Here is a 115,698-nt window from a genome sequence, read left to right on the forward strand (position 1 = left end):
GTCGTGATCCCCTGCGCAGGCTGATAACTACAAGCACTTCATAGAGTCCCTCGAAGATGCTGACGACGATCCTAAGGGGAAGAACAGTGATACTGCTGCTTCCCGGAACACAGAGAACTATGAGAATGAAGTGCGAGTCGGGATAAAAGACTGGTTAGTGGCACTTCAACTCGCTTTCCTTCTAGCAACCATGAGAAGGATCGTTCCCCAATTCGGTTATTTCTCCAAAAGTAAACCAAACCTGCCTAACAATCATCCCGAACCGAATTCTTCAGCTCTAAGAAATCGAGCATTTATCTGCCCTCACTTAAATCATGATGAAATCGACAATGCTTTTGTCTGATTTCGGGGCATTAATTGATAGCCTATGTCTTGCTTCTGCGTGAAAACTGCACAAATTGTTTCATTCCATATTCACAGAACATCAGAATGGAAACTAACTGCAGTAGTTTCGAAATCCTTCTTGGTTGAATACGCTTCTTCGCCTTAAACATTTCTTGAGTCTGACAGTCACATAACACAATCCTTCTTGTTGTCTTACTGTAATTCGACGGACTGACAAGGAATGTGATAACTGCTGTGAATCTGCAGGTGGACGAAGAGCAACTACGCGTACCTAAACCAACCTGCACTTGGTTTGGTTGAAAAACCCAGAAGCCGAGCTTCGAGTTACACTCCCAATTGCTTCTCCTACAAGCCCACTCCTTTTTATGCTACTTCACTTGGAGTATTTTAGTTGCATGATCCAATAAAATGGTTGTCTCAATTCCTTGGTTGTATTTATGATTGGGTTTGCCTTTTCAATGATGTGATCTAAAATTTAATAAGTGGGTTACGTGTTTGTAATAGTTGTCATCTGTATAATAATATCAATAAATTGATTTGAATGTTACGTTGGTTTCCTTTCCGTATTTTGTAATTTTTTCGTAGCTATCATCTTATCGAGCCGACGTGAACTCGTTTCTTTTTACTTTTTCTTTTTTAAAGAAGAGATTTTGATACATTATAAACACATTAGTTACATCGCAATGATCTTCTTCTCGTCAATATACCTTTTCTTCTTTTTCTTTTTCAACAAAGCAATCATCTGCATTAATCCTAACTTGATGACAACCGTGCGTTGTACGGAAATTTGGTGGAATTAAAATTGAATTGTACTTTTTTAAAATTATAAAATATTATAAGATTAAAAGTATAAAAATATATATATTATTTTACCTTATAATTAAAATAAATAAATGTAACTTTAACTAAATATTTCTAATTTAAAATATATATGTTATTTGAATTAATTTTAGAGTGTTGCTATATCCTCCTAATAATCAATTTAAAAATTATCCTAATTCAAAATCCCGCTCACAATGCCATGAGTTGTAATTACATAATATTCAAGAGTTATTCAATAGGTGTAAGTGATAATTTGCATTATGAGGATTTTTAGGCACATCAATTAGGATGATTTAGCATTTTTGTTAATTTTATAGATTTATAGATATATGAATAACTTTACAAAACTTTTCATATCTTGAAATACTATTTTCAATTCTCAAATAAAATTTTTTATTTTTTAAGAAAAAATCATATTAATTAATCAATATGTATTAATAATATGGACTAATTAGAAATGATTTGTTGAACTTGATTCAACTGAAAAATATGGCAAAATTTTTTTAAAATGGAACTATAAGGGAACTTGTTGTGGAGCTAAGGGTTCCAAAATCGAGCCTAAATAGAGTGTCCATGTCGTGCACTTCGACTTCATATATTATAATGATAATTGGGATATGTATATATATATATATATGTGTGTGTCTATGTGTATGTATATTGTATGATGTATACATGTGCAAATTTATAGTTTGGTAAAAAAAAATAATGGAAGACAACCCATCCTAGTTGCTGTTAATTAATGAATTAAGGGCAGTAGGATATATAATAAAAGCTCATAATGATGATATTAGGCGTAATTAGGTACTTGCTTTGAAGATTTCCGAGATAAATTTGACCAAACATTATATTTACTAAATATAATTAGTGCAAAGGCGGTTTTCATTAGTCGCCCTTTGATTAAAATGACCATTGCAATTTGTGCCCCAAACTCTTCTCCGATCTCAATTTATTCACTATAGCTTTGATCCTCTTGATGTATCCTATATGTCGATATCATTTCGGGAAAAAAAAAAACAAAAGAAAAAACTCCAATGGTTACCGACCTAGCAAGCGATCTTCACTTTCATTAAAAAAAGGTCGTTAACTAGTCTGTTTAAAATCTTAATCGAGTGTCTTTGATGGATACCATAACCAAGTTTTAGTTACTTTACATGTCGGTCCCCCCTTTTTACCAAAAAAGAAGTGTCGGTCCCCCTCAATCGCTATTGCTACAAATCTCGCGTTTAGGAGTGCGGGGCTTGTGAACTCGTTCGATGATTCTCTTTGGTTGCTACATAGCTTCGTTTCGATCACATCCATAGTGTGAATGAGTTTTCCTTCTTCTTTTCTTTTTTAGCTTAAGATTCTTACTTAAAATATTGAAAATTCGGATGATAAAATAGAGAATGTGTATGGATGGTTATATTTAATGGCCACCCCGAGGCTCGTTTGCCATTACACAGGGACGGTCATTGAAATCGTGAGTAACCTTCGGGGAGCAAATCGTAATTAATCCTAAATTATGCTGTGAATAAACTATAATTAAATGCTGACAACTTCCGCAGTCATAGACGCAAGAAGTCGCCGCATCGAACACGTTTTCCTTTTATTGACAGAACCACCCCAAAACTTCAGTCGAAATCACAATACGGTACAAAAGATATTTTTAGGGAAAATGATAGCAAGTTAGCAACTAACTTAAAAGTTTATCATTTTTTGAATTTAAATCCTATAAATTTAACTTTACAAAAAATTAATTCTAAAACGCTTAGAAAAGTGATAGATTTAATTAATTCCGTAACTGATCGTTAACCGTCACTAATGTGGATATAACACCATCAAAAATAGTCACAGCTGGCCGTTATTTTTAACGGTGTTATATCCACGTTAGCGATCACTATTTTAAACGTTGTAGGACTGTTTGATTATAGAATGGATCAAATCGATCACTTTTTTAAACGTTGTAGGACTGTTTTTTTATAAAATTATACTTATAGGACTCAAACTCAAAATATAGCATATTTTACTACCATTCTATGCGCCCTCTCGAATCCGTGTCTTCTCCATCTTCTTCTTCTTCTTCTTCTGCTTCTTCATATTCAACCTCTCCATCACCAGATCTCTGCTCAGCTCTCAGCTGAATCCGTTGAATCATTCCGTCCCCTGATCCTTTTCACGAGCTCCGTCTATCAGAGGAATCGGCGGCTCTGCGGCTTTTGCAATGGCGAAGCCGAGGAACTCGCGGTACCCGGCCCGGAAGTCGCCGTCCTCGACTCTGGTCCTCAGCATGCTCCTCATGTTCTCGTTCGTGGTCCTCATCCTCCTCGCCCTCGGGATCCTGTCCATGCCCAGCAGCTCCAGCAATGCCCCCAAGGCCCACGATCTGACCTCGATCGTCCGGAAGACTACCGATCGGTACGTCCATTTCTGGCACATTCTGTGATTTCGCATTGATTCAGTGGTGGCGATCCTGTGCTCATGGTGATTGATGTTTTGGGAGCAGGACTGGTGCTGACGGAGGGAGAGGGGAGCAGTGGGTGGAAGTCATCTCGTGGGAGCCTCGAGCTTTCGTCTACCACAACTTCCTGGTCAGTAGTTTAAGGATAAGTCGGTCTCCTGTTGTATAAAAGTTCGATTTTGCATGGGTAATTTCGATCTCGATTTGGTTAGAGTACTTGTGAAAGGTCTGAACTTGCTTTAATCATAGACTCTGATCAAATTGCTATACATTGCGAGCTGTCCTATGAATCCTCGTAATTGTTTTGGGAATCTATTTTCGCCAAAGATTTCCATTCAGCTTGTGATGTCGGTGATAGATCCCGTAATTGACAAACAGAAGAATCACAGTTTTATAATGTATGATTCCATTACTTATCCAAAAAAAGAAAGTGTGATTCCCTTATTCATATTTGATCACATTCTTGTTATCGCTCAAGCTATGATGGGAAATTCCCATTTGAAGTTGTTTGGTTAAATGGATCTTTATGAGAAATTACTGTCTGTTTTTGCTGTCATTCTCAGCTATTCATCAGTATAAATGATTGTTTATGCCATCTCGAAAGAATAACCAGTAGGGGCATGTCTTTTTTTAGTAGCTATATTCACATGTGCATTCTGGAAAATGCCTAACAAGTGATCTGGACAACAGAAAGTTCTGATTTTGAGGTTTGCAGTCAATGAATTTGGTGCTTGTTCAGTCCAAAGTGCTGCTTTGACATGTTTTCCGCGTGCAACTTGCTTTGTAATACGCATTTTTGTGTGATGTATTGTTACCCAATTTCTTGATTGTTGATCTTACATCATTTGATTTGCCATATTTTTTTTTTTGAACAGTCTAAGGGGGAATGTGAATATCTAATCAAACTTGCCTCGCCTCGTATGGAAAAGTCTACGGTGGTAGATGGTGCAACTGGCAAGAGTAAAGATAGCAGGTTTGCCATTGCAAATTAGCTTCCTTAAAGGATTATAGAGTTGTCTGTAAGTTCAGGTATCAGTTTGGTTTTGATTCAGAACCTCAAATAATTATTATTATTTTTTTGACAGGGTACGTACAAGCTCCGGTACGTTCCTGGCAAGAGGGCGTGATAAGATAATTCGGGACATTGAGAAAAGGATTGCAGATTTTACCTTTATTCCCGCAGGTGAGACAGCATATGGCTTACTGAGAAGCTCAGTACAAGAAAATCTCCTTTTCTTGCTTTTGTCAATCATCTTTATTATGTGTCCAACCTCCTCTGTGTAATTCTCATTATTTATTCAATTTTACAATTGCTATTGGTTGCTTTAGAAATTTTAGCTCATAATTACTGAATCTTTCTTGTTAGCTATATATAGATGGATAACAGCAGAATTGCTTGATTCTCTTCCTTATTATCACATGAATCTAACACATATAGTGGGATAAAATATTACGCAGAACATGGAGAAGGACTACAGGTTCTCCACTATGAAGTTGGGCAAAAGTATGAGCCTCACTTTGACTACTTCCAGGATGAGTACAATACTAAAAACGGCGGTCAACGCATGGCTACACTTCTCATGTACCTGTAAGTAAATTGACCCTTTTAAATTATGTTCCTCAGATATTTTTTGTTACTGTTTAGGATTATTAAATTTGCCATTTTCTGCTCTGTGTGCAGGTCCGATGTTGAGGAGGGTGGTGAGACGGTGTTTCCTAATGCCAGAGGGAATGTAAGTGCTGTGCCTTGGTGGGATGAGCTATCTGAGTGCGGGAAAAAGGGTCTTTCTGTTAAACCGAAGATGGGCGATGCATTACTTTTCTGGAGCATGAGACCTGATGCCTCTCTAGATGAATCTAGTTTGCATGGTTGGTTTCTCTTGCTTCTGAACTAGATTGAAGTCATTGCATTAGTAGTAGGCTGGTGCCTCCCTGCATGGTAAAAAATTATCTGATGAATGCACTTTGTGAATTTAAGCATAATATGCATAACTCAACCTGCCTTTCAGGTGGTTGCCCCGTGATCAAGGGGAACAAGTGGTCATCCACAAAATGGATGCGGGTGCACGAGTACAAAGTTTGATTTATTCTAAAAGGTAATTTTGGTTCTCTAAAATCTGATGATTGATATTGCATCATATTTTTGTTCTTCACATGATACTAGATGTTACATTTACCGACTGTTTTCCTTAATTCACGATGACTCGCATTTTACTCAGGGTCGTCTTTCGACAGGTTTCTGACTGAATTCTCATATCCACAAATCTCGCAGAAGTACTGAGCACAGATGATGTACGGGACTCCAAGTTTGCAGATGTAAGATCGTTATATGGAGTCCTGCTGTGCAACTTGATTAACTGGCGTGGCTGACTCGAATTTTTGTTGTTGTAAACCACGTATAGAATAAGGAGATGAGGCTTTTCTTCTTATAGTATTTATTTTTTGCTTTTGGACTCTCAAAAGAAGATGAGGATTCGGGTTTGTATTTTTTTTCCTAGTTCAAGTTCAATGCACAGTTTTTACGTTATCGTCATCTTCATTTTCTTGAGCATCTCGTTCTCATGTTTTTTCTATATCCTTAAGGCCATTCCATTATTGAGTAGTGTCCAGGAACAATCTTGATGGCTGCCACGAGGGTGATTTATTCGACATAGACTGACCACATCGGGCTAAGTCAACCTTGTGGATGTTAATCTGATTATTTTTGTTGAATATTGACCACATTATCGAGTAGTATAAAATATGAAGTAATGTTTGAATAATAAATACGATGCTCAGACAATCACTCGGTTAGTAACAGTCACGATGGTAACAACTAGCATGCGTGAGGAATGACACTGAGCAACAGAGACGATAACGTAGATTTCCCCGAAGAATACAGAGACACAGATATAGTGAAAGTTGGAATTCCCGCGGGAGAGAGACAAGGTTAGATCAATAGATAAAAGGAGTTTATATTAGGCTTCAGTGATGAATACGAGTCCACACCAGCCCGAGTTTGCGGTCGTCGATGCTGGTCCTCACCATGCTCCTCATGCTCTCCTTGGTCATGATCCTCCTTCCCCTTGTGGTTGCCTCCATGCCCAGCGGCTCTAGCAATGTCCTGGAGGCACACGATCTAACCTCGATCACCCAGGAGTCTGCCAACTGGGTTCATTCATCTGTGAGAACATTCTGCATTTTCGAATGACCTTTTAGCGGTGATCGTGTGCGCATGGTGGTCGAATTTGGAGTAGGACTACCGGTGATGGAGGGAGACGGGAGCAACAGTGGGTGGAAGCCATCTCGTGGGAGCCTCGAGCGTTCATGTATCACAACTTCGTGATGAGTATAGTTTAAGGATAATCTGGTCTCGTGTTGGCTCTTTCGTGTTTCCTTAGTCCCGTAAAAGTCCGAATTTGCGGTCATATCATTTCTATCTCGGTTAAGTTACTCTGGGTTGTATTCCAAGTTCTCGACTGGCGAAGCAGACAGCGATCAGATTACTATGCATTGTTCTATTTGTGATCAAATCTCATCTTCATCTCAATTCTAGAAACACTTCGCTAGGCCGTGAGAGGCAGAACTATCGGGTGTTGTTGACCGATGTCGTGCCCGGAAATGAAAATGTTCCTCCTTGTTGTGGGTTGGCGCTAAGCCATAAGTTCATGGATCTTTTGCTAATTCTTAGCTCTGGTCTGAGGACACTGGATGGTGGCATTATGAAGAAATCGTATCATACGTAGCAGTTGTATAACTGTGTCTGTGACCGAATGCGGCAAGATATCATAGGATCTCGTATGTAATACAAGTCCGAGAACGACAATTATCATACATTTATATTATATTATCAACCAGAGACAATGTATGAGACCGTCATCAGCGTCTCTCTGGCAAAGAGGAAAGATCTACTACTAGTCAAGTTGATGAGATAAACAGCGATCAACGTTTAAACATAACCATGAGACTGGAAACTTCCTCGCCGTCTCGATGTCCCTGTCCATTTTACGAGGATTCCTTAGTCTAATGGTACAAGAATCCATTACATAATCCATTATGTACTGCAAAAGATTAGTCATGACTCGAATCAATATATACTTCTTAGTCTTCATGAAGCTGCTCCTGGTTCGCCGTTGCATTTGCATGTCGAGAAAAGATCGACTTTCAATATTAGGCTCAACTGTGTAAAGAGAACAATTGCAACTGAGCAACATGTGATGCCCTGTGTAATGGATTTTGCATCCCCTTGCATATTCTTGATTCTTGATCATTGATCTTGCATCTCTTGAGCAGTTGAAGGAAGAATGTGAATATCTAATCAAACTCGGGGCACCACACATGCAAAAGTCGACAGCAGTCGACAGCAGTACTGGCAAGATTCAATATAGCAGGTTTGCCGCTGCATATTCGCTTCTTTGAAGGATTGAGAAGTGATCCTTAAGTCAAACTATCAGTTCCTCTTAAGACTTGATTCAGACCTTCACGTAACTTCATCTTGCAAGGTGCGCACAGGATCTGTTGCTTTTCCTGGTGAGAGGGCGTGATAAAATAATTTGGGACACCGAGAAGAGGATTGCAGATTTTTCCTTTACTCGTAGGTGAGATCAGAGATGCTCCACCCTTACCGGGATACTCAGGACAAGAAAGTCATCTTTTCATGCTTTTGCCACTTACACGGAACATCGAGAAGGACTACAGGTTTTCCATTATGAAGTCGGTCAGAAGTACGAGCCTCATTTCGACTACTTTCTGGATGAGTATAACACTAGGAACGGTGGTCAGCGCATGGCTACGATTATCATGTACTTGTAAGTGAGCTGACTTCTCCATTTTGTGTTTCAGAGACATTTGGATACGCTGTGGATTTTTCGTAAGAATGTTCGATTATCATGTACTTGTAAGTGAGCTTTCTCCATTTTGTGTTTCAGAGACATTTGGATACGCTGTGGATTTTTCATAAGTATGTTCCATACGGCATTAGCTCTGCGGAGCAGGTCAGATGTTTAGGAGGGTGGCGGGACGGTGTTTCCTAAAGCCAAAGGTAATGTCAGTGCCGTGCCTTGGTGGGATGAGCTACCTACATGCAGGAAAAAGGGTCTTTCTGTCATGCCGAAGATGGGCAATGCATTGATTTTATCGAGCATGAAACCTGAGGTGCTACCACCTCCTGTTTCTCTTCTCAACATCCTATTTGGATCAGGTGCTGATGCACACTCTAACCTTCTCCTTAAGCCGCTCAAACCTTCCAACATGAAATGGCTCGGTAAATAAATCTGTCAACTAGTCCTCAAGTCTTGCATTAGACTAGCTTGATCTCTCCATCTTGCTGCACCTCTCTAAGATAGTAAAACCTCACCTTGAAATGTTTTGTCCTCCCATGAAACACTAGATTCTGAGATATATAGCAAGGGCAGCTTGATTGTCAACATACACTTTGTCCTTGCCTGATGCTCCCTCAGTTCCCAGCACCCTAATCTTGTTGTCAATTTCCATAAGCCTATCCACAAACTCCTTCACGGTTTCTCTATCCCCCATCTGCAGCCTCTCAAACTCCCTCAGCAAATTTATAAAACTTTCAAACCTCTGATCTTCTCACCACCTTCATATTCTTCCTTCAAGTAATCCCAAATAGCTTTTGCAGATTTAAGCCTCATAATTCTTGTGAAAATGGTTGATGACACGGCAGCATACTGGCACGATTTTGCCTTAGCCTTCCTGGTCACTCTCTCCTTATGGTACCTAATCTGGTTAATGGTGGGGTTGGCAGGCAGATCAGCAACTTCATAGTCTTCCTCCACTGCCTCCCAGAGATCTGCTCTCTCAATGAAAGCTTGGATCTTCACTGCCCAAGCCTGGTAGGTTTCTACATCAAAAACAGGTGGTGTGATGGTGGAGAAACTTGTTGCCGATGCAGATGCCTCCATCTCCCATCTCCAATCTATCGTGTGCAGTTAACTTCCCAGATCAGCCACTCCCATAAGATCTCTTGTAGGCTCTGATACCACTATTATACTCTCAAACTTACTCAAGCAATCGCACACTTACCCCCTTGCAATTGCAGAAATCTGCAGAATTGATAGATTCAGAAGAACAGAAAAGAGACGGACAACAAAATAACCGCTCCTCCAACTAATTTGAAATTCAAATAACAACAGAAACTGTCTAACCTGCATCCTAGGTTACAGTTAACTAACCAACAAGCAACTAACTGTCTAATTTAAACCAACATAAAGACACAAGGTTGATCAGTAACTGATCCAATCTCCAACAACATCCTTGTTGTCTATGTGATGATACGGTGCATCCTCTCTCTGGAATAGGCTGAATTCGCCATCTATGCCCCGTTAATCAACTTCCTGATGACATATTGCAGGATGCCTCCATGATCAAAGTAAGCCAGTTCCACCTGCGTCACAATTTAATTTGAGAACATAACTCGTCCATATCGGTTTTCACAAAAAAATAATTAAAGAGGGCCGGAGAGGAGTTCACTCACCTCTGTATCAAACCGCAATGTACAGGTAAATGAATTGTTACTATCTACCACCACTTTCACATCTTGACCGGGTTTTATCTCATTAATGTTGCTAGGAAGCTCGATCGTGTATTTCTCATGGCCCATGAGCCCAAGCATCTTGGCATCCTCGCCTTGCTTGAAGCATAGGGGAATGATGCCCATCCCCACCAAGTTGCTCCTGTGGATGTGCTCAATGCTCTTCACAATCACCGCCTTCACTCCCTGTTTGTAACAATTACGGAATGTTTATGCACTTTCTCTTGTTTGTAAAAGCGAAAAAGGTCCTGAAAAATGACAATGCATACCAGCAACACCGGACCCTTTGCAGCACCATCTCGGGAGCTTCCGCTCCCATAGTCCGCACCAGCCAGAACGATGGTATCTTGTCCCTCACTCTTGTACCGCTGTCATTTGTCAAACCCCGACAAAGGATACACAAACATCTGGACATTTCCCAAAGAAATCGAGACATATGGACTAGAAAATGTACACAATGACCATATATAACTCACCATTGCAGCATTGTAGACCAACATCTTCTCTCCACTTGGTATATGGATTGTGAAGGGCCCGACTTCACCATCTACCAACTTATTGACAATCCGAATGTTTGCAAAGGTCCCCCCTGCCACCACCTCGCCATTCCCGCGGCGACTCCCATAGGAGTTGAAGTCCCTCCAGTGGATGCCGCTCGGTTAGGTACCTGGCCGCTGGACTGTCTTTGTAGATGCTGCCAGACGGCGAGATGTGATCCGTTGTCACACTGTCCCCGAAAAAGAGCAAGCAGTAGGCGTCCCTCACGCTGTGTGCGCCTGGAGGGGACATAATCATGCCGTCGAAGTATGGCGGCTTGTGGATGTAGGTCGATGCCAGGTCCCACATGTAGATGGTCCCAGAAGACACTGGCAGCTCATTCCACATAGCCTTTCCCTTGGTGATCACTTCATATGTCGATCTGAACAGTGCCGGGAGCACATGTGAATGTTTAACCTTGAAAGGATCATGATAAAAGGATACTTAGCAAAAGGAGAAAAGGTTCGTACATTTGTGTTGAAAATAAAATGTACGGGAGGTTTTAAGTGCAATGCTCAAAAACTCACATCTGCTATTTCGTTGTTCGTCGGCCAAATATCGTGTAAGTACACCTTCTTCCCGTCTTTAGCCCAACCAAGAGGTTCTGATGCAAAATCAATATCCACTGCAAGGACCGCCTTAGATTAGAAAAATGTTGCTTACCACTAGTCCCCGAATGGACAGTAAAAGACCGGATGCACTTTCAGATAATAACTTCTATTAGCCACCTTATACATTCTTAATTGAGATTTACATGCAGTGCCAGCAAGAGCGTAGGCAACCACGAGCAGTGGAGAAGCCAGGTAATTTGCCCTCGTCAAGAGATGGATACGTCCCTCGAAGTTCCTGTTCCGGACAATACAGCTGCTGCCACGATATCTGGAGATAAAATTCCAAACCAGACGGGAGTTCTTTTCTGTCAACAAATTAAGAATTGGAATGGAAACAAGCCCAAAAGCTTCGGATGACAATTACCATTTTCTGTAATGGCAGACGCCACTGCTTCATCAAGATCTCCTGAATTACCAATGCACGTCGTGCATCCGTAGCCAACGGTGTAAAATCCTAACCGATTTAAGTACTTCTGCAAATCACTGCACGTGCAAGAAACCCACCTAGTTTAACAAAAGATATCTCGAAAAATATGTTGAAATATATGATTTTTTTCGTTCTCAAATCTAGAAATGGACCTCTTCTCCAAATACTTGGTTACGACTCCAGAACCAGGAGCGAGACTGGTCTTAATCCACGGTTTCACCTGACAAAGTAATAGTCCAAGCTCATCAAATGTAGGATATATCTTTGAAACTCTGTCCTAGATCGTCTTGGAATAATACTTTTTCTTGTCGGTGTCGGGTAATTGGAATATTGACATCGCGAGAGACACGGATTGAAAGAAAAAGGGTCCAACGTTTGACCTCCAGTCCGAATTTGCAAGCCTTCTTCGCAACTAAAGCAGCTCCGATCATCACACTTACGTTCGATGTATTTGTGCAACTTGTGATGGCTGCTATAACAACAACCCCGTGCCGAAGCTGAGCTGGAATCCCATTGAATGTGAAGTCCACCACCTTGCTCCGGAACTCCTTCGGTATAGCGAAGCCCTGAAGAAAAGAATTTACACCTGATCGCAAACGGAAATAAATTGCCTAGATTTTAACTCCGACAAGGAACCTCCTAAAGCTGGACAGGACCACCTCATGTATCTGCTGAAGAAACCGGTTATCTTGTTCGACTGTTTCTGTCCTCCTGTTGTCTCTATCATTGTTAACCGATTTCAGCATTTCTTACATTCAGGAGAATGTTCTCACCTTAAATCCCACTTTGTTGCTTAAGCAAGCATGCCAATCTTCCTTCATCTCTTTCAGCAGAACTCTGTCATGGGGCCTGAAGGGAGTCTTTTTAGGATATGCCGGAAAATGCTTTTAACATTAAACAAAGAGCAGCCCGAGGAGAACATATATATCATTTCCCTCCTACCTCTTCGGTCCAGAGACACAAGGTTCTATATCGTTCAGATTTAGTTCCAGGTAAGAGGAGTAGACTGTCTCAGCAACAGGCTGCATAAAAGTCACGAGATCCCGGTACAGAACCATACGGTTGAATATACTGTGATAGAACGGAATATGTCAATGGGACAACAATATTTTAAATTTAGACCTGTTTCGGTCAGCTGGAATGGAAAGGGAATGTAATTCTACCCCTTGCTTAGTTCGTAATTGTTCTAGTCCATTCCCCTTTTCATTCCATCGCACCCAAAACTGGGCCATAAAGTTTTACCTCATCATAGTCGACAAACATCTTGTTGGCCCGTAAATAGGCTTCGATCATGAAAACCTACAATTGGCAGTCATTCAGTTGGAACGATAAAATGGACACATGCGTTAACCATATCATTTTTTGAGGAAAAATTTAATTACGTTTTCATCATATTTTCCAATCAACTTCAGGTACTGCAAGGTGACATTGTCTATACGGAAAAAGCCCATGATCGCAGCATAATCAGGTGACATGTTGGCAATGGTGGCACGATCCTCTAAAGAGAGTTCTCTCATGCCTTCACCTCCAAAACAGAGAAAAGCATAGGAACACAAAATGATGGAGAAAATGATATGATGAGTAAGATATAAGATACGGAATGAGATGCGATTCACATACGAGATATTTACCATAAAACTCCACAAACTTGCCGACAACCCCATGCTTCCGCAGCATCTGTGCCACAGTCAGGACTAAGTCGGTGGCGGTGACACCTTCTTTCAGCTTTCCTGATAATTTGAGTCCGACCACGCCGGGGAGGACCATGCTCATTGGCTGAAATTTGAGAGAAAGAGGGCAAAATTATGTGAGACTTTCGTAAGTAGCAATGCTACCACATATAAGCAACGGTTTCCTCGAAGTTTCACGCGATATCTAAATCTCGTGCTTGATACAGAGCAATTCGCATTAATACATGCGGCCATCAAATCAGATGCTTCAGTAATCAACTAATGAAAGCAGTTGAAAATTTTCTACCTGACCAAGCATTGTGGCTTCAGCTTCGATGCTCATAGGGTGTGTGCGAGTCTGTTTCCACAACGCTATCGGGATAAAGCATGCCATCTGTTGAGATATGTTGTCCCACATCGAAAAATTGAGAAAGAAACCACAAGCTTATATGAGGCTTGGTATCAGAGCGGGTTATACTTCCGCACGCTCATGCGGGCTCACACCACGCCAAATTCGATTTCAAGGTAGCCAATAGTGCGCCTCTTGTTAATCAGGCCCAAGAGTGGTCCGGTCCAGTTCCGAGGTAGCTAAATGTGCACCTCTAGTTAGGCTCGAGTGTGGAGCTCGAGGCTAGTTTGGTATTTGTCCCCCCTTGCCCGAGCACGGAAGAGGATGCCCGGCTCGGGTCAGTTGTTAAGGGCGGGTGTTTAAGGCACGTGGCACGTGTTGGACCACACGTTGCCACGTGAGGGCGGGTGTTGAGATACGTTATCCCATATCGAAAAATTGAGAAAGAAACCATAAGCTTATATGAGGCTTGAGTTCAGTAACTTATTAGCTTAAACTTTTGGGTTGCAGATGGGCTCAAGTCCGTGTAGGTCCAAGTGGGTATTTTACACCATCCTTATTAAACACAACCCTCCCAAGGTATTCCAGATTAACCTGTTTCACCAGTAAGCTAGACTGAGGTCAATGTAATTTAGGAACACACCACGGAAAAAACTTACCCGGTGAATGATCCCTGAGCCAGGCGGAACAATGAGCATATTGCAGAAGGCATTCGACCCCCACTTGAGGAAGGCACATCTTTCCTTATTCTGGTGAAACTCGAGCTCCATATTCACTTTTACGGCGGTCTCCGATCTTGCCACATCAACTTGTATCGAGTGATCGATAACAAGGTCCACAGGAATCTGAATCGCGTATCAAATTTAATGTGTGCATTTGGTTGCAGAGTACATTCAAATTTTCCATATCTTCCTTCTCGAAAAATTTTTCTTCGACAGACAAAACAAATTCTGCACTGCTATGGAAAAAAAACGTGTATGTACTTCTATGCCGATCAATGCAGGGCAAACGTACTCTTGCCTCGTTAATTACTTTGTTGTCCAAGAAGAATGAATGAATGAAAACTTAACATTGAATGATGAAATTTGGTTATATGACTTGTTCTTGAAGAAACAAAGAATAGAAAGTTATTCATTTTGCGAGCCAATGCATAGCACATATTTTTTTTAATAGAATCTGAAAGCAATTATGGTAATAACAAGAAGCATGGACATATAATTAGAGCTCACCACGGGATTGATCTTATCCGGATCCCCTCCGAGCCTATTGATAGCATCACGCGTGCAAGCAAGATCAACAAGAGATGGCACGCCAGTAAAATCCTGAGAAACGCACCAGAAAATTAAACATTCGGAACACAAACCTTCTCGATGGGCCCCGAACCTTTCGAAAATTCCGCTTACCTGGAGCAGCACCCTGGCAGGCTTGAATGGAATTTCAACTTGGTTCTTGGAAGTCTTTTCCCAATCGAGGATCTTCTCACCATCCTCGGCTTTGACCTGAAACTCGTCGCAGTTTCTGATCTCCGATTCAAGAAGAATCTTAATACAATATGGTAACCTATCTTCATGACCAACATCAAAATCTTGCTAACCCGTCAAGGAGAGCCAACACTATCCGATTAATACATGTGGAACTAATTAAGTTTTGTTGAAATGAAAGACAGACATCATTCATTAAAACCCCCCAAACATTCATTATTAAACTGGAAACCGGACATAATACGTCAACTAAGAACACACATTCCATCATCAAATGTTGTGATGTTAAATATTTCATACACTCATATGGCATAACCACACAATATATATCTTCTAGTTGTATATCATTGCTTAGCTCCAGTCCGACGCGTATGTAGAGGCTGTTAAGTGAAAGTCACGGACCTACTTGAGGGTCGTTGAGAGCGGGCAAGCAGTAGAAGTGGCCGAAATCACCGCTGCCGTAGCGATCTGGCTTCTCGAGTGTCTGCAGTATGCCCTTAAAAGGATTCTCCCTTGCTGCGCACGCGATGTAACATTGAGATCCCATTAGCAAACATTTGAGCATTCAAACATATTAGAAGTTCTTATCACGTTATTAGATTATATACGCTAATAATGATCCTAGCTATTTCCTTACCCATGAGGAACGATGTTAGCACTTAGCAGCACAGACCAGAACGTAGATTTTCCCGAAGAAAGAGAGAGTAAGTGTAGATTTCATGCGCAAGGAAGGAGACCGATAGCATGGTTTCGTTTGATGAGGACACGAGTCCACACGTAGAGGCAGGGGATCGCGACACCAAGTGAGAGCCTCGGTCGCCCATTTGGCGGCTTGTTTCCATATTGGTTAATTAACTGAGACTAATTCTCGTCTCGACATCGTTTTTTCCTACGTGATTAGAAAATTTTAGATGGATTTCTTTGGTAAGAAAATAGATATTCTCAACCTATTGATTGAGACCGATTCTATTCGAATATTGACTTGATTCTAGTGGCTTTAAAAATACATACTTATCAAAAGATGGTATAGTATAGTGGCATACGCCTCGCCTTTGATCTAGAGGTCGTAGATTTAATGCCTAGTAGAACTACCCATACCCCTTTATTAGTTATTTATAATTTCTTCTTCATTGTAATAGGTCTTGGGCCTCTTTCGTAATCGGGAAAAAAATACATACTTACATATGGATAAAATTTTATCGTGATACCAATTATTGCACACTTCGTAGTTTCTTTTTGTTCATAATTAAAATTTCTTTTTTTTTTTTTGGATAACTCTGTGGATATGTTCGATTTTATTAATAAATTAACTAATCGATACAAAGTTGAAGCATGATGACCCTACAATATCGCTAAATAGCAATAAATCGAGCCCAATAGGACAGGAACTAAGCTAGATATTTTATTCATTGTTCCATGCAATTCTTTTTTTTTTCTTTTTTTCCTTTTGAATTTATCTTTTCTCCCTTGATATGTACTTTTCCTCGAGAGTAATGTTCGTGAACATAGGAAGGATACACCGGGAGCGAACAAAACGAAAGGGAGCAGAGTGAACTCTAAAACGGCTAATCCAAATCACACCGGGATATAATGGTTCACTATATATCTATGAAATCATGTTAGAGAGAACCCTCGAAGTAGACATAATAATTTTGTAGGAGGTGTCGTGCTAGAACGAATGCTATTTATTAATTGAACGAGAAAATGAAAACAATGGTACAATAACACAACCACTATTGCACAACGATTCCAGTCCGTTCGATCCCCTTAAATACAGCCATAAAAGTTCACCTAAAAAGAAAAAAAACATATCAACCATAAGAGCACTTCCTTTTATGGTCTTGACCACTACGGTTGAAGTTGTGTACTTGAGTAATCCTTCATGGATCATTAAGGGTGTGTTTGTTTTGGGAACAATGTTCAACTCAACTCAACTCAACTCCACTTATCTTCAATTCAACATCACAATCATTACTTTTTTTATTTTTTAAATATTTTTAACCATTCAGTTCAATTTTTAATATTAAATTCTCTCAACTATTCATTACTTTTTCACAATTCAACAACACGATCATTACTTAATCATTACTTTCTCTCAATTATTTATTATTTTTAACACTTTTTCTCATAATTCAACAATACAATCATTACAAACCAATTAAAACCAAAACTCAACTCAACTCAACTCTAAATCCAAACGCACTCTTGAGAGAAAGTAATGATTAAGTAATGATTGTGTTGTTGAATTGTGAAAAAGTAATGAATAGTTGAGAGAATTTAATATTAAAAATTGAATTGAATGATTAAAAAAATAAAAAATAAGTAATGATTGTGTTGTTGAATTAAATATAAGTGGAGTTGAATTGAATTGAGTTGAAAATTTTTTAAAAAATAAACACACCCTTAGGAACGTAGCTCCAAATGGACCAAAAAACAATTCCTATGGTACTTATATTTGACGCAGATACAAATCATAGTAAGCTTGATGCATCTCATCTTTATCCTAAAACAATTTTAAGATTATATCATTTTTATATATTTTCTTTTTTTACCATACATGGTATCCTTAATCTATTCATTAAAATTAATCACGTTCAACATCACACGACTTGCCTTTGCAGGCCACGTAGTTAAACTTTTTTTTTTTCACTAAGGTTGTGTTTGTTTACAATTTAATTAAATAAGTACTTAAAAATTACTTACAAGTTAGTTACATGAGAAAATAAATATGAGAGAAAGAGAAAGATGAAAGATTGAGTCAAAATCCACTTAATAAGTATATAAAATTTTTTGACTTAATGAAATCAATTATTTTTTCACTTATTGATGCTCTCTACTCCTCATAGAATATTTTTACACCCTTATCATTCCTACTCTCTTCCTATACATCTCTTTCTTTTAACTAATTAAGTACTTAATTTTTAAGCACTTAATTTATCAAACACCACCTTAGTATCCGGAAGCTCAAGTAGTAGGACTACTTTAAATTTGAATCGAATCATCCTACTAAAGAGTAAACTCTAACCAATTGTAACATTTTTTTATTCGTAAGATTCAAACTGGGGACCTTGGAAAGAGAGAACCACTTGAATCAATACACGTCGGTAAGATTATCCCATTTTGATTAATGCCCTCACCTTTTTGAAGCCAATGTGGCTATAAATTGGACACTCAAATCACAAATATATTTGTGTGTGTGTGTTTGTAGCTTAAACGTAGGCCCTAAGAACGGAAATAATGAACTATAATGGTCGATTTTGAGAATTCATATATGAAATATATACTGAAGGAAAAAATATATATATATATATATCAATTCCTTCGGTTGAAACATCAAAAAGCTACGAGGCTACGACGGGCAGCTTCATCATAAATATCATGCATTGATATTTGATATGCATGCAACGCAGCTTAATTATGACCTCGTATCTAACCTCCTGCAATAATTATGTTGTGTTTGGTTTCACAATAAGATTTTAAAATCAGATTTTAATTTTAAAAAAGAGTGGTATAAATGGGACCCACCATTTGACTTTGTATGAATTATTTTGTTTTGTCGTGGAAAAAGTGATATAAATGGGGTCAACTCTTTAAATTTATATGAATTATTTTATTTTGTTGTGGGTAGAATTAAGTTAGAATTGTTTTTGGTCCGATTCTTTCTATAATATAGTGGGCAGATGTATATAGAAATATATACATTCATAGACATATACATAAAAATATATATCTGCTGACACAGACGATAGGCATGGATCAACTTAACGTAATCACCTTTGCCAAAATCTTAATTAATTAGCCGATATCGGCATGGGCCCGGCATTCAGCATAGACATGCGTATGTTCCATAATTGGACTAAATTATCTAATAAAATGCCTGAAATGATGCATTCATCAAAATTTTTAATGTACAATACAATGATATGGCCCAACTAAATTTAAATAATTTTAGAATGATGACGACCGATGATCCAGGCTAGCTAAAATGTAGTATACATACTACATATTGGTGGGTTTTTGTTTCCCAATTTTCTTGACCAAATGAGCTTTCTGAAACTTAATTTAGTGTCGATACAAATATGGGTAATAGAGCACGCGATATGGTGGCAAATCCATATCGATTGATGTATATAAGAAACTAAAACGATCATTTATGATCAGATCAGAGTACGACTATGAAAACCATAGTGTTCATTTAAGTTGACGCATGCGAAAACCTAATTTCAATATATGATGGGCCTAGCTTCCAATTGAGAAGGGCGCGAAATTTATTAAGAATTTAATTATAATAAATAGAATGAATTAAAGAATTTGGACAGTGTTGCTTTACTCCCATTCTGTGGTCCTTTTTTAATATTTATAAATTACATATTTTATAGTTTCGATCATATCGGTAAGATATATATATATATATATGATGAAAAATAATAATTAATTAAGGATATTTTTGGATCCAAATTAATTTATAATTTATAAAGAGATTCAGGTGTACAATTTCCGCTGGACTCCTTATTTTAAAGGCAAAAGCCTGTTTAGTTTTAGAAAATTGAGTGTCTCTATTTTTCTTCTCTTTTTCTAAATTTATTTCTCTATAGAAAAATATACGGATATGTTTACTATTGTAAATTAAATTAGAAAATTTTCTAATATGAGAATAATTGGAGTAATCACCATAAAAAGATGAAATAAATAATAAAATTTTAAAGTAATACAGTAATAAATCTATTGCTTAAAGCTGAAGGAAATAATAATATTATAAAATAATATATTAATATATGCATTTTATTTAATGATGAAGTAAATAATATTAATATTATTTTTCTATAAGTTTTATAAAAAATTAATTTTCATAAATTTCGTTGTGAAATTGATCGGTAGCATACTCGATCAAGCAAGTGATTTTCTCGCGTATTACGTACCCCACTCTACCCTTCTGGGACAAATGTTCGGATCAACTATTGCATAGTCTTTTACGATTTAGGGTAGTATGGGTACATACGGATTCTATACTACCATAGTTACATTTTATATATATATATTTTACTGAAAAAAATAATTAACTGTAATTGATTTTATCACATTTACTTGATTGAAAGTTAAGTAATGTATAAATTTTAAATTGTTTTCCATAAATTACAAAATGTGTTGTTTTTTGTTGCTTACCAAACACATGTTAATTCATAAATTATTCAAGAAGAAGGATTAGTAACTTCATTAATTGCGTCAATTTAATTTTCACCGACTACAAAACATTACATTATCCTATTAATTTAAAAATGATTAATCTCACATAATTTTTTCCCATTAACTATCCTATATTAACTTAAATGCCATAGTAAAAATTTTCATAATAACATCATTAATGAACGTGTGTACCACGAGCCATCACCCTAGTGAACTCTACATATAACAGGTAGAAGCCAGTCTCAATAATCATGTAAAAGTTTTACCATATGTCTCTTAGCGAGATGGCTCATTAGAACCTTCGGACCGTTCATTGGGAGTTTTTGCCCCAAATGGACTTATTTTTTAAACTTATTCCCAAATTAGATCTCTTTTGAAGATAATTCTCAATCTAGACTTGTATGTGTGCAATTATATTCAATTCAATCCTTACATTTTAACTCTTTCAAACATACCCTCAAAGATACTCTTATGTCTTATTTGCCAACCGCTTTCATGATTCGGTTAATTGATTAATCCAATTTTTAAAAATATCGAAACCTAGATAAAGATTAATTGGTTCGGCCACATTGTATGCAATTCTTAAGAGTCAACCGTAAATTTAAGTCGAGTTTCGTACTTTTAAAGATACTCATACATCTTATTTACCAGATATAATTGTTTTTTCGATTCGGTAGGTCGATTAACTAAATTTTTGAGAAAACATTAAAATCTAGATAAAATTTAATCGAGTTTGGTTATGTTGGAGGCAAACTTTAACGGCCCGTTTGATTTCGCAATCTGATTTTAAGATTTTAACTATAACTTTAACTCTACTCACTACACAACAAAAGTCAACAACACAATTATTATTTTTTCATTTTTCTTCAATTTTTTAACAATTGAATTCAATTTTTAATAATAAATTATTTCAATTATTCATTACTTTTTCCATAATTCAACAATACAATCATTATTTTTTTTACTTTTTCATACTTTTTCTCATAATTCAACATTATAATTATTACAAACAAATTAAAATCAAAACTCAACTTAACTCAACTCTAAAACCAAATAAAATTTATGTTTGATTCATAAAATTTGCGTCCAACGTGGCCGAACCTAATTAAATTTTATCTAGATTTTAATCTTTTTTCAAAAATTCAGTTAACCGATTTATGAAATCCAAAAAACAGTTATTTTTGGTAAAAAAGACGTAAGATTATCTTTAAAAGTACGAAATCGATTTCAATTTATGTTTGAATATTAAGAATTGCGTACAATGTAGCTGAACCGATTAATTTTAACAATGTTTCAATATTTTTTAAAAAATTAGGTTATCCGATTAACTGAATCGGAAAAATAGTTATATTTGACAAATAAGACATAGGTCTCGGTGCGTTTGATTTCAGAGTTAAAGTAACTTTGATTTTGATTGTGGAAAAGTACAAATGTTGTGTAGTGTGTTGAGTTAAAATTAAAGTTAAAATTTTTATGATTTTAACCATGAAAACAAACGGGTCAGAGTATCTTGAAGGTATTTTAAAAATGGTTAAAAAAGATAAGATTTGCATGGAAAACAATTTCACGCGTAGTCTAAATTGAGAATTATTTTCAAAAGAGATCTAATTTGAGAATAAATTTAAAGAATAAGTCTATTGGGGCAAAGACTCGTTGGTTGGTTTATTATTGGATCCGCTCTTAAGAGTTAATCTAATAGTCCCGACATATACCACCGGTACGGTGGTTTAGTAGTTAAGTATCAAACGCTCCACTTGAACATCATGACTTCGAACTTCACTAAGAACGTAGAGCTCGCCACTATGTGAATGTATTATGGAATGACGGTGATCGACTCATAATACTTAATTCAGTGGGTGTTAGACTTAATTTACTAGTATATCGATAAGTTAATAACGAACCGTTTGCCCAGAAAAACTCACGCGTTTTAAGTTTGTTTCGGTTGGTGGCATCGTCTCATCGATCATCATGAGACTGCACTGTAGAAGATATTTTCGATGCCAACCCATCTGGACCACTCATTCTTTCCTTTTCCTTTTTTCCCCTATTGGGTGAAAGCAAAACCATTATTAATTAATTAATTCATTCTTCTTCTTTTTTTAAAAAAAATATTTTGTGAAATTACCCAAAAAATTAATTTGTAGACAGGAAAAATCGTTAATTCATTCTTAAAATGATGTTAAATTTTTGCCTTTTGTTTTCCTATCGTAATAACTGACATAATCAGTCGTATGAATCAATATTTTGCCAGAAAAGAGTGACATTAATCAATCAATTTTTAGCTGAAGAAAAAGGTGGAAGAAAGAAAAAATTGATGAACTTACTCAACTCCTGAAGTTAAGCTAATGATTAGCCTTTCTTGTATCGAGTGGATAACAAGACATAGCCGAACATGATAGGTATCGTAAGATTGAAAATAAATTGAATTTGTTATAGGTGTTTAGATCAGATTCATTATCATTGTTTCGTGAACTACCCTTATAATTCAGTAACTTCAAACCCGTATATAGTATAAGTTAAGGTCACCGAGATGGAAATATTCACATGTGGAATCAAATACTTCTAAGAAATTTAATCCATTTAATGCGAAGGTGGTAAGATAATTTCTGGTAAATGTAATTTGTATGTCATTCTATCCCCTCTAATTCCTGCTTATTGTCGTTTTACAGCGCTCGGCGTCCTCTTTTACATCCCGAAAATTAGCTCTTATAAGTCGTTTCCTTAGCTCATAAGTTATTGGGCACGAAGAAAAATGAGTGATGGGTGGTGGAAAACATCGGCTGGGGGATCAATTCTATGGACAGATTACATACAATCTGTCCTTTATCGTGCTCTTGACAATGAAAGCCAAGAAAATTTCGTACAATTGATAAGCCGAAATTAATTTAATTTAATTAAATAATTAATTAATTTGTCTTCTTGATCCTCCAACACCCACAGACAGACATGTCACAGGAAAGGCGAAAACCAAGAGCACGCATTCGAAGGAAAACAAGGATTGTTGTACCTTCAAAGAAAAACAATGGCTTTAAATGCGAGTAGGTTGATCATCGATCCTCTCCGCCTCGCTCTCTCTCTCTCTCTCTCTCTCTCTCTCCCTCCATGTTCATCTTCTCTTAGGCGCTAAGCTTACATAAATCTTATATAATCTTGAAAGGAACGATCTTTAACAACCCGGAGGACCACTTGGGGACCGAGGAAGACAGCCCATTTTGATAGAATCATCTAATTCGTTACGGACTCCAAGGTGGGGTTGATGGAAGTCTATGAGAACCCAGCTCGATTCAGCTTGCCCGTGACATTTGTGGTGGGGAATTTGGTCGACAGGGTCAAGGAAATGTGCAGTGCCGCGGTGTCTGTGGTTATTGGGAACATCTTCTCTGCGATCCTCACCTTCTTTTTTGCCCTGGGTATTCCCTTCTGTTCACCCCCCATTTTCCTTGCCGGGTCAAATGCTTGTCTTGTTATTGATCCCTGTTCTTCTTTACTTCTGTTCAAGATTGGTCCCTGCTGCAATATTCTTGTTTGACGGTTACTGGGCATTGAGATTCACGTGAATGATGATGATGTTTCCTGCTGTTTGCACATTGGGGAAAAGACAGAAGGATTGAATTGGTGGGTTTTGTCTGATGTTAGCTCAGGGAACTATTCTGGTAGATAGAAAGTTGAGTGCTTTATCCTGGAGATTGTATGCGGCTGGAAGTGTGATCGGTTCCCTGTGGTTCCTGTGGATTTGTGATGCGAAAGATTTGAGACATTGTTCTGTTTCCTTGCAGTTGGAACGTTATTAGGAGCTATGACGGGGGCCTTAATCGGGCAGGAGACGGAGAGTGGATTTATTCGAGGGGCTGCTGTGGGTGCCATTTCTGGAGCTGTTTTCTCGATTGAGGTCTTCGAATATTCTCTTCTCCTCTGGCAATCGGATGAATCAGGAATTCGGTGTCTTCTGTATTTGGTGAGTATCTCAGTCATTTAGCTAGATTTGTTGTAGGTACTGATGTGGAAGACTCGATGTTAAGACACTCATGTGTGGGATAGATGTGTAGTGTCATTCATATTTTAGTTATCGGAAAGCAGAACAAAATACCTGCGCTTTTGAGTCCTCCAAGAGATGACTTAACCTGTTATTTTGCTTTGTTTTTTGGTTTTTAAATTTTATATTTCCTGAAAATGCAGATCGATGTCATAGCAAGCCTTTTAAGTGGGAGGCTGGTTCGTGAGCGAATTGGTCCTGCTATGCTAAGTGCAGTGCAGAGTCAGGTAACCTTCGAAACTGGACATTTGTAAGTTTAAGAACAGCCAAAAGAAAACAAAGAGAACAGAACTGAAATAACTGTCTTTATGTAATCAATCAGATGAGTGCTGTTGAGCCACGGTTCGAGGATTTCCAGAACATCTTTGATACAGGTGGTGCCAAAGGGTTGCCTGGAAATCTGCTTGATAAGATACCTAAGGTTACAATCACCAACAGTAACAATGTTGATGCTTCGGGGGAGAAAGTATCTTGTTCGGTGTGCCTTCAGGTAGGCGTTTAGCATCCGTTTTGCTATGGAGAATCCTTTCCCAGTTTTTATTTCATCTGCTGCAGATATGTTTGAAATGCTTTTCCTTTCTGGCTTCTTGGATACAGCAGACACAAAAAATTGGGAAAGTTTCTAGGTTGTACTTGGCCTTGAATTCTTGGTTATTTTCCACCTTAAATCTTACTGGATGCGTTATAATCTATTGGAAATTCACCAAACTTGAAATATTTGCGTTTCAGGACTTTCAGCTCGGGGAGACAGCTCGAAGCTTGCCCCAGTGCCATCACCTGTTCCACATACCTTGCATTGATAAGTGGCTACTTCGGCATGGTTCTTGCCCATTATGCAGAAGGGACCTGTGACTGCGACCGTTTTTGTAAATCACCTGACAGAATTAATTTCATGTCACTTCTGGTACGAAGGGATGGAAACAGAATGGAACGGAATTCGCAGCACAAATTGGTTGTATTTTGTATTGTTCCTTCCGTCCAGTTTCGAGTCTTTTGCACCAAAGGTGGAGTATACTGATGGTTTTCCACTCACTTATATAGCAATATTAATAGCTTTCCCACTAGGCTCTTTAATGTACATGGCTTAAAACTTATAAGCTCATACTGTTGCTGCTGTGGGTTACTGTGCTGATAACTGAGATCGACAGTCGGATGTACAAAATTTTGGTCCGTTATGGCTTTTTGCTTGTTTCTCTTTATATGCCGAGTTCTGTTTTATATTTACCGTATCAGAATGTTAAAACACGATCTTCTTGAGTTGTTATAGTTATCGGAATCAGCTGCATAGTTCACGGCTGCTGCTCGTGGTGCAGTTGATAATGTGTAATCAATCGGATTCGGTTTGTTGCCTTGTTTGTTTTGGTGGTGAGCTTGATCTATTGCTGGAGGGAATAGAACTGAAGATGTTTATTTAGATAAGATTCCTCCCATCTATTTGGCCATGAATGCCAATTTAATGGCTTTTACAGAGTTAACTTCTGTAAGGTTTGGACACGACAGAACAATGGTGGTAGCCCCGAGGACCAAATATTTGGTGGTGGCCACTTTTGTAAGGTTGATACAGTGACTTGATTGTGTAATATCAAATCAGTATGTCTGAAAGTGAATTTCTTGGGTCATGAATTCTCATTTATAAACATTTTAATTGATTGACCCTTCCAATATTTTTTCGAAGAAGGAGCTGAGAATTATTCGAAGAAGGAACTGAGAATTAACCCCCCACCAAACCCCTGGACTTCCTAACCACCAGCATTGTTTCTTTCCCTCAAAAAATATGTCCTCCTGCTCCAATAATTTTACTCAATGGCTCCTCTTCTTGCATGGTTCAGTACATTGATGCTGCCGGTTCGTCTCGTTAATTGAACTCGACTTTGTCAGTAGATGCACCTTGTGGACCTTGTGAGGTCAAGCTGCCCATTCGTCGATGAGGGCCATGGTTGGTTCAGTAGTGTCCAGCAAGACCTCAAAAAATGCGCAATTGAGGCCAGATCTGTCCGGCAGTAAGCCTCCTAGTGGCTTAGACCCAACATGGCGAGATTTCGTTATGACTAGTTTGTTGGTGGGTCTCTGGGGACCTCTTGGATGAGAATGCGGCGTATGATTTTTATGATAAAGATAGATATCTTAACTTGTTTTAAAAATTTCAAAATTACAAGGAGCCGTTCAAGATACTCAAATCAATGACATAAAACCTGAATTTGGGATTATGCTTCCATGGTCATTCATCCAAACTGGTCCTCCAAGCTTGAATGACTCTTTGTTTTGCCCTTCGAACCGTCAAATTCCTGAGGGAGTTCATATGAGTTGTCACTTTTTCTATTGCTGTCAAAAATTTGATTCTGATTCTTATAAATTTATGATTTTTTTATTATTTATTTTTTGTGGCGAATCTTCTTGCTATAGAACTTAAATTTGATAGGCGCATATAAAAATGCGAGTTTATCTAGTACATAGTAGAAACTTGAATCTGCTAATAAAGAGTAAGCTAATATATTGTTATTTTTAATCCAATTTATGACAAATTAATTAATTTTTACAATTCACTAAGAACTATGGCTCATGCAATTTAGGAAGATTTCACTTTTCTATGCAAATTTGACATTTCGAAATTATATCGAGACAATGTTTAGTTTGCTTTGTAGGATATTTATAAGAATATTTGAATCCTCAGTTAAACTTAAAATAAGGTCTTTTTTTTCTTTATAGTTAAAATAACGTTATTATTAATAAAATATGTATAAATATTTTCAAACACTATATTTTATATTTTATTAAAACTTACGATTCTACGTGTCGATTTTATGTTTCATTTTTATGGACCCTGCGCCAATTCTAACTAGAAATTCGATTTTGACAGCCCGTCCATCTGGTCTTCACTCTACAGTGTACCCTGTACGAGTCTACAGGGACTAAACTGAATACCAAACTTTATACAAGGACTAAATGGCAAATAGATTACCGACCAAAGTCCCGCCTTTTCAAACGCATTTCAACTGCCCGGAGGGCAAAGCAAACGGCGGTGGAGCCCACTCCTCCTCCCCAATCATTCACTCCCCGAAGCAAGAACTCACCAAACCCTCTCAAGATCTCAGATTTCCGCCACCCCAACGACCGCTACAATGCGGCCTCCCTTCTTCACGGCCGCCGCCGCCGTTCTGGTCGTCCTGAGCCTCTTGGGCTGGGGTTTGGGGGGCTGCCGTGGCCGCATCTTCAGCTTCGAGATGCACCACCGCTTCTCCGACCCAGTCAGGCGGTGGTCCCAGTCAGCTGGGAAGCTGTCTCCAGCTTGGCCCGAGAAGGGGAGCTACGAGTACTACGCGGAGCTCGCCCGCCGTGACCGGGCATTTCGTGGCCGTGGGCTGGCGGAGATCGACTCGCCGCTCGCATTCTCTGACGGCAACTCGACAATTAAGATGAACTCCCTCGGATTGTACGGTCATTTTCAATAAGCATTGCCACCGTTTTCTTTTCTTGCCGTTTTTGGGACCTTTGATCGATTGATTGATCAATTAAGATAGGTTTCTTCCCTAATGGGGTTTATGTTCTTCTAATAACATGGCTGCTATTTGTCGGGAGTAGCATGTTATGTTGCTTAATTGAAGTGCCAGTTTGTGATTATTGTCTTCCTCGGCGCCTAATTATTGTTCGTTCCGGTTTCCTCTGGGGACTCTGTGCAGTCTACATTACACCACGGTGCAACTGGGGACGCCGGGAACGAAGTTCTTGGTGGCACTTGACACTGGGAGTGATCTCTTCTGGGTCCCCTGCGATTGCAGCAGATGCGCTCCTACTGAAACCTCGACTTCTGCTTTTGTAATGTTCTTTATATCATTTTAATTCTGTTATCTGCCATCTAACTTTGCTTTGAACTTTAAACTGGAAAATGACGATAGAGCTAGTTTCACTTGAAGCTTTCAGTTCGGGAAATTATAATGTAACTCGTACAAGGATTATGCTTGTGTTTAAACATTACGATAAACTTCTCCAATTATTGTTTGTGCAGGATTTTGTGCTTAGCACGTACAAGCCGGAAGGATCGTCCACGAGCAAAAGAGTCACTTGTAGCAGCAGTCTGTGCTTACACCGTGATAAGTGCCTTGGAACATCAAGCAGTTGCCCCTACACAGTCTCATATGTATCGGCCGAAACCTCGACATCTGGGGTTCTAGTGGAAGACGTCCTTCATTTGACAACAGAGGGCAGTCATCGGGAATCTGTCGAAGCATACATAATGTTTGGGTGAGTTGAGTCCATCTAAAAGTTGTAGCTTTGATAAATGAAGAAAAAGGCGCAGTTTGTACCCGTTCTGAGCAAAGAGCTTGTTCAATGCTTCATCTGCTTATCGAGTTTAACATGAAATGGGTCGGCCAAGGGTCTCGGTCCAATCAAATTTGTAAAACTATAGTTTATTGTCCGATAAAAACAACCAGTCATCATTTAACATCCTTCATTTTGCACTACCTCTTTAACTGCACTACATTTTGTCATATAATTTGAGATGAAAATGATACGATATGTGCAGTTGTGGACAGGTGCAGACTGGTTCATTCCTAGATGTTGCAGCCCCCAATGGTTTATTTGGCCTTGGGATGGAGCAGATATCAGTTCCCAGCATTCTGTCCCGGGAAGGTTTCATGGCTGATTCTTTCTCAATGTGCTTCGGGCGTGATGGAGTTGGGAGGATTAACTTTGGGGACAAGGGCAGCATTGACCAGGATGAGACCCCCTTTAATTTTAATCCGTTGCAGTAAGTGCTTAATTTGAATTCCCATGACCATACTTTCTTACAAATTTGTTAATCCAATGGAAGATCTTTTTTGGTTACTGCTGCAGCTTATCTAATTAAAGTTAATGTCTTGCAGTCCAACATATAACATAAGCGTGACGCAAATTCGTGTGGGCATGACAATGATTGATGTTAATATCAGTGCTCTGTTTGATTCTGGAACCTCTTTTACGTACATGGTAGATCCTCTCTATTCAAGACTCGTGAAAGGCGTAAGCACTTGCCTTGATGAACCCTGCAGTTACTCTACTCGTTTATGCAATGCAAAAACTAATGCCACGTTCAGTATAAGGGATAATGAAGTATTTCATTCGTTGCAGTTCCACTCCCAAGTCCAAGATAGGCAGCGCCCGCCTGATTCGAGGATTCCTTTCGAGTATTGCTATGATATGAGGTGATGATATGCAATGTTTCCACATTCCTCTGATGTCACCTGCTCTGAATCTGAAAGTCTTCTTTCTTTTGCTTCAATGAGCAGTCCTGATGCAAATTCCAGTTTGATTCCAAGCTTGAGTTTGACAATGAAAGGTGGAAGCCTGTTTGAAGTACATGATCCGCTGATAGTCATCTCAACTCAGGTTTGTTTTGATTATCGCTTTTTGTGCTTTCCTTTGTGATGTGTAAATGACCTTATTGCTTATTCTCATGCATGGCTGCGTATTTTCAGACTGAGCTGGTATATTGCCTGGCTGTTGTCAAGAATGCAGAAATGAACATAATTGGACGTAAGCATTTCACATTGGAACCCGTCCTCCGCTTTAAGTGATTTATTCACCACATCTCGATCTGCTTGGCAAGGGGGAAAAGAAGGAAAAAAATAAAAAAAGATCTTTCATGAGATTTTCTGAAACCTGAATCTCGTCTCCTAAAGCAGCTGCCTTTCTTTCCATGTGCAGAGAACTTCATGACGGGTTACCGCGTAGTATTCGACCGAGAAAAGCTTGTTCTTGGATGGAAGAACTTTGACTGTAAGTATATTGTTCTTCCCTTGCTTCGGAAACTTATAGCATCTCCTAATTTCAGAAGAAAAGTTAGAAGTCTTCACTCTTTTTCTCTTTTGCAGGTTATGACATGGAGGATCTCCATAATTCTTTATCCATTGGACCACACAACACTACCGTTCCTCCTGCCATTGCAGCTGGGCTCGATGAGAGCAGTAGCCATAAGTCGGCAGGACGTGAGATTGCAAACGGTTCTCAAAGTTCGTCTTCTGCAAAAAGGATGACCGCTCGTGAGAGCTTTATTAGATACTTCCCGATTGTATTGCTTACTATATGGCAGACAATTTTATCCATTGGTTTATCGATTAGCAGTGATACCTCTTGATCTTTGGTAGGACTTCTCGTGTAGTGTGATAGATAGGCCGTCTTTGGCTACTCTCGATTATCGATCGAGCACTTATCGGAATTTAGCTTAAGCATTGTGTTTGTAAATTCTGTCCGTTTATGATCAACATCAATCTCCCTTGCCCATGGATATATGTGAAATGATCTCAAATTTCATGGCAATTCTTTATCACTTCGTTTGGAATCCTCTCTTATGTCAAAATTCAATCCATTTAAAAAGAACTCGAATGAATTTTATTGTTTGGATAATAAAAAATACAACAATTAGATCAAGAAATACAAGATTATAGTTGGATTTGAAATCGGGCCAAAATCAATATGATTTGACCAGAATTCGATGCAATTGGTTTTTACCAGTTGATTTTGGATCTCAAATTTCTTTGTAAATAGATTATCCCATTCGAAAATGAATTTCGAGCAATATTATTCTATTCACTTCAATTAAATATATGAACATTCCAAACAACATAATTCATTTACAATTGAATTGAACGGAAATGGAGAATTGATTCCAAATGGGGAGTAAGTTTGTCGCAATAAAAAAGATTTATGACATTTTTTGGGTAGTTGGGCCTACTTAAGCTAACGAGGCCAAGGTCGTTCTAAGCCCAACAAGAGGCCCAAGCCCAACAACTGCTTCCTTCTTCCAGAGACAGTTCAGAAACCCTAATCCCCATTTCCACCGCCATCTCCGTCCGGCTTCCAGGACGGTATGTTCTTACAGTTGCAGGCGAGTTGATCTGCTCAGCCAATGAGGGGAACCATTGGAAGAAGACTTCCTTATTGCAGCTCCAGCTTCACCAGTAATGCCTCCGCCAGACAAACCTTAGTTCTCTTCTCGACTTCTTCCTCCGGCGGCGGCGGCGGAAGAGGCCGTGGCCGAGGCGGGCCCGCTCGGTTCGAATTCACGGTCCCTGACGATGAGTCAAGCTCTACTGGCTTCGACTTGGGTGCGCCTGCTCCGGGCAAACCTTTCCCCGAGGACGATGCGGCGCCTCCTGGGCTGGGCCACGGCCGCGGCAGGCCTGCACCCGCCTCTCCAACCCTGCCGTCGTTCTCCTCCTTCGTTGCCACTGTTGGAAGAGGACGCGGCCGAGCCCAGCAGCCCCCTGCGGACTCGGATTTCAAGAAGCCCATCTTCTTCAAAAAGGAGGAGGGGCCTCCCAAGTGGGCGGCGCCCCCCTCTGATGCTGGGATTTCGGAACCGCCAGCAGAGGCTAAGGAAGAGGGTCTGAATCGCAAGATCTCTGCTGGCATAATATCAGCTCTCTCCGGAGCTGGCCGGGGTAAAACTGTCCAGCAGCCCGGCCCTGAACATCCGGTAGAAGAGAACCGCCACCTTGGGCCAAGGCCGCCAGGTGCCCATTCCGGAGTTATCCATAGAAATTCAGCTAAGAGGACTGTGGGGATTCTTTCCGGTGATGGACCAGAAGGCAGCACGGTCAGTGGACGAGGCGGTGGCGGGAGAGGAAGATGGACAGGGTTCCAGGGAGGGAGAGGGTTCCGGGGACGTGGCCAAGGGAGAGGTGCATTTGGGCGGGGAGGCCGCGGAGGAGCCTCCAGAGAAAGGTGGGAGAGAGATGCTGTCAATGAGGACTCCAAGGAGGGATCAGAGGATGAGGACGGGCTTTATCTCGGGAACAAAGCAGATGGGGAGGAGTTTGCTAATCGGATGGGGGTTGAGAGAATGAACATGCTTACCGAAGCATTCGAGGAGATAGGCGACCGGGTCCTGCCTTCTCCCGCCATTGAGCAGCACTTGGATGCATTCCATACTAACTGTCTGGTAAATTGTTTCTAATTCTGCTTTCAGAATTTGACTTTCTGCAAAATGAGGATTCGTGCTTATGGATAAATAATCATTCGTTGTATCCGATCCCTGGCTGCAGATAGAGTTCGAGCCTGAGTACTTGATGGAAGAGTTTGGTACCAATCCCGACATAGATGAAAAACCGCCTATTCCTCTTAGAGAAGCGCTTGAGAAGATGAAGCCATTCTTGATGAAATATGAGGGAATTGAAAGTCAAGAAGAATGGGAGGTAAGGTCCCTTGCCGTCATGCCATATTTTCGGTAATCTTTCTTTTTGGCATTCAAATTTTTAATAGCTGGAAGGTTTTTGCATTGTTGCATTTGTTTTCGAAAGAGCTGAAGATCTTGGTAGAACCCTTTTCTAAGATTCCGATTTGCCTTGGCTTTACCATGTTCCTGAAACCTTACTAAATCTCCTCCTGTGTACTTTGTCACTCGAGATGAACTTTTTATCACTGGTATTTTGGATGGAATTACATTGTGAAATGTTATGAGAATTGTCCTGGATGAGTGGTAGCCTGGTGCTAGTACTGCACTTACATGGGGAGTGTTAAATCAACCATTGTTGAAAGGGAAATACAACTGATTAGGAGCCTCTGATGGGAAATTGTGTCTGCATGGGGTCTTTCCTCGGTTATGATTCATTTCTGATTTCTTGTTCTTCCAGGAAGTTGTGAAGGCAACGATGGATCAAGTCCCATTGATGAAAGAGATCGTGGATTACTACAGTGGACCGGACAGGGTTACGGCCAAGCAACAACAGCAAGAATTGGAAAGAGTCGCAAAAACCATTCCCCAAAGTGCACCTGCTTCGGTTAAGCGATTTGCTGATCGGGCCGTCCTCACTCTCCAGGTGTGTAACCAAAAGGGCTGTAATCAGTTGTTAAGATGCATGTGAAACTTGTGCACTTTTTCCAGGGTCTTCTTAAAAACTAAAACGCTCAGAGGCAAATACTTGAGATAACGAAAGTTAGAAGTGAACCAGAATGGCGCACAAAAGTTAGTCGAGAATTAGTTATCAAGGCGAGGAAGCCAGAATGAGGGAGGAAGAGCGAAGATGGGTAGAATTACAGTAATAGTGACTGTATACTTGACATAATGATAATATAGATCTCCATACTACTTTCCTAACGAGCTCCAAAATACAGAGCAATCCTGGGTGGGGATTCGACAAGAAATGCCAATTCATGGACAAGGTCGTGTGGGAGGTTTCTCAGCAATACAAGTGACTTTGGAAGAGGCCGGTCCAGTGCTGGTTGCCCAAGAAGTTCGTTGCATCAGTAGGTAAATTATCTATACAGACCACATTGTTATATGTTCGGAGATTGAGGAGTTCGCGAGGTGGGGCACTGGTGAGCATCTTGTAACGGAATCCGATCACAGATGTAGTTTAACATTTCTATGGAGCTTCGGATACCTTTCGTAAGAGGCTTGTTCATCCTTGGGCCATTTCATTAGTTTGGATCTCGAGGCAGTTATAATAAGGGTCATGGCCAGTCAGGTCTTCTGTGTACATGATCTCTTTCAAAGTCCGGATATCTTTCGGTACTTATCTGTACTCTTATCCTCGCTGAGGCTGCTCATTTCGTAAGCTTCGGAGATTTTACCGAGTTGCCCAATTTTTTTGTATCTGCGGCTGCTTGCTATGTTCTCTACTTTTATGGTTAGTGTATTTTCGCTGTTCATTAGAGTCGAGATGCCTTGTTGGTTGATGCCGCAAAGGATTACTACACAGTTAAAATCACTTTGTGCTGCAAAGGATTACAGTTTATCAGCTATACTTTGTGGCATATTTTCCTTAACATCGTGCAGCTAATTCCTCGAATTAAACATCCGTGACCTCAATGAGAAGCCACAAAATTAGATCTTAACAGGGTAGGTGGAGGCCTTCCATAGCCCATGGTGTCCCGCAATCCAAAGAAGCGGTTGTTCTACATGATATCGGGATGGACAGGATAATTGCCTGCTCTTCAATTAGAGTTTCGTCGGGTCATCCTGCCTTTGACGGTAAGGAGTCGGCCTTCGACAGTGAGGAGTCGGGTCTTGGTTTCGAGTGAATTCTTCGGGCGGAAGCTGAAGTAAATTCAAGAAATTTACAAAAAATTGAGAAAGTGCATCAAATTCATACCCAAGTTGGGAGCGCAAATGGGTATTAGCCGGTCAAGAAAAACAACACAAATGACGAGTAAAGCGCTCTTGTTCGGTTGCCTCTTTTTTTTTGATTTTTTTTAAGATGAGGTTCTTGCTGGGCATGGATATCCTAAATGGACCGAACTTCACTAAGGTGGGCCCAGTTTAGTTATGGGGGCCCACAAGCCCATCTGAAGCCCAACCAATCGGGTCACATAGCTTGCAAGGAGAGAAGTAGAAAACTGAGTGGCCGCTTCTGTCGTCTGTCTGTCATCTGAGCGGCGGGAAGACGTAGAGGGAAGGAGGAGGACAGGGGAAGGGACGCGATGTCGGTACTGTGGGAGAAGAGCGAGACTTGGAGATGGATAGTCCGGAGGACGAGGGATTCGAAGCGGTTCTTCTTGGCCTTCGCCACCGTCTGCGGCGTCATCCCCGGAATCATCGGCTATGGGGTCATGCAGCTCACCAGCACCCGCACCGAGCAGCTCGAGGCCGAGCTCCGTAAGAAGGCTCGTCCCGAAACTATGGTTCGTTGCCCCTTTTCCTCCTCCTGATTGATCATTTGCCGTCATGTGGAATTGGATCATGTGATGTTGTTATTCATGTCGAAACGATTCAACACACCAGCTTTAGGTTCTCTGATACATGCTCTTCCCCTGTTTCAAGTGCTGCCAGGGTTCTACTCCGATTTGCAGGCGATTATAATCATCAGCTGATTTCAGGCTATAGAACGATCTATATTGCTTTGATTTGGTTGCGGTTGATGAATGTAACTATTTGTGCTCTATTGAAGCGTGATCAGGAAATTAGTTATGGCTCACTTGGTACAATGGAACGATGCCGAAACGGAATGAAATGATATACAGATCACGACACTTTCCGAAATAAAAACCTTTCCACTGCATTGTCGAAATGAGACATTAAGTGGGGACTCTCGAAAGTTCGTTGCTTTCAATTTGTTTTATTTTAAGCTGGGAATCTATGTGAAAGGAAGATTTATCGGCAAAAAGAAAACAACGAAAAACATTTGCAAGAAACCTAAGTTGTTTTAGGAATTCATACATCTTTGGATGCTTTGACAATTTTATGCTTATTTTTCCGGTTTTCCACTGGTTGAATCGTCATCAATGATGCATTTAGAAAGTTAAAGACACATAATCACTCTCTAGACTTAGCTTATGTTGTTGATGGATGTAAATAGATGACAGATAATGGTCAGAGCTACTTGCTGACTTATAAGAATCTACGGGATTGCCGTAGTTATTAGGCTTTTTTTATGGAAACTTGCTCTATGGATGTAGAAGTCTCTTTTAACATCAGTTCATGGTGAGATTGATTCATGTTAGGAATTACCTATACGACTCATCCTCCTTTCTATATCATTTTTCGGTCATTCTCCTGAAGCATCTTCTATTATGTGAACTGATGATGTGTAATGTGATCTGGTTTGTGTAGAGGTTCTGGACTTTAGGAAGTGAGTGTGTTAGCGCCTACTTGTCGTTATTGTCCTGCCAAGTATATCTTGGAAGGGTCCTCACATATGGTGCCCTGAGGACCTTATTCCCTGTACAATCCGGCTGTGTTCTTCCCATCCTTTGTGGCTCAGCTCTTGGTAGTTTCATTAGGTGCTATTTGGCGTGCGATAGTGCTCCTTTAATTCACTGGGCAATAGTTCCCTTCTTCAATATATATATATATATATATATATATATATATTATAGAATTAAGATTTTCTCGATTGAGTCCAAGCTGATGAATTTGTGAACCAGATGATGGGCCAAGTGAACCGAGAGAGGCTAGCAGAATACCTTGGGGAGCTCCAACGCAAGGAAGACACTAACGACCGATATGTGGCTGCCCTGAGGGGTGAGACATTGACTCGGAACCCTTACCAAAGAATTCAGCCGGTTCCACAGCAGAACGCCACGTCTGAAGAAGCGAAAGTCCCGCAGCAGAACGCCAAATCTGAAGAAGCGAAAGCCAGCAAGGAACAGAAATAGATTCATAAGTCTGTTCAGAGGAGGATCTTTGCATATTGAGGATGCTTACTGCTCGGGTTTCTCGACTTTGTTTGTTTATTGTTCTTGTAATGGTTGATTGTGTCCATTCCCGTTTTCAGCAACTGATCAGGATTTGCTGGTCTCGTATTAATTTTGATGTGTAGTACGCACTCGTGACCGTTTGGTCCGGAAGGCCAGAGGATCCTCTTAGCACTGTTCGATCGGGTAAACGTCAAATGGGACGAGGGCTATTTGTGCGTGCTGTGTGAACAATCGAAAGCGAGAATTATCATAGGAATATTTCAACACCATTATGATATACATGAAAAAAAAAAACCGAATCAACATTATCTATCTAATTATTTCCTAACAATATGGATGCAGTTTTTTTTTTCCAAATGTTAAGTAGGAGCTCCTTTTGTTTTTGTTTCTGTTTATATAAATATGTATATTTCGATTTATTTTTCATCGTATAGTATACATTTGACACTGATTGGAAGAACCGTACCCAGCTGAACCATAAACCGGTGGCCGGCCTCCGGGAACCGGCGGCAGGTGAAGTCATCCTCTTTCCTTCCCGCTGCTGCTCCTTCCTCGGGAAAAGGAATACCTTCTGACTCCAGTTTCGCTATCTTCTTCTTTTTCTTCTTCATCATCATCAACGTTCAGTCCTCTTCTCTTCTAGCTCACGAAAGCGCCATAGTTGATGAATTACTGCTCCGTCGATCGACCGGACCGTTCAGCAGACTAGGGGGAGATGGAGTTCGAGGTGAGAGCAGTGGGTGGGATAGAGGACTGTTTCGTCTCCCTGCCCCTGACGCTTATTCAGACACTGCAGCAGTCGACTCCCTCTGGTATCCTCCCCCACCTCCTGACCCTTGAGCTCCGGTCACTGAGCTCCAATGGGGACTCTTGGTTCGTTGCTTGGTCCGGCGCCACTTCTTCTTCTCCCGCTATTGAGGTCGCTCCCTTCGATTCCATTTATTTTTTAATACGCTTTTGCTTTGCAAAGTCTGTACTTTTCCGATCAATTTTATTGAAACTCTCGGTTTTTGGGGGCAAAGATTGGGCAAAATTGGGAAACAGATACGGAACAAGAACCTCGAGGAAGTAAAACGGCAGCTTGCGAGGAAATAGGTAAAGCGTAATTGATAAAATTGAACTGAAGCGCTCATAGAGATTGCACGGTTAGCTTCTCATGTAGCCTGGTCCATCTTTGTAACCGAATGCTGTTTCAGTAAATGGATACGCCTTGTTCGAGTTATCCCCTGTAAAAGTAAACAAAATCCTTTAGGGAGGCATATCTTGCTATCTATATCAGTGTAGGGATTATTCATGAATTAATGTCAAGGAACAGGTGCTGGCGTCATGTTAAGTTGCTTCATTTTGGTGTAATCTGGTAGTCGGAGATTCAGAAGAAACTTTTCTGTAGGTTTCCCAGCAATTTGCAGAATGCATTTCGTTGCCTAGTCGTACAAGAGTTCAAGTACGTGTCATCTCCAACATGCCAAAAGCCACGCTTGTCACGATAGAGCCCTTTAGTGAGGACGATTGGGAAGTTTTGGAGCTTAACGCAGAGCATGCTGAGGACGCTATACTGAAGCAGGTGAGGATTTCATAAGTTCTATGCTTGTGTATTCATGTGGTTCGTAGTGATTGTCCCTTCTTGTTGCACATGTTTCAGCATGGGATTATAGTTATCCATGTTATATGTTAACTATCTGCTTTCTGCAAGTTTATTTAGCGTGTAGATGTAGTGTTCATTTACCCTTAAAACATATGCATCTTTTCTTTAGTATCTCGGATTATAATTCCTTTGCAATAAACAACGCTTCTTTTTACAACTGACAGGTCAGAGTTGTTCATAAAGGAATGAGATTCCCTCTTTGGTTGCATGGTCGCACCATCGTTACATTCTGTGTGGTTTCTACAATTCCAGCTAGAGCTGTAGGTAAGATGATTTGCGTAAGTTTGCATCTTCTTTAGCCGTTTATCTCTGCAGTGGTAAAACTTCCTTTCCTTTGTTTTTTTTTTTATAATCAGTGGTAGAACTTCATGTTAATGTTTATTGTGAAAGCTTTCCAATTCATCTTGTCTTTTCTTTCTGCTGTTCAATTAAGCATTACTTGAGGTTACTATAGTATTCTAATTCTATGCTTCATATACATCGGCTATGTCCTGGGATATTAGATGACGAACATTCCCTTTTATTTTGTTATTCTCCATAGTTATAATGATTTAATGGCATGGTAACAGTTAACTGTAATCATAATAGTAATAGCCATATCAAGCTAATATTTTGTACTTGTATTATTGCAAAGATATTACTGGTTTGTCACATAAACCTGACCAAGTTTAATAGTTTTTAAAAGTTCAATGTCGATATTTCCTGGCAGTAGGTTAGCTAATGAGATGACTAATAAGATATATGTTTCAGTTCAACTAATGCCCGGAGCTGAAGTAGCAGTTGCTCCAAAGAGGCGTGCTAAAAAGGTGCATAAGGAAGAAGATTCCTCCATGATATCTTCTCAGAAATATTCCCATTCTCACCAGGCATTGCTTCGCATTCAAGAACCAGACAAGAGACTCATTCATAAAAGTGAGGTCGATGGTATTGAGTTAGGGATAGTCCTTACATCTCTAGCCTTTGTTCATCCTGACACTGTTGAAAGATTTTCTTTGGACACTCCCGGTTTTGTTTTTGTTGAGCCTTCTACCGCAAAAGAAAGCAACAAGCATCCTGAAAACAGTACAATGGAGAAAAAGAGCAATTCTAATGGGGAGGGAGTGAACAATGGTATTTTGACTGACAAGAAGGAAGTTCGTGGTGCTTTAGTCTGCCTCTTGACATCAGACTCAGTTGCTAAGGGGCACCTGATGATTTCTCAATCTCTTCGCATATATTTGAGGGCAGGACTTCACTCCTGTACGTATAAGTATTTTGAGGTTTTACCTATCGTTATCAGTCTGTTTATGTTTATTCATCTGCACCAAGCATATCCAGAAGTATTCTTGGCTGCACTGATTTATTGTTGGTCTTTTGAGGATGATTTCCAACATTTAGCCTTATGTTCTCTTTAATTTAATGTGTGGTAAAATGTTAAAAATTGAATAACTAATCGGAGCACAGTTGCTCTATTTGGTTTCTTTGAATTATGCGAGTTTTGTCGCATGGTAGAAGTTTCATCATACAAATTTATCTTGATCAATCAATTATTCAGAAAAATGCTCTTGATAAGAGGACAGCTAATTGTTTTCTAATTCCTTGACTTGCAATATAATCTTTAAAAACCCCTGGAGCAGGGTCTGAAATGACAATTTGGTGACTGCAGGGGTTAATGTCAGGAGATTCAACAATTTGTTGAACAAGAATATTCCTTCAGGATCAATTTGCCCGGCTAGTTTTAGGATTGTGGGGAAGAACGAGAAGAAAGGCCGGGGAGTGCTTCATAAGCAGAACCGGAGCAAGAAAAACACAAAATCCATGCATCATTCAGCCCTTTTCATGGATGTGGAAGATTGGTCCACTCATGAGGAAGTTATTAATGTACTTTCTCACGAGCCTAATGTTAGAGAAGTCAGTGAGACTGCTGATCGATCAAGTATTAAGAAGGGTTTGCAGAGTCTTCTCAAAGCATGGTTCACAGCTCACCTAGATGCAATTGCTTCTAACTGTCAGGGAAAGATTGATTCTTTTCTTTTGGGTAACATAAGCTTACTTCACTTTGAAGTGAAAAGTTGCGACTTGAATTTCCCACCAAAGGCTTACTTTATATCAAATGCTTCATTGAGAAATAGAACTAAAGCACCAAGTCAGCCTGTTGAACTCTTATATTTGCTGTCTTTGTCGGATGGACCAATATTGAGTCGAAGAGTCAGTGCATACCAAATAGCAGTTGATGCAACCAAAGAGAAGCCTCACGATCTTGGAGGCTTGGATATATTGGCTGAAAAAGTCGACTGGAGCGAACCAGTATCCCTTCATTCCTCCAAAGAGAGAGTCTCAAACAATGAGATTACTGTGGATTTCTCTTCTTTGAGCTGGATGCAGACATCTACTTCGGATGTTGTTAATAGTAGGTATTTTTCTTTTTGAAAATTTTGCAACCTTTTGAACTTACCATTTATTTCATCCAGTAGTTAAGCAGTGTTTTTATATACACATCTGCAACTTTCCTATTGTAAGGTTTACTTTTTTGTTGAAGGTGCAGTGAAAAAGCTGTTCCTTCCCATCCTTTGTTGCTTCCAAAATCCCCATACCAGTTAAAATTTACTGAAATGGCAGTTCTTTATTGAGAGATAGGAAAGGATCACAAAAAGGATGATATATCTCAGCTGTAAAACCTGCACTCTCTGGGAAAGAAAATAAAGCCTAGACAGAGGAAGAGTTGAAATGCTGTGCTTCCACATGGAAAATGCGGATAATTTCATTTCAGAGTACATGTTTAATGCAATATTACTTGAATGCTTGAATTGGTTCGTTCTGGCTTCTTTTTGCATGATGTGTAAAGAAATGGACATGTAGCTGGAAGCTTGCATAAATTGGTAATATTTATTCTCCAGTCATGAGAGAGGAGCTCTCTCGTGGTTCCTGATGACTGCTCTAATACAACTTGTGTAAAATTCTGGAAGTTTTAAATTTGATAATTGGTGCTAAGCTTGTGCATAGTGGTTCCTTGTCTGCTTCTAAATCTTTGCAAGTTTGTTTGAAATAAGGTTCTTGAGAAGACAGTTGGTAGTCCATCTCAAAGTATGTTGCTCAATGCAGGGATGATGGTTCTACTATCTCCAGCTTCAGGGAAGTGGTTCAGTATGTATGACCTTCCTCTGCCTGGACATATCATAATACATGGACCGCCAGTGAGTTCGTTTAACTTAATCTCTGATTCCTCTAATAGTTTCCTTGTTCGACAGTTACTCAATTTTATTTTATTTTGGATTAGTTACTCAAACGCAATTAGCATTCTTTTTATTGGTATTGAGAGGAGAATTCAATTGGCTAACTTCATAATTGTTTTCTCCTATGAGAAACATTCAATGCTATGTATCTTCAATGCAACTTTTCCAAAAGCTTGAGAAGTTGAGCCAAATGTTTGCTTAATAAAACAGGTGAAACTTTGTTCTGTCCCTCTTTTCCTGTCTTATGACAAATTCTAGTGAAATCCACACTTCAGTTCAAGATATATATATATATATATATATATATTGTGAAGATCCTCGTCTAATTTCTGTGGTTTTGTTTGTCAATCATGGAACTATATTAACGTGTTGATAACTCTCCATACCTGCTTACCAGTATCTTTTGCATTTATCTCATGATTTTTTTCAGGGATCTGGAAAGACATTGTTAGCTGGAGCTGTTGCAAGGACACTAGAAAACAATCCAGAGATCTTAGCCCACACGTACCAACTTTTACATGATTTTGCTCGATTGAGATGCTAAACTGAATTAGTCCTCAAGGAACTTGATGTTGCTTTTCTCGTAACTATTTCATGCAGGGTCTTTGTACGTTGCCCTCTGTTTGCCCAAGACAAGGCCTCTGTCATTCGTCACAAACTTTCAAGCTTCCTAACTGAAGCTCTTAATCATGCGCCTTCAGTAGTTGTGTTTGATGATCTGGATGACATCGTTCAATCTTCATTTGAGTCAGAAGGCTCACAATTGTCTTCCTCAACTGTTGAGCTAACAGAATTTCTATCAGGCATTCTAGACGAATATGGGGTACTACTTTCTCAGTCTTCCATATATCTTAACAATGTGTCCCTTGAGAAACTTCTTTCCATAGTCTATGTCGTCAATGTTAAGTGGAGTTGCCATCCAGTTTTACTTGCAAGCTTATCTTTTAACACTTATTCTGCTATATGTTCCTTGTCTATTGTAACTGTAAAAAGACTGAGCGTTGCAGGAGAAAAGGAAGCTCACATGTGGAATTGGGCCACTTGCATTTGTGGCGACAGTGCAATCTCTGGACAAAATACCCCAGTCCTTGATTTCCTCTGGTTGGTCCCCCCTCTCTCTCCACATATATATAAATGCACATTACAAATGCATCTCAAATTTTTTAACCTAGAAAAGCTAAATGATGAGTTGATTTTCATATTCAGGTAGGTTTGACTTTCACGTTCAACTTCCTGCTCCTGCTGCCTCAGAACGCGAAGCGATGTTGAGGCATGAGATCCAGAGACGTTCCTTACAATGTCCTCTAGAAATCTTGCAGGATGTAGCATCAAAATGTGATGGATATGATGCCTATGATCTAGTGAGTTTGCAGACTCTGTAAATACATTCACTTTTCATTGTTCCTGTCTCTATGTCATTTATATCTGTATTTCTTTATATGTACTAGGCGTGCCAAGGATTATATATGAATACGGGGTTATATGCGGTTTTTCTACCATTAAGTTCCATTAAACTATTTTAATACATCACTATCTTCAATCTGTCATGGGATTTGGAAGTGTATGATGTTAGTAGTGTCAATTATCTTCTGAGCTAAAACTATTATTCAGGAAATATTGGTCGATAGGGCCATTCATTCTGCTATTGCTCGATTGGAGCCATCCCAGTCATCTTCTCAGCAGCCCGAGAAGTTCAGTTTAGAGAAAGACGATTTTTCGCGAGCAATGCATGGCTTTCTTCCAGTTGCTATGCGTGATATTACGAAGTCTACTCCAGAAGGTGGTCGTTCTGGATGGGATGACGTTGGGGGTCTTTCTGATATTCGGAATGTGATTGAAGAGGTAAACTGTTGGTGCTTTGTAGAGTCGATTCTGTTGCACCCCTCATAACTTTCGAAGGACATTGACACAGTTCTTAAATGTTATTTTCTGGCAACCACTTTTAAAACACATCAGATGATCGAGTTGCCTTCGAAGTTCCCAAATGTCTTTGCAAAATCTCCTTTAAGATTGCGGTCCAATGTACTTCTGTACGGTCCTCCAGGCTGTGGCAAGACACACATTGTTGGAGCTGCAGCCGCTGCTTGTTCTCTGCGATTTATATCTGTGAAGGGACCTGAGCTGTTGAATAAGTATATTGGTGCTTCCGAGCAAGCTGTAAGTGGCTAATTACTTTTACGTAAACCGTAAGTTCCCTATATTAAGTTCTGGTTCTTTTCGATGATGTGTTATCTACTGTTTATGATCACTTAAGCTAAAGTAGTTGAAGTAATAAGAAAGCCTCCTTGATTATCTTGCCAGTCTCCAGATGGTACTGACACAATGATACATTATTATGATGATAGAGATAAAATGAGGAGGTAGACTATTTCTTTGGTATGAGGTAAACAATAGGCAGTGTATATAGATAGTACTTTTGACTGAGTGGCTCAAATCCGGAATTGTTGAAAGGTGGTAACAGTAGAATTGAGGCTGGAGAGCAATCTTGAGTATATACAGAGGCAGAAATGTCATCTGGTATAGGGAGAGGGAAGGGTATATTCTATCATTGCTTAACAAATGAGGTAGAATTTTCTAGTGCGCAGAGGCAAAATGTTTAGAGAGAGTTTATATATATTGTTTTTCAAATAATAGGTTTTTTTTTTATTAGAAAGGGGAGATAAGTTTGATCTCTACAATAATATAGAGAAGTTGGAATGAAAGATTATATGGGAAGAGAAATGAAAATTGATCTTCTTGCTATGATCAAGATTGAAATCAATAATCCAGATCAATAATACAGGTCTTCTTTCCTCTATTGGACCTTTTCTTGAAATAAAAAGGCTGCAAAAATGGTATTCTGAGTTTCCTTGAGTAAGTTATTTGATGATCCAACTTCTAACAATGCAAATCATGCCATCAGGTTCGCGATATATTCGCAAAAGCAACATCTGCAGCCCCATGTCTTCTCTTTTTCGATGAGTTTGATTCAATTGCCCCAAAGAGGGGGCATGATAACACTGGAGTGACCGATCGCGTTGTTAATCAAGTAAGTTTATTCACATCAAAATGCTTTTGAAGATTAGTTGCTGGATTTTTACATCAGTCTATTTCCTCTTGATGTAGTTTTTGACCGAATTAGATGGTGTTGAAGTTCTGACTGGCGTATTTGTCTTTGCGGCCACAAGGTGCGAACCCTTGCCTAAATGATCATGGCATCTGTTGGGCTTGTTAAGACTCCTTATTTTATAGGGGTGCAGGGATAACTTTTTCAATGTTGTTACTCATTGTGATCAGTTGGGATGTACAATTTCCCGTACTCAGTATAGTTTTCCACCAATCTAGCAGAACATAAAATCAACATAGCTTTCGTTTTCAACAAGGCAATGGGTATAAATGCTGCAACATAGCACATCCTAGTGCGTAATATGTGTGCAACCATCAACATGCCTAAGTGAAACCGAACTTGTTTGCTTCTTAAAAAAAATGCCATTAATATCCTCTGATTCCATTTACTCTCCTCCCTTTCCCTCCATTTCCCTTCAATCCAAACAAAGCCTTGAGGACAAGGGTAAGAGATGCATTGTTTGAAAAAACCACGCATGGAAGCTAATCTGTTGAGCATAGGCAATCCGCTAATAAATACATCCATAACCTTTTTTTGGTTTTTTTTTTTTGCTGAATAAATACATCCATAACCTATTTTTGAAGTTGAGCGGGTGTTGAGATTCATTAAGTGTTGAAAGTCCGTTCTAATACTAATTGATTCATGTATTTTGACCAAGCAGTAGACCGGATTTACTTGATGCTGCGCTTCTGAGGCCTGGTAGGTTGGACCGCCTTCTGTTTTGTGATTTCCCATCAAAGCAGGAGAGGTTGGATATTCTTCGAGTTCTTTCTAGGAAGGTATGCATGTAGACTGCAAAAACTTTGCCAAACTTTATGTTAGCTCATAATCATCAACCTTACTATTGTCAAAGACCCAATTCCTTGAATTTTGCAATTTGACGCAAAATATATAAATGATTCCTGCAGCTTCCTTTGGCCGAAGATGTGGATTTAGATGCTATAGCGCGTATGACCGAAGGGTTCAGTGGAGCAGACCTCCAAGCTCTACTCTCGGATACTCAGCTTGCGGCTGTCCACGATCTCCTAGACAGTGAAGATGGCAGTAATTCTGGGAAAATGCCAATTATCATCGATGCCCTTCTGAAGTCCGTGGCTGCCAAGGCAAGACCGTCTGTCTCAGATACAGAGAAGGATAGATTGTACAGCATCTACAGGCAGTTCTTGGATGCAAAGAAATCCACAGCTGCTCAGGTCTCTCTCTCTCTCTCTTTTCATATCCACAGCTGTCACAATTCAGCGCTTCTTCAGTTTGTGCAAAAACAATCAAGCATGGCATTCCCTTCTCAATGAATTGTGTCAAATGGGCAGCTTGAGAGTGTAGTCCATTGAACGCCCAGATCCCACATGAAACCTCAGATTTTGGCTTGTAGATCCCCTGCCCTGCACTATCCATCCTAAAAACCGGACTAGATACCATACATAGAAACTCCAGCCCAACACCTAAAGTAGGTCGAAAATCCTCTTGTGCCTTTCATCAGATCTGACAATATACTGAAGCAGTCAAAGCTTTTGTTGGGATTCCACCATTAGAAGATATTTTACCATGATTTCTCTTGGCTTATATTTATCCGTCACTTCTTCAATACAACTTACGGATGTTGTTGCTTGTCTGCAGTCAAGGGATGCAAAAGGCAAAAGGGCAACTCTTGCTTAACAACTACACAATGCGACCCCTTCATTCACTGTCGAGTATTTCTCCTTTCCTATTTCCTCCTCCTCTCTGAGAAATTTATGTTACTACTGTGAAAGACACAGCAATATTGAACGAAAATGAGTGGAAAAAAAAAACTGTATCGCATTTTTTGGCCTTTAATCACTCTTCCGCTCTAGCCTATTATTGTTATCGAGGACTTGCATTGATGGACTTTCGTTAACGGGTTTGGTAAGAAGGTGCTCATGGCTGCCGTCTGTCCCTTACCTCGATCAGACATTATTGAAGTGTCTTTGGTTATGGGACGAGTAAACTGGCAATTTCGTCCTTGATTTACGCAAATTGTATTATCTGGGTCCCTAAAAAAAATGTTACATCGAATTCGTCCCCGATCACATTGAAGTCGTCTATAGTCACATCGAATTCGTCCCTGGTAACATCAAGTTCGTTTGGGTCACATCAAATTCGTTTTTGGCCACATCAAATTCGTCCCTGGACACATCTAATTCATTCCTGGTAACATCAAGTTCGTTCCTGGTAATGTCAAGTTCGTCTCTGGTCACATCAAATTTGTCCATGGTTACATCAATTTGGTTCTCGTTAACACTAGACGGAAAACATCGTATTCATCGATATCGTCCTTTTATGTAACTGTTCAATTTATTTCCTCTTTTTTTATCCCCTCTTTTATCACTCCCTCTCGTCTTTGGTTCATAATATAAGGATCTTTTTTATACATAAGGACCCTTTTGATACACATCAATCCAGGCCTCTCATGGAGTTATAATGGCAAAGGACCGTGTGATGGATTTGATGTTACCAAGGATCAAATTGATGTGACAGATGACCGAATTGATGTGACTAGGAACGAATTTGATGTGCCCAGGGACGAACTTGATGTTATCATGGACGAATTCGATATGACCAGGGACGACTTTGATCTGACCATGGACGAATTCGATGTAACATTTTTTTCAGGGACCCAGATGATGCAATTTGCGTAAGTTAGGGACAAAATTGCCAATTTAATCGTTATGGGACATGATATCCAATGAGACCAAATCTCGAAAGGTTAACGCGGGTTATTCGATGCGACTAGAGACGAATTCGATGTAACATTTTTTTCATGGATCCAGATGATGCAATTTGCGTAAGTCATGGACAAAATTGCCAGTTTACTCGTCATGAGACATGATATCCAATGAGACCAAATCTCGAAAGGTTAACGCGGGTTATTCGATGCGACTAGAGACGAATTCGATGTAACATTTTTTTCATGGATCCAGATGATGCAATTTGCGTAAGTCATGGACAAAATTGCCAGTTTACTCGTCATGAGACATGATATCCAATGAGACCAAATCTCGAAAGGTTAACGCGTGCCAACCCTTTTATTATCCTGTGATTGTAATTGGAACGCGTAATCTGTTCACATGCGATGCAATTTTCCATTCGTCATTATAGATCTGATTTGCTAGAAACTTGTGGTGGCAAATCAGAGCGGAAACTTCAACGCGAACTGAACAATTTGGATTTTGGACTTGAAAAGTAAACTGCCTAACCTGACCGGGATTTTGTGTGCGTTTATATGTATATAATCTCTCTGGAAAATAATTTTCCAAACAAAAAAAAAAAGTATCTATTTGAAAAAGCCTGCGAAGGATTTAGGCTTCAGCGATTAATTCTACTCGTCACACGAATAACCCGTAAGTTACAAGCACGTGAGTTTTTTTACATAAGCCGTACGTGTTACCGAACAGAGAATATTTCCCTATATGATATTGTACTTGCAAGTGTCAATAGAATGGAAAATTTGCTTCGAAAATAATATATGTTGAGAGCTGTCATTTTCTGACTGAAATGTTTTATGAAAGAGGCCATGGAAAATTGTCATGCAAATGTATCTCGAGAGAAAATCAGAACTGGCTTCTAGAATTTCTTTTTTTCTTGGATCGCATTCCTCAATCCAAGCCGAAAACAAAGGAGAGATTATTGACTAGAATGAAAATCGAATATTGTGTAGGCTCATTGTGATTGTCAAATGAGTTGATATATCAATAACACAGCTACCTAAATACGGATGATATGATTGTCCGATGTTTTTAAAGATCATGCCAGTCTCCACTCACTTCTCGTGCCAAGTGATCTTGATTATCGAACTCCGTATACCGTACTACTCTCCGTTTGCCGCAGATAAACGGTTAATTTCCATCCAAAATAAGAGCTTACATTCGAATACATCATCATCATATTATTATTACTATTATTATTATTATTGGTTTAACTGAGTGACCAAATATTATTGACTGAAGTAGGAGCAAAGTCTGGTCCAAATCATTTTCGACTAAATTTTGTCTAATTATGTTGCTAATGAATAGTTTGGCTACTACGTGTCGTAGAATAAGTGCAAACTCAATTGAAAAGGGGCCCCGCCCAAACAGCAATAATAAAACAAATCGAATACGTCAACGGTTATCAACCACCCTCTCCAACTTTCCCGTCCTTCCCTCTCAAAGTTCGTCAAATTTCCACTTTTCTTCCACGAACTCTTATGTTCTTTCTATGCTGCCCGAAAACTTTCTCGACACCGTTTGCGTCCCCGGAAAACTTCCCATAAGGTGTTGGTAATGCAAGCGAATAATGAGTTCTCGGGCAATGCTTCGATTCTCTCTAGGAGAGCAATGGCAAGGTTTCCCAAATTCGATTATTTGGTTGAGAGGCTAATTGGAGCACCGTTAGTCTTGTTTCGAATGGGCGCCGTTGTTCAGTAAAGATAAAAATAAAATGCTGTGTGCCGTCAAATGTTATGTTATTACTGCATATGGTATTGGAGAATGGAGAATTATTTTTCGAGTGTATAATACGATTCTCCTTAACAAGTCATGCCAGATGATCGATAAAACTCTTTAAAATAATTAATCAGATTATCAGAGTAACTTTTTGCCTTTTTTTCTTTTTGACCCTTTTGGCAATAAAGTGGCCTAAAAGAAAAAAGAAAAGTTCCACAGTAATTCGATATATTCCAAAAGTGCAACAATATTTCCCTGAAAAAAGTGGCAAAAAATTCCTTTTGGATTGTCTTGTTATACTTAAAAATTAATGAGCAATAGCCACAACTGGGTGGGTGGAGTTGACAAATTGCAATGTCAATAAGCATCATTTACCTATAGCTCAAGACTCGACAGCTATTTTAAATATATCGTGATCAGAGTTAAAGTTGTAATTTTATTATCAAATTAAAAATAATGAGTATTAGTAAATAAAGGCGGCCTCAAAAGTACAACTTGCCAGCCGCCGTCCCTTTCGTTCCCACCAAAATCCCTTCCCGGCGTTCTCTTTTTCATCCTGGACATCCTCACACAGTAGAGAGAGAGAGTCTCTAGAGAGAGAGAGACTGAGAAAGGTCACCATTTCACCTCTCTCTGGTGCATCTTTCACACCTCTCTCTCTCTCTCCCCATCATCATCATCATCACGGCAGCTGACCGAACTCTCTCTGCTGCCTATCTAGCTCCTCAAATTCTCGAACTTGAATTCCCGGAACTCCATCCAGACCAGGAAGCAGAATCTCAGATCATATCTTGCTCCAGAATCTCCCAATAGAGCCATGTTTCATGGGCATCCGCGGTCATGGTCCAGTGAGCTGCTGCTGCCGTGGGCGTTCCTGGCCCTGCTGAGCTTCGCCGGGCGGGGATGCTATGGGTTCGGGACCTTCGGGTTCGATATGCACCACCGTTTCTCGGATCCGGTCAAGGGAGTGCTGGACGTCGACGATTTTGAGCTGCCCCAGAAGGGCAGCGTGCCTTACTACGCCTCCATGGCCCATCTCGACAGGGCCATCCACGGCCGTCGGCTGGCCCAGGATCCGACGCCCCCCCTCACTTTCTCCCCCGGCAACGAAACCTACCGCCTCAGCTCCTTCGGATTGTACGTTACTCATTAATTATTATCGTACCCACAAAATTTTACCTTTTTCCTCTGTACCTTTTCTTTTATTTTCTTTTTTAATGAAAAAATCAATAAAAAGATTATCTTTAGTGCTTTTTCGATTAAAGCTTTAAATTTTTTTTAACGCAATTCATATCCATTTATTTTTAATTCAACGACATAATTATTATTTTTTTTAAAAAAAATAAATTATTTAATTTAATTTTTAATACTAAATTCTTTTTTTTTTCACAATTTAACAATACAATCATTATTTTCTTTCAAATATTTATTATTTTTTCGCAATTTTTTTCATAATTGAACAACACAATCATTACAAGCTAATTAAAATAAAAAGTCAACTCAATTCTGATACCACACTTATTTTTCTAGCTTTTCGAGTTTCGATTGGTTGAGAAATTCATGAAGCTGAAAATTAGCAAAATGACATCGAATTTGTTCTCTTTGGGGAATTTTGGGTTGGAATTGTGTCAAATATATTTATGAATAAATGAAGAAATTCATAATTATAATTATATTTCCAAATATTTGATCAGTGCTATTGTCGTTGGTAGGCGCACATTTCGCTTGGCGATCAATAGGTTTCAAATCTGATACTTAGTGAATTACTCATGTCTCTTTATTAGATATTTATGATTTTTATTTCAAAGAGTTAAGTTCATGTGCCTCCTTTTATACATGAAAAAAATGAAAATTATAATAAAAAGGATTTTTTTTTCTATCTAAGAAATTTTCCTAAAAATTTTATATGTTTTTAACTTTTTAAGATACGCCATATTTTTTCCATATTTTTTTCAGTATATTATTTTCGGTGAACCTTTTCTTTCCTCTAGTATTAATTGGAAGGGCATTTAGAGGAAACAAAGTCAAAACTCGATGGTGGGGTCCATAGAAGAGAAAAGATGTCACCGTGGCCTTCTATATGGTCCACATAAAACATAATATGATTATGGACAATCATGTTTTCGGGAAAAATTATTAGGTGATTCTATCTCGTCAGGTGAGGTGAGAAAGTACTAATTAAAATACATGAAATTAGAGATTTGGTGCTAATCACTTGAATAATTATCATAATTATTTTTATTATTTCTTTTTCACCACGTCATTTATGGTATGATCATTTAATTTTTTTCTTCTGATTTAGGATTAATTTAGCATAATAACATGTATGTACGACAATCTTTTATTTATTCCTGATCATATTTTTCTCTTTTTATTTATTTATTTATTTATTTTTCCTTGTCTGTATGTAGTTGCCTTTTGTCCAGTTTCCAAAAATTGAAAGCAGCTGTCGTCTTTAGTAATAGGTTAATTTTTTTGTACTGACAGGAAATATATATAATCTTGATTTTTGATGGAGACTTATGCTTTCTGTGTCAATGGGAAATTTTCAGTTTGCACTATGCGAATCTAACAGTTGGGACCCCGAGTTCGTGGTTTCTCGTTGCACTTGACACGGGCAGCGACCTGTTCTGGTTGCCCTGTGACTGCAAGAAGTGTGTCACTGCCTTGCAGACTTCTTCAGGACAGGTAATTAAATTGATTCCTCAGCAAATAAATGTGAAAAAAAGATTCGCCGTAGGGAAGAACTGTGATAATCTGGTTCTTTGTATGTTCCGCTCGGACGGCTTAGAAATGAATGCTATGTCATCGTTTTATTGGTGAAAATTCAAGAATAGATTGGGCAGGCAGAGTAATACTGGTGAAAATTGTGGAAAAGCTGATAAAATTGGATTTATGAGCGAGAAACATTAGTAGATTCCTAATTTGCTGTTCTTTAAGATTAGCCTGTAGTTCAAAATGATGCCAATTCTTCAATTTTTGACTGCAAGAAATGACTGCAAGCATAACTGTTGCACATTTTCAACCCCTTCTCATGTGAAACAGAGATTAGACCTCAACATCTACAGCCCCAACACTTCATCCACAAGCTCGACTGTGCCCTGCAACAGCTCTATATGCACAACTCAATCCCGGTGTGCTTCAGCTCTCAGCTCTTGCCCTTACGAAGTTATTTATCTCTCCAATGGCACCTCATCCACGGGGATTTTGGTGGAGGATGTTTTGCATTTGATAACGGATGATGATCAAACAAAGGCTGTTGATGCTCGGATCACACTTGGGTAGGTACTTCGTGTTCGTCCTTCGGCTGTATCAGAATTTTTCTTTTCTCATTCTTCTAGAGTTGACCCACCGTTTTCCCAGGAAGCTTAAGCTTGTAGTCATGTGCACTGGGAATAGCATGCATTGTTTAGTTCACCACTCAAGTGCTGTTTGAAAGAGCTAAAGCACTTTCAGCTAAAACTAACAATGCCACTGAACAAAGCAAATAGAGCACCGAGTGAAATGATTGAATTATCAGAAAGCTCAAGTCTCTAGGAATTTGAACCGATGATGATAGAAAGGAATGTGGTGACAATGCTCAAAGCTTCACCTGAACAAAAAATTGTGATGAAAGCATCTGAACTTGCATTAGCTTAGCAATAAGAGCAAAAAACTAACTGCCTTTTCCTGGGAAGATTTCTTCTTAACCTAACTGAGCTCTGTGGTCATCAATTGGATTGTTATTCAAACTACATGACACTTCAGATCTAAATGTGGTTGTTTTCTTGCAGCTGTGGTCAGGTTGAGACCGGTTCCTTTTTGAATGGTGCTGCTCCAAATGGTCTATTTGGGCTTGGCATGAGAAACATATCAGTTCCGAGCAGATTAGCCAAAGAGGGGGTTGCTGCTAACTCATTTTCCATGTGCTTCGGCCCTGACGGCATGGGGAGAATAAGCTTCGGGGATAAAGGCAGCACTGATCAAGGAGAAACGCCATTCAATCTGCAGCAACCACAGTAAGCGGCAATCCTTCTTGCCTGGACTAGGTCAAATTGAATTTTGCATTATCTTATTTCATGATAAGTAATTCTCTGAACTGTCTGGTTTTTCTCTTTCTGGCTTTGCTATTTCCCCTTTTGGCAGTCTGACTTACAATGTCACAGTCACTCAATTAAGCATTGGAGGGAACACTACGGATCTTGAGTTCACGGCAATTTTCGATTCTGGCACCTCGTTCACATACTTGAATGATCCTGCTTACACGCTTATTTCTGAAAGTGTATGTTGCTTGAATTACGACTTTTTAAGTCTGCTACGTTGACCTGGTTAATATATTTTCTGCAATTTCTTTATGATCTTCTGAATTTATGCTGCAGTTTGATTCTGTGTCCCAAGATGAGCGGCTGCCATCAGACTCCGATCTACCATTTGAATACTGCTATGCTATAAGGTAACTAGCAATAGTTGCAGCTAAATTCTCAGAACTGATCCAGAGATTGAACGGGACTAGGCATTGGTTAGGTTATGAGTGGTGGTTCAGAGTGTCCAACGAAACTCTTATGATTTACTATAAAAGATCAACTATTCGAGTGATTATTGAGAAACCATTTCAAAATGTAAACCCATTAACACTGTGGCCGCTTCTGTTAAATCAATATCCAAGACGGTTCACCTGAGAATTAAATTGGCAATGTCCATTTCTTGATCGAGTTGGTCAATATGGTTCATTTTTCAAAATTATGATTGACAGCTCGAACCAGACCAGCTATGCATATCCAACAGTAAATCTCACAATGAAGGGCGGGGACCAGTTTTATGCGAATGATCCTACAATATTGGCTAAAATGCAGGTAATACTCAATTGCTTCGAGCCTCTCAGGGGTTACCTCTGTCCACTTTTGCCTCCAGAACATGTTCATTAATGGTTTGTCATGACTTGCAGGATGACTCATACGTCTACTGCCTTGCCCTAGTGAAGAGCGGAGATGTAAATATTATTGGACGTGAGTATCTAATGTTGCGTTTGGTTTCATCGTAGGATTTTAAAATCAGATTTTGATTTTGAAAAAGAGTTGGATAAATGAGGCCAACCCTTTGACTTTATATGAGTTATGTTATTTTGTTGTGGAAAAAAATGGTATAAATGGGGCCCACTCTTTAACTTTGTACGAGTTATTTTGTTTTGTAGTGGGTAGAGTTAAGTTAGAATTGTGATTCTAAAATAATATCATGAAACCAAACGGGGCATAAATTTCAAGTTAGTGCACGAAGAAAAGAAAAAATGAAAATGCTATTTACCAATTTATCTGACATGCCTCCATCCATTGTTTTCTCAGAGAACTTCATGACTGGTTACCGCATAATTTTTGATCGTGAGAAAATGGTGCTCGGTTGGAAGGCATCTGACTGTAAGTAAATTAGAGTCGAGTTCTTTTTTCACTCCAAACATATGCCATTGTGCAGACTAATGATCGCTGCTTCTTTGCCAGGCTATACTGCGAACAATTCCAGCGTGCTAAATATCCCGAGGACTAACGCTGCGGCGGTTCCTCCTGCAATCGCCGTCAACCCACAAGCCACATCAGGAGGTGGCAGCGGTTCTCAGACACCATCAAACGCTTCGAGCTGTCTGCAGCTGTTGAGCTGTTTTACTTTTGTCATGATTCTTTTCTCATTCTTCTCCACAGTCTGATCATTTTTCGTCTTCCGAGGCCTGTCCGCAGCCGTATATAATTTATAGGAACTCATTATTAGGCATACATACAGCATATGATGAAGAGAGGGACTCCCGCTCGCAATTTTTGAACCGTGCTGCATTTGTAAGTATATCAGGTCTGGTCTTACTGCCGCATTACAGAGATGATGCTTTGTTGTTTGAAGTTCTAGTTACTCTACGGTTTCATACTGGAAACCGACAGTGAGTTCAAGAACGTTGATCGACCGTGTTGTATGCAGAATCAAGGTTACTTAACAACTGGAGGTTAAGACGAGCAAAGAAGGTCCTCGTAGTTGTTGTAAATCATATCGAGATAACGCGTCCCCTTAAGAGTTCTCGGATTGGGCTATCTCCCAAGAGAGATATTTTGTCAGCGGGATTCGGGAAGAGGATGCAATTTCGAGAATTGAAAGAGTTCCTTAGTTATATCCAATCGTGAAAACTCTTGGAGAAAGTTAAGGTTATGGTCCGGTTTGATCTCCCGGTCGTTTTCGGGACATGATGAACTCGGGACTGCTAACTCCAAGGAACTGCAATAATATCAAAGCTAAGGTTTCTCATGGATGGACTTACATAACTCTCTGATAAACGGCTAGAAGAATCGTTGAATAGATAACCCTCGTTATGTCTCCTATACAAAATACAACCTCATTTATATCAAACTAGATCACTGTTTAATTAGTATGTTAGATCGAAGTCACGTGATTAGATATAAGTATGCCGTGTTCATAGAAAAACTAGTTTCTTGCCGGCGATTTGCACGGGCCTTTTATTTTTATATATTTTAGTTAATTTTTTGAGAATATATTTTTGAAATTCAATCGATGGTTTGTAGTTTTTTAGTTGATATTTGATAAATTATATTTATGAAATTACTACTAATGATGGAGAGCAAGTAATGTGGAAGATCGTTGAGAATACGTTTAAATTAGTAGGGTAAATTATATGATAGGTCTCTTGCTTCTTTTATGTTATATTAATTAATTCAAAAAAATTATGTGATAGTACCATCACACTTGCCAGATAATGTAGTAATATTATATATATGTTATAGAAAAGGTACATAGACACTTTTAAATAGTTAAATTGCAGACCTCAATTCATGAATATCTATATAAGAGATAAAACCTTACATGCATCACATTTATTTCAAATATTACATATATTAATTATCGGAATCTTTGCGTATTTTTATATGTAATCTTACTAACGACGAAAATACGAATAGATTATCCATCACGTGTTGAGGATTTATAAAGGCATAAATTTTGTATATTTTCTTAGTAGTTTGCTTCCAAGCATTTTATTTTCTTAAAGAGTTCCACATTGTATAGCTAAACTAAGAATAAGAGTCTCAAAAGAACTGTGTATACACATAATTTATATATTTACAGTTTTATTATATTTCACTTGTTATGCTTATGCATTTCTTTTAATTAAAGACCCAAAAAAAATTGTATTTATGTCACAAAAATTTATTACTTGAATGATGACATGCTTTCTCGTTGCAGAAGGCCAAACTAATATATAAAGAGAGATGAGTTGTGGAAATTTTAATTAGATTGTTTTGAATTTCAATAAATTTAATAAAATTTTATGTCAGCCATTTAATAAGGAGAATCAAAGAGACAATCAATTAGGAAGCAAGAATTCACCCAAGACACTTATGTAACATACTCTAATTAAACAAATGAAAGTCTATCGTCGCACAATGCCTATGAGTCTAAATTAAATGCCTATAATAATAGATTATTGTAAGATGTGCTCTCATCTGAAGATAATGCCTGCCAGTGACCCATCACCATCCAGCTGGAGACAATACTAGGTCCAGACTAGAAGTGACTCTGGGCCTAGGCCTGGCCCAAATCCTAAGTATAACTTTAAATGACGACCCATCTAGTCTGGACCTGGCCCAAACCCGAGCAGTGCCCATGTTTAGGCCATTGGGGGTAAGACTAAAGTGGCTTTAAGCCTGAGACCTGTAATTTTTTATTTTTTTATTATTAGAGGGGATACTATGCGCCCAATACAATAAAATAACAATCCTAATAACTAGTAAGGCTATGTTTGGTTGTCCGGATTAGAGGGAGGATAGGATTTCTAAAACCTAATTCGGTGTTTGGGGCAACAGGATTGGGATTGGATTTAGAATATGTCAGGATATAACTTTAAGCAATTAATCCCAGGGGAGGGATGGGTTAAGTTCGGATTGGGATATGATTATTAATGAATTGACGGAAATGTCCCGACCTCTGTTTCTAATTTTCAAAATATGCCATCACCTTCAAATGTCGAAGGAGGTGTAGTGGTGGCCCTATTTCGGCCACCACCGCCTCGGCAAGGTTGCCGGCAATCTGAAAGGGGACCGGCAACCTTGATTCTCTCTCATCGAAGAGAGAGAGATGAGACGGTTTTTGCCGTGATGGTGGCTCGATTCCACCCCTCGACGCCCATATGAGGTCACCGGCGACCTCTAGGTATGCCAGCGACCTCGCTAGTAAACAAGACTGGTTCCCTCTTTTCTTTTTTTATTTTAAAATTTCGAAAAATTATTTTTTTAGAAAATTTTCAAAAAAAGATTATTTAAGAGCATATTTATCATTTCGGTCTCATATTCCAATCTCAAACCTAAATATGCTCCAAACACTAGATTGGGACATAAAATATCCATTGGATTTTAACTCCCAACTCATCCCATCCCAATCCCTATCTTTAACCTGGCGTACAAACATAACCTAAAGGATACGAGTAATTCTACTGTGATGATCGAATCTGAAACCTTTTGATTACGAAAAATGATGTGCTTTATTGCGCTACACCCTCTTTCTCTTATGACGTGTATACTTTGTAGACAAATACTCTATCAATTGCTTTCTACGACTTGATCACCGATAGTCCCCAGTTAATGCTTACAGCATGATATGATTAAAATATGTGATAGAAAAATTTATAAAAACGAATTGAATTGATTTAAGCGTTCGACGCCTATTTTTCTTAAATAATGTTTCAATGTGAATAGAAAAAATTTACGTTTGAAAGAACTTATTACTTCTTAGTGAGTCCGCTTATCTAGAATTTCAATTTGTCAAGAATCATTCAACTTCGAAAACCAGAAGGTGCACACCGAAAATAAACAATAAGCATTCGTAATTCTATAGCAAGACATATGTTGGTGAACTCGATATAAACAAAGATTCCATAATAATCTTGATGAATTATGATCATTATACTATGCAAAAACTTAGCTGACGTAGATACCGCTATTACGGATCAAGGGACAAAGGTCAAGGCTTTTCTCGATCCCTAACTATAGGATCCAAGAAACTCGACTGAACCACGAAGTTAGCTAGGTGAATTATCTCCACGTATTTTTAACATGTTGTATTGGTTATACTCTCCATGTATGTAATTATATATATGAAGATATTTATGAACATATGATATATACATATATATATATATATATTTATTTATTTATTGATGTTTAGCAGTTGTATGTATCTTCTTAATTATTACACTTCACGAACTCAGAACTCTACACGTTATATTTTCCTTATCCCCACATAGAAGTGTTCAAAGCAATGGTTCTTGTTTCATCTGGACTATGGCTCGGATATTGGGCGATTCTGGGACTGATCTTGGGATATCGAATTTTACTCAACCACTCAATTAATAGTGAATATCTCTATACGAGTAGAATTTCGCCATGGAGTTGAGTAGGCGGTCTTAGAAATGATACGTGACATATGGCACGACAACGGCTACAATTTTACAATTAATAGGTCTTGCTCAAGAGCTCCATCTAAATTTGTGTATGTACGGGGAACAAAATATGCCTAATTATATTTTATATGTAATCTCTATTTAGAGTTAAGAATGAATTAAGTTCCACATCGGAAATATAGTAGTAATTCCACAAGTTTATAAGAAATTTGGTATCACAACCTATCAGTTCGAACTTTTGAATTGGTAATAGGCTTAATCGTTTATAGGCCCAGTGGATATTTTATGATCATTATTTCCCTATAAGTCGAATCATGTTGGCCAACCGACTTTTCGTAATTTGCTGCTTTATAGAGTCGCTCTCAAGGACGAAAGGCCTTTCGTTTTAATTAGTATGTAAGATCTATATATGCATCACGTGACTAATAGCTTCAACGTGATTTTTGGAATAGATTACAAGAAAATTTGATTGAGATCCGGCATCGGAGTTGTTGCAACTTGCCAGCACATTTATTTTTTTTTTGCTGGAGGATGTCTTTCAGCACATGGCCGCACGCATATGCATGTGGTGGGTGAAGTGAAAAATTAAATATGTATCAGCAGCTTCATGTGTTTGCAATTAAAACTTACTTTCAGTTAGGTTGTGAATGAATTATTTCAGTGAAAGAAGGAAACAATTATTTGAAAATGAAGAAATTAACTTGGATATATGTACCAATTTACAAAGCAAAGGAGCATTAAGAAAAATCAATACAGATAAATTATTATAGAAGAACGCCTTAGAAAAGTGGGAGATGAGATATGGGAGAGAAAAAAATAAGGTAACGTGCGAAAGTAAAACTAGCATATAGTTTTTTTTTCTTATAAACCATGATATTCGAAAATCTAATGAACTCGACTGAATTAAGAGATAAAGCTCTCTCAGCCTGAATTTTCACCATCCACAAGATTCGAACCCGAAACATTAGTAAAATTATCGAATAGTTATTAATATAAAATCTATACATAAGTAAAATTCACTTGAGGTCAATTAATGCTCCTCAATCTAAACTTCACTTGATGTTATAAAATGCTCTTCAAATAAATGCACCAATTATTCTTAAATATATTATCAAAATAATATACAATAAATAAATATGAAAACTAATATAATTTTTTTTTCATTTTACTCGAATTATTTAATTGAGCATGTATGAATTGGTTATTACAAAGTCACTAATTATAATTTATGGTTAAATGTAAGAAATAAAAATTTCACGTGGGTAAATATTAATATTGAAGAATACCACTTTAAAAAAAATGAAGAACGATTAATATTGTCTAAATTAAATATATGAAGTAAATAAATATGCAATACATACTAAATAAAAAGATTAATTGCAAAAGTATCACTAATAAATATTATTTTATCTAAAAATAATTAAGTCAACTTGTACACTAGATTTCTAAAAGATTTATTTGTAAATCTAAAAAAGTTGTTATTGTTCTTAAGAATTAAAAATTTCATAAAAAAAAGTTAAATTTATGATTTAAAATCTATGCAACGCACGTGATTGGACTCTAGTTTATTATTATAATCATAATCTATTGGTCTTAATTAATTGGAATAGATGCAGCACCGGCGATTTCGGAAACAAAAAGTGCGAGACGGGTTTTATGAAAGTAAAGAGAGAAATATCCTCCTCTATGATCAATCGGTCGTGCAGTCACCGCCGGCCAAGAATTTTGTTTGTTTTTGGCCAACCAACTTTCTTAAGTGGCTCCTATGGATCGGCGGCTGTACAGTCACCGGCGGCCGAGAATTCTATGGATCGATGATGTAACCAATTATATGCTGCCAATGTGAAATGCATGTCTAGCAAGTCAATTTATTCAAGCTATCGTGCCTTGAGGCGATATCGAAGAATGAATAGTTTTTAGGCCCCGCTTTTTCGATAGAGTACATAGGCCGCCGGTGGATGTCCGACCCTGGGACGGACCAGCCTGGAATAGGCTGATTGTACTGCACCAATTAGAAATCGAAGATGATCCCTCCCCCGTTGTGCCCTTAAGTCCATCGTCACTTGAATTAAGATCAAATGATTAAAGATATTAATAGGAGAATTTTGCTATATCCTTCTAGCTGATTTATCTTCCTAAGAATCCTCATGGCCACTCACAGTAGCATCAATTGTGATTTCATTAACATTTAAAAGTTATTTATTAGATGTGTTGTTTAGTATTTTGTGTTAAATGTATGAGTCATGTTTTGAGGCAAATTGGGATCTTCACGTGAAGCGATGGGGCATGTTTGACATGTCTGAAAACTCAAGGGACCGCTTTCAAACCCTGCCTCAGAAAATACTTTGGAATGCGACCGTGCAAAATTGACACTTAATTACTATTAACGCATAATTTAGAATCTTTTTTATTATTATTATTTGAAACTTAAATTACTATTAACGCATACTTTGGATCCTTACACACGCAACATCTAATGGCACGTTTTTTTTTTTTTTTGGGTTGGAATGAAGAATGATACATTACTCTTGATTCATGTTAAAAAAATCGTCCATATCGAGAAAGGCCTCCAATGGAATCAATTGGTTTTAAGTTCGGTTCATCCGAGCGAATGATTTTCTATATTTTTTTTCATATCCTTTTACTAAAATTGTAAGGCCTTTTTGTAATTAGAAAAAAGAAAAAGTAGTAGTATAGCCGTACCATGCCAAGAATCTGATAGCCACTGCACAAGAGAGGACTAAAATAAATAACAGTTGACTCATCCCTAAAACCCATATTGATTTAACTAGGGATCAAGCCCGCGCTTTGCGGCGTGTCTAAAAACCGTCTCAAATGATTTGTTAGGTATATTAATTATCAAGAATTGTTATTATTACTTATACCCATTGATTTGGAAGTGTTTATGGGCCAGTGAAGAGTAAATCCTAAGAGTGGGCAAAAGTTTTTCATTGGCATTAATTCATATATCTAGTATTTTCGATATGATATTTCTTCTGATTTTTCTAAACGAAAAATGAGTGAAAATGAAAAAATATATATTTTTTGAAATAATTGATCCGACCATAATGGTCGCATCGTTTATTCTAAGGGGTTGACTTGATAACTTACTATCTTATTTGGGTTGGATTCAAAACACTAACAAATGGGTTATTAAATGTGAAAATTTTAAAAAGTAAGCAATTAGTAAGGCACTCAAAGTATTTTCGATATGAAATTTCTTCTTATTTTTTCTAGATAAAAGTTGGGTAAAAATATTTTTTGGAAATAATTGGTCCGGCCATAATAGTTTATTCCGATGAATCAAACGGATAACTTGCTATGTTATTCGGGTTGGTATAAAATACTAGCAAATGGGTTAAAATAGGAAAAAAAATAAAGGGAAAAAGACAAAAACTCTCATTATAGTTTGGGGTAAGGACAAATCGCACCATATTCTTTTATTTGGGACAATTAGCCCCTCTATGGTTTGTTCCGTTAGACATAGGGGATTACGGCATTAAATTTTTTTTCGTTTTCAGTCCTCAAACTTTGACCTTTTAATCATTTTGGTCATAAAATCTTTTTCTTTTATAATTCCTATCCTCAACTTTCCATTTTATTTCATTTTAATCCTATAAAGAAAAATTGAATGGGGAAGGGGTCGGGGCCGCCAATCGGCGACTCCAACCCTTCCACCAAGGGCGCCGACACCCGCCGAGGACGTTGGGAACCTCGATGGAGGGGTCGGGGACCCTGAGTCGAAGTCCCCGGTCAATTCGGGGTCGGGACCGCCAATCGGCGACCCTAACCCCTCCACCGAGGTCGCCGGAGTCCTTTGTTGGTGCCAGCGTCCTCGGTGGAGGGGTCGGGGCCGCCAATCCCCCTTCGATTTTTCTTTATAGGACTAAAATGAAATAAAATGGAAAGTCGATGATAGGAATGATAAAAGATTTATGACCAAAATGATTAAAATGCCAAAGATTGAGGCCTGAAAATGGAAAAAAAAAATTAACGCTGTAACCCCTATGTCTAACGAAGCAAACCATAAGGGCCTAATTGTCCCAAATAAAAGAATATGGTGCGATTTGTCCCAACCCCAAACCATAATGGCGGTTTTTGTCTTTTTTCCAAAAATTAAAGCAGTCTCGAGGTCACAAATCGAATAATAAGTTAATAACAATTGGATCATTTGTCTTGATGGATCGACTGAATTACTTGCTACTTTGTTTGAATCAAATTTAAATGCCAAGAAAGGAATAAATTTTAAAATTAAAAAAAAAAGCCGCAACTGGGTAATCAATTATCCGTGCAATGCTACGGGTCGATAAACTTTTCTCATTAAATTTTAGGTTTATTATATTAGTTTATGTAATAATAGATATAGAGTATAATTATTAAAATAATGCTAAAATGATATATGTGTAAAATATATGAACTCTCAATTGCCAATGTATAGATTTTTTAAAAAATTATACTAATTAATATGTCATATGGTGTAAAAGCTAATGTTTCTCTTGCTAAATATCATTTGAATTTTCACTATTTCGTATGAGAAAATTATGGTTACTGTATGATAAATCTTAACTGGCCCCAATAATTTTAAGCGACGAATTTTACTGGCAGTGTACCTGTTCGAAATTCATTAAAAGCGTCTATTAGTCACAGTTAAGTGATCAATGTCCAAAGCAAGGATTAATCTCGTTGGTCAATAGGCTAGCGTAGTCTTGCCTTTCACCCGAGAAAGTGTACATTTATACTATCACAAATAAAAATAGGTTAGTTAAATTGCTTATCAATTGAAATATTTTTTTATACTTAAATAAAAAATTATAACCAACGTATGTTTGTTCAAGTGGTTCGATATTTTTTTTCCTTTTAAGTAAAATGTCAGGTTCAAGTCTTATGAATGAAAAAAAAAATCCACGATGAAGAGAGTTTTACATCTTGATGGACTGATTCCGTTTGAACTTTGATTAGTCGGGACTCATTGAAATTCAAATACTAAGTTGTGCAAATTGGAAAAAAAATCTTTAGATATTTAAAAGAATATTGATTAAAATAAAGATGGAGAAGGGCCCCCGCGGGTGGATCGATAGTTACAAATGGTTTGGTGCTTATTTTCCTAAAATAAGGTTTCATATTCGAATATTATAAATGGAGATAATTCATAATTGAAAGGATTAAATTCCTTAGTAGCCAACCCGATTCAAGTATAAATTAATCGGTACTGGTTAGACTTCGGATACCAAGTGAAGCAAACCGAGAAGATAATATATATATATATATAGTGTAATTAAATTTTAAAAAATTGTTTAAATGTAAAACATTTGAAAAAACCAGGATGGGGTGGGTCCCGCGAGTTGGAAAACCCACCCTACCCTCCCTAAGAGCTCGAATTGGGACCTATAATCACTTTTAGATATTTATAAGAATATTGATTAAAAATAAAAAGGAGGGAGAAGGGTCTATGTGGGTGGATCGATAGTTCAAATAGTGCGACATTTATTTTCCTAAGATAAGGCATATTTAAATATTATAAATGGAGAAAATTAACAATTGAAAGGATTAAATCTCTCAGTGTCTGACTCGATTCAAATATGAATTAGTCGATACCGGTTAGATTTTGGATACCAAGTGAAGCAAACCGGGAAAGTAATATATATATATATATATATATAGTCTAATTAAATTAAAAAAAAAGTTTAAATGTAAAAAATTTGGAAAAAAGAAAAAAGAGAGGTGGGGGTGGGTCTCACGAGTGGGAAAACCCACCTCACTCGCCTTAAGAGCTTGGATTGGGACCTATAATCACTTTTAGTATAACTACTAGGCACAAGTACCTTGTCTTGCTGTGGGGCGAAACAGCTCATTCGATCAATACTTAGTCATAGATATTAACTTAATTTCGTAATATTTGGTCTGATCCAAAAGACATTAATTTTTTGCAAAAATTGTGCAATTGTCCAAGAAATAGATCATATTCTAAAGCATGATTGATCTCAACGATATATAAATAATCTATAACTAAAACTTTGGTCTCTATTGAGCATGTGCACATAAATATGAAAATAATATGTAAGCAAAGAAAGATCCTTTGATTAAATGAAATTAGACTTCTAACCTAACCAATATCATCATTATTTTAAAATTTAATGTGCCTTTGTATTTGAAATATTGAGGATAGTTTCGTTATATTTGAAAATTATAACTGTTAATATATATTATAAATTTTTTACAATCTTTATTATTAATCAACTTATCATTTATTTTATTTATATATGTCATACTTCATATGATAGGTGACATTCATATTATTTAATGTTAGTCATTAAATAAATAAATAAATAATCATAAAAATTTATTTTGTTATAAATGATAAATTTAAAATGGATTTATTGCACTATATAGCCTAATATTGATAGATATTCTTGGATCTATCCCAAAGTCAATTTTTTCCCTGAGATATCCCAACGTTACTAGTTTGATGTCACCTAGGGGACAAATGGTAAAACAAAAATAACAATGTTAGGATACCTTAGGGAAAAAATCGACGTTGTGATATATTTAAAAATATCTGTCAATATTAGACTATATAGTGCAATAACCCCATTTAAATTTTTTGTTGGAAGTGTGGATCTTCTGCATAGTATAAGTACCATCCCTAATAGAGGCATGCTAATTTGTAATATTATGGATTTCCTTTTTAGAATGTGAAAGAAAATTGAAAGTTGAAGGGGTTAATTTAGATAATTATAAATTATAACGATATCATTTATAAAAAGAATATGGATAATATTATGGAGGTAACTTTTTCATGTCAATATTGTGAAAGTAATTTTATTTAGTCATTGAATAAAGCTAACAAATATATTGCATTACGCATTATATCATCGTTTATAATTAGTAAATGATATCTTAATATGGGTTGTATTTATCTAAAATTTAATCTATTTTGATTTTATATAAGTAAGAGTGCATACCTTGGTTCCCTTTCAACCCCAAAAATAAATAAATAAATAAGAGAGTGCTAGACATAGGATTCGATCTCAAGAGGATCTTGCAATTCCACCAGACTGCCTTAATTTTTAAAAACTGACCGCAAAATAAAAAGAGGAAGGAAATTTGCTGGCGCGACACGTGTCCCACTAATGCTGGAGTTTTATAATGTGTTTGTTTTCAGAGTTAAAGTAACTTTGATTTTGATTATAGAAAAGGACAAATGATTGTATAGTGTGTTGAGTTAAAGTTAAAGTTAAAATTTTTGTGATTTTAACTGCGAAACTAAACGGAGCATTAGATTTCGTCAGAGAGTTATAGATAGACAGACAGACAGATAGATCATAGTGATACGTATTGAAAAAGGTCAAAAAAAAAAAAAGAGAAAATGGGGATAAGATATTAGGGGTCAGTAGTACTTCTCTTGGGACCGACTCATGCCAATGGCCAAACAAATCCAATCCCTTCTCCTTACTAGGCAGATTTTGTCTGAACCCTGTTACATTAAATATTAGTAATATTAGTTTTAGAGCACGAGTGGACTTTTCTTTTTTCGAATTATAAGAAAGGTCTTTAAATTTAATACAATTAAATAATAATTTTAATAGCTAATAAAAAATTTAGATAGTCCCATCAAGAGAATTGAATGTGCAATCTTTTAATTGACAGATAAGAACATGCTCAATACCATACCCTTTTTGTCGCATAAGTCTAACATTTTATATAAAATTAGGGTGTGATACCCACCCAATGCCGTATATCAAAATATTTTTCATCAATGATTTGATTTATCATAATAGTATGCGTAATAACTAATATATAATATAACTGAAACTAATGATAAAATTATTTATGTATATAAGTTATGAACTCTCCAATCGATAGTAAGTATAATTCATATTTTTCAAAAAGTGACTAATTAATATTCATAGGTATAAAAGTTAATATTTCTCTATGCTAATCTTAATTTGAATTTCCTATATTTCTAATTAGAGTACCATGATTGTACTATAATAGGCCTCAAGTGGTCCTCTGATTTTGAGTGGACGAACTTTTCTGCAGTTTTTTAATATTCATTAAAAGAATATCATGGCCAAGCTCCAGTTAATACTTAAAGAAGAATTAGTCTTAATAAATATGTTAGTTTAATATTGTGTTTCACCGAAAAAATAAAGGCATTTCTAATGTCACAAATAAAAAAAAATACTTAAATTGATTTTAGGTTATTCAGTATTTATTCTCTTTAAATAAAGTCCATTGGCGCAAGTATTGTTGTTGGAGAGAATTCAAGAATTTTAGAGCTTTATTTTCTTAGTGTGTCAACCCCACTTAAATATAAATTAATCTGACTCATTAGATTTCTAAATATCAAGTGGACACAAAAAAAAATATTTATATATAACTTAAGTCCAATAGAAAAATAGAAAAATATTTAAATTAAAAGAGAGTGGCGGGATAATCCCATTAGGTATCGAGCATGTAATTCCTAAATCAATATGCGAGGATGTGCGTCAGTTTGTGTTACACTATCTTTTCATAGTTACGAGGTTATTTATCCCTTAGAATAATGATGATTAACTAGCTACCTGCAGCTTTAACGATTAAAAAAAAAAAACTGAGATTCCTGCAGTTTAAGCTTCCATTCAATCCGTTTCGAGAATTGCAGATGCTGGACCGCCGCGAGGAATAAGTAATTAGGAAAAACTGAGGAACATATATACAACCGTTCAATTAAGCGAATGTCGTGGGCCGACTAGACTAGAATTGGATTAATCGGAATCCATTGAATTTTCCAATATTAGGGTATTCATTGAAAAAATTAAGTGAATGTCAGAGTGGTAGATCACATCTACTTCATTGCCTTATGGATGTGCCAAAATTGCATCTATTTTCAGTCTCTATAAATGCATATGCCCATACATTGCGGAATTGACTGGAAGATAAGCAGGGGGTTGTGTATATTTTTACGTACATAAATATATTAAGTTCTTATTAGTTCTATGCGATGAATGTTAGCTAGTGAATGGTTGACGAGGGAATAAATGAGGGTTGTTTGCAGACTCAGTCGATTATATATATCCTACAATGGCAAAACAATCGGCTATAAAGAGCTGCTTCTTGCTACCAACAAGGATATGGTCCGAGGTCGAACTAATAGAGACGACTGAGCCGAGAGATCGAAGCAGAAGGCGAAATTAGTAAACGGATGAATCTCTATCTTCAACTCTACTGCCTCCTCGTCCTTGTCGGGCAATTACTTCCCTTGGCCCGTGGCGATGTTCACTACTATAAATTCGTGGTAATTATAATCCTTTTTCGCCATCGTGCATCTTATAATTGTTATTCACCCTTCATGCGATATTCTATGTAATTGCAGAACAGTAAATTCAAATAAAAAAAATTAAATAAAAGCCACATCGAATAATTACTGTACAAACTTCATGCAGATTTACATGGTACGCTCCCAATTGTCAATCTTGCTCTATACTGTACAAACTTCATGCAGATTTACAGGGTACACTCCCCCTATGCATATGCGTTTTTAGCATCCAACGACATGCATCTTTCCTTTCCTTTCGCAGTTGAAGGAAACAAATGTAACGAAGCTGTGCGTCAGCAAGCGCATCTTAACAGTTAACGACAGCTTTCCCGGCCCAGAGATTCACGTTCACAAGGGCGACACCGTTTATGTGAACGTGTACAATTATGGACCATATGGCGTGACTCTTCACTGGTAAAATTAGTACTCCATCTCCGACTAATCTGCAAGCAGTGCATCTATCTATATATTGTATATATGTGAGAAGGAAATTTGTTTGTCTAACTTTCCCTTTCCGATATTAACTTACTCCATATGTTTGGATTTATAACAACACTAAACGAATGATAAAATAGTAAAATGTCTAAGGTAACTACCTGCTAATTCTTTTTCCCACTTTATCTCACAATTCCTATTTTCTCTCCTCTCTAACTCCTTCTCTCTCTTAATTAACGGTTGCTTTTCTTCTTTTTCTATTTAATTGTCATTTTATTGGTTTGATAATTTTTTTAGTTATTTATTTTTCATTATATAGTGAAAAAGTAACTATTAGAGGTATTAAACATCTTTCTTATTGATGGTAATTTAATTCGGGTTTAAAATAAAACAAGAATTAAATTTATAAAATTCATGTATTAACTCAATAAATTAATAAAATATTTCCTATCAAATAATTCCACACGTAGAGCGGGTATACATCTTATTCTTTATATATATGAGCATTCAGGTCAGATTGAAGATCTCCTTGTTAGCTATACAAATAACTTGCATATAAAACATTTTCCCGACAGATTTCTCGTTGGAAGTTTTTCAAAAAATCCAATGGAAAATGCGCCGAAAAATACAATGACAATATATAAAACAATCCTTCCTAAGGACAATCTCTGACGGATTTCGACGGAAAATATCCATAGGAAAACACAATTAGAAGTAAATAGAAATATCATAATTAGCAAAATCAATGAGCTAAAAATCCGTTAAAAGATGCAATTAAAAATATATAGAAATATTCTACACAGGGCCGATGGAAAATCCATCGAAAACATGTCAGATAGATCGAATAATTGTAATTCATTGACATTTCACATGATTTGCTTCTTCTCCTTTTTTTTTTTCCATGAATACTGCTCTAGAGAAAATTCTGTTATAGGTTGGAAAATTGATGACAAAAACGTCAAGGGTGAGGATAGTAGAAAAAAAAAATTTCTTGGCTTATTTAATTTTATTTGATTATATAGTTCGAGCTATTATATACTCCTATGTAGAAGAAGTAAATAAGTAAAATGGAAATTCTATAGTGGTTGATTGAAAGAAAGAAAAAATTTATGGTAGTTGGCAGTTTGCAATATCTCTACAGTTAAATTTTTCGCCTATATATATCATAGATAATATTGACCACGTCCGAGAATGAGCTGATCCCCACATTATTTTCATATCAACTCGGCCGGTTTTCCATAAAGATTAAAAAAAAACTTATCATTTTCAAATTCAAAAATAAAAAACTGAAAAAATTAAACAAGCACGATTAGGGTTTTAATTACCCCGGAGACCAACTTGGTCCAAAGGAAATCTCTGAACTGATTGCTGCAATCGAAACTCTGTCGGTATTAGTGCAACTTAGTCGACACCGTGGGCATTGCTGTTCCACCAAGAAATTGTCAGCAGAGAGTTTGAGTATTGGGATGGATTCATGTAAAGTCCGAAACTTTTAGCTTTGGTGAGGATTGTTTAATTATTTTTTTTGAGTAAAATGACTAAAAAAAACATTAACTTTGCCTATTTTATTATTTCTAGAATGAATTTTTAAAAATGGCATAGAAAGTCATAGTACAATTAGGACTTTGTTATCACATCTAGTGTCGTCAATTCATCCGTAGTGGATTTTGCTGATGTGATACAAACGGCACGCGTGGCACTAACAATGAGCCTATAAAGTACTTAAATAATATTAAATTTGTTAAAAATTATAAACAGCAAAAGAAAAATAGAAAAAATGGAAAAAAAAAATGACAGACTTCAAAGAAAGAAGGGAGTGCTAAAGTGGGGCCTTGCCGTCACAACCACCATCCCAATCGGGATTGTTGACAGTTTTAGAGGTTGCCGGCGACTCCATTGTGCCGGTAGTGGTACCAACGAGGCCTCCGCTTCCCTGTATTTAATAATAAAAAAATTGGGAAGTGGAAGAAGAGAGAATGGTCAGCTGTAGGGGCCTTGCCAGTGCCATGACCACTCCAATTAGGATGGCCGACAACCTCATAGGTCGTCTGTGACTCCACACAAATGATGGTGAGGCCTATGAGGCCCTCGCTGCCTCGAATTTAATAAAAGAAAAAAAATTGGGAAGAGGAAGAGGAGAGGGGCCGGCGTAGCGGTGAAGGCCTCGCCGATGACCATCGCCTCCCAATTAGGGCTGCTAGCGACATCAGATTTCATCAGATGGGCCCCTTTAAAATTTAATGTTATTTGAATACTTTATGGATTCCACCATTAGTGTCACATGTGCATTGTTAGTGTCATATCAATGAAATCCATATAAAAACGACAAGGGAATTGACGGCATGCTAGAAGTAGACATGATAACAAAGTCGAATTTGGTAACTTTCTATACTATCTTTAAAAGTTAATGTTAGAAATGAGAAAATGGGCAAAATTAATTTTTTTTAGGTCATTTTTTTTATAAGTGATAAACGAATTATTTGTTAAAAAAATCTAATTCTATCATATTTTCACCATAAACCTTTCCGAGTTACAGAAAAAGCAGATGAACACAATGATGCTGAAATACATAATGATTTTGCTCGTTGATTAAAATCAAATAATGATGCAAGATTGAAAACAAACAATCAAAGCCAACTTCGAGAACAAACCGTCGGTGAGCGGCATATCTCCGTGATTGCGTGAACGCCGTATGACATTCCTCCTTCGATTATGGTCTCTCATGATAAAATTCAGCGCGGTGCATGTGCTGTTTTCCTCAAATTTTGCCAGTTTCCTTGTGGTGATTCTCCTACCAGTTTGCAGAGCCTCAAAGGCAGCTTTCATTGTTGATTTCTTTTAGTTAATTTTTTTATTTTGATTTTGAAATCTATAAAAATTAATTTATTTTTATTTATTGAACCGGTCAATTCGATTTAGAAATAATGTGAACCGGACGGACTCATCCTCAGGTGTGGTCAATCATCGTTGTTAATCGATATATATGGGTGAAAATATAGAAAGGAAATTATTGTTCTACGTAAATATCGCCACATGTATGGACAAAAATTTCAAATTTAGATTTAACTGTATCGATATAGTCAATTACCATAATTATCTCTTTTAGTCAACTACCGTAAAATCACCCATAAATAAAATCCCCTGGGATAAGATTGACATCCTCACATTTCTCCTCCATATATTCAATTATGAGCATGTCTATGCGTACATAGCTAGATATATATATATATATATATAAAGTTGTATCCTTCCCATACAATAAATAGGATTAGAAAAATAAATGTCAAGATTATATAGGGTCACAAACGTAAATATGTACATAAGATTTAATATTAAAATATCAATCATAGTAAAAATAAGTAAAATTCTTGCATTAAATACATTTTATAGTAAGACAATTAAAAACTATTTACTAATTATTAGGTCATTGTTATCAAAGAACTATCATATATTTATTTATAATAATAGATTTATAAAAAATTCTATAACTTTTTTTTTATCTTTTCGACTTTTTATTCTATGGAAATATCTTGCACTTCTTTTTATGTCTGAATAATATTTAGGTTCAAATATACTATAACTCGCAAATAGGAAAAATAAATTATATATATATATATATATATTCACCCCAACCTTCCTCACAATATATATATATATTTATTTATTTACTCCAACCTACAGGTAAATATTTACTGTTATTAGGGCTATAAATGTCAATATTTAAATAAAATTTACCCCATATCTAATTTAGATTAAATTTAATTTATAAGAATTGAAATTAGAAAAGAAAATTCGTTTGAATTAATTTAACTTATTTTTACAGTGAATTTTTAAAAAGAATATGCAACAAACAAAATTAAAATTTATGGTATATAAAATTTACTTTAAAAATAACTAGTTAGAAAAGAAACTTACATGCATTAATTTTCTTTATTTTTATGGTGAAATTTTTTAAAAGGAATGTGATAATAACCAAATTAAAGTCTATGCTATGTAATTCTTGGATATTATTAACGGTCATTCTATATTATAGGATCAATTCGATAGATATAGTTATAGTATACTTTACATAGGAAAAAGTATTCTATAAATTAAGAATAATATACATATAATCTATTAAATTTGTATAAACCTAAGAAAATTAAAATGAGAAATTTTACTTGAATCTATTTACTTTACTATTGTAATGGATTTTTATGAAAGAAAATGAAAATGCTATAAACGAAACTAAAATCTATAATGTGTAAACTTCTTTTCGGTGGATATAATACGTGAGATTTGAACTTTTAAAAATTTATAACAATTTAGTATAGTAAATAGTTTTATAATCAAATTAATTGCTATAATTAATTGCATCCTGGAACACTCATATATATATATATATATATATATATATAATATGAGCAGATTTATAAAACCACCTATCTTTATGAGAAATCATGGTTTATTTTTTTTCTTCTATTTTATAATTATGCAATTGCATTCTAGGTAAGTCTTAAATATATAAATAATATATATATATATATATATATCCCTCCAATCTATATCATGTGGTAACATTATAATAGAGACAAATCGAGTAATAAAATCTGGATAATTTCATATAATAATTGACTTTTAAAATTTTGTTAGCTAAATATATATTCTTTTTTCGGTTATAAGGGAGGCCTATGGACCTACTATATTGAAATAGAAATTCTAAATATGTAATAAAATGATATGGATAGTTTCACTTGGTATCGAACTTGGGACCTCCTGGTTATCAGGTCAGAAGTATGCCACTGCGTTATAGCCTCTCTTGATAAATATATATTCTGAAGGGCATGTAATCAGATTTTTCCATGCATTTATATGAAAAGTGAAAAAATATAAATTAATTTTCAGTATTCACCCTATAAAACAAATTCTATTTAATCAACTCATGTAAAGTACAGGCAAACGACTAGTATGTATATAAAGATGATGCTGCCTAATTAAGTATTCATATATTCCATCTACCCAAAAGCAAAACTATTAGTATACATTTCAACCTCCTTTGTAACCGAAAACTATTAATATATTTCTATAAAACAGTTCATATATAGTTATATATATCTTGGAAAATTTATTAGACAACCATTTTATACACCCAGATCGCACATGATTTGATAGGCATGGGGTAAAACAACCTGCAAATCCATGGTCGGATGGACCAGAGTATATCACTCAGTGTCCTATCCAACCGGGAGCAAACTTCACCTACGAGGTCATATTTTCCGATGAGGAAGGAACTCTATGGTGGCATGCTCACAGTGATTGGACTCGAGCGACGGTTCATGGAGCAATCATCATATTTCCCAAAGAAGGAACCACGGCCCCTTATCCTGAACCTGATGGAGAAGAAGTAATTGTGCTAGGTACGTGATTGTGTTTGGTTTTTGAGTTGAGTTGAGTTTTGATTTTTTATTTTAATTTGTTTATAATAATTATGTTGTTGAATTATGAAAAAATTTATAAAAAAATAATGAATAGTTGATAGAAAGTAATAATTGTGTTGTTGAATTATGAAAAAAAAAGAGTAATGAATAATTGAGAAAAAATAATGATTGTGTCGTTGAATTATGAAAAACGTAGTGAATAGTTAAAAAATTTTAGTATTAAAAATTGAATTGAAATGAAAAAGTAATAATTATGTTATTGAATCGAAGATAAGTGAAGTAAAGTTGAGTTAAGTTAAAAAAAAATTGAAACCAAACAAGCTCGCAGCATCCCCGCGTATGCATGGATAAAATGTCACCGTTTACTGAATTTAAAATAAAATACGATTTTCCTCCAATATATATACACATATATATATATATATATTTTGCTTTTCGTTATTTAAAAAAAAAAAGAAAAAAGAAAATTGCAGCTGCTTGGTACAAAGGGGACTTGATGGCAGAGCTCGCAGAGGACATAATTGCTGGGACCGATTTGCCCCATTCAAGAGGCTACACAACGAACGGCGAACTTGGAGATTTTTCTAATTGCTCAAGTGGTACGGTATATATCATTATCATATCCTTCTCCTTCCCCTGGTATATAATCGGAAATCATTTGAATCGACTCCGGTCATGACCTCTATAACGGCTTCAAATTTTATACATTGCAGAAACGACGTATCGTTGGTTGGTCGATTATGGAAAGACGTACCTTCTCCGCATAGTCAATGCGGTTGTCAATGCGGAACTCTTCTTTGCTGTTGCGGAGCATACCCTCACAGTTGTTGGAATGGATGGGGCCTACGTAAAGCCCATAGTGACGGACTATATCATGATAAGTCCGGGGCAGACCATGGACGTGCTCCTCACGGCAGACCAGCCTCTCGGGCGTTACTACATGGCTGCTCGGGAGTATTCGACCGAGTCTGCAGCGGTCACAGGGTTCGACCACAGCAATGCCACGGCAATCCTGCAATACAACGGGGACTACAATTTCACGTCCCGTCCAATCTTCCCACACTTCCAGCTTCCTATGTATCTGGACATGAAAGCTGGGAAGAATTTTACGAATCGGATTAGAAGCCTGGCGAACGAGGATTACCCCATTAATGTCCCGGAGAACATAACCACAAGAATGTTCATCACGGTCTCTATGAATGTGCTCTGCCGGAATAGCACTTCTTGCAGTACGGACATGGGGAACATACTCGCCACAAGCATGAACAATATCAGCTGGAACAATCCGCAGGTTGACGTACTCGAGGCCTACTACAGGTCCTCCCTATCTAAATCATTTTGCTCTTTTTCCTCATATATACATATAGCTATGGAAAATGTCTGTTCCGGCTATTCGGAAGTGCAAACTCTATCAATGATATAAACAGCCCATCTTAAATACTAGTATAATTCCATGCTAAAGTTGGTAATTTATCTTATGCAGAAACTTGAGTGGATATTACACGACAGATTTTCCAGATTGGCCAAAGACTATGTATGATTTCACTTCGGACAATTATGACGAGGATGCAGTTATTACAGATCAAGGGACAAAGGTAAAGGTTTTGAATTATTACGAGTCTGTGGAGATAGTGTTCCAAGGCACCAGTGTGATGGGTGGCTCTGTGAATCACCCGATGCATCTGCACGGCCATAGCTTCTATGTAGTTGGAATTGGTTCTGGAAATTTCAACAACAATACGGATCCGTTATCATATAATCTGATTGATCCCCCAAAAGTGAACACATTTGGAGTCCCGAAGAACGGTTGGCTTGCCATCAGATTCTTTGCGAACAATCCTGGTAAGGCTTCGGTTTATATCTACTCTTATTTTTTTCCCATACAAAATAAGTTGCAATTTAATAATCGCCAGCCTTTTCCATGAAGTACGTAGTTTCATATGTTGCTGATGGCCACACCCACATGCATGTATGTGAATTACAACAAGTGATGTACTCTGCATCTATTCACCAGTTTACGTACTGCTACGTGTACATAACATCTTTTAGACATTAATTTGCAATGAATGCATCCGGATTTGAGCAGGGGTGTGGTTCTGGCACTGTCACTTGGATCGACATATGACCTGGGGCATGGACACCGCGTTTATTGTGAGGGATGGAGGCACCGAAGAAACAAGTCTCCGCCCGCCTCCTCCAAACATGCCGCGCTGTACCGATCTACCAGACATGTCAATCAAAAGATGGAACAATGTCAACGAAGGTTCTGCTCAACTCTAATTTTATGTGTCCCAAATATAACATGCAGTATATGAGTCCTCGTGTCCAATAACCGCATGTGAGCGAGTACATGTACGATGAAACTTGGGTAATTAAGGGTTATCGAATTCGAAATTCAGCATAAGAATGTTATATCGAACTATGTGAGTTTTTCCTTGTTAAATTCGAGATGGAATCACTATTTCCTGCTGGTGCTAAATTGGTATGCAAAATCATCGAATTAATCTATGCCTGTACTCGTCCAATTATTCCTCCTCCTTTTTTTCATTTTATTTTTCGAATATTTAATCCTCCAATAACCAATCTAATAATATTGCACGTACCTTCCAATGTCAAATAACATCTTGTTTTCTGCAAGATTTGACTCGTAAGATGCAAGGTTTTCAAGTAAGCCAAATAACAATTTGAAATTTCTTTTTTTTTTCTCTTTAAATAAAAATGCACATTATTGTAATTTTTTTGACATATTAAATTGTAAAGAAAATTCAACAATATTTTATTCCCAAAAATGAAAAATATAAACGTCAAACTTTACCTGATTTGATTCTATTGTCATTCGCTCATGTTTCTCCCAGAATAGACCAACAACCTTTTTCTAAATAATATTTTATATTTCACCCAAAAAAATATTTTCTGAAAATGTATCTAATCGAGATTTTGCTTCCGCTGTGAGATAGCAAAAGAATTGCGGTTTCTTTTACAAAGGTTGGCAAAAAAATTTCACTTTCAAAAAGAGCTATCTAGTTCGACTTTTGGACCTTCTATTATTTGGGGGAGATCTTGACTTGTTAGGGAGGGGTTAAAAAAAAAAAGACAGAGAGAGACAAAAGAAGACACGTTGTAGTGCCATCTCATCTGCACGCATATACAATATGTGAATAGTATAATTACTCTGTACACTTCCTTTTGGTTTGCAGACGAAGGACATCAATCATAGCCCGATTGAGATTACATATGAACAACAATTCTCTTACATGAAATAATAATTCGTACTTCCATATATATAACAACAGTGTACATTCTATAATACTATACTCGCAAATGAAAGATTAGTACAGCTTGAAATCCATCCTTTTTGGGTGAAAGAAATCGATCACTGTGACATGCAGTTGCTTCTTATCTTATTAATAACGATAAGCAGGTATATATATATATCTAAAGCAGTTAGTACACTCTCGTGCAGTAAACTAGAAGTTTGAGATTCGATTTTCGTGGTGAAACAATCCGTATTCGTCTTTTAAATTTTCTACTTTATTTTACTAAACGCATGCATTGCCTAATAACCAAAAGATAAGTGCGTATTTATCTTGGTCGAGACATAAAGTGGTTGATGAAACAAACACCTCCGGCAGCCACTTTGAATTTTTTTTCTCTGTGTTATAAAAAAGAAATAGATGCTGCCAGAAACAAATGAACTCTTTCAGTAATTTTCGTAACAAGGCATGAATGATCAATTTGATCGAGAAAATCTAGTCGAATTAAGTTTTCATATATATTGACGATATGTCTTTCCTACCTCCATCATGTCCTGTAATAACTAACAAAAGTTAGAAACTAGGAATTAACCTCCGATTGATGTTAAGTCCTAACATCTCCGAAAGCCACTTTCTCCATTTTTGTGGGCGCAAAAAACACTCAATTATCGCCAACTAAGACAAAATGGATCAATCATCTCATCTCCATCACATGCTCTTTTTCTTTTTTTCGGATCGTAGAGAAAGCTCATAATAAGCTTAGAAAAAGAGATAAGAGAAAAGAAATGAAGGAATACGAAGAATTCCGACAACGAAAATTGAATTCAAAACATCTTGATTTCAACGATATATATCACTGCACCAAGCTTCTTCTTTTTTTTCCCTGTCACTTTATTTTTAATTTATTTTATATTTGGACATATAATCTCATGAACATCAAATTCAAGGAAGTAGGCTAACACAAACAATGGAGACATAATATATCTTTTGACTCCAATCTTACACAAAAATGTGCTTTTGTTGAATTAAGAATTGCTTCAAAATTCCTCCCCATCATTATATTTAACGGACTCCCTTTTGGGCGGGCCGCTGGCAGTCAACTAATTCAAAGTCTCATAATTTTCTTCCTCCTATATATATAACCAGGGAAGGTTGCCGCCCCATATGAGTAGCGGTTCAAGAAATTATGTCGTAAATAAAATGTATATTAATTATAAAATTGACATGTCAAATAAATATTAAATATTTAATAATAATAATAATAATAATAATAATAATAATAACAACAACAACAATATCAAAATTATAAATTATAAATATGACCAATATCAAAATTATTACAATCCAATGCATTTGGAATATAAATAGGACATAATCGTTATTAAATTATTTTGGACGATAGAAATGGAAAAGTGAGAAATACGATAAAGAGTATTAACTGAAAAGAAGAAAAATCTTAAAAAATATATACAAAATGCGTTTCCTTGAAAGCTGTATATGCTCCATTTAAACTCAATCTTATTTTTTATTATTTAAATGGGGTTAGTTTAATGATTTCAACAGTCTGCTTGACAGACAATATATTATTTTACAATAGATTGGCATATTGGTTAGTCGGAACTTGAAAGTATTTCTTTAGACCTTTCAACAATTGTGTAAAACATATATAAGTATATTATTTAACTTTTCTACAACTAAATGGCACATGCTCTGTTTCGAAATCACTTTTCAGGAAAATATGCTTGAAAAGGTTGAGACAAACAATGAGGATGATAATCAGAGATACATCGGAAAGGATTAGAGGGATAAAAGTGAAAGATTATATAAGTTTATGGGAGCTTATAATAATGTAAGAAAATTAAAAAGGGAAAAGGTTAATTGATAAGAGGGAAGCGTGTCCTCATGCCCTTCTTAGAACCCGTTTTACTTGTTTTAGATAATAAAAAATATAGTAAATTAACAATTTACTTCTCAAGAGATCGATGTTATATCAACTAACCTTAAGAAAAATTTTATATCAATTTTGACTTTAACCTATTAAATGTACATCATATTGTCATTCCGTCTATCTGCCGTTACAAACTTGACGGAACTCTCTGACGAAATGGGCAATATGATGTACATTTAATGGGTCAAAATCAAAATTGATGTAAAAAAAATAATAATAATGTCACATTAGATGTTTTCGTCAACTATTGGACGGCAGGCAGTCAGAAAGAGTCATTTGATGTACACTTAATCTGTTAAGGTCCAATTTAATGTAAAAAAATTCTTAAGGTCTGATTTGATGTGATATCAATCACTCGAGGGGCAAATTGTTAGATTACTCTAAAAATTAACTAGTCTCACATGGGCATTTGCATATTTTATTTGTAAATAATTTCTTATTTTAACTTTTTATCAAGATTTGCAGTTTTTTTTCATATTTGTTATGTATTTTTTTTAACTTAGGAAAGATTATAATAAATTAACTCATATAATTTATATTAAATTAACAAATAATATTTTTTATTATTTAGTTTGGTAATTTTATTTATTTGAAGAATACCTTGAAGTTCATATTTTGTATATAATCAGTAAATTATTTTTTTTTCTCAATTTGATAAATGTAGCATCAATAGTCTTTATTAGGGATTCAAAGAATTATAGGTATATATTAGTGATGGGGATCAAAAGAACGGTAAACCGTGAGTTGAGGTATGTAAAAAATGCTTATTATGGAAGCATTTTAGCAAATGAATAGAAATTTCTCCCGAACTCTTGTCATTTCAATTTTTGTCAAGATTTTCAGTGATTGTGTTTTTAATTTGTCAATTTTTTGAACTTAGGGAAGACTCGAAATATTAACTCATAATTTATATTTAACTAGCCATTAAGATTTTTTTATATTTGGTATGGTTTTTTTCTTCAATATATACCTCAATATAGCTCATAATTTTATTTAATAGTTTAATTTTTTTAACTTTAATAAATATAGGATTAATTTTCTTTAATAATAATTCAAAAAATTATATGATATATTAATTATGGAGGAACCAAAGAAATGGCAAACCACAAGAGAAGGATATGTAAAAAAAAGCTTAGGTGGCAGCATTTCAATAAATGAATGAAGAGTTTTTATAAGCTCTCACGCAAGAGCCAGAATTAATTTGTTTACACTCTTTCAGCTTCTATATCCTCATGACTATACATTGATTAAATTAACTATCAGAAAAAAAAAAGAAAAAAAAAGAGAAATCTCAATTAGCATGGCAATTACCATTAAGTAGCAGATGACCCGTGCTTTGCACGAGATTCTTTATTGATTTTAATTAACTATTTAGATTTCTATATTTTGGTTTGATCAAATTTTGATTTTCAATTAAGAAAATTTAAGAAATCAATATAGTTGTTATTCATGTTGACAAATATGTTATTTTAAGAATATAAATAAATTAAGACCAATAATTTCAGTTAACTCTAACAAAATTCTTCATTCATAAGAAGAAATAGGTATACTAACAGATTCAAGTCTATGGTTCTTTGCATTAATTTACCTTAAAAAAAAACATATTTCTGATGAATAGTGAATTTTTTCCATATTGGCGACCTATTAGCAACTTAATCATAACATCGGAATTTAAAGTACATGACCGAATTATATCTAGAGATAGATGTATTGTTAGTTGTGCAATTCATCCAATTCATTCATAGGTACTTCTTTGTAATTTTGAAGGGAACCTGTCGATTTCTAAATGATCAAAAATTCTTTTATATTTTCAAGAAATGATTAATTAATTATAATTGGGAGGCAATGGTGACCGCCTCAGCAATTATCCCATTTTCCAATTTAATTAGATATAATAATAATAATAATAATAATAATAATAATAATAATAATAATAATACATGTAAAAATATATACAATTATACTATTGAATATTTATGCCATGAAATTTATGTTGTTCACAGTACGTATTAATGTATATCATTAATTGACGTCGACGGTTACAAATGTATGAGAATGCTCTATTTTGCCAAATGTGCATGTAGCAGCCTCCAATGATTTTCTTGAGTTTTATATATTATATATAGATTCTCATTTCACACAAAAATTAGCATGGCAATTACCATACTATTAATATCAAAACACGGTGTATCGCAGTGCGCACGCCCTCGCCTGGTAATTAAGAGATTTCATGTTCAATATCCAGTATGACTATATGTACCATTTTATTAGCTATTATGATTTATATTTCATTGTACTAAGTTTATGGGCCTCTCTTTAAATCCAAAAAGAAAAAAAAATACCAGACCTGTTCTCATTTCACTCCTCACGCTTCCTTCACCCACTTAGTAGTTCATTGATCTTGAACTACTAAGAGAAAACCTGCCCCATGCCAAACTTATCATCCCAAATACTGTCGAGGATGCAGCAGGGAAGGACGACGTGCCTGCAGCTGCTCTACTTCAGATGCATGTCCACGATTGCTTTATTAGGGTGAGTACACATATACGTGCATTCTCTATATTAAAATTAATATTCGTGTGGTTTGTTAGTTGCTATATGTATGACCCGATAATTAACTTCACTTTCGACTTGATGAAGGGGTGTGATGGCTCCGTGCTCCTGATCTGCATCTGCAAAGGGAACAACAAGGCAGAAAAGAACGAGCCTCCCAGCGTCCCGCTGCACACATTTTATGTGATCAACAGTGCAAAGAAGGCACTCGAAGAGCATTGCCCAGCAGTTGTCTCTTGCACCGATATCTTGGCCATGGTTGCCCGAGATGCTGTTGTGCTGGTATATTAAGCTCCTGGCAACCAAGCATTTATTTACAGTGAAATATAGAATGTGATTCCAAACATTGATCTATCAATAACTTTACACTTGCATACGGACATCATTAGCAGCAGTTAGGTTGAGTCAGTGATCATTACCGAAAAATGTTCGGGCCTGTTTGTTTTCATAGTTTGATTTTAGAATCATGATTTTGATTTTAATTCTACCCACTACACAACAAAAATACACATTTTCTAAGTCAAATTTATAATATCATCTCATTTGTCCTTTTCCACAATCAAAATCAAAATCAAAATTAAAGTTATTTTAACTCTGAAATCAAACGATGCAGTAATGTTTGAGAACTGGAAATGGCTTGTAAGAAATTTAATTGTTGATATGAGTTTCCAACATCGAGATAAAAAACTTATGATTGATCTTCCACTCGACTCTGGGAGCCCACACTCTCGGGTTCTCCCACTGCTCCTCATTCTTGAACAGGCTCCACAACTTCGACTCCACCCACGACATCGACCCATCAATGCAGCCGTCCTTCGCGGAAAGCTTAAGGAGCATGTGCTCGGTCAAGGGGAGGCCAAAGAATGCCGGCTCTCCAATGTATCCGTCCTCCACTATGTTCAACAACACGTACTACAAGCTAATTAATCCTCAAGGCAAGGCCCCCTACTAGTCGGACCAAGCTCTTCTAGCCAACCCTCCGACGAGTTAGTGCTTGGTTTCCAAGTTCGCGAGCTCTTACGAGGCTTTTGTGGACGCATTTTTCAAGTCTATGACCAAGATGAGCAGCATCACGGGTGGACAGGAGGTCCGGAAGGATTGCAGGGTAGTAAACTGAATAAAGGGTTATAGCTAGCTATTATATGTTCGCTATCACATCTGATGTCTATGTAACATCTTGAGATGCAGTTCTACCGAGTCAACAGTTGTAATGCATCGGAACGGTGAAGCAAGGTCCACCTAGCCACCTAATCTTTTCCACTTCCCTATAACTTCAATTCATCCTAGGAGTAGTATCGTTTTACTAATTGTACTATTTTTTAGTTTCGCCTATATATGTTTTTTTAGTGTCATCCACAAAATTATCGTTTTAACTTAAAAGTAGATTAATTATAGTCAACTTATTAATTGAAACTAATTCTTATTTGAACGTCATCTTATCCTAATCACAAAGTGTTTCTAGTGAGTTTTGAATCCGTGGGCTGCACATAAAATTCATTATTATGTGAGCCTAGTAATTCTATCTAGGCCCGTCTTTTAGAACTTTCAAGGCCCAGCCCAGGCCTTCGTCCCTCCGATCGATGTCTCTGCCTCTTGAGGTTCCTCCTCCCACTTCCAAGTTCCGGCCCTTCTGTCGCCTCATTCTCATCAACCCTTCATGGCGTATACTAGCATAAGCTATGTTCATAGGAAAAATCACAACTTATTGTAAGATGTACTCTCACATAAAGATAATAATAAGTGAACAATGTAATTAAAATCACAATTCTAGATCATGGGATCCTGCAAATTTACGGTTTCATGAACGTTGATGAGTTGAATCGGATCAGAACCGGGCATATCCATAGAGTCAAGCAGAAAACACATTTTTTCGGAGGGAAGCAACAAAACACGTTTTAAATCGGTAGAATCGGAACAATTTTAACGTTTCTATCCAAAAGGTCAAATTTTGTAACGTTTTAATGATAGCTTCATTCCATCTTCTTTGGCATTAGGGCTGTGCACAGGGCGGTTAGGTGCAAGTATGGAAAAAATTTTCGGAGATCTGAAGTGGTTGGGTTTTTATTTTGAAAATCATCCCCGAGAACCGAACCCGAAATCAAGAAGAAAATTGACTCTCCACGGATCGGGTCTTTCCGGATCGGTTCTAGAGTAAATACAAAAAAAAATCTATTTACATATATATATATATATATATCAAAGCAGAAGAGTGGAATTCGTATAGCTCTATTTTGAAACTCTGACCTCCGTATCAAATATTAGAAACCGTCTGCTCGTGATAAATGGACTATTCGGTTGCTCAAGGAATCCAACCTTGAAATCTGGGGTTATGGAAAAGAACATAATGCAGTACTACGGTACGGACCTCCTTTTCTTCGGCATAAATATATATATATAGGAAAATTGTTGGGATCAATCACTGAAAAATATTCAGTCGATTACTCAAATACAAAATATTTATTCTTGTTGTACAACAGTTTTGGATTTTGTATTAAATATTTTTGTCACAAAAGCAAATATTTTATACTTGGAGTGACTGAATTTTTAGTTGACTGAATTCAAACATTGTCCGTGTGTATATATATATATATAAACAGTATATATGCAGGATCAGAGGTATATATATTATGTTTATAATTTATAAAGAGATTAACAAAATATATGTTAATGTTAAATAAATACAATAGAAATATAAGCAATATGCGAATATAAATAATATATAATCTGTATTATAACGACCATTGTTAACATATTATAAATTGTTGACATATATAATAGATTCTTATATAATATGTACCCTCTAATTACATATGATATTTATAATTATTTATATATTGTTTATAATTATTATGCCCTGAGCCTGTGGCTTGTATGTGTGTATATATATCGAGTTAAATAACATATGTTACCTTAGATTTTGCGACCTGACATATGATATGATACTTTAGACCTATGCCTATATTAACGTGTTAGTCACCTTGGCCCAAGGAACCCATCTGATCAATGTTAAATTACTGCAAAATTTCGCGGGGATACTAAGACCTATGCCTATCTTAACGTGTTAGTCATCTTGGCCCAAGGAACCCATCCGATCAATGTTAAATTACTGCAAAACTTCCCTGGGGACATGCTCATCTTTATGAAAAACTAATATCATATTAGATCAATTTATCTTTATTGAGATCAAATAAAAATTACATCTAAGGTAACCACAAGGTATGCAAATTGCACTCTGTTTGCGAGCATTATTTGCAGTACACAGGGATTTTTCTACTAGAAGCAGTTTGTGATCGCGCGAACTGGACACTCAAGGGAGGATTAATTCTAGCTATTTGAGGTTCTTCGACTCCAGCACATGGGTATCTCGACGCCAGCCATCACCTCCCAATAGGGTCGTTGGCGATCTCTATTGTCTCCGGCGACCCCAATTGGGAGTCGATTGCTCATTTTTTATATGGCTACCATCTATATTTCCCATTTTGAAAATTTTAAAAAATTATTTCCCCTAAAAAACTTTGATGCACCAATTTTTTTTTACAATGTTAAGGCGAAAAAAAAATGCAGAATTACTATACAAGATCACGCTAGAAAAGTGGGAGAAGAGAAGCAGGAGAGAAATTCCTTCTTCTTCTTCTTCTTCTTTTTTGATAATTACGAGAGCAAAATTAGGGTAGGCGCACGAATAGAAAAGTGCAATTAATTAATAGTTATGAAATTTATCACTATAGTCTTAATTTAGAATTAATTACTTAAGAAAAAAATTCATACTAAACTTAATAAAACGTGAAAAAATTGAATTTTTCTAGATAATTAACCCTTTAATTTAGGGTAAATTACACAAAAAAAAATTAATTTTGTAAAATGTCTCAGTTCTGTCCTAAATTTTGTTTTGTAACAAAAAAATCACATGTTTTGATTATCGTCTCAGATTTGATGGTAACGTTGCCATTCCATTAAGTTTACCGCCTATTTACCTATGTGAACTTCACGAGACCCACAAAATTTACACATCATTTGATCATTTTCTCATTTCTTTACAAAAATAAACTAAATTTTCAGAAAAGTTTCAGTTTTGTTCCAAATTTGATTTGTAATTTAAAAAATACATATTTTAAAAATTTCTCAGAAATGGTCAATGAGAGGAGATACTAGCCGGGGCCGACTTTAAAGCAAAAACATATGATTTTTTTCATTACATATTATATTTATGATGAAATTGAGACTTTTTTGAAAATTTAAAATTTTTTATTTAACCTATCTTATTTGTTTATTAATTTATGTCTGAAGTTAACAGTCCACGTATGCAAAATTGACTAAATTTATAACGGATGTCATTTTTGAGACAATTTAAAAAACTTATAGTTTTTTTGTTACAAAATAAAATTTAGATTTTTTTGGGTAATTTTTCTAGATAATTAACCCTTTAATTTATTTGCTTAATTAATTGAAGTACATGCAGCGTGGGCGATTTCAAAAACATAAAGTGTAAGAGTGAGGTGAAAAAGGATTCTCCGGTTTTATAATAATAAAGATAGAGATTCCTAATCAATCGGCTTTACATGAGTCACGGGCACTTACTAGAAAACGTTATGGAGTCAATGGCTGCCAAGAAGTCCATTTGCTTTTGGCCAACCAACTTTCTTAACAACTTGCAGCACTCGATCTTATGGATCGGTGATTTTTAGACTTGGTGTTTTCAATGGTCTCTTTAATTAGGCTGGTGAGTAAGCAAATAAATTAGCCCATGCATGTCTAGCTGCATATCGGCTACCCCATATTTTTCATAGATCGATGTCATCAGACCCTGGGACGGACAGCGCTTGGAGAAGGCCGAGGCAGGCAGCCGGCTCCCTCAACTGCAACAGTTAGAAGTCCTCCCTGTCGATCCCGTAAGTAAGTCTGTCCTCACTTTTAAAATCGCATAAATTAAAATTCACTGATTAAAGATATGTATATGTATATATATATTTAACTAGAGGTTAAGCCCAAGGGGTTCAGCCTAGTGATTAATGTGCACCCAAGTTTGCACCGAGACTCGGCTTCGAATCCTCTTGAGACCACCGGAGCGCCTTTGGCGTAATTACCTGCTCCGTGCGCCGCCGGGGGTTCACGAAGCCCCGGGAATTAGTCGAGCGAAGCCCAAACACCTCGAATTAGCAAAAAAAAAGCAAAAAAAAAAAAAACTAGAGGTTCCAGGCTTCGCCCTTAATAGGAGAAGGCTTCGCTAAATCCTTCTAGCTAATTATCCTCATAAAAATCTTTATAGCCACTAATAGTGACATCGATTGTAATTTAATCAACATTGAATAGTTATTTTATTATTATATGTTATTTAGTATTTTTGTTAAAAGTATTAGTCACGTTTTGAGGCAAATCGGGAGATCTTTCTGCGAACTCATGAGGCATTTTGACACTTCTGAAACTTAGGGAACCATTTTCAAGACCAACTAGTTAGGAGTCCCGCGCAATGCTGCAGATAAAAATTATGTCATAATTTTAGCTTATTTCTTTACATTCATTAATTTTTATTAATTTATATGATCTAATTCTTTTGAAGATACAGTTAAATTTAAAAAAATTACATTATTTTGATTAAAAAAGAATACTAACTAAAATAGTATATATGGGGGTATGAATGAAGGTGGAAATGTTAAGAAAAAAGTTGATAATATTACAATTAAGTCAAAAGTATAAATATAGTCGACACTAAAATTATTATAATGCAAGATATTTAGAAAATAAATTGGATATACTCTTTCGGAAATTATTTTTGAGAGATCAAAATGGAAGAGCCACAAAAAATAATGAAGAGTATTAACTTAAAAGGATAAAAAAAATTACCAAATGGATTCGTCTGGAAAATTATATAAAAACCATTGAGATTTACTTTTATTTGTTAGACTTGCAAGGTTAGTCTAATGATTTCAAGAGTTTTTTGATAGATGATATACTGTTTCAAAATAAATAGATATATATTAGTTAGTTGGAAGTATTTCAAAAAAATCCTTTTACAATGATGTAAAATATATGCATTAAAATAATTATAATTTAACTTGTTTACAGCATAATAGCCCATTCTATTTTAAAATTAACTTTCAAGAAGATGTGCTAGGAAGGGGATGAGAAAAACATAGGAGAATTGTAATAAAACATATTAGAAAGAATCAGAGGGATATAAAAATGAAAGTTTATTTAAGTTTATAGAGATTTTTGAAATATAAAAGAGTTGGAAAAAAAAAATTAAGGTGGACATGTGTCCATAAGAAGTTCATATAGGCCTCTTTTATTTTATCACTATAAAATTTGTGGAAAAAAATAATAAAAATAAAATGAAAAATTTAAAGAAAATCCTTCAATAATGATGCAATATGTACATATACATTGAAATAATTATAATTTAATTTATTTACAACATAAATAGCCATTATATTTTAAAATTAACTTTCAAGAAGATGTGCTTGGATGGGGAGGAGAAAAATATATGAGAATTGTAATAAAACATATTAGAAAGAATTAGAGGGATAAATGTGAAAGCTTATTTAAGTTTATAGAGATTTTTTAAATTAGGAATTTTTTTTTCTTTTTAAAGAAGAACATGGACATGTGTCCTTAATAAGTTCATATGGACCACTTTTATTTTATCACTATGAAATTTGTGGCAAAAAATAAAAGCAAAATAAAAAGGAGAAATTATGAAAGTGTCACATGAAAGTGTCACATGGCCTCATGTACAAGAGATTTATTTTAAAAATAAAAATGGAAAAATTATGAAAGTGCCACATGACCTCATGTACAAGAGATTTAGTTTATTAAGAGATCCTCAAAAATAGTAGGAACTACGATTGGCAAAATTGACCCTTAATTATTGTTAACGCATAATTTAGAACTTTATTATTAAATTATATACGACAATTTATCACGCCGCCGCAAATTTATTTGATACACCCATACGGACTTGATTTGATAGGCACGGGCTAAAGCAACCTGCAAATCCATGGTCAGATGGACCGGAATACATCAATCAATGTCTAGTCTAGCCAGCTGTAAATTTCACTTATGAGATCATTTCTTTCAATGAGGTAGGGACCTTAAGGTGGTCACATGCCTATAATGATTGGACTCGAGCAACAGTTTATGAAGCGGTAATCATATCACCTAAAGAAGGAACCCTAACCCCTTATCCCGAACCTGATGGAGAAGAAGTAATTGTGCTCAGTACGAGGGACTCTAATTTGTTCTATCCCTTCCCATACGTTGACAAAATGTCCCCTTTTACAGAATTTAAAAAATTTACTGTGAAAAAGATATAATACAGTATCGCATGTCTTTATTTAATAAATAAGATATTTTGAATTCGATTTATGTCGTGGGACTGCTAGTTCTGATCTTTTATTAAATATTAAGATTGATATTTTATTGTATTAATTCTATGAATGTTAGCAAATAATGGAATAAAAAAATATCGCATTTTATTTTTTTCCGGTTAAAAAAAATATCTTGCAGGTTTGCTGCTTGGTACTGAGGGGATTTGATGGGAAAGAAAATATTGAATGAGTAATTTACAATTATTTGGTTACGTAAAATTTCACATTAGAATGATACGTGTACAATAAAAAAGAGAGAGTTATATAGTGTGATATCTATCATTCATGAGTAGAGTTTTTTACAACTAAGTGATTATGTATTACTCATATAATATTTTCTCTAATTGCTGGACCGTTTTGCTCCATTCAAAGTGGTTACGGGACGAACCGCGAACTTGGAGATTTTTCTAATTGCTCAAGTTGGTATGGTATATTTCATGATCAGATATGTGTTCAGAAATCATGTTAATTAATCGATTATGGGAAGATATATATCCGATCACAACCTATTTGACAGCTTTAAATTTTATATTACTGAAACGATGTATCGTTGGTCGGTCGCATTTAGAAAGACATATCTTCTTCGCATAGTCAATGCGGACTTCTTCTTTGCTGTTGCCGAGCATACCTCACAGTTGTTGGAACGGATGGAGCCTACGTAAAGCCCATAGTGACGGACTATATCATGATAAATCCCGTGCAGACCACGGACGTGCTCCTCATGGCAGACCTCCCTCTCGGGCATTACTACATGGCTGCTCGGCAGTATTTGACTGAGCCTACAGCCAACATGGGATTCAACCACAGCAATGCCACGGCATCCTGCAATACAGCGAGGACTACAACTTCATGTCCCGTCCAATCTTCCCGCACTTTCAGCTTCCTATGTATGGATATGAAAGCTGGGAAGAATTTTTACGAATCTCAGATTAGAAGCCTGGCGAATGAGGATTACCCCATAAATGTCCCGCTGGACATAACCACAAGGATGTACATAACAGTCTCTATGAATGTGCTCTGCCGAAATAACACATCTTGCAGTCCTGACGTTGGGAACATGCTCGCCACAAGCATGAACAATATCAGCTGGAACAATCTGCAGGTTGACGTACTCGAAGCCTACTACAGGTCCTCTATCTAAATCATTTTGCTCTTCTTCGCAGGAAAAATGGTAATATCTTGGACTATACAAGCATATATATAAATCTGAACAGTTATTTTGCTCCTCTGCATGAAACGTGACCTCTGCTATGTCGAATTAAACCAATGATCTGTACAAACATGATCATATATATATATATATATATATATAAGCAAGGGGAAATGCCTGTTCCACTGATTCAGAGGATATCGATGCCGACTCCCCGAAATAAATAGCCCCTCTGGAAATATAATAATATAAGATATATTCCGTAGAATCCACAGTTCTAAAGTCGGTATTTGATCTTATGCAGAAACTTGAGTGGATTTTACACGACAGATTTTTCGGATTGGCCAAAGACTACATATGATTTTACTGCAGAAAATTATGACGAGAATGCAGTTATTACAGATCAAGGGACAAAGGTAAAGGTTTTGAATTATAACGAGTCTGTGGAGATAGTGTTCCAAGGCACCAGTGTGATGGGTGGCTCTGTGAATCACCCGATGCATCTGCACGGGCATAGCTTCTATGTAGCTGGAATTGGTTATGGGAATTTCAACAATGAAACGGATCCAATATCATATAATCCGATTGATCCTCCCAAAAGTGAACACGTTTGGATTCCCAAGAAACAGTTGGCTCGCCATCAGATTCTTTGCGAACAATCCTGGTAAGGTTTCGGTTTATATCTACTCTTATTATTTTCCCATACAAAATAACTTGCACAGAATTGCCAACCTTTTCACTATAGTCCGGAGATTCATATGTGCCCTCCAAGCTGATGGCCACAATATGTGAAGCACAACAAGTGAATCTTCTGTTTCCATCCCACCAGTTTACGTACTGCTACGTACATAACATCTTTTAGACATAAATTTGCAGTGAATGCATCCGGATTTGAGCAGGTGTGTGGTTCTGACTCTGTCACTTGGATCGACATATGACCCGGGGCATGGACACCGCGTTTATTGTGAGGGATGGAGGCACTGAGGAAACGAATCTCCGCCCGCCTCCTCCGAACATGCCACGCTGTACCGGTATGGCAGACAGGTCAATCAAAAGATTGAATGATGTCAACGAAGGTTCAGCTCAACTCTAATTTTATTGTGTCGTCCCAAATAGTATATAGCATTGTGTCTAATAAGCGTATGCAAGCAAGTACATATATGTACGGGGAAACCTGGGTAATTAAGGGGGGTATCGAGTTCAAAATTGAGCATATGCTTGTTTCCCTTAAGTAAGATTTTGGGTTCGAATTTTGTGAATGAAAAAAATTCATACTGGAAGAGCTTTATCCCCTTGAGCCGTCTCGACTCGAACTGGATTAGTTGAGGCCCGATGAACTTCTGGATACCCCAGTATACACCGAAAAAAATATGTGATTATCCTTGTTGAAAAGCCAATTCTTCGACGTGGAATCAGTATTTGCTGGTATTGTGGATTACCTTGTACTATGTGAATAACAATTCTCTTACATGAAACGATAATACGTACCTACATAAATAAGAACGGTGTGCATTCTTGATTCTATATTGATTATTCTAGCAAATGAAAGATAAGTACAGCTAGAAATCTTTCTCTTTTTCTTTTCTGGGTTTTTTTTTAGGTGAAAGAATCGATCGTCAGTGGGGGCAGGCCCAAACACATGGTGTTATTATTGCAATGACTTGCACGCGGTTGCATCTTATCTTATGAATAAAAACTGGTGCATGTTGAAAAAAGAAGTGTGGTTGTATATGTTTTCGCTTAGTAATTTAAAAGTTTTAGATAATCAACTATTTATCTTGGTCGAGACATGGATGGTTGATGAAACAAACAGCCACTGCTCCCAAAAACAAATGAGAAATTTGTTAACAGTTCGCCTATTTACCGACAATATAAAAGCCTCTCCCTACCTCCATCATGTCATACATAATAATCTGGTTGACGTTTAAGTCCTAACAGTCTCCTCCAGCCACTTTCCCCGCTTTTGTAGGCACAAAACACGCCATGTTCTTTTTTCGAGTCACGGAGGAATCTCATAATAAGCTTAAAAAGAGAGATAGGAGCAGAGAAATAAAATAATAAGAAGAATTTCGCTGACGGAAATTGAATTTAAAATCTTTTGATCTCATCAGCGATACCGCTCCTAATTTTTTATCGCGTTCTTTTTTAAAATTTATTATATGTATATTTGGATGTATAATCTCATGAATATCAAATTCAAGGAAGTAGGCTAACACAAACTATGGAGACATGTCTCTAATATTAGACAAAATAACAGAATAAAAATTTGCTTTGTTGAATTAAGATTGCTTCAAAATTACCTCTCCATCATTACGTTTAACAAACCACCTTTTGGGCGGGCCACGGGTAGTCTACTAATTCTAAGTCCAGAATTTTCTTCCTCCTATATATATAATTGTTTACTCCTTTTCAGCTTCCATATCCTTAATACTAGACGTTGATTATACTAGCTTTTGAAAAAAAAAAAAAAGGAGAAATCTCAATCAGCATGGCAATTACCATAGCATTATTTCTCATTTCACTTCTCACACTCTCTCCACTTAGCAGTTCATTGAGCTTGAACTACTACCAGAAAACCTGCCCTGATGCCGAAATTATCATCGCGGGCACAGTCAAGAACGCGGCTGGGAAGGAAAAAACTGTGCCAGCTGCTCTACTTCGGATGCATTTCCACGATTGCTTTATTCGGGTGAGTACACACAGCATATATATATAACCTAGACGTGTGCATTCTCTATTATAATTACTACTCATACGGTTCGTCAATTATAGGTTATATATTGATCAGTGACCTGATAATTAACTTCACTTTTGACTCGATGAAGGGATGTGATGGCTCTGTGCTCCTGAACTCCAAAGGGGACAACAAGGCGGAAAAGGACGCGCCGCCCAATGGCTCGTTGCACGCATTTTATGTGATCGACGACGCCAAGAAGGCGCTCGAACAGCATTGCCCAGGAGTGGTCTCTTGCGCCGATATCTTGGCCCTGGCTGCCCGAGATGCTGTTGTGCTGGTATATTAAGCTCATGGTCATGGCAACAAGCATTTTTTACATTGAAATGGAATGTGATTTCTAGAAATTGATCTTCAGTAAACTTAATTACACTTATAAACATCATTAGCAGCTGCCCGGCTGAGTCAATGATCACTACCCAAAAATGTAACTTTTGAGAACTAGAAATGGCTTGTAAGAAAATTAATTGTTGATATGATTTTCCGACGTCGAGATGAAAAACTTGTGATTGACAACGTACAGGTAGGAGGGCCGACTTGGGAGGTACCAAAGGGAAGAAAAGATGGAAGAACATCAAAAGCAAGTGAGACAGCTCAGTTGCCTACTCCATCCTTCAACTTATCTCAACTTCGGCAGAGCTTCTCCCAGAGGGGTCTCTCCATGGACGACTTGGTCGCTCTCTTGGGTAATAACTCAGAATCTTCAAGCAAAACTAAGCATTTATACCTCGATGATCAATTATGATTTTACGTGTTACCTAAAAATCAGTTGGCTGAAAAACTGATTCCTAGAAATACTTATCACTAACTTGTTGCTAGAAATGTATTTACGTACATTAAAAAGGGGAAAAAAAAAAGTTTCTCTTGTGATTGAGGCAACAAGTTTGTTTACCTCAACAGAGAGTTGAACTCGGTGTTCAAGAGAAGTTTTTGTTTGGAAAGCTCACTAAATGAGAAAATCAATATAGTAGTATGCAGATTCTCTCATTAGTATCTACCGCTAAGCAGAAAAGCCTGTCACTGATGATATTATTCTTCGACTCCACTCTAGGAGGCCACACTCTTGGGTTCTCCCACTGCTCCTCATTCGAGAACAGGCTCCGCAACTTCAACTCCACCCACGACATCGACCCATCAATGCACCCTTTCTTCGCAGCAAGCTTAAGAAGCATGTGCCCAGTCAAGGGGAGGCCGAAGAATGCAGGCGCCCCAATGGATCCGTCTTCCACGACGTTTGACAACACGTACTACAAGCTGATCCTCCAAGGCAAAGGACTCTTCTCGTCGGACCAAGCGCTTCTCGCCAACCCTAAGACTAAGGGCTTGGTTACCAAGTTCGCAAGCTCTCACGAGGCTTTCGTGGACGCATTTGCCAAGTCTATTATCAAGATGAGCAGCATCACGGGTGGACAGGAGGTCCGGAAGGATTGCAGGGTAGTGAACTGATTAATAAAGGTTATAGCTAGTGCTTATTATATGTTCGTTATCACATCTGCTGTCTATATAACATCTTGAGATGATGTTCTATCGAGAGTCAGTAGGTGTAATGCATAGGAAAGGTGAAGAAAGGGCCACTAAGTGGACCTAACCTTCGCCGCTTCCCTGTAATTTCAATTCATCCTAGAAGAAGTATCGTTTTATTAATCATACTATTTTTAGTGTCATCCACAAAAGTATCGTTTTATCGTACAATTAAACTAATTATCATCGACATATTAGCTGAAACTAATTCATATTCGAGCGTCATCTTGTCATGATCACGAAATGCTTCCAGTGAGTTTTAAACTTTTGGGCTGCCACATGAAATATATTATTTAATGGGCCTATTAATTCTTTTTAGGCCCACCTTGCAGAATTTTCGAGGCCCAGCCCAACCCTTCATCCACCTGCTTTTCGTCTCTGCCGATTGAAGTTCCCCCTTCCTACCGCCTGAGCCATCATTGCTTCAAAGTTCCAAAGCTTTCCGTCTTCTCTCACTCTCGTCTACCTCCGGCCATCTGCAACTGAAGCTTCTTCCGCTTCGGCAGCAGTCCCTGTTCACTTCCCACCTGAAGTCAAAGAGGTGACAGTCTTTAATTCGTATGTTTATAATTCTCGAGCCTCTTCTTGCTGGAGCAATTGGCGAGTGGGTTGATTGATTGATTTCCGATTAGCTGTCCCTCCCAAGCAGGAGAAAAGCTTGAATTTTTCAGCTGGGGACAGATTTGTATCCCCGATGGGTCTAGACGAATAGGCCTTCTGGGCTCGAGGGATTGTAAGGACCTCCCATATCTCAACTGCCTCCATTGTCTATATAGTTGGGTTTGATGCAAATCTGAGTTGTGGCAAATGCTAAAGCTTACTGGGTCATAGAGTATGGAGTGAAAGGTGGTATCCTGGTTGAGGGATTTCGATTGCATTTTGGCTGCTCATTGAGGAAAGATGATGTATTTTGTGCCGAGGCACTTAAAGCTGCTGTTATCAAGCAAAGAAATGGCTCGTCGATCACTTGTTCGTTTTTCTGGAATTTCGATAGTGACCTCTAGTTCCTTAATGTATTCACAGAAGTCTCTGCTGTGGTTCTATTCTTCAAAACCGAACCATCATGAGTATCAGCAGGGAAACCGTGATCAAGATTTGTATAGCTTGAGCTTGTCAATAGGGTCCCCAGCTCGGGTCCAAAAGCTTATAGCTTCTCAATCAGACCCTCTCCTTGCAAAAGAGATCTTTGACATTGCGTCCCGTGTGGCAAACTTCCGTGTCTCATACTCGTCCTACCACATTCTCATTATCAAACTTGCCCGGTCAAAGCACTTCTCCCTCGTTGAAGATCTTCTTGTCCGCCTGAAATCAGAACCGTATGCTGTTTCCACTTCGCTCTTCTCCGGCCTCATCAAGGTCTATGAGGAAGCTGACATGCCCGAGAAAGCCCTCAAGACCTTCTACACGATGCTTGAATTCAAATGTCAGCCCCTGCCCAAACACTTGAACCGCATCCTTGAAGTACTTGTTTCTCATAGGAACTATGTCCGTCCAGCATTCGATCTTTTCAAGAATGCTCACAGACACAGAGTCTCGCCCAACACTACATCTTACAACATCCTGATGCGAGCTTTCTGTTTGAATGATAATCTTAGTATCGCTTACTCGTTGTTCAACCAGATGTTCAAAAGGGATGTTCTCCCAGACATAGAATCGTATAGGATTCTGATGCAGGGACTGTGCAGGAAGAGTCAGGTGAATCGGGCAGTTGACCTGTTGGAAGATATGTTGAATAAGGGCTTTGTTCCAGATGCCCTGAGCTATACCACTCTATTGAATGCTTTGTGCAGGAAAAATAAGCTAAGAGAGGCATATAAGCTTCTTTGTAGGATGAAAGTTAAGGGTTGTAATCCCGATATCCTTCATTATAATACTGTTATACTTGGGTTCTGTAGGGAAGGTTGTGCAGCTGATGCTTGTAAGATTCTTATGGACATGCCTTCAAATGGGTGCTTGCCCAATTTGGTTTCTTACCGCACTTTGGTGGGCGGGTTGTGTGATCAGGGATTGTTTGATGATGCGAAGAATTATATACAGGAAATGATATCGAAGGGCTTTTCTCCACACTTCTCGATCTCCCATGCCTTAATAAATGGCTTCTGCAATGTTGGGAAGATCAAGGAAGCGTGTGAAGTTGTAGAGCAGCTGCTGGAGCATGGGGACGCTCCGCACTTGGACTCCTGGGCAGTTGTTTTGCCTATGATATGTGAGGAGAATGATAAGTCAAGGATAGAGAGTTCGTTCAAAGAGATTCTGCGGGTGGAGATAACCCCTAATACGAGGTTAATCCATGCAGCTGCTGGCTTGGAGGAGTACGTGATTAGGAAGGCCGAAGCTAAATCAAGGAGACCTTGACTGTTCTTCATAATTGATTGATTACTGTGGTAGTTTGATCAGGTGGAAGTTTCTTATCAAGGTGGTTTTGTCCTTCCAACAAAGCCTCGTCTGGATGGTAAGATCGCCTTCCATTATTTCGGCCTCTGTGTTCACTTAATCATGCCTTTTTACATTTTCAAATCATTCTTGTATTTTGATGCTATTGATCTCCAAAGTGGCCAAATTGTGCACTGTAGCTGAGGCTTCTCAGATGAGACTACTCAATTTTTCACCCATATGACACTTGTGTGAGAAACTATTGCCCATTGTATAAGTTCCCGAATGATTGCCCTCGTTCTGTATTTGCGTTCATTTGTTCTTGTGATGACAGCAATTTAATTTACTTAACATGAACAAACCAATGATTCAAGAACTTGATACAACTTAAGTTGGATAGAAAAATGAGGAACTATGTTTGAGGAAGATAAAAGGGTTATACAAGCAACATGTAGCTTTCTGGCTCAGGGCAAAAGAAAAATATCCTTCTGCAGCTGACAAATTCAACATTGAGTGAATTGTGGCACCCATGTTTTTCCGTTCTTTCTGTTTACTTATTTTCTGCCATTTGACTGCTAATTTTACCACATTTGGAGATGCATGAGGGATTAGCCTGACCCGATTAAAAGCATCATAAATTTTCTAGTTTCCCTTCTGATTTCCATTGACATTGTTTAAGTGTAGGGTTGCTCTTTCTGAAGAAGAATCACAATCACAAGTGTGTCACCAGGCTTTCCTCTTACAATTACCAGCTACATTGAAGCTTCGATGAAACCATAGCAGGGGTTTGTATCTATATTTATTAACTTTTTTTTTAATGCCTAACGCAATAAATTCTTTGTTCTGTTGTACTTGTTTCATCTGATGGGGATTTTTAATTCTCCAAACTTTCAATTGATGGAGAGTTCAAAACACCAAGTATTTGTCTGTCTTCGCCACTTAAATTACTAATTTGTAGTTTCAAGCCAATTGCTTGAATCCGAACTGAGAATTTGCATTTATCATGTTTATGGCAGATACTTTTCAGGAAGAGATCAGCATCAATTTTTTTAAGACCATGAAAGATTTATTGCTTGATTTTCTTCTGCACAAAGGTCGAGGATGAGTGAGTCATGAAGGGTGCGCTGCGACTTTGGGAACAACATTCACCGGCCTTAGGTGTTCTACACAACATTGCTCAAATATGGATTGAAAGGGTTGACGTTGTATCTGGTGACACCGACACACTGTCACTATCAAGTTCGACTTGCAGCAATCAGCAATCAGCAATCTTGGTTTACCAGCTCTGGAGAGATCTTTTGCAACACGCTCCATAGGAGGAACTTCCTCTTGAAATGGCGCATGCTGTGTAGCCATCGAGTCTGGTGTTCGGGTGCTACTTCTGCGCCATTTGGATGGTTTGAATCCGATTTCATCGATAAACAGGTTGTAAAGATAGTGCAGGTCTCCCTACCTCTTGAATTATGTGGGCATCTTGACCCTAATTAGTATGGAAATTCTCTGAGTTTTCTTACTGACTGATTGAATAACTGTATTGAAGCAAGATGGGACCTTTTTGGTCGATCTATTTTAGGTTCAGTAATGTGGTTAATTAGTATTGCACTTGCTTACATGTAAATTTGATTGCCCATAGTTCAAGGCCGTTTCCTTCGCGCTTGGTTGTGCTTCGCGGAAGCCAACCTTACAGCTTGCTTGTCGATTGAGGCTTAGCTTCGATCGCGATTGCTATCGACTTATGGAAAACTTTTTGATATAACCTATTATCAGTGCAACAGATCTTGAGATTATGATTGCTTACAAAAGCAAGTAATACTCAACAATTATCGATGCAACAAGAAGTTCTTTTTCTTTTTATTTCCAGCAAAAAAAAAAGTTCTTTTTTTTTATTGAAGAAAAATCTTTCATGGTAAATGAAATATTAAGAATTATACTATAACCACAAAAATTTTAAAATTATAATACGATATCTAATTGTATTCTTTAAGAACAAATAAACTATCAAATAAATATAATATATGAAAATAAACACATGTAATGCATGAAATAAACTAATAGTCAAACTGGGCGTTTGGCCCCTTTATTTACCGGATACTGCTCAAGGTATGGTAGACTATCTCCAATGCAAGAGACCCCCTAAGTTTTTGAAGTTAATTTTATGGTTGTCACATATGCGCCATATCAAATAGGGACATACTCAAGGAAAAAAAAAAGGACTCTCTTCTCCAATGTAAGTCTCTCTTTTCAAGTCTCTAATGAGGTCCCACATACATATTATATTAATTAAGTAAATATAACTAATATTGTATATTAATAATAGTTTTAATTAATTAAATATAATTAAAAATATAAAAAAATATTTAAATCAATAATAAAATCATTTAAATTACTTGAAATTCATTACAATTAAAAAAAAATTACATGACAAATGGCAATTTAGCGGGTATGGTGAAATTGCTAGATAAGTTCCACCAAGTCCTTTCGTAGTTGTCGATGTTTTTCTCTATCTCAAATCCTGATATGATTCCAAACATGTTCCTCATATTGAGCAAAAATTTGCTATCTGCGCTCCGGTAATGCTAAGCCACTAGGCATATCATCATAAGAGGAGCGCGGATCGAAGTTCACGATATATATTTCTCGCTCATCCTCAACAATCATATTATGTAATATAATGCAAGCTCTCATAATCATTACAAGCTTCTATTTGGACCACAATTATGTAGGGCCATGTATAATTGCGAAGCGAGACTGTAACACTCTGAATGCACGCTACACATCCTTTTGTGCTCTTTCTTAATATTCTACAAACAACTTACTCTTCTCTCCCTACGATCGAGGGATTGTTTTGAGGAATGTTGCCCATTGAGGGTATATACCATAAGTCAAATAATATCTCAAGATATAGTTGATGCCATTGACGGTACCTCGAGAGTGGGACCTTCAAGCACATCATCAAACACTGATGATCAATCTAAAACGTTGATGTCGTTGTTTGACCCGGCCACTCCAAAAAATGCATGTCATATTCAAAGGTCAGGTGAAGCAATTGTTTCAAGTACTAAAGTTGGAGACTTAAGGCGACCACTCCTATACATACCATGCTAAGCTTTTGGGCGACTACCAGTGCATGCAGCCAATGCTACCAATCATACCAGGGAAGCCGTGGGCCTCCCCTATCCGTAACAGGCATTAGACATCATCTGCAACAGGCCTTCACAAGTATGGAACCCCAAAAACCACGACGATGCCTTCAACGAACTTTTCCAAGCATCTGATTGCGGTGTTTTCTCCTATTCAGGCATAGTCGTCAATAGCGTCAACTTCTACTCCATTCGACAACATACGCAAGCCAGACGTGCATTTTTGCGGCGAGGATAAGCCCGCTTTACCTAACACATCAAACCTCTATTGGAAAGGAACATAGTTCGTCGCTTTCAGAATCTTTGTCGGAATATCTCAAGATGGTACACCAACTTCTCAACGAAGTAGTCCTGCACGGGGTGTTCCTGTCCTACAACACAGCCTCTGTTTACTCTTCTCTTTTTGGGTTTGGAGGAAGAGTTCTCCCTATACATCCCTTGTTGCATCTGCTTCAAGTGTTCAAGGCAATGCTCTCTTCTATCATTATGTAAGATCTCTTTCATCCAGTTCAAGGGATCCAAATAGAACTTTTTAGGTTCATTAGGGTTTCTAGCCATGTTTAGAGGATGGATGTCGGATAAGTGTTTTGAGATGACATGAATCTATTTGAATATAAGAGGATGTAAGTAAGTGCATATCAGATTGAAAGCATTTTATAGAGAGGAAGTCATTGAAATGACTAGTTTTCAACGGCTCATTTCCAATGGCTAGTTTCCAGTGGCTATTTTCACGTTGCGCGTAGTGGTTCACATAAAAGTACACGTACAATACCAAAGGGAGTTATTCATGTTCAAGCAAGTTTCAACAATACCATTGTGACTGTTACACATATAGGGGATCTGATAATTTCTTGGTCCTCTACCGGTACTTGTGGAATCAAGGGAATGGCTACTTTTTAAAATTTAGATTAATTAATAATTTTCAATAAGACATGTTATACTGAAATTTAGATTTCATTAAATGATTGAAACATAAATTACAAGTACGACTGAAACATAAATTACAAATATAGTTGAAACATAAATTACAAGTACATAGCCAAGATGGAAACAACTTCTGCTACTAACTTTTCATGAATGGCAAGTGATGCGGAGGACATGATAGTCGCGCTTGTAATAGTGAGTTGTATACTCAATTTCGTGTCCTCCAATTCCGCCATCATATTATGCACTTGCATGTACTCTTTCTTGACCTTCAACTCTTTCGTCCTCATCTCGAACTCCTTTGACTTCATAACCTTCAATTTCCTCATACATAAATGCTTTCCCATCACATCGGGATGTGATAATTTCCATTGTCTCATCGAGATTTGGAGCAACAACCTTTTTACCACTTAATTTTCTTTGTTCTTTCTCTTGGCTGCATCTCTACCTTGTGGACAAACTAGAGAGTCCACATCCTCATCAGGGTTGGACGATGTCATGTACCCTCGAAAGCATTTGTTTTTGTTCGCTTTGAACTTTCATCTAGATAATGAAGTTTTCTCCATTTTGGTTCCCTTCAAAATATATTCCAAGCTAACTCTAGTGAATTTTATAGTATGCTTATTGGAATATAGCTCATGTACCAGCTCCATTGCATCGTCTTGATTTGTTCCACTTTGATAATGACGAATAGCTGCCTCATCGATTTCGTGAAAGCTTGAGTAGTTCTTGTTGATCTTATAACACCGTTACTTCAAAGGTGCTAAGTGTTTTCTTCGCAAAGGCTCAATTGTTGTGTTCGCAACAATACCGGTGAATTTTGTTCCAAAATATATTAGCGTTTTTATCGTCGCCGACCACCGGATCTTTCCCAATATTTAGCCACCCACTGATTAGCAGCTTGTCCTCTACATACTGCTATTCACCATTACTACGACCAACCATGTCTTCAACTTGAACATCGTCTTCGTTGAGGTCGATACCCTCCAGGCTGCTGCTTGGAATTTGGCTGAATGGTGAACTCGGTGTTGAATGTGGGGATTGTTTTGGACTCAGCATTAGCACTTTCAAATGCCAAAGCCGTGCCACCAATAAATTGGGTGGCTAAACTCACATATTCGTAATGCGGGTTATATGGGACAGAGTATGAGAAATTGGGTGGATAATATTGATAATTATATTTGGATGATTATAATTTGGGTAGGGAAAATTAGGATTTGGATTTTGAGAGTTTGTAGTTTTGGGTAGGGGTGTACACGGATACAGAATATACTCGGAATCGGTCGGAACCTACCCATTAGGGTAAGGTCCAGGTAGATCGTATTAAAAATTGGGTAGGATTCGAGTATTAAAATAAGAAACCGGTGAAAATCGATTTCAGTTCCGGTTCCTAACCACATGATATTCAGAACCGAAACCGAAACATTGAACCGAATGATATTTACTAATTAAAAAAAAGAGTAAAGTTACTGCAGAAATCAGAATGTAAAATCGTGCACGGTAGCTCCTCGACCAAATGAAGAACGATGAAAAACCCTAAAAAAGATTAAATACACTACGACTTTGTAAGAGACAGGGAGGTTCCCTTTCCCTCTCATCGCTCCTCAGTCCTCACCATTTGAGTTTGCCACATAGAGAGTAGTTCCTCGACGACCTTGATCTGATCATGCACAGACTCACTGCTTAGCCAATCGTTGGCCGTCGAAGCTGCCTGTGCTCTGTTCTCCTGGTCGCCATTACAAGAGTTGAGAGAATTTTGGGGGCAACAAGTTAAAGGTGAGTTTTCTAGGGTTTTAAAAACACTTTCATGCCTGAAATTTTTTTTCCTTTTTCTCTACTTGTCGATCCATTGGTGATCTACAAACTCCTCAGAGCCCTATTGGTGGCTTCCCCTTACCATGGAAAAAGGGTCTGGGTATCTTTTTTTTTACCGGATCGAACACTCCTTGAGGAAGACGATGAACAGTACAAGGATGGGGCATGTTTCTAAAAATAAAAAAAATCACCAGGCTATTATTCAATTTAAAAAAATTTACAGATTCCAATAGGGTACGGAACCTGTAGTATAATATATGTTCCGAGTATATTCTGGTTCTAAGATTCAATAGGGTAGGGTCCGGTTCTAAAATCTTGGAATATGTCCCTTACAGGATAGGGTCCGGATATCGTGAAAAATACATAGTACCCGGAACTGATCACCCCTAGTTTTGGGATTTCGGGAATTTGGATTTTATGGGAAATTCAAATTTTGCATGTCAAACTAGAAAGTACTCGAATTTTTTGAAAATTGATTTGGATCCGCCTTTTTTTTGTGGTAGAAGAAGAAGACGATAGAGAGTAATTTGGGGTGAAATTGAAGTGTGTATTTATATGTATAGTTTTTGAAAAAAAAATCAATTTGTCTGTTGAGCTCTACCCAACAACTAGATTTCAAGCTATTGGGCCAAACGGTTATTTTTTTTTTCTAAAGGGAAACAATAGCTGCCACGGGGGCCTCACGATTGCCATGCAACAGCTGCCCATTCGTCCATCTGTAGAGGCGCTCGTCTCTCTGCAAAGGGAAGACTGCGTCAACGTAGACGCGCTCCGCGGCAAGCATATCCCTTGGCCACATGGCCAAGGGAGACGGCCTTTAGAGACTGCGTTGGAGGCAGTCCTAATGTTAAGCAAAACTATATTCAACTGAAAATTTGAGTTTTGCATGACATCTTATTTATAGAAAATCGCATATCAACTGCCCCACCTTTTCTATTTATTTCTCCTAATCGTACCAAATTCCTTTATAAGCACCAAACATTTAGCAAGAAAAATAAAAAAATACAACCACTCATGTGTTATAGATTGCAAACGCTTAATACTCTTATGTGTTTAATATATATATATATATATATGGTTTAATAGCAAAAATAGTACATATACTTTCCTTAAAATTTCAGATCTGCCAATATATTTTTTTATTTTGACCTATAAATTCACAAAATTTCACTTCGTTCCCACATATGCTAAAACGTTAATTCCTTCGTTAAAAAAGCTGACTTGGATGATAACGGTACTGATATGATCAACGAAATATAAGGTGGCAATCTTTTGATCGCATCAAATCACAAACTTTTTAGTTTTTCCTAAGTCTATTAATTTTTTTAAAATTTTCATAAAATCACAAACTTTTAAGTTTTTTTCCAAATTTACCATTTTTATTTTTATTTTTTCATTATTTGATGAATAAACAAATCTCCACCTTTCAATAATGAGATTTTTTTAATTCTTAGGATCTACGTGTATTTATTAATCAATTTTACTTGAAATTTAAAAATTAGTTTAAGTTGGTATAAATATTAAATCCTAGTATCAATTGAACTTTTAATTATGTTTTGTATGGTACCATACATGACAGTCCTCAATTGCTGGATAGTGTTTGCACTGCTTTTTACGGCATGTCAATATAATGCAATGATGAAAAGTAGCTACCCTAACTATCGATAAAAGATTTTTCCTAGTTCCTCCTTCCTAAGTAAACAAAAAAAATTCAAGTAAGGTGGAGGCTGCCTTGCTTAGTAGAGTGCGGGTTCATCTAATCCGCTAGTTAGTAAGGCAAGTTCAACCAGCGATTGAGGACTGCCAGCTACGGTACGATGTGATATATTCATAAGTTTCTGGAACTAGGTAGTGGAATACTTGTTGAAATCCAACTCTATATGTGCTTTATAATTGCATGACTAAATAGATCTTTTAAAAAATTGCATGGCTTACTACTCAAATTCGGGGCATGACTATCCGTATCCACTGATGCATTGTCGCAAGATACGAAACCCATTTAAAATATCAAAAAGATCGAGTATTGAATATAAAAAAAAACCAACTTAAATAGTTTTTTTATAATTTCAAGCAAGAGTAATTAATAAATATACTCAGGAGCAAAGACACCTAGAAATTTTAAAAATCACATCATAGAAATGGATCAATATTTTTGAAGTAATTAAAAGAGTAAAATGCTTATGATTTTATAAAAAAAAATTGGTAAACATGATAATAAATTACAGGTTTGTGACTTTATGGGAAACAAATCAGCTCAAATTCCATTTGCCACGTCTGCAACGTTAATGGCTATGTTAGTAAATTTAAAGAAGCAATTGACATTTTGGTAGATGTGGGAACATAATAAAACTTTGTGAATTTACATGTTAAAAAAAATGATAGATCTAAAAATTAGGGCATGTTTGGTTTTGAATTTTTTTTAACTCTACTTCACTTATTTTCAATTCAACAATACAATTATTACTTTTTTTCTTTTTCGTCAATTTTTTAACCATTTAATTTTTAATATTAAATTCTCTAAACTATTCATTAGTTTTTCCACAGTTTAACAACACAATCATTACTTTATCTCAATTATTTGTTTTTTTTCCCACTTGTTTCCATAATTCAATAACATAATCATTACAATCCCAAATAAATGTAATTATTTATAATTTAATTACACTCTATTCTCAAACAAAGCCCTAAAAAAATGTGTTTTTTTAGGCTATTAATCCCTATATATATATATATATTATGTGGATGTTTGTACTTTTTTTAAAAAAATTTTAGGGCTAAATTGGACGTATGTTTTTTTTTCCTGGTCAAATGTTGAAGATATTATCGATTTCACGTCTAGCAACTTAAGCACGATTTCCCCCATTTGGACGGTGCAATTACAACCTTTCTAATAGAGTGGTTGGTATTTTCCTTTATATGTGGAGCCTAGGGTCGTACTTTCCATGTGTAAAATAAAATAAATAAACCTTCACAACTTTTCAATATGAATAATGACCTCCCTTTTAGCAATTCCTAGATCCCTAAATTCAAAAAATATCAAGTGAGACTAAAACATTGATATAGCGTGTACAAATTTCATCAAACATCCAAAAGAAAACGGCGAAGAAGTGCAAACTCTAACAGTTCGAAAATAGTCAGTCAAACTCGCATATATAAACCCACCTAATATATTTGGTAAGCCAAGTGTGTAATCTTTCCATTTTTTACGTGTGAGTAAATAATTGAATTTCAATTTCCGACCGATGACATTGCAAATCTTGTCCTTAATTTCGAATGAACCTTCCTTATGAGGGAAAGATCATTCGCAATTGGAAATAACAGGGATGAACTTGACGTGAATCGATTTTTTCTTTCTTTTTTCTTTTTTTGCTGAATATCGATTCTCTATCCCTTTATTAGCGATATAAAATTTTCCTTTTAATAGAAAAGGAATTTTCAGTTATTATCAAGCAAAAAAAAATAAATCAGTTATTAATTATAATTTTAAATTTCAAAAATTCTTTTCTTTTTTTAGTTATTGAAGTGTAGGTATGTTTGTTCCGGTAAATTCGAGACGAACCAAAAACGTTGTCGAAGGCGTTTATCAGAACTCCGCAGGCAAACACAAAGCAAATCCGAAGAAGGAGAGAGGGAGAGAAGAGAGAGAAAGAGAACAGAACAGAACAGAAGAGAGAGAAATTTTCTGATCTGATTTGCTGAAATCTCTCTCAACCTTCTCTCTCCTCCCGAGACAAAGAGAAGCAGAAGAAGAAGAAGGAAGAAAGCTCATTCAAAACCCTGATTTCCTCTCTCTCTCTCTCTTTCTTCACTCCTCACCCCCAACAAATCCTCTCCTCTCTCCTCCCCTAACCGATTCTTCTTCCTTCTCTCTCCTCTCTCTTCCCCGTCCCAAACCCAAACCCTAGCTCCCTCTCTGCACTGCAATGGCCGACTCCTCTTCCTCCACCAAGGCGGCGGCAGCGACCGCCAGGCCCGCCCCCTCCACCCCTTGGACGAAGATCGTCCGAGGGGCTGGCGACCCCGTCGACCCGATCGCACCTGCTCCTCACTCCCCGCCGCCGGCTCCCAAATCAACGGCAGCGGCGGCCGTGGCCGATCCGGCCGCCGCGTCACCAGCGATCGGGGACGAGGAGGACGGCGGCGGTCCCGAGAATTTCAGCGCCCCCAATGGCAATGTGGGCAAGAGGCCTGCGTGGAGCCCGCCCTCTAATGGTCCTGAAGCTGGGGCGCCAATGGAGGCTCAATCGTGGCCCGCTCTGGCCGAGTCTGTTAAGACTCCAGCTAAGCCGTCCTCGGATTCTGTGAAAGGTTTGGCTGATGATTTGTCGTCGATTTCCTTATCGCAGGTTTGTTGATTTCTGTTTCCTAGGTTTCATCCCGATTTATATTATTCTAAATGCTCTTTGTTTGATTTGCCTTGTGTCGGAGACTGTGATGAGATGAACAATGTGGATAATTTAAACGGTATGTTGTATCTGTTAAGCCAGGTCAGAACTCTTGTTTGGATGATCATCAGATGGAAAAGTACTAAATTTATGGATTTAAACTGACAGTATGACATGTTCAATCGGCATTGTTTCAATTGGTATAGCCTCTCCACTGTTGAGATCTTTCCGTTGGTGGTTTCAGATCAAAATAAGTAATCGGTCTTATTGTAATCAAAAAGGAAAATTTGTGTGGCGTTGCTTACACGGGAAAAGAGGTTTTTTTCCCCCTCATTTTACGTGATCTTTGATTTGTCTAGATAACAGAGAAGGTTGCTCATGATTGATTGTGTCATTGCGTCAGGGCACTGATGCTGCACCTCCACAAAAGCAAGCTGGTGAGCAGAGGCATGGCAATTCGAGTTTGAACCATTCGGTGCCTAATCGGCAGAGATCAATGAAGCGGAATGGTGCTTCTTCCGGTGGTGTCTTACCTCAGGCACCGGCTTTACCGGAACAATCAGCTGAGATGCAGCCTAGACTCTCCCCAAGGTACCATAACCCAAGGGGCAATTTTGCTTCGCACTCTCATGGTGGTAATGATCACCCGCGGCAACAGCGCAACTCTTTTAGACGCAATGGTGGCATGCATGCCCGCGGGGATGGTTTTCATCATCAAAACTTCGGTAGTAGGCACGATCAAGAACGTGGGAATCAAGAATGGAATTCTCATAGAAATTTTGGCAATAATAGGGATCCGCAACAAAGAGCTATCCCTGGCCCTATAAGACCACCACCTCCTCCACCTATTCCTTATGCTCCTTTTCCACCATCAGCTGTCTGGCCCTTTGGCCCAATGGGTTTCCCAGGTAAGTGGACTCATTATTTTTATTTATATGTTGTTGTTTATATGGATGTTCTCATGATATATGTGCACTTTCAGCAGAGGTTGCATCTCCACTGTATTATGTTCAAGGTCCACCCCAGGATCTACGAGGTGTCCCCTTTCCATTGTCACCTCAGCCAGTTTATTTTCCACCTATGGATCCTCTCTTGCCTACAAAGATATTGCATCAGATAGAGTATTATTTCAGGTATCTCTTATTTACATGTTGTTCATGGTCTGGTGATTTAGTTTACATTTTTACCCTTCTCTTTCTCATCATTTTTTTTTCGCTACAGAAGTCATTTAGTTGTTATCGAGCAGTTTTCAAATTTACAAGTAAAAGCACTGAGGCGTGCGCAATGTGCAAAAGATTTATCAAAAGCAAATCAAAGACCGTTCAGATGAGCGGTATCTAGCACTAATAGCAAGTGAATACCTTGCAACTATCTGCCCAGAAAGTGAAAATTTTAAACTTTTTCATCAATTCTGTAAGAGCTAAATCCTTTTGAATCATCAGAATATCCAAACTCATTTCTCCTCTTTGAATAGAGGATATAACAATTTCTTTTGGATTTATCAATCTAAGCAGTAAACTTTTTACAGATATTCTGTTGTTTCTCTTATATGCAGTTATTTCCAGATTCTTCTTTTGTTTTGTGCAGTGAGGAGAATTTAATCAAAGATACGTATTTGCGGCAAAACATGGATGAACAGGGATGGGTCCCCATCAGTTTGATTGCAGGCTTCAAAAAAGTAAGTACTGGGAACTAGTAGAGGTGTGTTATAATGTGTTGCAGTTTGCTTATATTTCTCCAAAGTACCCACTTTCCTGGGAATTTTCTTATGTTATAATTACAAGGGGGAGTGTTAGCATACGAATACATGATTGGTCTCCTGAACTCATGCAGGACATGTTTGTCTAGTTCTTGGTTTTTTATTAGATTATCTATAATTTAAGTTTTGCCCTTTGACTAGGTCTCAAACCTGACCGACAACAAAAACCTCATATTGGATTCCATACAAGGATCAGCTGTTGTGGAAGTGCAGGTAATGTTAAAATGTTAATTCAGAGTTGATGAGTATACTCTCTTGTTTCTCAATCTTCAAGTTGGATACTTATTTTAAATAACACATATGTATGTGGAATCTGCTGTTCCATTTTTATTTGCTTTAATATTGATATTGAGGTTTTACACATGCTTTTGAATTTTAGGGCGACAAGGTCAGGAGGACTAATGATTGGATGAGGTGGATTATGCCATCTTCTTTTCAAGGTTCCAGCAGTACGACCCCTCAAGTACCTTAGATGCTCTGACAGCCTGTACCCAAACTGTGTATATGAATCAGAGGGTGTTGTGCCGCGTCATAGTGCAGGGGTCAGCCGAAAGTTTGTGTTCATACTTACACTGGGTAGACAGAATTCTTTAATTAGATCATCATCAGAATTGAATAGCAGTTAGAGGGCAGGCAAAGTTTGACACTCCGGTGGGTTTAGTGAGAGAGCGGTGCCAAAAAGTGAGGGGAATCATGGAAATACTTTCGACCAATCATTAGGGTTTAATGGAAGGAGTGTCCTTTTTTAGTAGTTGGAGGAAACAAAAGGAGAAAATCATTATTAAAAAAGTCAGAAAAAATAAGACGGGGGATGGGGAAAATGGGTAAATTATGACGAAGTTCACCGAGCCTATCACTGACTACAACTTTGCTGAAAACTTTTGGTGCATGCAAGCCTTAGAACTTCCACTAACCCTTTAATTGAGTCCCCCATCAAATCTTGGTTCCAGAAGTTTTTTTTTTGTTTTTTTTGTTTTTTTTGTTTTTCCTGCCCGATGTTTCTTCTCCTCTTAAGACACTCCACTTGCTGCACACTTTATTTAAATGGCGGAATAAGTTGTTCGCCTTTCAGGTATTTTCCCTTGATTTTCTCCTCACTAAAACCTTTGGCAGTTTTTTAGTTTGGAATTTTGGCACTCGAGTATTTCCTCTCATTAAATCCCTGTCCTCGGATGCACTTGAAATCCCTTCTCTTGTTCAGACTTTGACTCTCTGATTAGCATGATGGCCCTGTTATGCTCTTGAGGTTTCTCCTCCTCTTGCCTCTTTCCTTCCCGAAATGAAACGAACTCGAGTTTCATGATCTATGCAGTTATTTGGAAGAGAATCAACTCTTTTTTCATGCTATAGCATTGGCATTCTCTTGAGGTTCCTCCCATCTTCCCTCTTTCCTTCCCGAAATGAAAAGAACTCGGGATTCATCATCTATGCAGATATTTGGAAAAGAATCAAATCTCTGATTTTGTGCTATGCCACTTGCAATTCCATGAGGTTTTTGTTCTCCCTTGACTCCCTCCCCAAGCAAAAACTTTTGCTTCCTGATTTATGCAGTTCTTTGGAGAAAAAGAATAATGACTGAAGCCCTAACCTGTAAATACTTTTTGAGTTCTAACTGTTCCCACTAATTGGAATGTTCGTTTGAGTGCAAAGTTTTAAACTTCTACAGTCAGTAGTAGTTAGTGATGGCTTTGGTACATTTCGGGCTGTAATTTACCCACAGGAGGTTTCCGGAGGGACTGTCTGGTATATTGGTTCGATGTTAGCGTTTCGTTTTGCCGATAAACGGGGCAACAAAATTGAGGTGGTCATTTTTGGGGAGTGGCTGATTTGACTCTGAGATCTGCCCCTTGGGCTGGTTTTTCAAGTCTCAGGGGCTTCCTAGCCTTGGTTTCAATGAAGAGGGTCGAGTCTCAGAAGCAAGTGGAGGAGAGGCAATCTGCGTCGGAGAAGGAAATGAAGGGTTCGGCTTTGTTGGGACACGCCTCACCTTGTGCTATGACAGATGACCTCGTTGGTCACATGATCATCAAGATCGTTGAGTGATGGAACTCTTGATCATCGTCGGGTTGTGGAACTCTCAACTCTCATTTGTGAGTTCATTTACTATTTTCAGATATGCATAAAGTAGGTTAGTTGTTAAATGGTCATTCCTTGTCAGACTCGGCAGGAGATTTGAACTCCGTGTTAAAGCTGGCCTGAGTGCTTTCGATTTGGTTCATACTCTGTTGAATCTGAACTTGGATCCTTTACCCTGTTGAACTTGACCTTGTTATATCTTTCTAGTTTCATGATGAAACTCTTTGGCAATGTGTACGTACATTATTAAGATATATTTCCATGAGACTTGGATCGGCTCCTTTTGGAACCCGTTTTGATAAGGAATGACCGTTTATTTACAGTGTGATGTGCTCAAGGGGTATTGTGATCCTTTTCAGTCTTCTGAGCTGAAGATCAATTTATTTACTATGAAATCTTGCAGGTCGGACAAGACGTTGGTATAAATCCCTGAATAATTGGATTAGATTTGGGTTGGGGATGCAGCTTCTTTTGTGTATGTATGTGTGTGTGTGGACATCTCATAGTCTGGGGCACATACAGTAACACAAGGTACCGGGCCTCTGAAGGTTGTTAAATTCGAGAGTCCAAATAGACTCGGTGGATGCCCCGTCAAATTGTATTATGAACTCGGACATCGTAAATTTGTAGAGTTTATGTTCTAGATAAATCTAGCGATAAATAATTAATGCCCCTTCACCGTAGAGAAGGGGCATATATGGATATAAAGCCTAATGATCAAACTTACAAATGAAAATTAATCCTGAAAAGTGATACAAGATGAAACTGTAATCCATATATGGACATTGTCCAAAGTCCATTGGTGAAGTGGGAAAAGCTTATCGGGCTAAACCGGGGGCAAATCCCTAATTTTGGTTTAATTAAAAGTTTTCAAGTCATTCGTATTAATTATTAGGGCCTAATATACATTTTGGATGGGCCAGACCCATTTTTTCCCATCAAAACTCCCAAGTAAAATATGATGTGTGTTGTCTCTGTCATATCCATAGTGTACGTCCTAGGTAAGTCGGTACAACATGGCGGTACATACATAATCCGTGGTCGGGGATAAGCCATATTAAGCTCGTCATAAGATATTACTCCCGTGCATCAAGTGTAATCATGCCAGTAGAGCGGGGGCTCAAAATCACAAGCTTTTTTTTTTTTTTATTTGATATAATACTAATATCTACGCTCAATCTTGCAAGCATAGTATTCCGATTACTGCTAAGCTTGTCTTCGAGTATAACATCAAAACCAATCCCAATTAGGTAGTGAGCTAAGCACTCACTTTTGTCATTATGTTCGATGCGGCTCTTCGGGGAACGTCAATATCTTGTTAAAAGGGGAAAATTAAAAATTCTATTTCCCCGTAAACTCCATTAGCTGGTCGTTTTCCTTAGTAGAAACCACATTTGGTTTCTTTTTCTTTCCTAAAATAATAGCAACACAAAATGTAAATATTAAACTGTCAAAATAACAGTTTAAACTGTTATCATTTTAATCATTTAAAAACCTTTTGCAATCAAAATAACAGAAGATTCTTGATTCCGTCACATGAAATGGGTCAAACATGATGGTATAAATTGCGTCATATGAAATGGGTCGGACATTAATAATTTTCAGTTATTGATTATAATTTTGAAATTTTCAGATTTTTTTTTTTGGGTTATTGTAAGTATGTTTGTTTCGGTAAATTCAAGACAAACCAAAAAGGTTGCCGAAGGCATTTCTTAGAACGCCGCACCCGAATGCAACACAAAGCAAATAGACGAAGTAGGAGAGAGGCGGAGAAAGGAGAAACTAGACAACACAGAGAAAAATAGAGGAGAGAAAAATTTTCTAATCAGATTTGCCAAAATCTCTCAACCTTCTCCCTCTCCTCCAACACAACAGAAGAATGCATTTATTCAGAATAGTAATTTAAATTGTTATCATTTTAATCATTTAAAAATATTTTGCCATCAAAATAACCGAAGATTCTTAATTCCGTCACATGAAATGGGTCAAACATGAATAAATTGTGTCATATGAAATGGATTAGACATTAATAATTTTCACTTATTAATTATAATTTTGAAATTTTCTTTTTTTTTTGGTTATTGTAAGTATGTTTGTTTTGATAAATTCGAGACAAACCAAAAAGGTTGTCGAAGGAGTTTCTCATAACGTTGCACCTCAACGCGACAAAAAGCAAATACAAAAAGTAGGAGAGAGAGAGGCACATAAAGGAGAAAGCAGACGGCGCAGAGAGAAAGAGAGGAAAGAAAAATTTTCTAATCAGATTTGTCGAAATCTCTCAACCTTCTCCCTCTCCTCCAAGACAGCAGAAGAAGGCACTCATTCAGAATAGTAGTTTAAATTGTTATCATTTTAATCATTAAAAAATCGTTTGCCATCAAAATAACCGAAGATTCTTGATTCCGTTACATGAAACGGGTCAAACATGACGATATAAATTGAGTTATATGAAATGGGTTATTATTAATAATTTTAAGTTATTAATTATAATTTTGAAATTTTCAGTTTTTTTTTTGTTATTGTAAGTACGTTTGTTTCGGGAAATTCGAGGCAAACCAAAAAGGTTGCCAAAGGCATTTCTCAAAACGCCGCACCCAAACGCAACACGAAGCAAATACACGAAGTAGGAGAGAGGCAAACAAAGGAGAAAGTAGATAGCGCAAAGAGAGAGATGAGAGAAAAAATTTCTAATCAGACTTGCCGAAATCTTTCAACCTTCTTCCTCCCCTCCAAGACAGTAGAAGAAAACACTCATTCAGAATAATAGTTTAAATTGTTCTCATTTTAATCATTTAAAAATCTTTTGCCGTCAAAATAAGCGAAGATTTTTGATTCCGTAACATGAAACAGATCAAACATGACATTATAAATTGCGTCATATGAAATGAGTCAAACATTAATAATTTTCAGTTATTACTTATAATTTTGAAATTTTTAGATTTTTTTTTGGTTATTGTAAGTATGTTTGTTTCGGTTAATTCGAGACAAACCAAAAAGGTTGCCGAAGGCTTTTCTCATAACTCCGCACCCGAGCGCAACACAAAGCAAATACACGAAGTAGGAGAGAGGCAGAGAAAGGAGAAAGTAGTCAGCATAGAGAGAAAGAGAGGAGAGAAAAATTTTCTAATCAGATTTACCAAAATCTCTCCACTTTCTCCCTCTCCTCGAGGACAGCAGAAGAAATCGCTCATTCAGAATAATAGCTTAACTTGTTAGCATTTTAATCATTTAAAAATCTTTTTCCATCAATATGACAGAAGATTCTTGGTTTCCGTCATATGAAATGGGTCAAGCATGACGGTATAAATTGCTTCATATGAAATGGGTCAAACATTAATAATTTTCAGTTATTAATTATAATTTTAAAATTTTTAGATTTTTCTTTTGTTATTGTAAGTATGTTTGTTTCGGTAAATTCGAGACAAACCAAAAAGGTTGTCGAAGGCTTTCTCATAACCCCGCACCCGAACGCAACACAAAGCAAATACACGAAGTAGGAGAGAGGCAGAGAAAGGAGAAAGTAGTCAGCGTAGAGAGAGAAAGGAGAGAAAAAATTTTTAATCAGATTTGCCGAAATCTCTCCACTTTCTCCCTCTCTTCCAGGACAGCAGAAGAAATCAACCATTTAGAATAGTTTAGCATTTTAATCATTTAAAAATATTTTTCCATCAATATGACCGAAGATTCTTGGTTTCCGTCATATGAAATGGTTTAAGACATGACAGTATATATGGGATCGTAATGGGAGGCCTACATGGCTGGTGGAGATCATGAAAACCATCAAACTTTGCAATATATCGAAAATTTCATTTAAATATTTAAGTATTTTTATAGAATTAGTTCGTTGTCTTATATTCAATAAATATATTTCATATTCAATGTTAACTTCAAAGTTGTCAAGAAATAAATTATAAACTTATTAAAATTTAATCAAATTAAATGATAAAATAAATTCCATCACTAATAATAATTTTGCGGTTTGCAATATAAGTATTGTACTTCATATTCATACCCTACGAGTTCTACTGGATCTGAGAATCTTGAACTGAAGCTGGTAAACATGGTAGTAAAAAGACATAGATCATCATCTCTCTAAGCGTTTAGATCCAATATCACAATGAACTGAGGCTAGATAAAAGAAATAGTGTAATAGGCTCTAATGTCCATCCAGTCGCTCTAATGGACCCTACACATTCACCGTTCATAGGAACCCGGGGGGAAGTCCTAAGGTGTTCCCGTTTTGTAAGTCCCGACGGTTAGGGCAGTGTTCAGGGAAAAAATTGGATGCGATGGCCCGGTAGTGTTATGAACACCGTCTAAGTAGATGGAGGTTATCGAAAGGAGTAGAGTTATCCTAGTGCATTATCGTTCGTCTAGGAACAACAGTTGGGGTAGGATTTAGATCTTTAGAGAGAGGTGAGTTTTTGAATTTGTCTTCCTACTATTATTGTTAAAACCAGGTACAGCAGTTGGTTAAGGTATGTGCTAGAACCTGCAGGGAAACACTGTGTGAGGATTTCGCCAATCGTCCAGGTAAGTCTTAGATCTTGATCTTGAGAAAAGCTGGGTAGGAGAGTTAGATACGGTTTAGCATCTTAATACCACTAGGCTGTTGGTTCTATAGATCTGTAGAGCTTTCATCTAGGATAGGTATGGAATACCCTAAGGGTAGGGAACTGATATGCAAAAGTATGGAAAGTCTTGATAAATGTTTGAGAGACTGGAAGGTTTATTGCTTTTGAATATGGGTCTGTTCAAAACAAATTCTTCATATGCATGCGTAGGTTCCAACCATATAATTGATAAATGTTCTGTCTATAAAAGAAATTCTTTTCATGATAGAATCAATGAAAAAATTGCTGAATTAAATTCCCAAAAAACACTATCTGTGTCAATTGTCCCAATGGTAGGCACAGTAGTCAAGGAATTTAAGATAGATTACGATAAGCTTAGGAGTGACTTCCTAGCACCCCATAATGAACATAAAAGGAGGTGGCTCCATGAGTCTTTCTCTGAAGAATATACCAAGTCTCATATTAGGGCAAGTTGGACAGCATTCGTGCTAAAAAACTCCACAAATATCCTATTTTGGGATTGGTTTGAAAATCATTTCGTACCTGAAAGAATGGTATGTGTAACTCAGAAGACCATAAAGTGGAATCTGCCAAACGCGGATCCGGT

At 37.2% G+C, this 115,698-nt stretch overlaps 15 protein-coding genes and 1 pseudogene across 30 annotated transcripts in view; 15 read left to right on the forward strand and 1 right to left on the reverse strand.

The window, feature by feature from the left end:
* LOC116198955 overlaps nt 1–911 on the forward strand; it is a 10,139-nt gene extending 9,228 nt beyond the window's left edge. Inside the window, exons 2-3 of the mRNA XM_031529233.1 lie at nt 20–153; nt 592–911. Coding sequence (XP_031385093.1) covers nt 20–153; nt 592–736 — 279 coding nt within the window. The 3' untranslated portion in view covers nt 737–911. The remainder of the gene's footprint in view (nt 1–19; nt 154–591) is intronic.
* Nucleotides 912–3,177: 2,266 nt separating this feature from the next.
* Nucleotides 3,178–6,140, forward strand: LOC116201981 (probable prolyl 4-hydroxylase 10). 3 transcript variants are annotated; one of them, XM_031533478.1, is made up of 8 exons: nt 3,178–3,564; nt 3,653–3,737; nt 4,483–4,580; nt 4,693–4,790; nt 5,066–5,195; nt 5,289–5,476; nt 5,617–5,703; nt 5,827–6,140. In XM_031533478.1, the coding sequence occupies exons 1-7, from the start codon at nt 3,371–3,373 to the stop codon at nt 5,688–5,690; spliced, it is 867 nt and encodes a 288-aa protein (XP_031389338.1). In that variant the 5' UTR covers nt 3,178–3,370; the 3' UTR covers nt 5,691–5,703; nt 5,827–6,140. The 3 variants fall into 3 exon arrangements, with proteins under 3 accessions (XP_031389338.1, XP_031389335.1, XP_031389336.1); XM_031533475.1 differs by having other exon boundaries at nt 5,843–6,140; XM_031533476.1 differs by having other exon boundaries at nt 5,880–6,140.
* A 466-nt stretch (nt 6,141–6,606) lies between these two features.
* Nucleotides 6,607–8,593, forward strand: LOC116202070 (probable prolyl 4-hydroxylase 10). The gene is made up of 6 exons (XM_031533583.1): nt 6,607–6,745; nt 6,844–6,928; nt 7,880–7,977; nt 8,089–8,180; nt 8,259–8,394; nt 8,581–8,593. Exons 1-6 carry the CDS (start codon nt 6,618–6,620, stop codon nt 8,591–8,593), a joined length of 552 nt encoding a protein of 183 aa, XP_031389443.1. The 5' UTR covers nt 6,607–6,617.
* A 1,097-nt stretch (nt 8,594–9,690) lies between these two features.
* On the reverse strand, nt 9,691–16,002 carry LOC116202071 (annotated as a pseudogene).
* Nucleotides 16,003–23,304: 7,302 nt separating this feature from the next.
* Nucleotides 23,305–25,660, forward strand: LOC116201898 (NEP1-interacting protein 2-like). Of its 2 annotated transcripts, none has more exons than XM_031533350.1 (6): nt 23,305–23,440; nt 23,556–23,808; nt 24,175–24,353; nt 24,575–24,658; nt 24,754–24,921; nt 25,161–25,660. In XM_031533350.1, the coding sequence occupies exons 2-6, from the start codon at nt 23,655–23,657 to the stop codon at nt 25,281–25,283; spliced, it is 708 nt and encodes a 235-aa protein (XP_031389210.1). In that variant the 5' UTR covers nt 23,305–23,440; nt 23,556–23,654; the 3' UTR covers nt 25,284–25,660. The 2 variants fall into 2 exon arrangements, with proteins under 2 accessions (XP_031389210.1, XP_031389211.1); XM_031533351.1 differs by having other exon boundaries at nt 23,310–23,436.
* A 1,772-nt stretch (nt 25,661–27,432) lies between these two features.
* Nucleotides 27,433–30,725, forward strand: LOC116200764 (aspartyl protease family protein 1). Of its 2 annotated transcripts, XM_031531656.1 has the most exons (10): nt 27,434–27,861; nt 28,109–28,244; nt 28,435–28,670; nt 28,954–29,178; nt 29,294–29,429; nt 29,538–29,611; nt 29,696–29,795; nt 29,885–29,942; nt 30,114–30,185; nt 30,281–30,725. In XM_031531656.1, exons 1-10 carry the CDS (start codon nt 27,551–27,553, stop codon nt 30,541–30,543), a joined length of 1,611 nt encoding a protein of 536 aa, XP_031387516.1. In that variant the 5' UTR covers nt 27,434–27,550; the 3' UTR covers nt 30,544–30,725. The 2 variants fall into 2 exon arrangements, with proteins under 2 accessions (XP_031387515.1, XP_031387516.1); XM_031531655.1 differs by having other exon boundaries at nt 27,433–27,861; nt 29,294–29,611.
* A 497-nt stretch (nt 30,726–31,222) lies between these two features.
* LOC116200765 (translation initiation factor IF-2) lies at nt 31,223–34,063 on the forward strand. The gene is made up of 4 exons (XM_031531657.1): nt 31,223–32,349; nt 32,453–32,602; nt 33,041–33,226; nt 33,522–34,063. Exons 1-4 carry the CDS (start codon nt 31,315–31,317, stop codon nt 33,600–33,602), a joined length of 1,452 nt encoding a protein of 483 aa, XP_031387517.1. The 5' UTR covers nt 31,223–31,314; the 3' UTR covers nt 33,603–34,063.
* A 690-nt stretch (nt 34,064–34,753) lies between these two features.
* On the forward strand, nt 34,754–36,776 carry LOC116200766. The gene is made up of 2 exons (XM_031531659.1): nt 34,754–35,030; nt 36,273–36,776. The coding sequence occupies exons 1-2, from the start codon at nt 34,830–34,832 to the stop codon at nt 36,501–36,503; spliced, it is 432 nt and encodes a 143-aa protein (XP_031387519.1). The 5' UTR covers nt 34,754–34,829; the 3' UTR covers nt 36,504–36,776.
* A 168-nt stretch (nt 36,777–36,944) lies between these two features.
* LOC116200763 (peroxisome biogenesis protein 1) lies at nt 36,945–46,353 on the forward strand. Of its 3 annotated transcripts, none has more exons than XM_031531654.1 (18): nt 36,949–37,058; nt 37,173–37,464; nt 37,945–38,109; nt 38,355–38,454; nt 38,941–39,429; nt 39,836–40,579; nt 41,272–41,363; nt 41,833–41,906; nt 42,003–42,225; nt 42,410–42,503; nt 42,609–42,763; nt 43,014–43,244; nt 43,359–43,559; nt 44,305–44,430; nt 44,508–44,569; nt 45,170–45,287; nt 45,417–45,701; nt 46,126–46,164. In XM_031531654.1, the coding sequence occupies exons 2-18, from the start codon at nt 37,261–37,263 to the stop codon at nt 46,162–46,164; spliced, it is 3,402 nt and encodes a 1,133-aa protein (XP_031387514.1). In that variant the 5' UTR covers nt 36,949–37,058; nt 37,173–37,260. The 3 variants fall into 3 exon arrangements, 2 of the variants coding, with proteins under 2 accessions (XP_031387514.1, XP_031387513.1); XM_031531653.1 differs by having other exon boundaries at nt 36,952–37,058; nt 37,936–38,109; nt 46,126–46,353; XR_004155733.1 differs by lacking the exon at nt 46,126–46,164 and having other exon boundaries at nt 36,945–37,058; nt 37,936–38,109; nt 43,447–43,559; nt 45,417–45,595.
* A 3,138-nt stretch (nt 46,354–49,491) lies between these two features.
* Nucleotides 49,492–54,868, forward strand: LOC116201109 (aspartyl protease family protein 1). Its single transcript, XM_031532219.1, has 10 exons — nt 49,492–50,087; nt 51,503–51,638; nt 51,996–52,231; nt 52,724–52,948; nt 53,076–53,211; nt 53,309–53,382; nt 53,683–53,782; nt 53,875–53,935; nt 54,269–54,340; nt 54,422–54,868. The coding sequence occupies exons 1-10, from the start codon at nt 49,768–49,770 to the stop codon at nt 54,622–54,624; spliced, it is 1,563 nt and encodes a 520-aa protein (XP_031388079.1). The 5' UTR covers nt 49,492–49,767; the 3' UTR covers nt 54,625–54,868.
* Nucleotides 54,869–67,451: 12,583 nt separating this feature from the next.
* On the forward strand, nt 67,452–76,029 carry LOC116202020 (putative laccase-9). The gene is made up of 7 exons (XM_031533529.1): nt 67,452–67,648; nt 67,932–68,083; nt 73,256–73,500; nt 73,995–74,120; nt 74,235–74,838; nt 75,005–75,363; nt 75,608–76,029. The coding sequence occupies exons 1-7, from the start codon at nt 67,556–67,558 to the stop codon at nt 75,799–75,801; spliced, it is 1,773 nt and encodes a 590-aa protein (XP_031389389.1). The 5' UTR covers nt 67,452–67,555; the 3' UTR covers nt 75,802–76,029.
* A 5,122-nt stretch (nt 76,030–81,151) lies between these two features.
* Nucleotides 81,152–81,567, forward strand: LOC116200308 (peroxidase 64-like). Its single transcript, XM_031531169.1, has 2 exons — nt 81,152–81,255; nt 81,315–81,567. Exons 1-2 carry the CDS (start codon nt 81,152–81,154, stop codon nt 81,565–81,567), a joined length of 357 nt encoding a protein of 118 aa, XP_031387029.1.
* A 4,288-nt stretch (nt 81,568–85,855) lies between these two features.
* LOC116198946 (putative laccase-1) lies at nt 85,856–91,082 on the forward strand. Of its 5 annotated transcripts, none has more exons than XM_031529222.1 (4): nt 85,856–86,165; nt 89,209–89,768; nt 90,095–90,454; nt 90,690–91,082. In XM_031529222.1, the coding sequence occupies exons 2-4, from the start codon at nt 89,326–89,328 to the stop codon at nt 90,772–90,774; spliced, it is 888 nt and encodes a 295-aa protein (XP_031385082.1). In that variant the 5' UTR covers nt 85,856–86,165; nt 89,209–89,325; the 3' UTR covers nt 90,775–91,082. The 5 variants fall into 5 exon arrangements, 3 of the variants coding, with proteins under 3 accessions (XP_031385082.1, XP_031385084.1, XP_031385083.1); XM_031529224.1 differs by having other exon boundaries at nt 85,857–86,165; nt 90,653–91,082; XM_031529223.1 differs by having other exon boundaries at nt 85,860–86,165; nt 90,667–91,082.
* A 1,128-nt stretch (nt 91,083–92,210) lies between these two features.
* Nucleotides 92,211–94,188, forward strand: LOC116200250 (peroxidase 64-like). Its single transcript, XM_031531068.1, has 4 exons — nt 92,211–92,479; nt 92,616–92,804; nt 93,048–93,210; nt 93,576–94,188. The coding sequence occupies exons 1-4, from the start codon at nt 92,279–92,281 to the stop codon at nt 93,968–93,970; spliced, it is 948 nt and encodes a 315-aa protein (XP_031386928.1). The 5' UTR covers nt 92,211–92,278; the 3' UTR covers nt 93,971–94,188.
* Nucleotides 94,189–94,329: 141 nt separating this feature from the next.
* LOC116200249 (pentatricopeptide repeat-containing protein At4g01400, mitochondrial) lies at nt 94,330–98,022 on the forward strand. 4 transcript variants are annotated; one of them, XM_031531064.1, is made up of 3 exons: nt 94,330–96,497; nt 97,098–97,203; nt 97,435–98,015. In XM_031531064.1, exon 1 carries the CDS (start codon nt 94,946–94,948, stop codon nt 96,398–96,400), a length of 1,455 nt encoding a protein of 484 aa, XP_031386924.1. In that variant the 5' UTR covers nt 94,330–94,945; the 3' UTR covers nt 96,401–96,497; nt 97,098–97,203; nt 97,435–98,015. The 4 variants fall into 4 exon arrangements, with proteins under 4 accessions (XP_031386924.1, XP_031386927.1, XP_031386926.1 ...); XM_031531067.1 differs by having other exon boundaries at nt 97,513–98,015; XM_031531066.1 differs by having other exon boundaries at nt 94,338–96,497; nt 97,103–97,203; nt 97,513–98,022.
* A 7,872-nt stretch (nt 98,023–105,894) lies between these two features.
* LOC116199625 (la-related protein 1C) lies at nt 105,895–110,839 on the forward strand. 3 transcript variants are annotated; one of them, XM_031530064.1, is made up of 6 exons: nt 105,896–106,643; nt 107,086–107,590; nt 107,665–107,815; nt 108,270–108,360; nt 108,583–108,654; nt 108,821–110,839. In XM_031530064.1, the coding sequence occupies exons 1-6, from the start codon at nt 106,221–106,223 to the stop codon at nt 108,911–108,913; spliced, it is 1,335 nt and encodes a 444-aa protein (XP_031385924.1). In that variant the 5' UTR covers nt 105,896–106,220; the 3' UTR covers nt 108,914–110,839. The 3 variants fall into 3 exon arrangements, with proteins under 3 accessions (XP_031385926.1, XP_031385924.1, XP_031385925.1); XM_031530065.1 differs by having other exon boundaries at nt 107,668–107,815; XM_031530066.1 differs by lacking the exons at nt 108,583–108,654; nt 108,821–110,839 and having other exon boundaries at nt 105,895–106,643; nt 108,248–108,360.
* The last annotated feature ends 4,859 nt before the right edge of the window (nt 110,840–115,698 follow it).

The sequence above is a fragment of the Punica granatum genome, chromosome 3 (assembly GCF_007655135.1).
Source record: "Punica granatum isolate Tunisia-2019 chromosome 3, ASM765513v2, whole genome shotgun sequence".
NCBI classification, from domain to species: domain Eukaryota; kingdom Viridiplantae; phylum Streptophyta; class Magnoliopsida; order Myrtales; family Lythraceae; genus Punica; species Punica granatum.

What these genes read in the sequence shown, in the direction of transcription:
- LOC116202070 (XM_031533583.1), top strand. Translation starts at nt 6,618, where the DNA reads ATGCTGGTCCTCACCATGCTCCTCATGCTCTCCTTGGTCATGATCCTC. An exon ending in CGTTCATGTATCACAACTTC is followed by an intron (nt 6,929 to 7,879) that starts GTGATGAGTATA and finishes TCTCTTGAGCAG; the next exon opens with TTGAAGGAAGAATGTGAATA. An exon ending in GGCAAGATTCAATATAGCAG is followed by an intron (nt 7,978 to 8,088) that starts GTTTGCCGCTGC and finishes TCATCTTGCAAG; the next exon opens with GTGCGCACAGGATCTGTTGC.
- LOC116198946 (XM_031529222.1), top strand. Translation starts at nt 89,326, where the DNA reads ATGATAAATCCCGTGCAGACCACGGACGTGCTCCTCATGGCAGACCTC. An exon ending in GTACTCGAAGCCTACTACAG is followed by an intron (nt 89,769 to 90,094) that starts GTCCTCTATCTA and finishes GATCTTATGCAG; the next exon opens with AAACTTGAGTGGATTTTACA. An exon ending in ATTCTTTGCGAACAATCCTG is followed by an intron (nt 90,455 to 90,689) that starts GTAAGGTTTCGG and finishes GGATTTGAGCAG; the next exon opens with GTGTGTGGTTCTGACTCTGT.
- LOC116200763 (XM_031531653.1), top strand. Translation starts at nt 37,261, where the DNA reads ATGGAGTTCGAGGTGAGAGCAGTGGGTGGGATAGAGGACTGTTTCGTC. An exon ending in TACTTCGGATGTTGTTAATA is followed by an intron (nt 40,580 to 41,271) that starts GTAGGTATTTTT and finishes TGCTCAATGCAG; the next exon opens with GGATGATGGTTCTACTATCT. An exon ending in TTTGTCTTTGCGGCCACAAG is followed by an intron (nt 44,570 to 45,169) that starts GTGCGAACCCTT and finishes TTGACCAAGCAG; the next exon opens with TAGACCGGATTTACTTGATG.
- LOC116201109 (XM_031532219.1), top strand. Translation starts at nt 49,768, where the DNA reads ATGTTTCATGGGCATCCGCGGTCATGGTCCAGTGAGCTGCTGCTGCCG. An exon ending in AGATGTAAATATTATTGGAC is followed by an intron (nt 53,936 to 54,268) that starts GTGAGTATCTAA and finishes TTGTTTTCTCAG; the next exon opens with AGAACTTCATGACTGGTTAC. An exon ending in CGGTTGGAAGGCATCTGACT is followed by an intron (nt 54,341 to 54,421) that starts GTAAGTAAATTA and finishes CTTCTTTGCCAG; the next exon opens with GCTATACTGCGAACAATTCC.
- LOC116200765 (XM_031531657.1), top strand. Translation starts at nt 31,315, where the DNA reads ATGAGGGGAACCATTGGAAGAAGACTTCCTTATTGCAGCTCCAGCTTC. An exon ending in CATTCCATACTAACTGTCTG is followed by an intron (nt 32,350 to 32,452) that starts GTAAATTGTTTC and finishes CCCTGGCTGCAG; the next exon opens with ATAGAGTTCGAGCCTGAGTA. An exon ending in GGGCCGTCCTCACTCTCCAG is followed by an intron (nt 33,227 to 33,521) that starts GTGTGTAACCAA and finishes TCCAAAATACAG; the next exon opens with AGCAATCCTGGGTGGGGATT.
- LOC116200249 (XM_031531064.1), top strand. Translation starts at nt 94,946, where the DNA reads ATGATGTATTTTGTGCCGAGGCACTTAAAGCTGCTGTTATCAAGCAAA.
- LOC116201898 (XM_031533350.1), top strand. Translation starts at nt 23,655, where the DNA reads ATGGAAGTCTATGAGAACCCAGCTCGATTCAGCTTGCCCGTGACATTT. An exon ending in TTCGGTGTCTTCTGTATTTG is followed by an intron (nt 24,354 to 24,574) that starts GTGAGTATCTCA and finishes CTGAAAATGCAG; the next exon opens with ATCGATGTCATAGCAAGCCT. An exon ending in TAAGTGCAGTGCAGAGTCAG is followed by an intron (nt 24,659 to 24,753) that starts GTAACCTTCGAA and finishes GTAATCAATCAG; the next exon opens with ATGAGTGCTGTTGAGCCACG.
- LOC116200250 (XM_031531068.1), top strand. Translation starts at nt 92,279, where the DNA reads ATGGCAATTACCATAGCATTATTTCTCATTTCACTTCTCACACTCTCT. An exon ending in CCCGAGATGCTGTTGTGCTG is followed by an intron (nt 92,805 to 93,047) that starts GTATATTAAGCT and finishes GACAACGTACAG; the next exon opens with GTAGGAGGGCCGACTTGGGA. An exon ending in CGACTTGGTCGCTCTCTTGG is followed by an intron (nt 93,211 to 93,575) that starts GTAATAACTCAG and finishes ACTCCACTCTAG; the next exon opens with GAGGCCACACTCTTGGGTTC.
- LOC116200764 (XM_031531655.1), top strand. Translation starts at nt 27,551, where the DNA reads ATGCGGCCTCCCTTCTTCACGGCCGCCGCCGCCGTTCTGGTCGTCCTG. An exon ending in AAACCTCGACTTCTGCTTTT is followed by an intron (nt 28,245 to 28,434) that starts GTAATGTTCTTT and finishes TTGTTTGTGCAG; the next exon opens with GATTTTGTGCTTAGCACGTA. An exon ending in GAAGCATACATAATGTTTGG is followed by an intron (nt 28,671 to 28,953) that starts GTGAGTTGAGTC and finishes CGATATGTGCAG; the next exon opens with TTGTGGACAGGTGCAGACTG.
- LOC116200308 (XM_031531169.1), top strand. Translation starts at nt 81,152, where the DNA reads ATGCCAAACTTATCATCCCAAATACTGTCGAGGATGCAGCAGGGAAGG. An exon ending in TCCACGATTGCTTTATTAGG is followed by an intron (nt 81,256 to 81,314) that starts GTGAGTACACAT and finishes GTGGTTTGTTAG; the next exon opens with TTGCTATATGTATGACCCGA.
- LOC116202020 (XM_031533529.1), top strand. Translation starts at nt 67,556, where the DNA reads ATGAATCTCTATCTTCAACTCTACTGCCTCCTCGTCCTTGTCGGGCAA. An exon ending in TTCACTACTATAAATTCGTG is followed by an intron (nt 67,649 to 67,931) that starts GTAATTATAATC and finishes TTCCTTTCGCAG; the next exon opens with TTGAAGGAAACAAATGTAAC. An exon ending in ATTCTTTGCGAACAATCCTG is followed by an intron (nt 75,364 to 75,607) that starts GTAAGGCTTCGG and finishes GGATTTGAGCAG; the next exon opens with GGGTGTGGTTCTGGCACTGT.
- LOC116201981 (XM_031533478.1), top strand. Translation starts at nt 3,371, where the DNA reads ATGGCGAAGCCGAGGAACTCGCGGTACCCGGCCCGGAAGTCGCCGTCC. An exon ending in TCGTCTACCACAACTTCCTG is followed by an intron (nt 3,738 to 4,482) that starts GTCAGTAGTTTA and finishes TTTTTTGAACAG; the next exon opens with TCTAAGGGGGAATGTGAATA. An exon ending in AGATGAATCTAGTTTGCATG is followed by an intron (nt 5,477 to 5,616) that starts GTTGGTTTCTCT and finishes CCTGCCTTTCAG; the next exon opens with GTGGTTGCCCCGTGATCAAG.
- LOC116199625 (XM_031530064.1), top strand. Translation starts at nt 106,221, where the DNA reads ATGGCCGACTCCTCTTCCTCCACCAAGGCGGCGGCAGCGACCGCCAGG. An exon ending in CAGATAGAGTATTATTTCAG is followed by an intron (nt 107,816 to 108,269) that starts GTATCTCTTATT and finishes TGTTTTGTGCAG; the next exon opens with TGAGGAGAATTTAATCAAAG. An exon ending in TGATTGCAGGCTTCAAAAAA is followed by an intron (nt 108,361 to 108,582) that starts GTAAGTACTGGG and finishes CCCTTTGACTAG; the next exon opens with GTCTCAAACCTGACCGACAA.
- LOC116200766 (XM_031531659.1), top strand. Translation starts at nt 34,830, where the DNA reads ATGTCGGTACTGTGGGAGAAGAGCGAGACTTGGAGATGGATAGTCCGG. An exon ending in AGGCTCGTCCCGAAACTATG is followed by an intron (nt 35,031 to 36,272) that starts GTTCGTTGCCCC and finishes TTTGTGAACCAG; the next exon opens with ATGATGGGCCAAGTGAACCG.